At 36.0% G+C, this 144,179-nt stretch overlaps 1 protein-coding gene across 1 annotated transcript; it reads left to right on the forward strand.

Moving 5' to 3' along the window:
* The first annotated feature begins 28,500 nt into the window (after positions 1-28,500).
* On the forward strand, positions 28,501-85,114 carry RFX6 (regulatory factor X6). Its single transcript, XM_008007236.3, has 19 exons — positions 28,501-28,778; positions 29,082-29,238; positions 31,999-32,122; positions 33,834-33,895; positions 46,062-46,139; positions 47,261-47,288; positions 63,641-63,748; positions 68,729-68,806; positions 68,921-69,034; positions 70,759-70,808; positions 71,850-72,009; positions 73,224-73,368; positions 74,980-75,089; positions 76,037-76,154; positions 77,587-77,709; positions 78,366-78,572; positions 79,925-80,437; positions 81,659-81,871; positions 84,343-85,114. The coding sequence occupies exons 1-19, from the start codon at positions 28,556-28,558 to the stop codon at positions 84,516-84,518; spliced, it is 2,787 nt and encodes a 928-aa protein (XP_008005427.3). The 5' UTR covers positions 28,501-28,555; the 3' UTR covers positions 84,519-85,114.
* The last annotated feature ends 59,065 nt before the right edge of the window (positions 85,115-144,179 follow it).

The following is a 144,179-nucleotide window of genomic DNA, read 5'->3' on the forward strand; positions in this document are numbered from 1 at the left end:
TTGCCACCCCCAAGCACTCTTGATCCCACTTATCCTGTATAATTTTGACTTTATTCCATATTCATGTCCTTTTAAACTGTTGCATAATTTATTCATTCATAATGTTATCTAATTGTCTTGGCTAAAATATCAGCTCTCCAAAGGCCAGAATTTTTTGTTTTGTTCAATGAATCCCAAGTGCCTGACAGATACTAAGTGCTCAGTAATATTTGTTGAATATTTGAATAACTGCATTTACCTTGAATTAATAAGGTTGCATTATCACTCCTGAGCAGATATGGGGTCTCGAGAAGTAAGTTTATTTCAGTTTTAGAGAAAAATATGCTCAACCTTAGCTCACCTGAATTCTATAAATGTGAAATTTCTTCTTTGCTGTATTCATTTGGACCAGACATTCTAATCAAGTCATTGAATCCTGAAAACAAACGAATTTTCTAAACAAAATGCAGTCACCATCATTGTTGTTGTTATTGTCCTTGTCATCAACAACATCATCTTTGTGACTGTTTGTAAACCCAAACTGAAAGGCAAGAATAAACTTCACCAATGCAATTTTTGGAGTGAGACAATAGACAAAGCATTATTTCAGCTTATTTTCATTCATTAATTTTGTAACAGTTTTCCTTTTTGAGGCTGATATAGTTTAAATATTTGTCCCCACCCAAATCTCATGCTTAATTGTAATCCTCAATGCTGGAGGCGGGGTCTGGTGGGAGACGTTTGGATCATTGGGGTGGATCTCTCATGTCTTGGTGCCGTCTTTGTGATAGTGAGTTCTTGCAAGATCTGGTCATTTAAAAGTGTGTGGCACCTCCCCCTGCTCCACTCTCTCTCCTTGCTTCTGCTTTTGCCGTGTGACATTCCTGCTCCCCCTTTGTCTTCCACCATGATTATAAGCTTCCTGAGGCCTCTTTAGAAGCTGAGCAGATGCCAGTACCATGCTTCCTGTAAAGCCTGCAGAACCTTGAGCCAATTAAACCTCATTTCTGTATAAATTACCCTGTGTCTGGTATTTCTTTATAGCAGTGCAAGAGCAGCCAGACACAGAGCCCAATTAAGTTTCCTTCTTTTTCTAGTCTGCTGAGTGCTTTTACATGAGTGGGTGCTGAATTATGTCAAATGCCTTTTCTATGTTTATTGAGGTGCTGATTTTTCTTTATTGTATTAATGTGATACATGATATTGATTAATTTTAGAAAGTTGTGGTATTCTTGCTTTCCTGGAATAACCCCCTTTGCATAATGTATTATCCTTTTAATATATTGTTGAATCCATTTTGTTGAGATTTTTTGCATCTATGCTTATAAGTGATATTCTGTAATTTGCTTTTCTTGTAATGTCTTTGTCAGTTTTTGACAGGTGGGTTATGCTGACTTCATAAAATGAGTTGGAAAGTGATATGGTTTGGCTCTGTGTCCCCACCCAAGTCTCATGTCAAATTGTAATCCCCACATGTCATGGGAGAGACCTGATAGGAGGTGATTGGATCTTACAAGAACGAGAGTTCTTACAAGATCTGATGGTTTAAAAGTGTACAGTAGTTCCCCCCTGCTCTCTCTCTCCTATGCCATTGTAAGATGTGCTTTGTTTCCCCTTTGCCTTTTGCCATGATTGTAAGTTTCCTGAGGCTTAGAAATTTCTCCCAGTCATGCTTCCTGTTAAACCTACAGAACTCTGAGTCAATTAAACCTCTTTTCTTCATAAATTACCTAGACTCAGGTAGTTCTTTATAGCAGTGTGATAATGGACTAATACATCAAATTGGTACTGGAAGTGGGTCACTGCTATAAAGGCAACTGAAAATGTGGAAGGAGCTCTGGAACTGGGTAATGGGTAGAGGCTGGAATACTTTGGCGGGCTCAGAAGAATACAGGAAAATGTGGGAAAGTTCAGAACTTTCTAGAGACTTGTTGAATGGCTTTCACCAAAATGCTGATAGTGATATGGACAAAGAAGTCCAGGATTAGGTGGCCTCAGATAGAGATGAGGAACTTATTGGGAACTGGAGTAAAGGTCACTCTTGCTATGCTTTAGCAAAGAGACTGGTGGCATTTTGCCCCTATACTAGATCTGTGGAATTTTGAACTTGAGAGGGATGATTTAGGGTATCTGACTGTGATGGTTAATATTAAGTGTCAACTTGATTGGATTGAAGGATGCAAAGTATTATTTCTGAATGTGTCTGTGAGGGTGTTGTCAGAGGAGATTAACATTTGGGTTAGTGGACTGGGAGAGGAAGACTCACTCTCAGTGTGGGTGGGCACTATCCAATTGGCTGCCAGCTTGGCTAGAAAAAGCAGGTGGAAGAAGGTGGAATAAGCTGGCTTACTGAGCCTTCCAGTTTTCATCTTTCTCTTGTGCTGGATATCTCCTGCCTTTGAACATCAGATTCCAGGTTCTTTGGCCTTTGGAGTCTTGGGCTGACACCAGTGGTTTGCCGGGGGCCCCCAGTCTGTGGCTGAAGGCTGCACTGTTGGCTTCCCTACTTTTGAGGCTTTGGGAGTCAGACTGAGCCACTACTGGCTTCCTTGCTCCTCACCTTGCAGACAGCCTATTGTGGGACTTCACTATGTGATCATGTGTGTCAATTCTCCTTAATAAACTCTAGTTCATATATACATACATCCTATTCATTCTCTCCCTCTGGAGAATCCTGACTAATATACTGGTGGAAGAAAATGCTATAAATGGCAAAGCATTCAAGGGTGACCTGGCTGTTTGCAACAGCATACGGTTATATGGGTTTACAAAATGAAGGCCTGAAATTGGAACTTGTGTTTTAAAGGGAAGCATAAAAGTCTGGAAAATTTGCAGCCTGACCACGTAGTAGAATAGAAAAACCCATTTTCTGGAAAGAAATTAAAGTTGCTGGTTGCAGAAATTTGCATAAGTAAAGAAGAGCCAAAACTTAATCACCAGGACAGTGGGGAATATGTCTTCAGGACACTTCAGAGATCTTCATGGCACCTCCTCACCTCAAAGACCTGGAGGCCTTAGGAGGAAAAACTGGTTTTGTGGGCCAAGTTCATGACCCTACTGTTCTGTGCAGCTTTGGGACATGGTGCTCTGTGTCCCAGCTGCTCCAGCTCCAGCTGTGGCTATGAGGGGCCAAAGAATAGCTCAGGCTGTTGCTTCAGAAAGTGCAAGCTCCAAGCCTTCGTGACTTTCATATGGTGTTGGGCCTGCAAGTGCAGAAAAAGCAAGAGTTTGGGAGCCTCCACCTAGATTTTAGAAGATGTATGGAAATACCTGGATGTCCAGGAAGAAGTCTGCTACAGAGGCAGAGCCCTCATGGAGAACCTTTACTAAGGCAATGAGGAGAAGAAATGTGGGGTTGGAGCCCCCACACAGAGTCCCCAATGGGACACTGCCTTGTGTACCTGTGAGAAAAGGGCCACCATCTTCCAGATCCCAGAATGGTAGATCCACCAACAGCTTGCACCATGTGCCTAGAAAAGCTGCAGGCACTCAATGCCAGCCCATGAAAGCAGCTATGAGGGCTGTACCCTGCAAAGCCACAGGGGTGGAGCTGCCCAAGGCATTGGAAGCCCAACCCTTGCATCAACATGCCCTGGATGTGAGACATGCTGTCAAAGCATATTATTTCAGAGCTTTGAGACTTAGTGATTGCCCTGCTGGATTTTGGACTTGCATGGAGCCTGTAGCCCCTTTGTTTTGGCCAATTTCTCCCATTTGGAACAGGAACAGGAACATTTAGAGAATTTATCCAATGCCTGTACCCTCATTGTATCTTGGAAGTAACTAACTTGTTTTTGATTTTACAGGCTAATAGGTAGAAGGGACTTCCCTTGTCTCATATGAGACTTTGGACTTGGACTTTTAAGTTAATGCTGGAATGAGTTAAGACTTTGGGAGATTGTTGCAAAGGCATAATTTACTTTGGAACGTGAGAAGGACATGAGATTTGAAAGGGGCCAGGGGCTGAATGATATAGTTCATTCAGCTCTGTGTCCCAACCCAATTCTCATGTCAAATTGTAATCCCCATGTGTTAGGAGAGGGACTTAGCGGGAGGTGATTGGATCATGGGGCAGTTTCTCCTATGCTGTTTTTGTGATAGTGGGTGAGATCTCATGAGATATGATGGTTTAAAAGTTTGTGGCAGCTCCCCCCTTGCTTCTCTTTCCTGCTCCACTGTGGTAAGACATGATTGCTGAAATAAAAAGTTAGCATCATTATGACAGGAAAAATTCCACACATAACAATACTAACCTTAAATGTGAATGGGCAAAATGCCCCAGTTAAAAGGCACAGAATGGCAAACTGGATAAAGAACCAAGACTCACTAGTGTGTTGTCTTCAAGAGATCCATCTCATATGCAAAGACACACATAGGGTCGAAATAAATGGGTGGAAGAAAACTTACCAAGCAAATGGAAAACAGCAAAAAACAGGGGTTTCAAGCCTAGTTTCTGACAAAACAGACTTTAAATAAACAAATATCAAAAAAGACAAAGAAGGGCATTACATAATGACAAAGGGTACAATTCAAAAAGAAGAGCTAACTATCCTAAATATATATGCACCCAGTACTGGAGCACCCAGATTCATAAAGCAAGTTTGCAGAGACCTTTAAAAAGACTTAGACTCACATGCAATAATAGCAGGAGACTTTAACACACCATTGATAACATTAGACAGATCATCAAGACAGAAAACTAACAAAGATATTCAGGACCTGAATTCAGCCCTGGATCAAGTGGACCTGATAGATATCTACAAAATTCTCCATCCCAAAACAACAAAACATAGATTCTTCTCATTGTCACATGGCATTTACTCTAAAACTGACCACATAATCACAAGTACAACACTCCTCAGCAAATGTGAAAGAACTGAAATCATAACAGTCTCTCAGACCACAGTGCAATCAAATTAGAACTCAAGATTAAGAAGGTTACTAAAAACCACACAACTACATGCAAATTGAACAACCTGCTCCTGAATGACTTGGGTAAATAATAAAATTAAGGCAGAAATCAAGAAATTATTTGAAACTAATGAGAATAAAGATACAACATACCAGAATCTCCGGGATGCACATGAACTAAAAAAAAATCTAGAAAAAAAAGGCTAAATTCCTAGACACACACACTCTCCCAAGACTGAATCAGGAAGAAATTGAATCCCTGAATAGATGAATAATGAGTTCTGAAATTGAGGCAGTAATAAATAGCCTACTAAGAAAAAAATGCATAGGACCAAATGGATTCACAGTTGAATTCTACCAGAGGTACAAAGAAAAGCTGGTATAATTTCTACTGAAACAATTATAAAAAACCGACGAGGAGGAATTTCTCCCTAACTCGTTCTGAGGCCAGCATCATCCTGATACCAAAACCTAGTAGAGATAAAACAGTAAAATAAAACTTTGGGCCAGTATTGCTGACGGACATTGATGCAAAAATCCTCAATAAAGGATGGGTGTAGTGGCTCACATCTGTAATCCCAGCACTTTTGGAGACCAAAGCATGTGGATTTCTTGAGGTCAGGAGTTCGAGACCAGCTTGGCCAACATGGTGAAACCCCATTTCTACTAAAAATACAAAAATAATTAGCCAGGCATGGTGGGGAGTACCTATTATCCCAGCTACTCAGGAGGCTGAGGCAGAAGAATCACTTGAACCTGGGAGGCAGAGGTTGCAGTGAGCTGAGATCATGCCACTGCACTCCAGCCTGGGTGACAGAGTGAGACTCTATGTCAAAAAAAATCCTCAATAAAATACTAGCAAACCACAACCAGCAGACATCAAAAATCTCATCCACCATGATCAAGTAAGCTTTATCCCCTTAGGATGCAAGGTTGGTTCAACATATCAAAATCAATAAATGTGATTCATCCCATAAACAGAACTAAGACAAAAACTGCATGATTATTTCAATAGATGCAGAAAAGTTCTTCAATAAAAATCAACATCCCTTATGTTAAAAACTCTCAGTAAGCTAGGTATTGAAGGAACATACCTCAAAATAATAAGAACCATATATGAGAAACCCACAGCCAATAAAAGCTGAAAACTTTCCCTTTGAAAACAAGCACAAGACAAGGATTCCCTCTCTCACCACTCCTATTCAACATAGTTTTGGAAGTTCTGGCCAGGGCAATCAGGCAAGAGAACAAAATAAAGGATATTCAGATAGGAAGAGAGGAAGTCAAACTACCTTTGTTTGCAGATGACATGATCTTATATCTAGAAAACCCCATTGTCTTAGCCTAAAGGCCTCTAAAGCCGATAAACACTTCAGCAAAGTCTCAGGATACAAAATCAATGTGCAAAAATCACTAGCATTCCTATATACAAACAACAGGCGAGCCAAGAGCCAAATTATAAATGAGCTCCCATTCACAATTGCTAGAAAGAGAGTAAAATACCTAGGAATGCAGCTAACAAGAGAAGTGAAGGACCTCTTCAAGGAAAACTACAAACCACTAATCAAGGAAATCAGAGTGGACACAAACAAATGGAAAAACATTCCATGCTCATGGATAGAAAGAATCAATATTGTGAAAATCACTATGCTGTCCAAAGTAATTTGTAGAGTCAATGCTATTCCCATTAAACTACCATTGACATTCTTCACAGAATTAGAAGAAACTATTTTGAATTTCATATGGAACCAAAAAAGAGCCTGAATAACCAAGATAAACCTAAGCCAAAAAACAAAAACAAAAACAAAAACAAAACTGGAGCCATCACACTACCCAACTTCAAACTATACTACAAGGCTACAGCCATTAAAACAGCATGGTACTGGTACAAAAACAGACACATAGACCAATAGAACAGAATAGAGAACTCAGAAGAAAGACTGCACACCTACAACCATCTTATTTTCAATACCTGACAAAAACAAACAATGGGGAAAGGACTCCTTATTTAATAAATGGTGCTGCGAGAACTGGCTAGCCACATACAGAAAATTGAAACTGGACCCTTTCCTTTCACACTATGCAAAAATTAACTCAAGATGGATTAAAGACTTAAATGTAAATCCCTAAACTATAAAAACTCTAGAGGAAAATCTAGGTAATACTATTCAGGACACAGTCATGGGCAAAGATTTCATGATGAAAACATCAAAAGCAGTTGCAACAAAAGCCAAAATTGACAAATAGGACCTAATTAAACTAAACAGCTTCTGCACAGCAAAAGAAACTACAATCAGAGTGAACAGACAACCTACAGAATGGGAGAAAGTTTTTACAATCTATCCATCTGACAAAGGTCTAACATCTAGCATCCACAGGTCCTTAAACAAATTTACAAGAAAAACACAAACAACCACATTAAAAAGTGGGCAAAGGACATGAACAGACACTTCTCAGAGGAGGACATATGTGGCCATTGAACATATGAAAAAAAGCTCAACACTGCTCATTAGAGAAATGCAAATCAAAATTATAATAAGATATCATCTCATACCAGCTGAATGGCTGTTATTAAAAAGTCAAAAAAACAACAGATGCTAGTGAGGTTGTGGAGAAAAAGGAATACTTTTGACCGTTGGTGAGAATGTAAATTAGTTCACCTATTGTGGAAGAGAGTGTGGTGATTCCTCAAAGACCTAGAGGTAGAAATACCATTTGACCCAGCAATCCCATTACTGGGTATATCCCCAAAGGAATAGAAATTATTCTAACAAAAAGACACATGCATGTGAATGTTCATTGCAGCACTATTCACAATAGGAAAGACATGGAATCAACCTAAATGCCCATCAATGATAGACTGGATAAAGGAAATGTAGTACATATATACCATAGAATACTATGCAGACATAAGGAAATGAGATCATGTTCTTTGCAGGGATGCAGATGGAGCTGGAAGTCATTACCCTCAGCAAACTCACACAGGAATAGAAAACCAAATACCACGTGTTCTCACTTATAAGTGGGAGCTGAATGATTAGAACGCATGGACACAAGGCAGGAAACAACACACTAGGGCCTGTCAGAGGGTGTGGGGAAGGAGGAGAGCACCAGGAAGAACAACTAATGGATGCTGGGCTTAATCCATAGGTGATGGGATGATCTATGCAGCAAACAACATGGCTCATGTTTACCTATGTAACAAACTTGCGCATTATACACATGTACCCCTGAACTTACCAAAAAAGTTGGAAAAAAAAAAAAAAAGGCCGTGCTTGCTTCCCCTTTACTTTCTGCCATGATTGTAAGTTTCCTGAGGTCTCCCAGTCATGTTTCCTGCTAAGCCTGTAGAACTGTGAGTCAGTTAAGCCTCTTCATAAATTACCCAGTCTCAGGTAGTTCTTTATATCAGTATGAGAACAGACTAATATAGAACATATTCCCATGTTCTTTTTCTGAAAATTTGTGTAAGAATGGTATTATTTATTTCTGAAATATTTAATAGAAGTCACTAATGAAACCATTCAGACCTGATGTTTTCTTCGTAGAAAAGTTTTGATTGTGATTTTAATTTTTAAAAATAAAATAAGTCTATTTTTATTTTTGCTTTTTTATCAAATCAGTGTTAATAAGTTATGTTTTGATGAAATTATTCATTTCATCCAGGTTTTTAAATTTATTGGCCAAAAGTTGTTCTAAATTGTCCTTATTCACCCTTTCTTATATCTAGAATCTATAATGACATCCTCCCTTTATAATTGATACTAATAATTTATGTTTTAGCTTACTCATTAAAATAATTCTTGCCTTGCTAGAAGCTTAAAAATTTTACTCTTTTCAAAGAACCAACATTTTGGCTATTCTTTAATTTTTTATTGAAATGATTTTTTCTCTTCTCTTTATTCTGTTTTTCCTTTCACTTGCTTGGCTTTAATCTGCTATTCTTTTGCTAACTTCTTTTTTTTTTTATTATTATACTTTAAGTTCTGGGGTACAAGTGCAGAACGTGCAGGTTTGTTACATAGGTATACACGTCCCATGGTGATTTGCTGCACCTAACAACCTGTCATCTACATTAGGTATTTCTCCTAATTCTATCCCTCCCTTAGCCCCCAATCCACTGACAGGCCCTGGTGTGTAATGTTCCCCTTCCTGTGTCCATGTGTTCGCATTGTTCAATTCCCATTTATGAGTGAGAACATGTGGTGGTTTTCTGTTCTAGTGTTTGTGAGAATGATGGTTTCCAGCTCCATCCATGTCCCTGCAAAGGACATGAGCACATCCTTTTCTATGGCTGCATAGTATTCCTGGTTTATATGTGTCACATTTTCTTTATCCAGTCTATCATTGATGGGCATTTTGATTGGTTCCAAGTCTTCGCTATTATGACCAGTGCTGCAATAAGCCACATGTGTACATGTGTCTTTATAGTAGAATAATTTATAATCCTTCAGGTGTATATCCAGTAATGGGATTGTTGGGTCAAATGGTATTTCTAGTTCTAGATCCTTGAGGATTCGCCACACTGTCTTCCACAATGGTTGAACTAATTTACCCTCCCACCAACAGTGTAAAAGCGTTCCTATTTCTCCACATCCTCCCCAGCATCTGTTGTTTCCTGACTTTTTAATGATTGCCATTCTAACTGGTGTGAGATGGTATCTCATTGTGATTTTGACTTGCATTTCTTAATGATCAGTGATGCTGAGCTTTTTTTCATATGTTTGCTGGCTGTGTAAATGTCTTCTTTTGAGAAGTGTCTGTTCACATCCATCACCCACTTTTTGATGGGATTGTTTGTTTTTTCTTATAAATTAGTTTAAATTCTTTGTAGATTCTGGATATTGGCCCTTTGTCAGACAGATAGATTGCAAAAATTTCCCCCCTTTCTATAGGTTGCCTGTTCACTCTGATGATAGTTTCTTTTGCTATGCAGAAGCTCTTTACTTTAATTAGATTCCACTTGTCAATTTTGGCTTTTGTTGCCATTCCTTTTGGTGTTTTAGTCATGAAGTCTTTGCCCATGTCTATGTCCTGAATGGTATTGCCTAGGTTTTCTTCTAGGGTTTTTATGGTTTTAGGTCTTACATTTAAGTCTTTAATGCATCTTGAGTTAATTTTTGCTAACTTCTTAAGATGGTAACTTAGATCACTGATTTTAAGCATTTTTTTTTCTTAACTAGTTTAATTACTTAAAGCTACAAATCTGCTTTCAAGTACTGCTTTAACTGAATACCTCAAATTTGGATCCAAATCAAATTTTAATAGCATATGTTTTTATCATCCTTCAGTTCAAAATATTTTTTCTTGCAATTATTTTCCTTTGACCCACATTAGAAGTATATTATTTAATTATCAAATACATGATAATTTTCATGATAACTTGCTGTTTTCAAATTTAAATTTAATTTCATCGAGAGAACATAATCTGTAGGATTTCAGTCTTTTAAAATATACTGAGATTTGTTTCTTAATAACTCAGCATATTTGATAAATGTTACATATGCACTTGAAAGGAGTGTGTTTGTAGTTGTTGGGTGTAGCATTTGTAAATATCAATTAGGTCAAGTTGCCTAATAGTTTTGTTCAGACCACCTATATCTGTAATAACTTTTTTTCTACTTATTCTTCCAACCATAAAGACATGAATGTCAAAATCTCTAACTTTGATGATTGATTTTCTGTTTTTTCCTTTAATTTTCAAAGTTTTTGCTTCATAAATTTTAAAGTTTTCTATTAGATGCATACATATTAAATCTTAAATAATTGACCTTTTTATCAATATGAAGTGTCTATCTTTATCTCTCATAATATTGCATTCTAAAGTCGCCTCTGTTTTAATCTAAAGGTCTTCACCGCCTTATGATTTGTGTTTACATGATAAATGTTTTAGTTTTCTTATTTATCCTGAGTTTTATAGCACTTCTTGAATTTGTGGTTTTATATCTTTTATCACTGTTAGAAAGTACTCAAACCATTATATTTTTAAGTATTACTTTTGATTTATTTTTTCTCTTTCTTCCTCTTGGACAATAATATTTCTAACTATGTTCCCTAGATCTCTGTGATGGTCAATTTTATATGTCAGCTTCACTGGGAGATAGGTCCTTAGATATTTGGTCAAACATTATTTTGGGTGTGTATGAGAGGATGTTTATAGATGAGACTAACATTTGAATTGGTAGACAGAGTTAAGTAGATTGCCCTCCCTAATGTGAGTAGCCTTAATCTATTCAGTTGAGGACTTGAGTAAAACAAAAAGGCTTAGCTTTTGAGAATAAGAGGGAACTCTTCCTGTTCGACTTCCTTGAGCTGGAACATTTTTTGTTTTCCTGTTTCAGATTCAAACTGAAACAGTGGCTCTTTCTGAGTCTCAAGAATGCTAGCATTTGGTCCGTAACTATACCCTTGGCTTTTCTGGTTCTCAGGCCTTTGGTCTTGGACTGGAATTACAATATAATCTTTCCTGGTTTACCAGCTTGCTGACTGCAGATCTTGAGACTTGTCAGCCTCCACAATTGTGTGAGACTTGTCAGCCTCCATAATTGTGTGGGCCCAGTCAATTTCTTTCTATATTTTTATATATCTCATTTGTCCTATCTCTCTGGAGAACACTAAATCAATCTCAGCTTAATTCTTGTATTTTTGCCTTTTTTTTGGTCTCTCACTGATTCAGAGTGGATATTTTTCTGATTTACCTTCCAGTTTACTAATTCTATCTTCAGTTGTGTCTCTTGTGGTTTACCTTCTAGTTTACTAATTCTATCTTCAGCTGTATTAAATTCTTAATTTCACTGATTGCATTAGTTATTTCTAGAATTTTTACTTATTTCTTTTTTATAGAATAAAAGTTACCAATCTTGTAGTTTACTTATTAAGTATATTAAACATGGTAATTCTAAGTGTCTGATAAGTCTCTTCCTGCATATTCTGTGAATTTGTTTCAGTTGCCTTTGTTCTTGTGGTTTTTAAAATTATACTTTCTTATTTCCTGTGGTATCCAGATTTATTTTGGTGGAATGCCAGTTATTGTATAAGAAAATTTTATTTTAGAAATAATTGAGGCTGAGGGTAATGTTTTCTTCCCCCAGAAGGGATTTAACTTTGTCTTTGGTAGTTGGATAGGAATAAATAGCAGCAATTCAAATAATTCAAATTTATGGCCTGAGAATATCTGAAATTGCCCTTCAGTTTCTTCTGGGGCCAGTCGATTTTCAGTTTACCATTTCTTTAGGGTAAACTAAAGAAATGTTGTGGTTCTACTGTACCACAACAAGCCTCTTGGTCAGGAACTTCTTTCTTCAGTAGGACCTGAACTTTAGTTTTTGTTCACTGAGTTTTGTGATACTGTCAGTACATTATCCAGCTTCTTAGACTGTCAGGCATCTCTTCTTCAACCATTAGACATTCCTGGGGAAGAAGCAGCTCTGAAAGTTGAGCTTTCTTCTCTGGGTTGCTTCTTCCCTTGAATCTTATTCAAATTATCTTCACTATATTGTAAGGTCTCCAATGTATTTAAAGAGATTTTTCTAAAGCTTTAAAAATTTTGTTTTGTCTTGTTTTAGCTTTTCTACTTGTTCTCAGTCGAAAGGTTTATTTGAATTACCTAATTCATCATCCCTGGAATAAGTTCTTCCTATTTGATTTTTTAGTTTTTGGTGTAATTCTGTATTTCCTCACTTTAGTCTGTTGTTATTCCTTTCATGAAGAAAATAATTGGAAAATTTGATACTCAAGGAAGAATTATAGGACCCTCCCTCCCATTGCCTTACTCCCTGAATTAAGACATTTTCTTGGTATGTACATTCTTATGCAAAAAAAGAAGAAAGAGAACTGTGGCTGTTCTTTGATTTTCCTTCCCCATTTTTCTTATGTTCGTTTCTTCCTTGACAATACATAGTAAACTGAATAATTAATCCCAAGTAAGATAAACAGCTGATTTACCTAGTAAAGTATTAACAAAATACCTAAACTGTAGTCATAAATTTGTTTAACCATAAGGATATGCAAAAGTGTATCAGAACCTTAATATAGTTGATGGGTTATTCTTCTGAAAGTCTTTCAATCTAAAAGCCTGATATCCTGTAGGCCAGATTTATTTTTCTTGCCCTTTCTAAATAAGGAGAATATGCAACTGTTTGTAAAATTAAACCTCTATTAATTATCTCATTAAGGGCTTAGCAGCACCTTTTCTTAAAGCCTACTTTTCTGAAATTAAATTTCCTTACTTTACTGATTTTTTTTTCCATGAGACGTTATAGCCAAGCACTATGGGGGATGCTACACATATTTTCTGTAATTTATTATTCAAATTAGATATTATTTTCATGATCCCCATTTTGTAGAAGACAAAAATAAGGCTTAGAGAGGTTAAAACATGTGAACAAAGTCACATGCGTACTCAGTGGTAGATTGTGGATTATCATCCAGGTCTACCTGAAAACAAAAACCTTACCCTTAACTTTTATACCATATTGCTTTCACTTCATGGCTTAGAGGAGTGTATACTTCATTTGAGCAGGGCTAAGTAAATTAATTCTGTTGTAATAATAGCAAATACACCTTAGTAGGTACATAGCATTTGGTAAAAACATATAGCTTTACTGACTAATATCATTTATTTTATGATTTTTATTAAGACACTGGACTAATTTTCTTGCTATCAAGAACCTGTCTATCAGAGACTAGTCAGAAAAATGAACCAATGATAGGTAGGTTCAAAGAGGAAATTTAATATAGGGAATGAATTATAAAGATACTGGAAAAGTTAAAAAGCCAAATAGAATGGTAAATTAACTTAGAGATCAGCAACAGCAGGAAGCTGCTATTGTCTCCAGGGGTGGAAGAACCAAGGGGGGAGATAATGTTACAGAGCCTAGAGCCATGTCATTCAGTGGAAACCGGGCCCATGAAGAGAGGGCTGCCTGCCAGGAGCTGAATCCCGGCAGAAAATGTAGAAATGGCAGACACACTCCCTGAGGAAGAAAGGGTGTATACTCTGGCTTCTCTTTTCCACACTTGTGTTAGTTTCCCCTTGGTTAATTCTAGACAAGGTTTATCCTGTATTTACATGCCCTTTTTCCTGTTGGTTTTTACATTTTCCATATGAGTATTTTACTCCTGGCTAGTTTCATTATCTTAATCCAAATATCCCCAGTTCCTGAAATTGTCACAGAGCCTAGTTTAAATGTTTAAATTTTACATGCATTTAATGTGTGTAGTTGAATTAATATGTTATTTTTGCTTATATTAGTGAATCTTGTTCAAAGGTTTGAATGAATGGTTTTCATTGGGAGCAATTTGTACCACTATCAGTGATATTTTTGGTTTTCATTATGATTGGGAGGAGAGAGAGATGCTATCAGTATTTAGTGGGTGGGACCAAGATGCTTAACATCCTATAAAGATATTCCACAAATGTATTTTGCATGACTTTTAAATACCCCACTATACATCAGGTAAGTGAAACAGCTGTGTATAATTCTTTAAGCCTAGAAGCTATTTTACATATAAACACAAAGACATTTTTGGTATGGTTATAATATATAATAACCTTTTTAGGAATGTGATACAGTTTGGATATTTGTCCCTCCCAAACCTCATGTGGAATTGTAATTCCCAGTGCTGGAGGCGGGGGCCTGATGGGAGGTGTTTGGGTCATGAGGGTGGCTCTCTCATAGCTTGGTGCTGTCTTTGCGATAGTAAGTGAGTTCTCATGAGATCTGGCTGTTTAAAGTGTGTAGCCATTCACTCCCTACTCTCTCTTCCTCCTGTTCTCACCATGTGATGAGCCTGCTCCCCCTTTGCCTTCCACCATAATTGGAAGCTTTCTGAGACCTCCCCAGAAGCAGATGCTGCCATGCTTCCTATACAACCTGCAGAACCATGAGTCAATTAAATCTATTTTCTTATGAATTACTCAGTCTTAGGTATGTCTTCATAGCAGTGCAATAACAGATTAATACAGAATGCAACTACTATTTAAATTAGGAAAGATTATATTTTATTTTGAATGTAACTTTACCAAGATTTGTTTACCATCTCAGAAAATTGTATTACCAATGGCAAGTCTCAAAAAACCCCAAAAAACTTCACCAATATTAATATGCTTGTATAATGTATACATGCCTAAGCATGTATCCATTGAAATACATGTTATTTATTATTAATTTTGTTACTTATTACAGTTAGTACATCACATTGATTAAAAACATACGTATGTCATCTATACATTTCATTTTGGTGTAGTAAAGAGAGTATATGAAATTTATTATAAAAAGGGGTGTGTGGATATGAGTTGATAGGGATGAGAACCACTGGTCCAAGCAAGTAGAAGACAGAGACTTGGCCCTTATATTGGGTGGGAAGTCTAACAAGGTTGGCATTATACTGGATAAGGACAGGAAACTTTAAATCAAGCAAAGTTGGGTTTGGTTTTGGGTCTTTATTTCGTAACCATGGAAAACTGGGAAAGTTACTTAAATTTTTGGAGCATCAGTTTCTTCATCAGTAAAAAGGTCATATCCACATCTACCTCATAGAATCAGTGAGAAGAAAATACTGTAACATATAAAATACTTAACATAGTATCTAGCACATAATAAATGTTTCCTATATATTATTAAAACCTAATAGAGTCATTAATTCCTATATTGAATATTGAGCACCAGTTATGAGCAAAGTGTTACATACTATTAATGACATAGAAATTGATAAATGCAAAGCATTTATCCTTTCATTTCTGAAGAACTTATACCTCCATTCTAGCTGTCATAAGATTCAATGTGCCTTTATTCCACCATATGTTTTTTCCAATTATGCTAAATTATACTTTTTTCAGTTTGTCTTGGTTATATCCTCTGGGTCTTGAGTTTGCATTCAAATATATCAGATGCTTAGTTTTTGTTTATTCTATTTGCTTTTCTCTCATTCTCCATATTCTCTTCAGCATTTCTTGTTTTCCTGCTGGAACACAGGACTACACACAGGTAAATATGAGTTTCCAGGTCTCTTTGGATATCATGAAGTCACTGTACAGAAGAGATTGCTTGTTTGGGTGAGACGAAGCAGCCTGCTTCCTCAGCAAGTCTGCATGTGTCCTTTCACTGCAAATGTTAAAGTGTATCCCTGACAGGGAGAGAGAGTTTTACTTCTTCTGGGGTTTTCTACAAAGCTACCCACCCAGGGAGTATGTCATGCCTGTTGCTTACTGAATGAAGCAATGGAGATATCATATCCTTCCATTCCCTGATGGAGTAATCTTGATAAAATGTGGGAAGGTCATGAGTTTGAAAAGGATATTTTACAATCATAACTCTAAAACTCAGAATTTTATTATATATGACATGGATTCATATTTCCACAAGCTTTCATGATCAGTAATGACTCTAGCTTAAACCATTTGGATTCATTCACATCAAGGTGGATGAGGAAATTATTGGAATTCTAACATAAGCCTTTTGTTGCAGTACTGACTTACTTTTTATCTTCATAGGCTTGTAATTATCATTACACTGGAACAGGGTCAAAACAGAAATTATCCTTACCATGATCATGAACCTACTAAAATCCTCATTTTTACCTTAATCACTTCCTGCATCAACCATTACAATTTCCTTATTTTGTTATGATTTTCCTGAGTCCTTTTATATCTACTAGTAAGTGAATGTTGAAGGCAGCTGGCAATCCATAGAGTATTTAATGGAAACTCCTCATAGGAGAATTTTCAATTAGTTTAATTTTCCCTATGTGATCAACCGGTAAGTTATATAACCTTGATAATTTACGTATTATTTCTAGAGGGACCAATTGACATATATCTCTCTCATGTGTTCCTTCAAAATTAACTCATGGTTATAAACAAATAATCAGCCACATATTTTATGTGATTTAAGTAATAAATCAGTAGTGATAATAGATAAGCTTTAAGGATGAAGTGTTTCACCTCATAAAATTGAAGCTTAGTTTACATTTACTGCAAGTTTGTGAATAGACTTATATGTACTTTGGTTTTACATCTGATTTTATGGTTTCCTATTTATCCGTGATTGAAGTTTCTAGAAATGTGAGTAAATAGAAATTACAAATAGATCAACCCAAAATGTGTAATCAAATGTAATTATTTGCTTCCCATGTTAGTGTAAATGTTATTACAGTTTACTTTTAGCTCTGCGTGCCATTTAATTTTTTTAAAGTTGACATACGGTTTTCAAAGTTATATATTTTCTGATTTGTTTTGTAATATTTTGATGCACTCAATTAATACTGAAAGATATATTGCTAAAATCATCATACTTTGAGTTATATATGGAAACCCACATTTTTAGTTCTTCAGAATTTGGGAAAATAATCAAGAAGCCTTTTTATTTGAAATATTAATTACCTGGTGATATGGTTTGGCTGTGTCCTCACCCAAATCTCATCTGTAATTGTAGTTTCCTTAATCCCCACATGTCATGGGAGAGAACAGTGGGAGATAATTGAATCATGGGCAGTTACCCCCATGATGTTCTCATGATAGTGAGTTCTCATGAGATCTTATGGTTTTATAAGGGGCTTTTCCCCCTTTGCTTTACACTTCTCCTTCCTGCTGCCATGTGAAGAAAGATGTGTTTGTTTCACCTTCCAGCATGATTGTAAGTTTCCTGAGGCTTCTCCAGCTATGCTTAACTGTGAATCAATTAAACCTCTTTTCTTTATAAATTATCCAGTTTGGGGTATGTCTTTATTAGCAGCGTGAAAACGGACTACTACACTTGGTATTTTTAGTGGTTTTGATTTTGTAAAATTTAGTGTCAAAGCCATCTTTTGACTTCTCTAATTGCCATCATCTTTATTTTATTTTATTTTTACCTGGAATGCCTGTTTGCTTTTTTTCTTTCTTTCTCTTTCTTTCTTTCCTTTCCCTTTCTCTCTCTCTCTCTCTCTTCCTTTCTTTCTTTGTCAGAGTCTTGCTCTGTCACCCAGGCTGGGGTGCAGTGGCATGATCTCAGCTCACTGCTGCAACCTCTGCCTCCGGGGCTCAAGCAATTCTCCTGCCTCAGTCTCCGAGCAGCTGAGATTACAGGCGCCCAGCACAACACCCGGCTAATTTTTGTATTTTTAATAGAGATAGGTTTTCACCATGTTGCCCAGGCTGGTCTTGCACTCCTGAGCTCAAGTGATCTGCCTGCCTAGGCCTCCGAAAGTGTTGGGATTACAGGTGTGAGCCACCTCCCCCAGCCTGCTTGTTTTTTTAAAAAAATGTAAACATGATTAGCAAACAATTGTCATCTAAGGATAAGTAAAAGTGGATTCTATCTATCACTGTTCTATTTATTTTGCACTTACATTTTTTCTTATTTTATGTGGAGTCATCAAAATTGAAATTTCACTTCACAACATCGTAGATTGTTAACTGAAAAGACAATACAGGTGAATTGCATGTGCTTTCTGATACAAGAATCAAGAAAAAATTCTACATGCAATATCATATTAATTAAATCGTGCTCACTATTTGTGTGTGAAAATGAAAAGAAACTATCTCCTGTTCTTTAAAAGAATCTGGAGAATGACTCAGCAATTTCCTGGTACTAGCCCCTCCACTCTACAAAGTAGAGAAAGTAAAACCCAGGCAATTCTGAAAGCATTTAGTGATAAACACATTCACAGAGTGATGGATGTTGCCTGGTGGAATTTCCCAACAGGTGTCCCCAAGGGGATGGCATTGATCCCCTTAGTCTCTTTCTGGCATAGAAAGTATCTGGTGTACTTACTTGTATTTGTGAACAGACATCTGCTTGTCCCAGTGTGCTGGATATAACATTGTCGTTTTCTACATGTTGTGATCTGCAACACCAGGGAAGTACTGCTGAGACAACAGAGGGATTGTGATTACTGTCTCCTTCTTCAATCTGCTCCTCCTTAGCCAACCCCCCAACTCTCTTCTTTACACTGCCCTTCTGAAGGAACCAATGCTAAATTATAATCTTGCTGAAGTCCAACTTTATCATGCCTCTTAAGATTTTAGACCATGGCTTAGGCTGGGATACATTCTCTTCCCTCACATATTCTAAAGGACAATTTTCCTTGTACAAATGTGAGAAATTTATAAAATATGATACTCTATTGCTAATATTCATTTCACATATTTGATGAACTGCTTCTGAGGTGGGAACATGCATATTTCACAATGATTTCAGGTAATTCTGATGCGAGTGGCTCAGCTTCAAAAAGCACTGCTCTAATCTTTGGGTTGGGTATAGCCAATCATCTCTTCTCTTGACCTAATGTTTACTTACTTATTGTGTTATTCTATTGTTATTTATCCTCTGCAGGCACCCAAAAGTAATGTTATGGAAAGAACAGCATTTACTCAGTTCTTCCATTTGATAAATAGTCCAGCAAAGATGATATATTGGGCTCAAAAGCTTTCAAACAGAGTGAGGAATGAGAAATAAATGCATTGTACACACCGTCTTGGAACCACAGCCTTGAGTTAATAGACATAGTTATCCATTCCACTCAGTGGCACAGTACAAAACTAGTAATTTAAACAAAACTAATTTGTTTAGCTTGAGGAAATTACATGAGTTCTGAAAAGAGTTATTGATTTCAATATTGTATTTTTAAAGCAGTGTATTTCATTAAAATTGCTAATGATTAGTAGATACTATTGTGGTATACCAGGAAAGTGATTAAAATCAGCACATGAACATCTAATTTTATAACATGCAAAAAAAATTGGAAGGCTAAGAAAAAATAAAAGCTATAATCCTAAATATTAATGGAGGAGGGATTCTAAGTAAAGGAGCCATTTAGAGTGTATTTCACAACTGAGCAATGACGGAGAAGTACATTGAGAAGAAAAACAGGTTTGAAGTCAGCTATTGATTACAAAAAATTCAGGACAAATTTGTGAAAAATCATGTGTGCTGCCCTAAATTTTAGATAATTTAATTGCTTTTGTGTTGTTCACGACAGTAGATAAAACATGCCTAAAAATTCACTCTATAAGACATTTAATTTTAATTATTTGCCCTGTTATAGGAATATTAGGACTGAAAAGCAGTCTGATTTGGCCCATTCATCTCAAATGAGCACTGATAAGACAATGAGCAGTTAATTTCCTTCATCTTATAGGCTACACATTACGTTTTGAAATTAAATGCTTGATAAAATGTCATATCTTGTCACATAATTTTTTTTTCTGAAGTAATAGATACTTCAGCTCCAAAACTACTAGGAAAATGTGTGGCAAATAGAATATATTAACTGAAATTTTAAAAGTAGAGTTTGCTTAGCCCTCAAACACGCTTAATTTATTAAAAGGGTTTAGGGTTCACACTTGGAATATCTTATTCTGTTTACATATGTAGAGTGTGTCTTTTTGTAGACACTTCATTTCAAAGAAGCAGCTGCATGATTCTCTGGATTTGGGGGTAGAAGGAGAGATCTGCTTGCAAAATTATATTCTACCTATGACCAGAAACTTTAGGAAGCTGTTTTAGAGTATAATATGGCACCCAAGTTATTTCTTCCCAAAATAGGACATGTGTATATGTCTGTATGCATGCATCCACTTGTGTGGGTTCTGTAAAAAGTAAACTTGAAAATAAAGTACATATAATTTACATATACACAGACTTACAAAGTAAAAATTATTTTTCATTTGGTATATTTGTGTGTATTAGTGCATTTCATCTTTATATGATCCCTTTGAAGTAAGTTTTATTATTCAAAATCTCTCTCACCTTTGAGTTCCTCTGTTCCCCTTTAAAAAAATAAAAAGCACACAAAACGCCCTCAAAAGCAAAAGATAAAAAATCGCTTCACACTTACTCTTCAAACAGCTTCTCTACTAGCTGCTACTTCATCATCTCTAAAGTTCAATTAACTTTTTGCGACATGCGAAGCAAAAGCCAATCTGTTACTGTATCAGTTAGTTTTTGCTTCAAATTTTAGTGGCTTTAAACAATATTTATTAGGACACTATTCTATGGGTCACCAATTTAAGCCAGGTTTGGCCAAGCTGAGCTTCACCAAGGTTCACTCCTGAGGGTGTAGTCAACTGGCAGGTCAGTTAGAAATTGGTTATTTAAAAATGGCTTTGTTTACATCACATACATGTCTGGCAGTGGGGTCTTTCTGGCTAGCAGTATTTAATAGCTAGCCAGACCAACTGGATATCAGCTGAAGTAATGGGCTTAACATGTCTACAGCAAGCTAGCCTGGTCTAAGCCTCCTGGTATTGGTCTCAGGGTATCCAGAATCAGCAACAGAGGTGAAACTTCAATGCATGAGTTCTTTCCAAGCCTCTGTTTGTATGGTTGCTAATAGCTAAGTTCAGAGGCAAGATAGGAGGGTATTACCCAAAAGCACGGATAGAAGATGCATAAATCATTAGGGGCCAATATTATAACAATCTACCACAATCACCCTGTGTATATCCTCAAAATGTTCTTGAATCACTCCTTTCTTTTCTATCTTCACTGTCATAGCCTAATCCAAGTCTTCATTTTATCATTTGGTCTTCCTAACTTTCCTCCTCCACAATCCACTTACTTTTTATGATATTTTTCTTCCTAAACTCCTCAATGATTTGTTATTGTCAGTTATGATAAAGTTGTACACATTTCTTAGCTTGATCAAGCCCTCTCAAGATCTAACCTTAATTCATGGTCTTTCATGTCTCATGATGATCCTCTTCTCCAACTGGACCCAAATACTAACTCCTCCAACCAGCTGTACTTTTTCTTGCCACTGTGCCTCTGTACATTCTATTCCCTTTGTGTGGAATGTATTTTCCCCACAGTTCCACCTGTGAATGCAAACAAATCCTTCAAGGCTGATTAAATGTGACATTTTCTGTGAAGTCTTCTGCCTGCCCTTCATGTACTCTTGTTTCTGTGTTCCTAGAGGACTTTGTACACACCATCATGTCATACTTAACATGTTGCATTCTAAAATATCAACCTCCTCCATTAGACTGAGTATGGAAAATGAAATAAAATGTCTTATTTATATTTGAATCACCAGGTCATGATATATTATTTTTGGTTGATGAATGTAAGGATGAAGGATGCCACCAATTTCCATTCACTTTTGTAACAAATATTTAATAAGTATCCACTATGTGCCAGCTGCTATTTAACACATACATTTAATATTAAATTTGACTTGCAACTTATATTTTTGCCATTTACTATGTGTGCTTATTACAACAGTATGTAAGGAGCAGTTCTTGAATACACATACAGCAATAAATTATTTACTTTTGTACACTGACTAATATAATCTATTTTCTTTCTTCACTATTGCAAACAAACAAGTAGTCTTACATTAATCTAAAAAAGAGCATTAGACTATCTTTTATTGGAAATGGAAAGAAATGAAAGTTATATAATAACAAAAGTTATTGAAGACACTGGAATTTAAGGCTTAACAAAATAACTTTCAATAAAAATAGTAATTTTACATTCATTTAAAGGAGTGAATATTGAAATATTTTAGATGTATTTTCTCTACATTTTAACAGTAACATTATAATAAACATATATTTTCCAAGCTATAACATATTTTATGATTAGAATAACTTTTTCTTTCCATGAAAGACCTTCCCATTTGTCACCACGAAATACTGATTCTTCGTTTCTGTCACTCTTTCCATTTCCAACTACATGCTACCTTCCTGACCCTGATCCCTGACCAACAGGAATTCATTTCCTGGATTTCCCCCAAATTAATTTATTTTTTACATTGGTATGCAGTTATGGAAAAACGAATGGTTCTGCCAACACAGAAACTCGACCCATCAACTTGGTCTCCTAAATCATAACCAACTGAATATATTTTATTTATCTTTCTCTCTTTTTAAATTGACTCCCTCAATCCTCTCAGCCTTTTATTGATCCTTCCTTTTCTTCACCTCTCTTCTTCATTTTCCATTTCCCCCATTACTTCTCTATTATTCTACATGCAATAAGGAAAAACATATGGCACAACCAAGATTGCAGGAGGAAGAAATTAGACTTGAGGAAGGAATGTAGACCTAATCTGTTGATGTTTATAGGATAACAGCAAAACTGATAGTTCATATTTTAAGAACAAGCCAGGGAAATTTGTCCAAATTTTATAAATTTCTTCCACAGCTAAGCCTTGGACTAAGTAGTAATTCTTACCTGGTAAGAATATAGTAGATTCTTAATTTTTAAAAATAATCTGGCTGGGTGCAGTGATTCACGACTGTAATCCCAGTACTTTGGGAGGCCGAGGGGGGTGGATCACTTGAGGTCAGGAGGTCAAAACCAGCCTGGCCAAAAGGATGAAACCCCGTCTCTATTAAAAATACTAAATTAGCTGGGTGCAGTGGTGTGTGCCTGTAGTCCCAGCTACTTGGGAGGCTGAAGCAGGAGAATCGCTTGAACCCAGGAAGCAGAGGTTTCAGTGAGCCGAGATGTCACCACTACACTCCAGCTTGGGCAGCAGAGCAAGACTCCGTTGCAAAAAAAAAGTCTGACCTTTCTTATTTAAAAAAAATTACTTTATTGAAACAAAATTCACACAGAAGTCATCATTATAACCATCTTGAAGAGTACAATTCAGTGGCTTTTAGTATAGTCATAATATTGTTCAATCATCATCACTATCCAGAACATTTTTGTCATCCAAAAAAGAAACCTCATACACATTAGGGAGTCACACCTCATTTCCACTACTTCTAACCCCTGGCAAACCCATTAATCTATTCTGTCTCTATGGATTTGCTTATTCTGGACATTACATGTAAATGGATCATACAGTATGTAGCCTTTTATATCTGGCTTATTTCACTTGACATGATGTTTTTAAGGTTCATACATATTGAAGCATGTATCATTGCTTCACTGTTTTGTTTTGTTTTATTTTTTTTGAGACAAGGTCTTGCTCTGTTGCCCAGGCTAGAGTGCAATGGCTGCGATCTCAGCTCAGCCACCTGAGTAGCTGGGATTACAGGCATGCACCACCATGCCCGGCTAATTTTTGTATGTTTCAGTAGAGATGGGGTTTTGACATGTTGCCCAGGCTGGTCTCAAACTCCTGAGCTCAAGCAATCTACCAGCCTCTGATTCACTGTTTTTTAATGACTGCATAATATTCCCTTATATGGATACACCACATTGTGTTTATGTATATAACAGGTGATGAACATTTGGGTTGTGTTAACTTTTTAACTTTTATGCATAATGTTGCTATAAACAGTTTTACACAAGCTTTGTGTATGAGCTTATGTTTCAATTCTCTTGAGTATCTACCTAGGAACAGAGTTACTGGATCACATGTTTAACTTTTTGAGGAACTGCGAAACTATTTTCCACAGTGGTGGTATCATTTTACATTCCTACCAGCAATGTATGAAGGTCCCAATTTCTCCACAACCTCACTATCATTTTAAAAAATTATAGTGGGTGTGAAGTGATATCTTATTGTGGTTCTGATTTGCATTTTCCTAATGAAAATGATATTGAGCATTTTGTGTGCTTATTAGCCATTTATATATCTTATCTGGAGAAATGTCTATTTAAATCTTTTACATGTCTTTAAATTGGGCTATTGTCTTTTGATTGTTGAGTTGTAAGAGTTATTCATATATTCTGATAGACGATTTTCAAATATTTTTTCACTGTGTGTTGTCTTTTCATTTTCTTGATAGTGTTTTTGATGTTCGCATTTTGGTGGAGTTCAGTTTATCTATGTTTTTTATTGCTTATACTTTTTGTATCACATTCAATAAACCTCTGCCTTATCCCAGGTGAGGAAGACTTACACCAAGGTTTTATTCCAAGAGTTGTATAGTTTTAGCTCTTGTACTTAGGTCTTTGAACCATTTTTATTTTTGCATATAGTGTGAAGTAGGGTTCCAAACTTATTATTTTAGATGTGGTTATCTAACTGAAAAGGCTATATATCCTTTTCCATTTAATGGTGTTAGTACTTCTGCCAAAAAACAGTATTTGTTGCTTCATGTATTTTGGGGCTCTGTTGTTAGGTTCATAACCTCATTTTACTTTTATTTGAAAGAAACAAAATGAAAGTCATTAACAGAAAGCAAAGTACTTGCTGTATTTATAAAATAATTTTGGTGAACAGAAAAACAAATTAGGAGAGACATGAACTTTCACAGAAGAAAATTTCATAGTATATGATTACTCCAGATAATACTATGCCCAGAAATAACCTAGGCAAGGAGAAGGATGTTCCTCAAAATTCTTCTGCAATGAAAGACCAAAAATTTTTTTCATTGCTTATGTGAGCTAAAAAAGATCTAAAGTTTCAGAATAAAAAGATTAGATATGTTTTATTGAAGGCTTACTCTGTTTCAGGCATTGTACTAGTTTCTTATTTATAATGTTTCATTTGATGCTTATATCAACTCTATAATGTGATGTCTTATGTCAGCAGGACCTGAGTCAAGCATTTTTCTACAAAAGCAATTTAAAGAAAGTGTTGCCAGGAGAAACAGGAAAGGGAGTAGGGGTAGCAGGACAGAGGAGGGGAAGAAGCCAAACATGGATGGGATTTTAGGAATGGTCTAGTGGGAGATGGTTTCAGCCCAATCCCATAGAGGAGCTCTGGGTTGTAAGTTGCACCTCAGATTTATCCAACATGAGGTCAAGGTTCCTAACCATCAGTCATTGGCTAAGTGCTCCCCAGGGGCACCTAGGCTGTCTCTGCCTATGGGCAATGGTGGTCTGGTAGCTAAGGGCAGTCCCTCCAAAGAAAAGTCCCAGGAGCTCTCAGGTGTTGGTCTTGGTGCTGGTATTGGAAACCAAAGGAGGCAAAAACAGGGTGAGGAGTGCCCAGAAAATGTGGAAGAAATCCAAGGGGATCTGAGCAGAACACCCACAAAATCTACTATAGATATGTACTATTTTTTCCAATTTTGAGAGAAGGAAATAGGCACAGAAAGGTCAAATGTCCAGAAGCACAAAAAGAATGAGTACAAATGTACCTGCCTCCAAATTCCTTTTCCTTTCCCCTTTACTCTTGTGCCTCCAGTCATGAAGACACTGCAATTTGGGAACTTCAAAGAATCTTCTCTTTCAGACATCATGTGTTTTTTTTCCCCTTAAAACAGAATAAACTTTTTCAGGTATTTTTTACTTACATTCTGTCAAACTGTAAGCAGAATTTTGTTCATTATTGTATTCACGGGCATTTTTTCCCCTGGGAGACAGTTGATAGCTTACAAAAATTTTTTAAAGAGTATATAAAACATAAAAATCTTACAAATCACTATTTTAAAAGATCATTCTCCATTTTTATCTATTTTCTTGCCTAGGACTTTATGAGGCGTTTACCACTAATGTTTTTCTAAAACAGTAGTCTCATGAGCTCAGATTTGTTATAATAATTACAAACAGCAAATTAGGATATTGACAGCTTTTCCCCATCCTCTGCTTTCACCACATACCATACATTTGAGAAGGATGGCATTGATTCTTCTTTAAACATTTGGTATAGCCGGGCGCGGTGGCTCAAGCCTGTAATCCCAGCACTTTGGGAGGCCGAGATGGGCAGATCACGAGGTCAGGAGATCAAGACCATCCTGGCTAACACGGTGAAATCCGTCTCTACTAAAAAAAAAATACAAAAAAAAAAAAAAAACTAGCCGGGCGAGGTGGCGGGCACCTGTAGTCCCAGCTACTCGGGAGCCTGGGCGACAGAGCGAGACTCAGCCTCAAAAAACAAAAACAAAACAAAACAAAACGTTTGGTATAAATCACTCATGAAGCTATCTCATCCTGGGCTTTTTTTATGTTGGAAGTTTTTTGATTACTGATTAAATTTATTTACTTGCTATAGGCCTATTTAGACTTCCTATTTTTGAATAGAAGCACAAATAACTTTCACATCATTTTGTTAGGCAAACAGATTTACTTAAAATTAAGGCAAAAAGTGGTTTTTGTTTCCATTGATCTGTTCAATTGGATAATTGCCAGATTTTCACGTAGTGTCTGTGTGACTTGCACACACACACACACAAACACGTTATCATGTGGTCAGTATTTAAAAAAAAAAAATTCCAGTAATTTTCCTGAACATTTTTCTTCTTATCATTTCATATAAGTAGACACAGTTAATCACTAGGACTCCCTTTACAGAATGAATCTGAGGGTATCTCTGTAAAGAGGCAATATTCTAAACGTTAGTACTGTACAGCGAAGCCCTCTGGCCTGAGCAGGCTCTGAGGCTTTCAGAGGACTGGGTAGAGAAAACTGGCAAAGTTGTCCTGAGGCAGTAGAGGGGTATATCCTCTTTAGGAGTTTTAGGAGGGTGGAGGGTGAGTAGCCCCATCCTGGATCTAGCTGCTGGCGGTACCAGGTAAGGTGAAAACCTTTGACAAAGAGTTGCTGCCTTTCCCAACAAGTGGTACTAAAAATGGGGGAGATTCAAATCCACTCATAAGCTTAGCTGCTTTTGCTGTATTACTTAGACTGCATCGCTCCTTCCCATAACTCACCCTTCAGTCACCCACCACCTTGGATCCCATTTTGTTTGTTCTATGTTAAATTTCAATGTAATGTAGTTCAATATTGTCAAAGTCGAAGGTTGATTTCTCTCTCTAGTGCTGCAAGAGAGGATGACAGGCTGTAGGTTGTGATGAAGCAATGTGAGTCAAAGCAGAATCCTTGCTTTTCTCGGAGAGCACTGGGCATATAAAGACTCCGGGCGTATTTGTCAAAAGAACAGAGGGTGGAAGGAAAGGAAGATGATCTGGCAGTCAGGTAACACCAACCTCAAGTCTGCACTGACCGCTCCCACCTAAAGAGAGCACAGACTATAGTTTGCCCCCATGAGATTGCCATTTTGGGTTGGAAGATTGTCGCAATTTCATTTTTCACTTAAACAAACTTGTTGCCCTACTGCTAGATATGAGATGAGTAATCGTCAGGGACGCGTTTAAATTACAAAATAAAGGTAAACGGGAGAGAAAGAATCTTTCCTCGGGGTTGAGGCCAGATCCTACAGGGCTGGGAGACCCAGGAGTGCGGGCCACTGTGCGTCCTCCAGCAGAGGGTGCGTGATGAGATGGGATCTGTCCTCAAATGCTGAGAAGAGCCCTCACCAATCCCTCGGAAGGTTCCCGGAATTAAAAGCCCGGCCCCTGCTGTGCAAAGACTGAGCGGTACTCCGGAATACTTTTTCCCGGTTTCGGGGGTGCAGAGTCCAGGCCGCGCGGCCGGGTGCCCCAATAGTGTACCTTGAAAGTAGGGATGGGGCCAGTTACTGCTGCACTTTCCCTGCAGAAGAGAGTGAGCCTTCCCAGGATCCTTCTGGGAGCTCTGAGTGTGAAAACGGTCCTCCGACCAGCCCAGCTTGAGAGAACGGGAGGGAGGGGGAAGCTGTGGGCGTCCAGGGCGTGACGGGCGCAGGTGAGAAAGTGAGTTCCGAGGGAGCATCTGCCCGGACCGCAGACAGGTGGAGAAACGCAGTCCCACTGCGGCCCACCGCGGCCCCAGGGCGGTCTAGGCTGTACCTGTGCGCGGCGTCCCTCCTCTGCTGAGCCAGGGCACTCCGGAGCTTGCGGTCTCCTTCCCCGCCCCTGCGGCCCTTGGTCCCAGCCCCGCCCCGCCCCGCCCCGGGCTGGGGCACAGCTGGGGAACCGGCCGAGCGGCGCGCGCGGAGGTGTCCGGCGGCCAGGAGGATGGCCAAGGTCCCGGAGCTAGAAGACACCTTCCTGCAGGCGCAGCCTGCGCCCCAACTGTCCCCGGGGATCCAGGAAGACTGCTGTGTGCAGCTCCTGGGCAAGGGCTTGCTAATCTATCCGGAAGAAAGAGTGTACCTGGAGGTCGAAGCGCAACCCGGGGGCGAGCAGGGCGGCGGGGAGAAAGGAGAAGACCCGGAGCTGCCGGGGGCGGTGAAATCAGGTGAGTGCTCTGCCGCATCCGGAGCTGGGAAGGGGACGAGAACGTATTCTAAGAAGCGCACCCAATAATAATAACGCATCCCAAACATAAGGCAGAGGTAGAATATTCTGTCCAAATCTTTGTATTTCCTCAGTAAAATGTCAAGTAGAGACTGTCAACTCTAAGGGATTTTGCATAACTCCCCTTTCCTCCCCTCCGCCACCACCCCAGTAGGCTACTGCTTTGAAGTTAAGGTACACTTAGAGGCTACTTAGTTGATTTTATATTCTGTTTTTCTTTATCATCCCTTCAACTGGCAATCAGAAATGCACTTAAACAATGGTAACTTTTCCTCTGAAGAAGAGGATGCCGACAACCACGACAGCAAAACCAAAGCAGCGGATCAATACCTGTCTCAGAAGAAAACCATCACGCAGATTGTGAAGGATAAAAAGAAGCAGACACAGCTCACGCTGCAGTGGTGAGACTCGCCCGCAGGGTACACTGAAGCACCTGTTGACGTTTAAACAGCTAGCGTCTTCAGGATCTTTGTTTTTCACAATTTACTTCTTCCTCAAACTTTTTGGGAAAGTTTAAAAAACCAATTAGAATTTAACCAAGATTTTTTTTTTTCACTGAATTTTTAGTATAGAGACATATACAAGTACTGATGAAGGATTTGCATTACAAATAAAAACCACATTACGTTGTTCCCTATTGACTAAAACCATATTTTCTTCACATGTAAGCATTAATGAACGTTTTTTATGATTTATTGGCTTAACATGCAATCAGTTCAGTCCTTACATGTTTGTTATTTGATAGTTTTTGAGTTTATAAAATATGATTCTTAAAAACAAAACGAGGAAGGATCTTGACACTGCCTTTATTCATAAGAGGGCAAATTAAAAATAGTATATGCTCTATAAGATGAAATGTGTTTGAAGTAGAAGACATAAAAAAATCGCTTAAGCTATCACTACTAATTTAAATAGATGTTCAACTATTTTTATAGCATCTATCATATATGATTTATAATAATAAAATATTACAAATTGGTTTTGTGGAAAATATTTTAAAACCAAGAATTTATCAGTAGGATTTCCACATAGAGTGAACATTTTGTAATATCTATCTAAAAGAAAGAGGGCTCTAAAGTAAAAACATTATATTAAACTTCCCTACATAGTAGGAAGAAATAGGAGCATACATTTCCTCACAAATTCCAAGTAAAAAACAAACTAATAAAAAGGATTACATATTTACTGATTAGTTATATAACTTAATTTTATGTAGAGTATGACCTAAGGAGCCTTAGAAAAATACGATATAAAGAACTAGTAAATTTTATTTTTATTATTTATTTAAAGATTAAATTACAATTTACATATAGTAGTTTTTTTGTGATTATATGCTTGAACCCTTTCAAATATGTGAAATATAAGCCAAGTATTCATCTAAAGTTGGAGTTTAACTATTGAAGTTGATGTCGTGTTTACTAGTTATGAATATACTAGAGCAGTTAAGTAATTGAGTTAAATATCAGGGATATTTAGGATACAACTATTTGCAGCAGGATAACTGGGGCAAAAGTATTTTGGTTTCAGATATATTATTGAGCTGTTTTGAATGATAACTCTCATATTTTCCATTTAAATTGAGTGTGTGGAAATATACATGTTTCTTTTATGAATAAATGTATACATAAATATGTATAAGTTAAGATCAAAGAAAAAGTTGTACCCCAAATGAACATCATACTTATGTCTAGGATGATTCAATATTTTGAAGACAAGGACAATGTCTACTACAATAATCTCAAAATAGCAAGATGAAATGTAAACATTGTGTACATGTAATTAAAATATAATTTTTAAATAAGTAAACGTTTCTCATAAAAGTTTTCAAAGTTTTGAAATTATCACACATCATTTTTGTTTGAATTTTTCACATTCTGTTCTAAAAATGAATATTATACATTTTTAAAAAGTGAGTTACTCATATTTTGAGAATTTTTTTAAGGTTATAGATTATTTCAGGGCTGTTAAAAACTAGAACTGAAAATCAAAGTGAAAAAGCTGGCTGATTAATTCCAGTTTTCTCTATCAACTGATATGTCATCTGATTTTATGTACATATATTGATTTCATATTTTGAAATACTAGAACTTAGTTTTTTTTTTTTTTTGTTCTTCATTAAAAAAAAATGGGTGACTGATACTTAACCTGTTCAGGGAATACTTTCTTTTGCCTTTCTCTTGTATACATTAGGATATTTTAAATCAAGTCTTTGAAGGGTTTCATCCAATTTTAATCTTCAGACTCTATATTGCGTCATTTCTGCATTATAATAAATATTATCTTACTATACATAAAATTAGTATAAGTAAATTTTAGTCAAAATCACCTACTGAACTGTTAGGAAAACTGGGAATGGAATCTAAAAGTTTAATTTGTACATTGCTGTTTAGCAAGTTGTAACACAAATATGTATTTATTACATTTATATAAGTTATGCTTAGTTGCAAATTAAATGGAATTACTCCAAATTTTCAAAAGTTATATAGTTATTTTTATAATATAAAGTTGAAGGTGTATATGTTATGTCTGGAGATATCTATAGAGAATTACATTATCTTTTAAGTGTATAGGATGTTTAAGATAATTATAGTACTGATCACAGTAGTAAAAAGCATAGAAATAGAAATATATCAATGTCATTTGAGACTTAAGTAAAATGGTTGATTCTCCTGTGTTTTTCAAGTAAATGCATCATTGTCCTTCCCTAATTATTCAGGGCTCAGAACTAGTTTTGAATGAAAGTGAGAGAATGTAAGCATTTACCAGCCTGAAGCTTGGCAGCCCTTTAGTACTAAGAATGTTTTTTAAAATACCCATCATCTTCAATTTCACCATTCATATTTATATGTCACAGAGCAAATCATGATGATCCATGAGGTTTATATAGAAGACCTAATATTTGTGATGTAGACCAGGCATGGTTTTATGTTGGCCATGATATTTTAACTGTACTAGCAGATTTTTCACTGGGGTTTTTGTACTTCTAACATTAATCCTTATAATTTGATTTAAAAAAAATCCAGAATAAAAGGAAGTCTACTTATGTTTACTCATTACCTCATTTGTATAGAGTCCATATTCAGAATGGGTAATAAGTCAATGAGAAATTTGAAGGAAAAAGAAATAAAATATTTGACCTAATTTTTGTTCCTTTTTCTTAGGCTTGAAGAGAATTACATTGTATGTGAAGGAGTTTGCTTACCACGGTGCATTCTTTATGCACACTACTTAGATTTCTGTAGGAAAGAGAAATTAGAGCCAGCCTGTGCGGCCACCTTTGGAAAGGTAAACGACACATATTGGCTATAGTGACTTACAACTAAAGTCATGTCAGGCAGATAGCATGAAAACAAATTCATCTGTGCAAGTTCTCTTAGAGAATATTGAGACATTTGTTTTGCAGGCAGAAACTGTCTTAAGGACTCTGTTTGGGATTGCTATATGTTTATAACTTGATTTTGAATATTAGAACCCTACCTATTAGAAGATCTAATGTGAATTTAAGTCAAGCTTCGTTTAAGCAGTAGCATTTCCCTTCAAAGAGGGATGCATTAAAGTGTATAGTGGCCTGTGTTAAGCAGCAAAATTAAATGGAAGTGACAAGTCTCTTGCTAATGCAATTAGTGGTTAGTGGTTATCCTTTTTTAGCTAGTCCAAATATATGAGTTTTTAAATAGGTTTTAAAATGTATTAAAAGTTCTCCTAATTCTCCATTTCTATATTTACATCCCGAGCCCCAAGATTTTATGATGGGATGGGTTAGAATTCTCTCATTTAAAAATATTTCTTTCTACCCAACCAGTATGGTTAGGATGGGAATCTGTATAACTGACATTATTATGCATATATATATATATATATGTGTATATATATATATGGAGAGAGAGAGACATCATTTTGAGAATTAATATCAATCTCTTAAGAAAGCCTTGTTCTTTAAGATTCGTGTCATACTGTGTTTGAGAACCTAGGATATCCCAGAAAAACTTTAGGAAGCTTGGGTCTCAAATATTGTCTTTTACAAATTGAAATCCAGATTCTAACCTGTAGAGGGACTCATTGTCCAGAAAATAATGAATACTATGGTTCAGCTTCTCATTTAAAAAAATAATAGTTTATTTTAACCTATCTATTACAGAGCAAGTGTGATATTATACATTGTAATGAGGTAATCTAGGTTCTAGCCTAGACTGGACTAATTTATTGTGAGACCTTCTGAAAAGCGCTTAATCTCTTTAAAATTCTGTTTACCCATTCTATTAAACAAGGAATTTGGATAAGACAACTTCTAATATCTGTATTAACATTACCATTTTGTGAGTCCACCTTATGGGAATAATTCTTAACTGTTTGGCAGTCATGAAGCACCTTGAAAACCTGGTAAAACTATAGACCCAGCCTCCAATAAATTAACACATACATAGTTTGCCATGGAGTTCTCTAAAGTTCATGTATGGATCTTCAAATATTGAGGTTAAAATGGTTTTCTGTAGAAGACTTTTAAACAATTTTTAATCAGATCCTAATTTTAGCAAATTTAGAGAAAGGAACATACAAAACAAAAATTTTATAACATTACAAGGGAGATACAGTAAGGCAGAGAAAGTTTTATATGTCCTTTTGGGTTGGGGATAGATTTTAAATTCTGGGTACATCTCTGTATGGAATTATATGAAGTGACCCAAATCTTCTCACTCCATACATAAATAAAGTAATAATTGCTTTGGTAGTACCATCAAGCAAAAGCAGATATTAGTATCATCTGCCTTGGAAATTGAGACAAGGTCAGTAGAGCACTTCAATAAAAAAAGTACCTCCCTGCCTCTGCTGATGTATTGCTTATCAATGTGTGTAAGTTATTACTTTTTCCAGACTAAGTATTCACTCACAGTTCATTCAGAGGTCAACATTTACTTTCCCCAAGTAATTGGCTATGAGTGGCTTGCATTAGAACCGTATACTTTCTAAAACCTAAAGTAATCGTTTTTCTTTTTAGACAATTCGCCAGAAGTTTCCCCTTCTAACAACAAGGCGGCTTGGAACAAGAGGCCATTCAAAGTAAGATACTAATGAACATATGTCAGATTTGGCTCTTGTGCATGAAGATTGACATAAATGTAAAATAAGTATTGTCTTTGTCAGTACAAGGAGAACCAGGTATTCTCCTGATGAAACAGACTTTTATCAACTGTGAGAACTAAAAAAAAAAAAAAAAGTAGATTTTAGAATAATGTTTAAAAGGCAAATTTTTACATATGAAAATCATAATATATTATTATTTCGGCTGAAATAATTTAAATGAGTCATTTTCATAATTTTTTAAATTTCATTTCTAATTTTATTTTATTTTATTTTTTCCAAATATGAAATAAAATTTTATTATTATTTTTATTTATTTATTTATTTATTTATTTATTATTATACTTTAAGTTCTAGGGTACATGTGCATAACGTGCAGGTTTGTTACATATGTATACTTGTGCCATGTTGGTGTGCTGCACCCATCAACTCGTCAGCACCCATCAACTCGTCATTTACATCAGGTATAACTCCCAGTGCAATCCCTCCCCCTCCCCCCCCATGATAGGCCCTGGTGTGTGATGTTCCCCTTCCTGAGTCCAAGTGATCTCATTGTTCAGTTCCCAACTATGAGTGAGAACATGCGGTGTTTGGTTTTCTGTTCTTGCGATAGTTTGCTGAGAATGATGGTTTCCAGCTGCATCCATGTCCCTACAAAGGAGAAGTACCATATGACCCAGCCATCCCATCACTGGGTATATACCCAAAGGATTATAAATCATGCTGCTATAAAGACACATTTTCATAATCTTGAAGTCATTACTGAAGGCACCAGTGTCATGAAGGAGGAATGTATGAGACTAACTATAGTGAACCAAGCAGATTCCACAGGCTCCCAAACAGCAAGGCCCAAACCAGGGGTTAAAGAGCTTCGATTAGGAGGGAAGTGCCTTAGCATGCTTTAGGTTCTTCCTCTAGTTTTCTTTCCCAGAAAATAATTTCTTGATATCTCCTTTTCTCTTCAAGACAAATGACATGCACAAATGACCTGTTTGGTCATCTCTTAATGTAAATATAAACATAAAATAAGCTGTCACACATTATCTTTAAATTTTCCTCTGTGTTGTGGCAGTCTCTGGAGAACCCCCAGGTACAGTTTCTTATTCAACAGCTATTTTCTCTGTGTGCTGTGTTTTCAGTTTCTCCTTTCCTTCTGCCTATAAGCATGTCCAGATCTCCTTTATGCTGAGGAAGAAAAAAGTTCCAACCTTCGTGATTGCTCTAGTATTTCCCACTTTGAATTGTTGCTTCCCTTGCCACTGGTCACATCCCTCTGACCTAGTCCGTTTCTCTACCTGGGCAAAAATCCAATGGCTGGTTTTTACTGTTACCCATCTTCCTTGGCTCCTGCCTAGCATTTGAACCAACTGATAATGCCCTCTTAAAATAAATAAATACAGAAAACTACTTCTATAGCTTCTCTGTCATAATATTATCCAGGCCCTCTTCTGTCTTCTACTGCTCTTTTTCTAGCTTGTCCACTGCCTCCTTCTGCCCTGACATCACATCCAACACTGACAAATGAAAGTATAATGTGGCCACATATTCAATTCAAAAAATTCTGGAAGCCATATTTAAAAAGTAAAAAGGAAAAAGCAAAGTTAATTTTAATGTTTTATGTAATCCAATTTATTCAAAACATTATTATCTCACTATGAAATCAATATAAAAATCATTAATCGGATATTTTACATTCTTCCTTCTGTACTACGTTTTTGAAATCTAGTGTGTATTTTACACTTACATCACATCTCACTTTAGACTAGCCACATTTCCTGTGCTTACACCCACATATGGCCAGTGGCTTTATTGCTTTATTGGATAGCTCAGCTTTAGACACTTGCCAAAAAATAGGTCCTACTTTTTGAATTCTTTTGAATATGCCTCTCCTCATTGCTACTTTCATAGCCTGGCCTTGGCTCTGTCTTTCTTGTCCATTCATACAATTTTTCCAAACTGACCTTTTAAAGTTTAGATTCAATCATATCTCTTCTATGTTCAAAACCTCTGCTGGCTGATAATTTCTATTATTCATGACAAACTTTCCTCAACTTGACATTCAAGGTCCATCAGGATTTAGTCCAAGTTCATTTGACTATGTCACCTATTTCTCACTTTCTAGCATGTAGCCTATATGCTCACCAAACCATCATTCCAGTAACCTTTGATTCACTCCAACTGTCAGTCTTTTGTTTAAGTTTATGCTGTCTTCCCCTGGAGAATGCCTTTTCCCCTATATGTGTGTTGAAATTTTACCCATTTGAAAGAATGTCTCTTGAACTTCTTCCTTTAGATCTTTTCTTAGTCCATTGATTTATTGTAGGCTCCTTCTCTGCACCCTATGGCAGTTTGTTGGTACCTATCTTAATGTGAAATTAACTTATCTCCTCCTCTAAACAGATAATACATATTTTGAGGACAGAAACTTTGTCTCATTCACTTTTATATTCTTTCTGTTGGCCAATACATGACCGATTACCAATTAACACTTATTTAATTGATTGCAATTAATGTTAACATTATTGTGGCCTGGAAAGAGGAAATAAAATGCCAGATTCAAAAAGGCAAAATTGGGTCCCTTCCTTCTAACCAAGTCAACTTTATTTCAAAGTTTGATCAGTTTAACTGACTGGTGTCTACTGAGTTTGATTCCTACTGAATTGTGTAGGTTGGGGAAAGATCAGATAGTGTTTAAAGTAAATAGATAGGTGGAAAGAGGCAAAGCAATGAAGAGAAACCCTCTTGACAGGATCTACAAGAGGGTGGGCTGGCAGGCTGCAGGGAAAGTCAATTAATCCTAGAAGGAGCCTTTAGGATTAGGGATGAATCATTAACCCTGTCCTTTGTGTTACAGTGGGGCTCTAGTACTTAGGTTGATGTAACAACATGGGGTGACTTTGGGCAATTTATTTGAATCCAAGAGCCATAGATGTGCCCAACAGCAAGGCATTAACAATTTGAATTTTTTTTCTGCTGGGCTGATATGCCATTTGATTTTTGTGACATGACTTTTTTGATATCTTTATATCATAGAGAAAAATTAATTTTCCATATTTAAACTACATATGGTAAAAAATATAGCAAAATGTAGTTTGTGTATCTTGTAAATAGTAATTTTTTTGATATAATTAGCTAGGTATGTTTCTGCCTTTATTTCCAAGAAATATGCTTAGCTTTTATCTTGGAAGATAGAATATCAAAAGGCAGTATAGCCTAATGGTTAGGGACATAGGCTTTAAAGTTGAACAACTTTAAACATGAAGCTGATGCTTACATGTATAGCTGTGTGACACCAGCTTTCCAGCTGGTGATTTATTGTACGATTATTCAGCTTTTCACCAGTAAAGTGGATATGCAGTATCTTATAGGATTGTTGTGAGAGTTAAATGAGATAAAGTATAGGAATGAACATAGCAGTGAATATACTTTGAACCCCACTATCCTTAATAATAAAAAATTAATGACTCAATATAAAAAAATCTGCAATACAATTAAAAGTTATTATTTATTGAGTACTACACACACACACAGATACATGCACTCATCTCTAATCCTTGCAGTAATGATAGAAGGTAGGAATTCCTGTATTACAAATAAGGAAATTGCATTTCAAAAGTTACTGGCTTGCCCAAGGCCACACAGATAATACACAGTAACAGTATTGGCATTTGAATCAAAGTTTACCTGATTCTAAAGTTTATGTTTTATCTACCAGTAAAAGTTGGGAAACCTACTACTTTTTTTCCAATATCAATCGTATCAACAAATAATTGTTTAATTGAATGTTTGAATTCTGACATATAAGTTTTATTAAGTTTTTTTTAACAGATCTAACAGTTCTTAAACTTTATTAATACATTAGATTCTTCTTCAGAGAACAAACACTTAACCACGCCACAATCGTAAGGCATTTAATTTAGAGGTGTTTGTGTTTTATCTAACAGCAAATTTGTAGCACAAACACAATTTTATTTTCTGCCTTTTAATGTTAGTTCTAAACATTTCTCTGTTACATATTATCTTTGGAAACATTTCTAATGGCTGTTTATTATTTCATAAACTTACATTTTATAAAAAATATTTTTATGTCTATGGAAATACAAACAATTGAATGAAAGACAGAAATATAAAGTAAGTATACCTCAGAAAATCAGGGAATCATAATTTCTCCAAATTTTACTAGTAATTTTGCAAAATGTATTTTATTGTTATTGTAGTGTTTAATACAGTACTTTTAGCATAGTATTACTAAACATTTATTGAATTATTTAAAAAATATAAATAAATGTGATATTTATTTTAACTTCCTTGGATTGCATACTAACATATACAAACATTGTGAAACTGTTCTGATGATGATTACTTAAAAAATGAGTTTTCAATTTGTGCCAAATTATTATAGGATAGCTAGAGTATGTCCAGTCATCTCACTGGGGACTATCAGACAGAATTTATTTTAGATAATGATTGACTCAAAAGGTTCTCCTGTACTCTGGGCATGAGATAGCACCTCCTTTTAAAAAATTGTTCTTAGATGTCTTTGAGGTTCATGAAGCAATGTCACTCTCCAAATTTTACTGGTCCCTATATAAAACCCAAAGTTTGGAAAACATTAATCTATGTGACAAAGAGACGATTAGTAGGGCCTAAAAATCATGAATGAAGGTGGTGTCTATTTTCAAGTTCTATTTTCCTAAGTTTTGAAATAACTGACCATTAATTACAGTAATGTCTTCACAACTCTCACATTTGTGCATGTGCTACTTCTTTCCCTCACTAAAAGTGAAAGATGAAAAAGTTTGACTGTATAAAATGAGCCCAAAATTTATTCAATTGAATGGAAGAGATAAAATATTTAAAACAGGTATATTAAAACAAAAAAATAGGCCAGATATGGTGGCTCACTCCTGTAATCCCAGCACTTTGGGAGCCGAGGCAGGAGGATCATGAAGTCAAGAGATTGAGATCAGCCTGGCCAACATGGTGAAACCCTGTCTCTACTAAAAATATAAAAATTAGCTGGGTGTGGTGGTGCGCACCTGTAGTCCCAGCTACTCAGGAAGCTGAGGCAGGAGAATCGCTTGAACCTGAGAGGCGGAGGTTGCAGTGAGCTGAGATCGCACCACTGCACTCCAGCCTGGAGACAGAAACTCCATCTCAAAACAAAACAAAACAAAACAAAAATAAATAAAAAAACCTAAACATACAGGATCACTATGTAGGCCCAGATTTCATCCACTGTCAAAATTAGGAACAATTAAAAATGGAATAATTTGTTTTCAGTGGCAAGTTCAATGTTCCACATGGGAGGCCACTGCTCTGATGGTTATGGAAAAAAAATCTCTGAAGATGAACATGAGGGCTCAGGAAGCCTCACTCTAGGGTACCTAACAAGAGTGCTTTTGGGACAAAGCCAGTCAATTTGCAGGCAGATTAGCAGCTCAGCTCTCTCTCCAGTTCCTTCACACTTACCATCCCCTGCCAGCCAAGAAAACCAGCAACCCCAACAGTGGACACTCTACATTCCCAATACCAAGATAAAAACTGACTTTACTTTCATGTTTCTTCTTTTCTTCCCTTTAATTTTGCTACCAATCCCAAAAATACATACCTGGTTTTATTATCTGTAATATTTTTTAATTCAGGTTTTAAATAAATAAAAATGAAACAAAGTTCTGTAAGTATAATAAGGAAGAATAATTCATGCATCTTTTATGGTTATGAATGCATTGAGAATAATCAGTGTATTCCTACTGACATTAATGTACAAAGTGTGATACTAAAGAGTTTTTGAGATGCAAAGAATTGTAAAATAGGGTGCCTGCTGGCAAAGAACTTTCACTATTCATCTTAATTGTTTAATAAGCATTTTACTGAGGGTCCCGTTACTAACTAGGCCCTCAGATACAATGATAAGGAAAAACCTTGTATCCTACCCTTGCTCAGAATGGCTTGGCTAAGTAAGGGAGAACATAATGGAGCCCACAAATAGATTTTATGCACATGGTAGACTGTTTGATTTTAAGTTACATTTTAATTTTTTGTAGACTTTGATCAGCCAAATCTTGGTTTTCAGACATGATAGACAAAAGCTATTATCTTATTTATTAGTAGTGATTTAGTGGGTTAATAAAACTGATATGGCAGCTGTTCTTATCATAGCAAGTTATTGCAAGTCCCTGAACAGCTTAATCCCATCATTTCCTTATCAGTTATCATTTGTGTAGTGTAAACTAACATCAGGGCTACTAGCTCAGTGGGAACATATGTTTCAGGAATTCTATATAAAGACTGAAATGGAAAAGAAGAAATATAGATGCAGGTACAAATTGCTCAGCAAATGAAGAAAAGTATTAGGCACGAGGTAAATATTTTAGTAGTAAAAAAGAACAGCAATAATTTCATTTGTCATATTAAAAGTCTGCTATATTTTAATAACATGTTCATATTAAAATGTGGCTACAAGGATTAATTATTCTTCTTTATTCATAAATTTTAAATCAGATCTGTCATTTGACATAAGATTGAGAAAAGTTGCTAATAAATGAACACACTTTTCTTAGATAATCATAGAAGCTGCCTTTGTGACACATTTTCTTGGAAAAATTAGCCATTCATCCCCAGGATTTTTTGAGCATTTATCATATATTTTCTTTAATAGAAATGGATAATACTCATATAGGGAGAAGGAACTGTGAAATGTTTGGGAATCTTTATTCAGAGTAACCTACAGGATAAGCATTAGGTAGTGTTACATAAATTTAAACAACTATTTCTTCCACAGTGAGACAAACCTCACTTTTTATTTAACATACACCAGCATATCTTCTTGTTATATTACAGTATGCATGGTAAATACTCCCTAGCAAGATTTATTTTAGGGTCATCTATTAACCACAAAATAATGCTATAAAATATTGCAAGTGAGATGAAAAATTTATGTACACTTTGCATGAACTGTCTCACCCCAGTTTTATGAGGTTTATCTTTAGTGACTAGGAAGACAGAAAGCTGCTCATTTATTATCTCTTCTCTGTTCTCAGAGACACTAAATCACTCGGATGACAACATGTTCCTAGTTAGACTAAAAGGAAGATTAAAGGGAAAAGGTTATTTTGTTGGCTCCAGAAGAAACAGGGTATGAAATGTGCTAAAACATTACAGTGGTCATTGCAAAATACTGAGGTTTGTATTACTAGCAACAGTCTTTCCACCAAAGTACACCAATTTCATGCCCTTTATATATATTGTTTAGGTATGCAACTTTTGTTCAATCTCAGTGTTTTACTGATGACCTGGAAATGCAGTGTCAGAAGGTGGTTATTGAAAACACTCAGCTTTAAGAAAATTTGTTTTATTGGTTTCTAAATTCCTAGAGGAACAGATTGATTTAACCAGTAAATGTGTGAGTATTTTTCTTCATAGTAATTTTTAATGAAGAATACAGTGAAGGGAAAGATAAAATTCTTATCCTCTAAATCTTAGAGTTTAGTATGGGAGGTAAGCCATGTATCATTAGAGATATGCCAATGTTACAAGGACAAAGTTGTATAAGGTAAATGACCAAGAGAGGAGTTCAGGGAGTTCAGGAGTTTTCCCTGAGATATCAAGCAAAGCTTCATGTGTTAAAAATATGTCTTAAAGTATGATTAAGAAACAAGGACCTGATGGAAGAAGGGCTGTCCCAATGGAGAGTTAAAAAAACCAAAGGCAACACCATGGCTATGGCAAGCTATTTATGAAAAGCCAGTCATCCTGATAGTAATGGTCAGGTTTATATAGTACTTGTGATAAGGTTAAAGGAGTTAGTAGACTTCCTTACATCATGTTAGATAAGAGATTCTTTAATTTCTACCAAATTTTAAATTGTGGTGATATGTTTAAGTATATGATATTATATGAATTCTCTTAATGGGCAAAATTTTATGGTTTTGTGACACATTGTTATTTTTAATTTTTCAAGTTATTCATTCATTTATCTAACAAATGTTTATTAATTTCCTATTACAGGGAGCTTACATTCTGGGAGTTTATATATGGAATATCAAATATGAAACATCCAGATCAGTGGCGTGGGTCTTAATAATTCATGTTAGTTATCTATGCTTACATTACTCCTGGCAAACAAGAATAAAGAGTGTGTGTGCGTGAAGGCAGACATATTTGAACTACATTTCACTAGAACTTTCTAACTGTAAATAAAATTGCAATACAAAAGAGAGATATCTTTTGCATCTTGAGTGTGGAGGCAATATGGTTTGTGGAATCATGGGTTTAAATTTTGCTTTCAAACCTGTAACATTTTTAAACAAATCACATAATTTTTGAACGTCTGTTTTGGATTGGGGATATTGCTCTACTTGCAGGCTGCTGTGAAAATTTGAGATCATGTATACATACAATTCTTTGCATGTAATAGATGTTCAAAAATGGTAACTATTTCTATCATGACTCATTATCACTTGCTTAAATGGTAGCAAATATTAATTTGGTATTACAATTCTCTCTTTGCATTATTTGTTCCCTCACAAGACTGCCAACTCCTCCAGCGACTCTCCTCTACTGACTCTCCTCCACCTCTCTTTGAATCCTCAGCACATAGCACACAGTAAGCACTGAATACATGTAGGAAAAAAAAGAGTGTACTCTTTCACTGGTTCTCTATCTCTTGTCATGTATATAAGATTGTATTGATAGAATATACTCAGCTACATCAACATATCTAAAATCTAAGGCATTGCTAATAGGAAAAGGACATGCCGTTTCTCTCTTGTAGAGCTGAATGTAGCTGACCAAGTCATTTTCTTCAGGTGTCAGTTTGTGTGTGGGTTTATGGTGTTATTTACATTTGACTTATACATAAAATACATACATTAATTAAAAAGCACCTTTTTAAGGTATATATAAAATAGTTACTTTTGGAATATAAATATTTTGGATATAGGTAGAGGCAGTAAATATTTCTATTTGTAAAGATATTCTGTCCTAATGACTGGGGACAGAAATAAGGGGGCCAAATAATATAGTCATTTATAACAATAAGAAACAAGTTGCATAATAAAACATTCTATCCTTAAAAGTCGTAAGAAAAAAGTTACACATCTGTATTAGTTAGAATTTATTTGGTCTTAAAATGTAACAATTTTTAAAAAAATGTGAATATCAGGTGGTTTTAAAAACTGCAAGTAAAATGTGCCTCAGTGCTGGTCAGTGTAGTCACTTTTCCATGACAGCAGGCATCAGGAGGCCATAGACTTGGGAAGAATTTGGAAACATGAATATTCCTGATCAGATTTTCAATGTCTGTTTTGTTCATCATTGTCCTAACAACTAGCACAGTGGTCAGGGCACAATATCTACTCTAACATTTATTGAACTCATGGTCATCCCTTTGACTTGTCTTGTGATTTTTGTATACCACCTGTGAAGACAGTGTAGTTTGTTCTCAATCTGCATGGCAAACCATTTTACCACACTGAAAAGAGGATCAGAGTTGAGAAGCAAGAAAATTGAAGTTATAATAAAAGAAGCTTATACATTTTTAAGCCAATGTTTAACATGTATTGCTTTAGCAAGTGGCTAAAATGTAGTTATTTAAGCTATAAAGCGTATGAACAAACAGTAAGCTTTGCAAAAAGAACATGAAATTACAACATCTTTCCATTCTAATGGATCTCTGTTTTCAAACATTACTTGATTTATTTCTTCTAATATATAAACATTTCTTTTGGTATCTTAGTTCTAAAATCTAACAAATGAAGTATTAGTAATTATTTCAGATTCTGGCTTATTAACTAATTCTACTAATATATGTGACTATCATCTAAATCTGCTGGTTTTTTTTCCACAGTTTCAAATATTTCCCTTATCTATATCTATTAATATGGCTCCTTCGGTAAAGTATTTATGACTTAAGTAAGCTTCTTTCTTTTCATTTTTAATTACAGACATAACTCAGTTCAATATTTTGAAGTTTCCATTAAGTTTTCTATTTCCTTCATTTCTCCCTTTGTTCCATTATACCTTAGAAGTTCTTTTTTTCCATCTACCATAGGATTTCTTTTTCTGTACTGTAAAAACGAGCAGTTGTGAGGCTCCTTTCTTCAGGTTAGCAGACTATAATTATACGTCTACCAAAATTGAGGACTTGAAAACATCTTCCCAGTCTTCCAGAATCATAAAATATCCTCATTTACCTTGACCACCATATATTATTGTTTCCCAAATATAACAACTCTTTCTGAAAACATTTGTTATAATATTTGCTGCTACTGTTGTTGTTTTGATGTTTAAAAATCCTTTTTCCTTCATCTCCAATGACCTTGAATCAATAGAGGCAAGTTTGCTGCCGCAGTCCTGCCCTTAGAACCTGAGAAGAGAGAAGCCATCTCTGGGCCTCCCACTTTGGAGGGCTCATTCTGGCTGTCCTCCAGCTGCTGTCCTCCAGCTGCTGTCCTCACATGAAGCAGGAGTCCAAAGCCTGAGTGAATGTGTCCATCCAAAAAACACATCACACTTCTGGGTTCCTGGGGCCCTGGAATTCCCTGTCCAAACTGCCCCAGGCCCACTTCTTGGGCCTGTATTGGGCATGTCCCAAGTCCATCCTCAGAAGGCCACACTGCTCCACTAGTGTTCATAACCCTAGACTGAAGTGTAGCCAGGGGGTAGCTGTTAGTGGGTGATGCAGATGCAGCTGAATCTTGGATGTGCAGTCCAGTTTCCTCACAGTGAACAAAGGAGCCAGAGCTGAAAAATGGGGTGAAGGTGTGGGTCTTCGCCCACCACCATGTTCCCATATGGAACTCCAGGAGTCTAAGAATGCTAAATTCATATTTACCTACCAGATCATTATGGAGGTAAATTGTCAATGTAAGAGGACAGGAATATTTTTGTTAGGAGTTTGTTAGCTCGATTTATAGTTTTCAAATAGCTATTCATATGGTATGTAGGCTTCCATTTGTACTCCTGTCCTGGATCCTGAAAATGTTTAGGAGTGGAACTTCTTGGCCAGTAGTTCTTTACTGCTGAGGCCAGAGATGGGGACCTTGATGGATGAACTGAGGATTCATCCATTCAACCAGATGGATGAACTGTGGATTCAGATGGTGGATCTTCAGTTTAAAGGATCCACTTTAAACTCAGATGGTGATGCTCAGAAACAATGTTTTAGAATATAATTAGGCTGAAGTCCACTGGAAAGCCCCTCATTCTCTTTTTTTCATTCCTTTCCTGATCTTAGATGAATGCAAATTGAAGGAGTTGGTAAACAGTAGGTAGTTATGGGGGACAGATGGCAGAGAGTGGGGACTGACCACAGAAAGCAGATGCTACAGGATTCTGGCTATCCTCACTAAATGTCCACTATTCCACTAGCATGTGTATAATATTTGTAGTGTTTATATATGGATGAGTAATATGTCAAGAGTTTGTGGCTTAGGAGAATGACCTATAATTTGAGAATCAGTGAGTTGCTATACTTGTATTGTGACTCATGATCCATTGGCATACTTATAACAAATTATCTATGGTACTGTTACTTTCCACATGTCATTTTCATTGATTTACAACATAGCCTTCTCCCCATTGTTGCACGAAAGTTTGAAGTGAAAATAGTGAATTGGACTTTTGAGTCCTCATGAGGAAAATAATGTGTTAAGGGTCACATGCTTCATACATATTCCCATGCATGAGATTGATCTTCCCCACACATAATGTCATACTCTTTTTTTCCATTCAATAGATATGGTAAAGAAAACTGTAGCATTTTCTTGTCCAGTTGACTAAATTCATGCGAATCACTCAATTTGTAAATACATACAGTACATATACTTAGAGCCAATGCCTACATTTATACATTCTTGGGATTTGGAACCTAATGTTTTGGGGGATGTAAAAGGATTGTCAGTAGGTAATTCTCCTATCCTTTTCAAACCTAGAGTCAGAAATAACAACAATAAGTAGGAGTAGTGGCTATCAAAGAGGGATATAGCACATTAAGATGCTACCTACCTGAAAAATGTCAGAAAAGAAAGGTCATCAGGGTTTGCAGTTCTTATACATGGTTACTTCAGTTACACCTTAGTCTCTTTTTCCTCTTCAAAAATCTCCTTCATTAACACAGAGCTGGTTCCTGTGTTTGCTCTAGGTATCATTACTATGGGATTGGCATCAAAGAGAGCAGTGCATATTACCACTCCGTTTACTCTGGAAAAGGCTTGACAAGGTAGAGTTACACCATCTTCAAGACAAATTCTCTGTATTTCTTTAAATATGCAGGATACCTATTGAATGAAATGACTTCTTAATTTTCCTTATCAAAATGTTTCCATTTAAGCATCGGACTTTAATGTCCACTTTGTAAGGATGATTATATAATCTAGATTCCTGGACAAATTATATAACTTGTCATAATTAGTGAGAAATTAATTGTGTACTAGGTGTTCCAGAGAGATGAAGAGGAGAAATCAAGTAAGAAGAATTGCTTTTAAATTAGTATTTACTAATAAAGCAAAGTCTATTTTCAGATTGGATTCAATAAAATAAAGGCAATAAATGTAAATATAATTTTTTTTCTGAGACAACCTGTTTTAAAGATCTATGGGCTTGACTAGCACCTTACTAAGATAGAAAGTTTATTGTAATAATCTCTAATCATATACTTTGACCATGATCTTACCTTACGAAGGTGAAACTACTGACCTGTTTGGGTTTCTATGAAAGGTAAAACATGAATGAAAATAAACAGCACATTGCTCTAAGCCACTGTTAACTATCACGGGGATATTAGTAAGTGAGGTTACATCTAACGAAGCCAGTGATAACACATCATTCATTTTTTAAACTGAAACTCAGAATAACTAGATCTGTATCCGAGATTGCCTTGTGGTATAATTTACCAATAACTGCTCTTAGCTCTTAAAAGAAGAAATTATTTTTGAAAGTAAAGTATCTTTTGGATAAAAAACGTTTAGTCACTGAGTCATACTAAGATAAATTTAGATATTACAAGGAACATAAGGCTGCTTACTAGCCACCACCCCACTATAAAATGTAAATATAGCCTGGAACACACACACATGTTTAATAGCAAGTGTCCTTTACTTGTCTCAAATCTCACCTGACTTTTAAAAATATTATTCATTTTACTTTTTTTCTAAAGAACTTATTTTGTTTTAGTAAGTTGAGAAAGATGCTTGAGTTCTTTTAAAAAAGCAAATTTCTCCAGCTTATTTCCCTAATCATGGTATGAAATTACTGCTGCTTTAGGTTGTCTACATATCACTGAATGCTATAGCTGTAATTTTGTTTGAACTGAACTAATGGAAAATGTTCTAATTTTTTAAGGTTTTCTGGAAGCAAGCTAAAGAATGAGGTAAGAATTCTTTTCATCTCAATTTTACATCTGCTATAATATGTCTCACAAGCTGAGCAATACATATTAATTATTCCCTTTGGCAAATGTAGAAATAAATGTTATTTATTAGGAATCCCTTGACAAAGGACTTCAGATACAGCTCAGTTAGATTTGTGACAACAAATGAATTTTTGCCTGGATCTACCAAACAACTTTCAGTTAACCTAGGAGAGATACATTTTTAATTATCTTTACCTAATATCAGATACTTACAAGACTGTAAAAAAAAAAAGACTATCATTTATCCAGAAAGTTTTCACTTAAATATAAACAAAAAGCTTAAGCTGAGGATATGGAAAGAATTGGTCTTTGGACTGTACCCATTTAGACAAAACATTTATTAGTTATCAAGGAGCCCAAATGCTATGCCACACTATGGTTTGTTTTACTACCTTGTGTACACACATACACACACACACGCACACACACGTACACACGTGTATACAATCTTTCTCCCTAGGCTTCCTCTCCACCCCCTCCTTCAAGAACAGACTTTATCTAAATGAGTTAGACTACCATCAGGGACTGCATGGCTAATTAGACACATGATAAGGCCTTCATTATCCTCAAGTTAACTAATCATTAAGAAGAGATGCTGCCAAGCTAAGGGCACATGACCATGTGTTGTGTAGTAAATCTGGACCTGAGGTAAAGTGTAACTCCATTAGTTTGGTGAAATGATGCAAGCATATTTTAAGAAATAATATGAGGCCCCCAACCCATTAAATGGCCAATTTCTTTCCACCAGTGCTTTTAATACAGTTAATGGCTAATTACATAATAAAAATCCTCCAGATTGCTCTTTTTATCAATGAAATAATAGCTCTTTATTAGATAAACAATTGTGAAACTGCAAAAATATTGACTTAGAGATACACTTTGGTTGAGTAAAGTTTATGTCAATAGGGAATTTAAATAATTTCTCTCAGGTGTTCTTTCTACTAGTTTGATGAGGTTGGTGGTATTAGCAAGCCCTCATCTGATAAATGGCAAGCCTTGTTTCATGGAACAAAAGAAAAATATTTCTCAGGTCTACTTTTTCCTTCTTAGAAGAGGATGCTACAAATGCTGTTTTAGATTTTATTACTAAAATTAAAATAAAATATTCTGATTAAACTCTATAGCCTAACCATTTTCTGTGGATACCTGAAGGCAATAATAGTGTACCATTACTTTGATGATTATAGAAATTAACACAACTAAGAGCTTTCTAAAGGCTCAGAACTACTCTAAATATGTTTAAAATGATAATAAAATATTTTCATAACACAATTGAAATTTTTTAAAAATTATTTTCTTTGGGAGGCCGAGGTGGGTGGATCACTTGAGCCCAGAAGTTCAAGACCAGCCCGGCCAACATAGTAAAATGCTGTCTCTACTAAAAATACAAAAAATTAGTTGGGCATGGTGGTACACGCCTGTAATCCCAGCTACTCAGGAGGCTGAGGCAGCAGAATCGCTTGAGCCCAAGAGGTGGGGAGGTTGCAGTGATCCATGATTGTGCCACTGTACTCTAGCCTAGGCAACAATGTGAGACCCTGTCTCAAAAAAAAAAATTGTATTTAGGGTGACCAACTATCATTGGTGTGCTCAGACACAAGATTTTCAGTGCAAATCTTCATATACATCAGTTCATTTGAACATTCATAACTGTGAGGTATGGTGTCAGCATATTTACAGCTAAGAAAAATGAGGCTGAGAGATGTATTTGTTTTTCTAAGAGGTCAGAGAAAGATCCTATTTTTTTTTAAACCCATGGTGAAGATATTAACAGATATATGATATTACAGGTACTAGGGGACAAAATGGTGAATGAAGAGATTTGGTCCTGCCCTTCCAGAGCTTTACAGTATAGCGGGAAAGTATATCTTGAACAAGTAATTATAAGAAATTCTAAAGGGTGTCATGGGAGTAACTAGGTTTAGGGAGTTAAGGACATTCTTCACAGGGAGTGATATTAAGGAAATAACTGAGAATATAGTGGTAGTTTGGAGGAGGAGTGGAGTAGGGGAAGAGGGAAGAAGAGTGGTTAAGACAGATGGAATAGCATAGGCCAGGGTTTCTCAGCCTCCATACTATGGAAATTGTGGTTCAGATAATAATGTTTATGGAATATATCAAGTATATTGTAGGATGCTTAGTAGTATCACAGCATCTCTGGCCTCTACCCATTACATTCCAGTAGCAGGCCCCCACCCCCTTGTCGTGACAACCAAAAATGTCTGACATTGCTAAATGTCAACCACTGGCATATGTGAAGGCAAGCAGAGGTGCATCACATTGTAGAAAAAATAAAAAAAATTATGCATACTATAGTATAGAATGAGGTAGAGAGTAAAATAATAGGTAGAGGCTGGATTGTGTGTAGTCTCATTAGGTTAAGAATTCTGTAATGGGAAGCCACTAAAGGAGAGTTACACCATCAGACTTGTGTTTTACAAAACTCATTCTGACCATGACATGGAGAATACATTAGAAGAGTGTAAGGCAGGAATCCAGTAGATCCATTGGAGGCTATCTGGATAGTCTGTGTAAGAGAAGATCTGGACTAGAATAGTAACCCTAGGGATGGAGAGAAGTAACTGATTTTAGTTGGGAAATATTGAAGGAGAAGCAGGTAGAAAGAGTAAAAAGATAATGGGTTTAATTTGGGACTTGTCATATTTGATGTGTTTGTGAAACATTTAACATAAATTTTAAGTGGGCAGTTGGATATATGTGATTGGAAAAGAGGACTTCAAGATTTAGTTTGATGGTGATTGAAGCCATGGTAATGGATAAAAACACTTAGGGAAAAAAATGAATGAGAAGACAAGAGGTTACCAAAAAACAGTTGTGAAAAATGAGAGGAAGAGCATCAGCGAGATAATAGAGGAGAGTCTAGAGCGGTAAGAAAAGAAGGAGGAGAATACAGTGTCGCAGGAGTCAGGAGAAAAAAATGTTCCCTACGGAAAGGAATGCTCAGATGGTGCTGAAAAGTCATCAAGATAAGGAGTGGAAAGGATCCATGGAATTAGTTAAATGGAGATAACTAATGATTTCAGGGAGAGCCTTTTCAGTGGTGAGCTGGGGTTTGGTTTGTGAAATGAGTGGGAAGTAGCATTGAATGTAGAACATTTAGTCAAGTTCAGGGTGATAACTGGAAAAGGACTTGGGATTTGGGATTTTTCTGGTTTTGTTTTTGAGACAGGGTCTCTCTGTCACCCAGGCTGGTGTGCAGTGGCACAATCTTGACTCACTGCAGCCTTAACCTCCTGGGCTCAAGTGATCCTCCCACCTCAGCTTCCCAAGTAGCTGGGACTACAGGCACACACCACCACACCCAGCTAATTTTTTGGAATTTAGTTTTGAAGGATGATTAGACTAATGTCTAATGCTAATAAAACAGATACAGTAAAGAGTGAAGACTGAAAATATTAAAGGAAGGAAAGTTGAGAGCACAAGGTCACTGAGGAGGTCAGATGAGAGGAATTGGCACTAGAGAGGAGGAGCAGTGCTTCCATGAAAACTAGAAAGAGAAAGGGTAAGTTTGGATGCAAGCAGATTTGTAGATTTTTTTGGCAGAAAGTTGTGGTAGCTTCTGTTTCGTAGTTTTGCATTTCTCTCAGGAATGGTAGTGTAGGTCATGTGCTGTGGCAAAAGTCAGGGAAAGAAAGTAGGAGTTTGAGGAACTTAAAAGAAAGTCCTAGCTATTCTCAAGCAGGTTTCCTAGAGAGAATGTAGCCCTAATGCCCTAAGACACCCACTGAATATAAGGAATAAACTCTTTTATGCATGAGTGTTTAGAATGGTATTGATTAAGCACTATCCTTGAGAGAATTGACAAAATGGTTGTTCAAATCATTTTCTGTAGGACTTAATTTTCTCACAGATTTATTGAGATAGGTAGCAACAGTCTTTGTGGAAGACAAGAAAGGTAGAAGATTGTAAAATTCTGGTATGAGCCAGAAGAAATGCAAAATATTCAGGAGCAGTTATAATAAGAGAGGCACACCGCCTTTTTGGAAAAAAAAGTACAGGTGTAAAAGAAAACTACAAATGAAATGACATACCATGTGCCTGGATAGGAATGCTAGATTATAAATACTCCAATTATTCCTAAATTAATTTAGACATTTTATATTCTAATGAAAATTTGGGTGATTAATTTTTGGAGATGAATATGGTTACAAGCTTAATCTAGAAGAATATACAGGAAGTAATAGTTAAGAGAAATGTAAACAAGAAGAGTGAAAAGGGGATTTGTCTGCCACGTATCAAAATATTATGACATTATGATACTGAGTCAACTGTAGATGGAACAAATCTGCAGCAGAGATATGGTACCTGACAAAAGACCCTAGTATTTATAAGGTTTTGGCATATGACCAAGGAGAAATTACAACAAATGAAGAAAGAAAATATTTTTCCAGCCGGGAGCGGTGGCTCAAGCCTGTAATCCCAGCACTTTGGGAGGCCGAGACGGGCGGATCACGAGGTCAGGAGATCGAGACCATCCTGGCTAATACGGTGAAACCCTGTCTCTACTAAAAAATACAAAAAACTAGCCGGGCAACGAGGCAGGCGCCTGTAGTCCCAGCTACTCGGGAGGCTGAGGCAGGAGAATGGAGTAAACCCGGGAGGCGGAACTTGCAGTGAGCTGAGATCCGGCCACTGCGCTCCAGCCTGGGCAGCAGAGTGAGACTCCATCTCAAAAAAAAAAAAAAAGATTTTTCCATGTCCTTTTCGGAGAAAGGTGGAGTACTATATAAATAAAATTATTCAGGGGATAATGTTAGAAAAATTGACTATTTTGCAAAAAAAATTTCTATACTTCACAACTTAACAACTTATGTGAATTTCATATAAACAATTAAATATAAAAATAATACTTAGGAGGAAATATATATATCTATCCCACATCTGGAAGGAGTTATTCACTATCTAAGTATAAAAGCAGTTTAAGAAATTTCATAGGAAAAAGAAAAACACACAGTTGGAAACTTCTTCATATCAAAAGCATCATATACAAAATTTGAAGTCAAAGGAAAAACTGGGGGAAATACCTTCAGCAAATATGACAATGAAATTATATCTGTAGTACATAAAAATCCTATAAAAATATGAAGAGCACAATAAGTAGTAGAATATGTGAATAGCTGATTCACAGGAGAAAGAAAAAGCTGATAAATGCATGAAGAAAGGATTACCAAATAAACAAAAATTAAGATAACATTTTACAGTATGAAACTATCAAATATTTTAAAATTATTGTGAAGTTGGTGAAGGCAGAATGAGGTAACTCTTTCATATCTTGCTGAAGGCAGAATGAATTTTTGGAAAATGTTTGGAAGATCTTCACCAAGAGTCTTTAAAGTATTTATATCCTTTTCCTACTAATTCTACTTTTGTATGTATTTTGTATGATTTTTTTTTTTTTTTTTTTTTTGAGATGGGGTCTCGCTCTGTCACCCAGGTTGGAGTGCAGTGGCTTGATCTCGGCTCATTGCAACCTGTGTCTCCAGTGTTCAAGTGATTCTCCTACCTCAGCTTCCCGAGTAGCTGGGATTACAGGCATGTGCTGCCATGCCTGATTAATTTTTGTATTTTTAGTAGAGACGGGGTTTTGCCATGTTGGCCAGGTTGGACTCAAACTCCTGACCTCAGGTGATCTGCCCACCTCGGCCTTCCAAAGTGTTGGGATTACAGGCATGAGCCACCACGCCCCCCAAAAATAGGAAATGCAGACAGAAAATTATGCACAAAATTTTTATTGATTACAGTGAAAAACTATATGTAACCTAAATGACTAATATCAAAGAAATGGTTACATAATTTATTGTACTTTTGTGTGGCTAAATATTATTTATTAAAAGGCTCTTTTAATGATATAGAGAAATGTTAATTATGAAAAATGGACACAAAAGCAAATATATGTAAAATATGTAAAATATAACTGGATATTTATAAATTATATACAGTTGGTCCTTGGCTTAAAATGGTTTGACTTGCAATTTTTCGACTTTGTGATGGTGTGAAAGGGGTATGCTTTCAGTAGAAACTGTACTTCAAGTACCCATACAACCATTCCGCTTCTCACTTTCAATATAGTATTTAATAAATTAAAAGAATTATTTAACACTTCATTGTAAAATAAGCTTTGTGTTAGATGATTTTGCCCTACTGTAACCTAATGTAAATGTTCCAAGCACATTTAAGGTAGGCTAGGCTAAGTTATAATGTTCAGTAAGTTGGGTATATTAAATGCATTTTTGACTTACAATATTTTCCAATTGTAATGGTTTTATTGGGTTGTAACCCCATTGTAAATTGAGAAGCACTGAATGACAGATAATTAATATCTATTACTATGTTGTAAAATATGGTAGCTGCTAGCCACCTGTGACTATTAATTAAGTAAAGTAAAAAATTTAGTTTATCAGTCACATTAGCTACATTTCAAGTGCCTAAGAGTTATATGTGGCTAGTGGTTACTGTATTGGACAGGAAAGATACAGAACATTTCCATCATAACAGAAAGCTGTACTGGACAGCACTGTTCTAGAATATGTATAGAATTCAAGTCAATATGAAAAGACAACCCAACAGAAAAATAGCAAAATATATGAAGAAGCAATTAATTCAGGGTAAACAAAGAATGACTAACAGTGCTAGTTGGCATTCTGGTTGACCAGTGTCCATAACATATGTTGAATACTACCCCTTGCCAATAAAAAAATGCTCAATCTAAATATTAATTAGGGAAATGAAAATTAAAACCCTAATGTGTGATTGTCTCACAAATATTACATTAACAACAATTAAAATGTCTAAAGACACACTGTTGACAGAAATATGGACCAAAGGAACTCTCATATAGAGTAGAAGGGACAATACCTAGTGAAGTTGAAGATTTACACACTTTATGACTGCATTCCTAAAGAAACCTTCACATTGTGCACAAGGAGGTGTGTATGAGGATGTTCACTGCGACATGGTTTATGATTGCAGAATACTCGAAAATAATCTAAATGTTCATTATGATATAATGGGAAATAAGTTTTTACACATTTATACAATGGAGTGCTATACTGCTTTGGGTATGAGCAAATGAATGATGGTTATAACAATCAAATTAGGGTCGTCTTAAAAACCTAAAGTTGAGTGAAAAAAACATATTGAAAGTACAAGGATACATACTGTATGGTACCAGTTTTAAAGAATAGTATAATATTAAGAACATTTACATACTACGTAAATTTTTTAATGTTTGAGTAGAAATGATCTAAACCAAGCCCAGAACATTATTTCTTGTGGGGGAAGAAGGGAACGAGATTAGGCAAGGCTGCTTTAGTATTGGAAATGTCTCATGTCTTAATCAGGATGGTAAGTGGGTATTTATTATTTTTTTCTCTGTATCTTTTAAAAAGTTTTAAATAGTTCAAAATATAAAAGCAAACAAAAACAACAACAGCAAAAAACAACAAAAACAAAATAAAAAACAGGAAAAAGATGTTAAGAGCAGTTACTACTCAGTATTAATAATTGTTATTGTTTTAAATTTTTTATTCATAAATGGAGTGGTTTAAATTTCACAAATGTCTTAGAGATTGTCTCAGAATCTCTTAATTCACAGGAATGAAACAAATGAACAAAACTTAATTATAATATTTTCTTCCCTTCAAAGAAAGCTTTTCTTTTCCTGTGGGTCTTCTAGTGTGGGCCAAATTTTTGCTTCAAGCAGCTACTGAAGTTGACATTATTTCTTAGGGAATGGGTCCATTGATTTCATACACTTCTACCAGGAAGTTTCCTTGATAGCCTGAGTTTTCTTCTCTTTAACATCAACCATTCACAGCCAGTTGAACAACCTTGTACCAAGATAAATATCAAATCCTCTCTCCTTGGTATATGCTTTTCAAATATTTGTAGACTGTTATCATACTCTCCTTTGTCATCACTTAGCCAAGCTGTGCAGCTTAAGTCCTTTAATCTTTCCTCATAAATCAGACCCTCTTGCATTCTAGTCATATTTGTTTCTTTTCTGTAGGGTCCTTCTTGTTTTCTTTTAGAAATATAATTCTTAATAGTTCACCCAAGAGTACCAAAATTATCAGTTGAGAAAGAAAAAACAAAACAAACCCAGACCTCTGTAGCTGGCCTACGATCTGGCACCTCTTTTAGTACGATTGTAATAGCAAGCATATTAGTGAAATTAAAATGAGCGTATTTTACTATTTTAAAGATAATCACTCCTCCCTTTCTTTTTGTGTTACACTTACTGGATATTATTTGATTTATGCAATTTACATCATCTTTGTATCCAGTTGTTAACATATCCAAAACAAAATTAATTTTAAGGTTTTTTGGGGCCCTTTTGCCCCTTGTTGATGTTGCACATATTGCTAGCTTTGATTACACAAAACTATTATTTACCAATACGAGAGTTTTTAAAAGTATTAGAATTAAAGTTACATATTTATTTCTTAATATGTGTTTCTTTAGCATGCTAACATTTTTTATTGGGAAATGTATTATTCACAACACCCATACTCACCCAAATACACAAACACATGCATAGAATTTTAAAAATAATCATAATTTGAAAACTCAAGCCCTTTCTCATAACTGAAAAGAGAGAAGTCCTCTGTGCACCCACTTCAATCACTTTTTCATTCCTACTTATCAGAAGTTACCACTCTCCAGAATATGGTGTTACTGTTTGTTTTTCTATAAAGTTTGCCACTTACAAATAGATCTCTCAACAACATATTGTTTATTATTTGCCCAGTTATATCCTATGTAAAAAGAGGTTCCTTGTTTTCCCTGTGACTTTCTGCTTTCATTCAATGCTAGGTTTTGTGATTCTTTAATGCCAGTATGTGAAGTTCTAATTTATTTGTACTCCTGTATAATATTCCATTGTAGGAAACTATCCCAATGCATTTATTCATTCCATTGTGGATGGGGCTTTTTTTTTTTTGCCTGAAAAACAATGGTGACACAAACAGTTCTCCAGGTACACATCTATAGGAGTGGAATTCCAGGTCCTAAGATATACTCATCTTAGGACTTTAGGACTTAGGATTAGACTTAGGACTTAGACTTAGGACTTTACTAGTAAAGCTGAAATTATTCTCCAGAGTGGTTGTATCAACTCCTGTCTCTCCAGCTGTGTGTGATCATTACTTTTGTACCTATTCTTACGCTTAGTATTAAATGACATTTTAGTTTTTGCCAGTCTTGTAGGTGTAAAATCGTGTCTGTGTTTTTTATTTGGAAATTGTTTTTAACAACTGATGAGCTAGAATGTATTTTTGGATTTTTATTGGCCAATTCTCTTTTGTGAAATGTTTGCTTAAATCATATCATTTTTTATTTTGAATTTTTAATCCTTAAGAGTTCTTTATATGTTCTGGATACTAATATCCTGTAAGTTATGTGTTGTAAATAACTTCTTCCTGTCAGTGACATGACTCAATACTCTATTGTATTTGATGAAGATTTTTTTTTATTTTATGGTTAGTGCTTTTTATATCTTGTTTTTTAAAAAGTTATGTGTATTCCAAGATTATAATAATATTCTCTATAAACTTGAAAGCATAAAGTTGCTCTGAACATTTAAGTTATTTCATTTGTAATTGGTTTTTGTTCATATTTCTTATTGTGGTAAACTACATGTAAAATATACTATCTCAGCCATTTTTGAGTTTACAGTTTTGTGGTATTAAGTACATTGGTATCATTGTGTAACCATCACCACCAACCACCTTCAGAACTCTTTCATCTTGCAAGACTGAAACTCTCTACTCATTGAACATAACTCCCATCTTCCCTCTACCATGTGCCTGGCCACTGCCATTCTACTTTCTGTCTCTATGATTTCTACTACTCTAGAATCCTCTTTAAGTAGAATCATACAGTATTTGTCTTCTGGTGACTGACTTATTTCACTTACCATAATGTACTCAAGGTTCATCCATGTTGTAGCATATGTCAGAACATCATTCCCTTTTAAGGCTGAATGATATTCCATTGTATGTATATACAGTACCACATTTTGCTAATCCATTCATCTGTCGAGGGACATGTGGTTTGCTTCCACATTTAAGCTATAGTGACTAATGCTGCTATGAACGTGGTTGTACAAATATCTCTTTGAGATCCTGCTATAATTTTTTTGGCTATATACCCAGAAGTAGAATTACTGGGTCATATAGTAATTCTATTTTTAATTTTGATTAAATTTTTTGATTAAATTTAATTATTAAAATTAAAATGTAATTTAATTAAAATTTTTAATTTAATTTTGCTATGTAAAACCAAACTGTTTTACATAGCAGCTGTACTAGGTTACATTCTCACCAACAATACACAAGGATTCCAATTTTTTCACATCCTTGACAACATTTGTTATTTTTGCTGTGTGTATTTATGTGTGTTTTTGTGTTTATAGTAGCCATCCCAGTGGGTGTGATGTGGTATCTCATTTAGGGTTTGATCTGCATTTCCCTAATAATAGTAACATTGAGCATATTTTACTGCATTTGCTAGTCATTCATATATCTTCTCTGGAGAAGTGTATATCAAGTCCTTTGCCCAGTATGAATCCTTTTGTTTACTTTTATGTTGTTAAGTTTTAGGAGTTCTCAATATATTCTATATATTAATCCCTTATGAAACATGATTTGCAAATATTTTCTCTCATTCCATACATTGCCTTTCTATTCTGATCATAGTATCATGTACAGTTACATGCATAACTTTTATGAACAAAAGTGTTTCCTTTTTTTGGGGGGGGGGACAGAGTCTCACTCTGTCACCAGGCTGGAGTGCAGTGGTACAGTCTCGGCTCACTGCAACCTCTGCCTCCCAGGTTCAAGCGATTCTCCTGCCTCAGCCTCTCAAGTAGCTGGGACTACAGGTGCGTGCCACCATGCCCAGCTAATTTTTGTATTTTTAGTAGAGATGGGGTTTCATCATGTTGGCCAGGATGGTCTCGATCTCTTGACCTCATGATGTGTCCACCTCAGCCTCCCAAAGTGCTGGCATTATAGGCGTGAGCCTTTTTTATGAAGTACAATTTGTCTATTTTTTGTTGTTGCCTGTGTTTTAGTGTCATATACAAATTTTTTTTCCAGATCACATGTCATGAATCTTTTACTCTATGTTTCCTTCTAAAATTTTTATAGTTTTAGCTCCTACATTTAGATATTTGATTCATTTTTGGTTAATTTTTGTATATGGTGTTAGGTAAAGGTCTGACTTTATTCCTTTGAATGTGAACATCCAGTTTTCCCAGCACCCTTTGTTAATAGGACTGTTCTTTCCCCATTGAATGGTTTGGCACCCCTATCAAAAATTATTTTACCATATCTATGAGAGTTTGTTACTGGCCTCTCTATTCTATTCCATTGGTCTCTGTGTCTGTCTTCATGACAGTATCATATTGTTTTGATTACTGTAACTTTATAGTACGTTTTGAAATCAGGAAGTCTTCTCTGACTTTGCTCTTCGTTTTCAAGATTGTTTGGCTACCCAGGGTCCCTTGAGATTCCACAGATATTTTTAGGATGGATTTTTCTTTTTCTGAAAAAACTGTCACTAGAATTGCATTGAATCTATATCTCACTCTAGGCAGTATTGCTATCTTTTTTTTTTTTTTTTTTTTGAGACGGAGTCTCGCTCTGTCGCCCAGGCTGGAGTGCAGTGGCCAGATCTCAGCTCACTGCAAGCTCCGCCTCCCAGGTTTACACCATTCTCCTGCCTCAGCCTCCCGAGTAGCTGGGACTACACGCACCCGCCACCTCGCCTGGCTAGTTTTTTGTATTTTTTTTAGTAGAGACGGGGTTTCACCATGTTGGCCAGGATGGTCTCGATCTCCTGACCTCGTGATCCGCCCGTCTTGGCCTCCCAAAGTGCTGTGATTACAGGCTTGAGCCACTGTACCCGGCCTAGTATTGCTATCTTAAATATTAATTCTTCTAATCCATGAGAATAGAATGTTTGTTTATTTATTTATGTCTTCTTTAATTTATTTCAGCTCTTTTATGTAGTTTTTATTGTACAAGTCTTTCACTTCCTTGGTTAAATTAGTTTTAAAGTATTTTATTCTTTATGATGCTATTGTAGATGAAATTGTTTTCTTAATTTTCTTTTCAGGCTGTTCACTATTAGTGAATAGAAATGTAACTAGTTTTTGCATGCTGACTTTGAATCCTGCTACTTTGTTGAATCCATTTATTAGTTGTGTGTGTGTCATTTTTAGGGTTTTCTACATATAAAATTATATCATCTGTGAACAGAGATTTTTTACTTCTTCCTTTTCAATTTGGATGCCTTGTTTTTTTAATTTTAATTTTCTGTTTGCCTAACTACTCTAGCTAAGACTTCTAGTACCATGTTGAGTAGAAGTGATGAAAGCAGACTTGCTTTGTTCCTGATCTTAGAGGAAAAGCTTTTGGTTTTTCACCATTAAGTATGATGTTTTCTATAGACTTTTCATAAATAACTTTTATTATATTGAGGTGGTTTTTCTATATGGCTGGTTTGTTGAGTATTATTATCATGAAAGGATATGGAATTTTTTCAAATACTTTTTCTGTACCTAATGAGATTATCATTTTTTTATTCCATTAATGTGATATAATACATTTATTGATTTTTATATATTGAACCATCCTTGCATTCCAGAAATAAATCTCACTTATTTATGGTGTATAATCCTATTAATATGCTGTGGAATTTGGATTACTAATATTTTGTGGAGAGTTTTTGCATCAAAGTTCATATGGGATATTGGTCTGCAGTTTTCTTGCCTTGCAATATCTTTGTCAGACTTTGGTATCAGGGCAATATTGGCCTCACAGAGTAAGTTACAAAGTACTCCTTCCTCTTCAATTCCTGGGAAAACTTTGAGATGTATTGGTATTAGTTCCTCTTTAAATGTTTGGTGCAATTCACTGCTGAAGCCAACTCTGGAGCTTTTCTTTGAGTATGTTGGTTAATTACCACAAATTTGTAAAATTTCCAGTTTTTTTGCTATTATTTATTTCCAAGTTCATCCCATGTTGGTTGAAGAAGATACATTGTATGACATCTGTCTTTTCAAATTCACTGAGACTTAGTTTGTGGCCTAACATATGGTGTATCCTGGAAGGTGTCCATGTGTCCTTGAAAAGAATGTGTATTCTGTTGTTGTTGGGTAGATTATTCTGTATACATTTGTTCAATCTAGTTGGTTTATTGTGCCTCCACGTCCTCTATATTCTTACTTAACTTCTGTCTGGTTGTTCTGTCCATTATTGAGAATGAGGTGTTAAAGTCTCCAACTATTATTGTAAAAGTGTTCATTTCTCCCTTTAATTTTGTCAATTTTTCTTCATATATTTTGATTATCTGTTATTGTCTGTTATCTGTACATACCTATTATTAGGTACATAAAGGGTTATGATTGTTAGACCTTTTTTGCTTTGTCGAAATTTTGTTAGTATATAATATCCTTGTCTCTTGCACACCTTTTAAAATTTAGAGTCTATTTTGTCTAACTCCATTCTGCCAATATCTGTCCTCTAATTGGAGAGATTGATTCATTTACATTTAAAGTAATTACCATTAATCAACTCCTCATTATCTTCCATTACCCACTACACTTCCTAGCATCTTGTAACCACTATGCTATTTTCTAACTTCATGTGATCAAATTTTTTATCTCCCATATATGAGTGAGAACATGTGATATTTGTCTCTCTGTGCCTGGCTTATTTCACTTGCCACAGTATTTTCTAGTTTCATCCATGTTGTTGCAATTGACTTTTAAATTGATCTTGGATTCAGCAACTTTGCTAAAAAAATTTTATTTTTAACCATAATTTTTGTGTAATTTGTTTTAGTTTTTCAGTGAAATCAGTTACATCAGTAGCAAATAATGCTAATATTGTCTCTTCCTTTTTGGTACTTAATCTGTCATTACTTTTTTGAGTTCATTATTATTCTAGCTATAAACTCTGGTATAGTGTTGAGTAAAAAAGGTGAGAGCAGGCAACTTTATCTTGTTTGTGATTTTCCAGGGAATTTTTATAGTATTTTTCCACTAAGTAAGACATTTGCTGTGGGCTTCTGATAGATATTCTTTGTATAATAATTAAGTTTTCCTCTGTTTCTAGCACACACACACACACGGGGGGGGGGGGGGCAGGTGGGGAGAGAGAAAGAAAGAAAGAAAGAGAGAGAGAGAGGTTAATGAATGGTAGTGGATTTTAAACAAACTCTTTTTCCTGCATCAGTTGAGATGATTGTATAATATACAGCATTCTCCTGTTTGTTGTTAATATGATGAATTTAAACCTAACTTGAGTATGATCGTACTTATACACTACTTAATTTTGTTTGTTAATATTTTGTTTAATATTGTCTTAAGTGTAGTAATAAGTGAGATTGAAATATGATTTTTCTTTTTCTGTTCTAGTCTAGTTTTGACATATATGTTTTCAAGTGAATTGGGAAGTTATCCTTTATTTCTGTTGTCAGAAAAAATCTGTTAAGCTTGAAATTGTCTGTTTCCTGAATGCTTGATAAAAGGTCACCTGTTAAAATCTTTTGAGTCTATTTTTTTCTTTGTAAAAATATTTTTGATTACTAATTATATTTCTTTAATGGAAATAAGAGTATTCCTTTATTCCTACTTTAATTTAGTATCATACTGTGTATTGTCATTTTTGGGGTTTATATTTCTCTGTTTCTCTTTTCCTATATCACCAAATCACATACTGAGATGAAAAAACTCGACTTTCCACACAAGAGAAAAAATATATGAAAAGTGCAAACTTTTCTAAAATTAAGATTTAGGTAAATTTTTGTTATGCTTATCCAACAAATGTTAGTTTTCTATTTTGTCATATAACTTCCTTCCTTTAAGGATTATTTATTTTCTTGTTTTCTATATTATTTTTCCTATTTTTATTGACAGTAACATTCCTTGACAGTGCAATGATAATTGGTGCTCATAAGTGGAAAACCAAAGCATTGAAAGTTTTTGAAGCATTTCTTAAATTAAGATAGATTAGTAAATAGAGTGGATTGGGATTAACTGTGCTATTATATCAGTTTATGATAATTATTAAATAAGTTATTAATTAAAAAATTAATAACTATACTTGAAAAGAGATAAATGAAGCTAAAAATTTAAACCTAATATTTAAAAATGAATTTCTACTTTATTTTAAATATAAAGCTTATTTAAATCTTATATCAAATAAGTCAACAAGAAATCAGGGCTTCTAAAATATCTGGTGTTAAAGGACTCAAAAATGCTCCCAGTTCCTTTGACTCTACCAATATAAGTTCTAGAAAGACATGATGGGAACCCAATCTGTCTATGACAGTAATTAAGTTTTTGTCTACTAAACATCTTCAATATGACAGAGATAAAGACATACAGTCTAGAAATAAATGTGAGAAAATTATGAGAAAGAACCAAATTTTGTCCTTGCCAGGGACACTTTATGTCCTTTATTATATTCATAATTTCATTATTTCCCCAAACTTTTGATTACAATCTGGTTTGTTAAAATTTTGTTTGGGGAGGAGGAACAATCAGTTATGGTCTGGGAGACTGATTTGCTGAGGCTCCCGTTCTGTCATGAATATACATTTGTTCTTTCTGTGTGGGTTTCTTGTAAGTATACCAGCACAGTAGCATTGTAAGTTATTTGTCACTTTTCTAATTTTCTGAAAATGGCTTGAGTATGCTTTCCCCAAGAGATGTGAAAGAACAATACATGCCTGAATTTAGGGTAGAAGAAACTTTTTGTGGGACAGTCCAGTGCACTAGCTTGAGAATTGAAAGTTAGACTCCAATAAAAATTTTAGTAGTACTTACCTCTGAGACTGAATAAATTAATTTATGTTCAATTATCTCATTTACTTAATTTGTAAAAAGGGAGGTTGGATTTGACAATTCCTGATCCTCTTATAGTTAAAATAATTTCAATAGTTCCAAAGGCAGATCTTCCTAAACTTATGCCATTAGCAAATGTGTACTTAAATTTCTAAAAGCTGTGAAAACTGACAAATATTCAAAACTAAAATTTGAGGTGATAGGAAAAATATTCTAACTATGAAACTATTTATTGAAGGTTTGAAAACCATTTGGCTGACATGTCTCATTTATTCAGTTACACAATCGAAACAGTTTACTCAAATCTCATAAGTTCTCATGGTTTGCAAGATAAAGAAGAATTTAATTTTATGGATTTGTATTTTACTAGAATAGTACTTTGGAAGCATATAGTTGATAATGATGTATTTGTTTTCATTTTTCTAAATTATAGGGTGGCTTCACTCGTAAATATTCGCTTAGCTCAAAAACTGGAACACTTCTTCCAGAATTCCCCAGCGCTCAACACCTTGTATACCAAGGATGCATTTCTAAGGACAAGGTATCAATTACAGATACTTCTCTATTGATTTCCTGATATGTTGGCTCCATTTGTCAATTTGCTGGGAATTTCATGGCACTGCAGGAAGCAATCAGAAATCTTCATAATCAAACATAATTGACTGATTTATAGGAGAGGCAAACTTTTGTTAACATTGATTAACACTTCCAATTAATTATTTACCATCTCCATGACAGTGTGTAATCAGAAGGTGGTAAAATAAACCTTAAAGACTAAACATTATTTTTTATTTAAAGCTCTATTGAGGAAGAAAATACTAGAATGTGTCTGTCACATACACTGTCTTCAATTAAAAGTTTTATGTTTTCAATTATCTCCATTTTATTTCAGTAAATGGTAATCAAGCTTTTCTCTAGGACAGAATCAGTCCCTAGCACTGAGGGACATGCTAGATGAATGCAAGGACTATGCTAGATGAGCAGGAACTTTCCTTACTTCTAAAATTCTGTGTTCTCTTACATTTGCATTATTTTTAAAGTTAAGAAAGGATCATTTTCATTGGGATTCAGTTTGTAAATAATTCTTAATATGACTTTTCAATGTTTATGTAATAGAGTGTAAACTAAATCTTCTATTTCTGTACTTCTAAAGTCATTTGTCGGGGATCTGTTGGCTGTTTAGTAGCAGAGACCATTATTAAATTAAAGCATAATTATTTCTACATTTTTGTTTCAACCAAAGTACACATTTCATTAACATTTGAAGAAGACATCTCTTATAGTATATTGAGTCAGTTCATATTTCTGAGATACAAAGATAGAGGAATGTGATTAATGTCCAGATGCTTTACTTTAGTGATGGGCTTTTTGTAGAAATGAAGTAAAGATAGCACGTTGATTTAAAAAAATGTTTATTGGCATATAAGTAGAGATGCATCGTAACTTATAGGGTTCATTTTTATGACAGCCATACTCTGTTAGTTAAGGATAGGCAAAATATTCTTTAAAAAGAATGAAAACATGTCCTTTGCAGCAACATGGATGCAGCTGGAGGCCATTAACATAAGCAAATTAATGCAGGAGAAGAAAACTAAATACTACATGTTCTCACTTATAAGTGAGAGCTAAGCACTGGGTATTCCTAGTCATAAAATGGCGACAGTAGACACTGGGGACTACTGCTGGGGAAGGGGTAAGAGGGAAATGGGTTGAAAAACTAACTGTTGGATACTAGGCTCAATATCTGGGTAATTGGATCATTCGTATTCCAAACCTCAGCATCTCTTGGTATACTTATGTAACAAACATGCGTGTGTACCCTGTAAGTCTAAAATAAAAGTCAGAAAAAAAATAAAGTAAAATATACCCTTAAAAAAAGAATAGGCAAAGTATTGAAGATAATTCTCAAATGCCAAATCCAAGGAAGTCTCTCAAACTATGTTCACTTCTGACTGTTCTCTCCCATTACATTGCTCAAGTTTATCACATACTTTTTACCTTATAGATGTAATGTGTGATATGATGACTTCATATTTGAAAATCCCCCAGTGAATGTTAACATGTGGCAGTTTGTGAGGATTCGTGTAGAAATCAGGGGGATCTCAGTCTTCTGAGGGAGAGTTTTATTGAGTTACTTTTGTGGAGAGGATTGCTTCCAGGCAGACTTATCCTGAAGATGTTTATGGTGTAAATATACCTGGGGAGAGAGAGAGGGGGACCAAAAAGGCAAGCAACAAAGAAGAAAGAGAGGTGAGAAACAGGCTCCAATAGTTTACTGGGAATTTCATGTTTTTCTGCTGGCCTCCAAGGAAGTTCATACCTGCCAATTTGAAAGACTAGTCTGTAGATCATTTCTCAGGTATCAAGGTGCTTTTATAACCCTTGGTTTCTAAGTTCATTCCCAGTGGACTCCATCATAAAAGCCAGGGACTGACACTCTTTTTTGAGGACAATTTAGCTCTGTCACCTTCTTTGCCATTAGCCAGGCTCCTCAGGTAACTTATCAGTTCCTAGAAAGTGTGGTGGGGCTAAAATCAAGCACTTAAGGCACCTGCTTCTTTTTCTTTTTCCGTTTGAGACAATGTCTTGCTCTGTTGCCCAGGCTGGAGTGCAGTGGCGCGATCTCGGCTCATGGCAACCTTTGCCTCCCAGGTTCAGCGATTCTCCTGCCTCAGCTTCTGTAGGTGGGATTACAAGTGCCTGCCACCATGCCTGGCTAACTTTTGTGTTTTTAGTAGACACGGGATTTCCCTATGTTGGCCAGGCTCGTCTCGAACTCCTGACCTCAAGTAATCCACCTGCCTCAGCCTCCCAAAGTATTGAGATTACAGGCGTGAGCCACCGCGCCAAGCCAGCACCTGCTTCTTTAAGGCTGAAAGAATGGAGACTGCCCAGTGAAAAGCTGACCCCAGTGAGGGTACTGACTGAAGCCGGAGGCCTGCTGCTCATAGTGTCCCTCGAGGCAGTTGTCTCCCCCACCATGTGTTCACTGTCTTTAGTGGAGCTAAGCCTTGCCTCTGCTCCTGCTCACTTTAATACAATGTCTATTCTCAGAAAATTGACTAAGATTATGTTTACAAAGAATGCAAAGTACACTGGAATTAAAATTTATTGCCCTAAGACTATGTAAGTATTAAATAAACAAATTAAGTATTATACTAACAGTAAGTTTTAAAAATTTTGATGATTTGTATATAAAGCAATAAATGTTATAACAAATAGAAATACTTGTGAAGATAAAGGCTTACTTGTACTTTAATAGGTTTCAGGGTTCAAATGATTAATTTTAAAAGAATTTATTGATACAGAATAGATGTACGTATTTTGGGGGCACATGTGATAATTTAATATGCTCATATAATTTGTACGGATAAATCAGTGTAATTTGGGTTATTGATCACCTTAAATATTTATCTTCTCTTTGTGCTAGAAACATTTGTTCTCTTCTAGCTACTTTGAATATACAATAGATTATTGTAAGCTATAATCACCCTACAGATCTGTCAAACACCAGATCTTATTTCTTCTATCAAACTGTGTATTTGTACCCATTAATCAACTTCTCATTATTTTCCTCTCCCCATCCTCTTTCCGGCCTCTGGTAACCACCAGTCTACTCTCTACCTTCATGAGATCCACTTGTTTAGGTCCCACATATGAGTGAGAGCATGTGACATTTGTCTTTCTCTGCTTGGCTTATTTTACTTAACATAATGCCCTCCAGTTCTATCCATGTTGCTGCAAATGACAGGGTTTTATTTTTTATGGATGAATTATATTCCCTTGTGTATATACCACATTTTCTTTATCCATTCATCCATTGATGAGCACTTAGGTTGATTCTATATGTTGGCTATTGTGAATAGTGCTGCCATAAACATGGGAGAGCGGATATCTCTCTTTGATATATTCATTTCCTTTTTTTTGGATATATACAGAAAGGGTTAATTTTTGACAACAGTTATGATTTCCCTTCCATCTTTCATGTTTTACTCATCCTCATTTTAAACATATGACTTGGAATAATCTGAAAATATAATAGCATTGCCTGAAATATAGAGCAAGTCTCACTTGCATTGATGGTGACATATCCTGCTAGAGGTATTCTATAATCAGCACAGTTCCTTCAAATGGATCAATAATGTTCATGTCATGGTTATACTGCTCTGAGCTAAACCACAGAGATATGTGTATTGGCTTGTGGGAATAAAGGGAAATGCAAAGGGTTAGGATAGGACACCTCCATCACCACCACTACTCCAGATGCTATTGGAATCAAAATAGCTGACATCCATCAGTTTCTTAATATGTACTATGGATTATTCCAAACACTTTATATTTGTTAATTCATTTAGTCTTCCTAGCAACCCTATTTTATAGCTACAGTTATTATCATGTCAATTTTAGATATGAGGAAATTAAAGCACATAAATATCAAGTAGTGTGCCTAATGTTACGTAACTAGTAATAACTAGTAAGTGGCAAATTAGAGCTGAGATTGAAATCCAGGTAATCTGAAGGCAAAGCTCACACATTCAACCTCTAAACATTGCTTTTTTTCACATAGAGTTCATAACTGGCAACAGGTAGGGAAATTTCTAACATGTAAAATAAAAGTTTTAGTTTGAATGTTATTAAGTTGCCAGAATATTATCTAGTTTTAGCCTATTGCAAATTTTTGAATATATTTAAAACTTTTTAAACTATGCTATGCAAATATCCATGGTAACTTGAAAATAGAGACTTTTCATAATAGACATTCAATGTTTGAAACTTTTTTTTGAAAATGCGTCATTTGGTATTATTACTAATTCCAGATAATGTTTAGTAAGGTCTTACTGGGTGCCAGGCACTGTTCCATATGTATCACATCTTATTTTATTTGATTTTCTTAATACCATGTAAGTAATATGTTATTATTACCTACTTAAAAAGCTTGGGGGCTCAGAGACAAAACCACTTTTGCAGTCATACCTGGTAAGTAGTGCAGTGAAGGTGGGCACCCAAGTTGAGCTGACTCCAGAGCCAACATTTGAAACCGTTATGCCATACTGCTGCAAGCATCCACTTCATAAAACTGTGTGAAGATTTGATGTATTTTGCTACTTTATGTTTATTTACCCAAATCTTTGTTACTAGTTTTACTACTTTATATTTATTTACTACTTTATGTTTATTTACCCAAAAAATAATTTAAAAAAATTTAAATTTAAATTAAAAATTAAATTTTAAAATTTAATATTTTAGTGGGCATAAAACTAGGATGTTACTTTGGTCCATAGTACTCTGAAAAATTACCTTTTTCATACTATACTGTAGTTGTCCATTTGTTTGCTTTTCTCCCTTCACAAGGCACTAAGATCCTTGAAATAAGAATTTTGCCTTTATTTTCGAGTCCTCAACATTGAGCATACTGCTTGGTACATAATAGAATCTTTTAAAAAATGTGTGTTGAACAAATTAACAAGTAAAGGCAGTGTTAAAAGGATGCTTTGGTTAAGCTTTTTCTTCCTTGAAATAGGTTGATACGCTCATAATGATGTACAAAACTCACTGCCAGTGTATCCTGGACAATGCAATTAATGGAAACTTTGAAGAGGTAAGAATGACAAACAATGCTTTATTGACCCTATTATATATACTTTCATGTTCTGTTCTTAATGAGTTCATGTTAAAGAAAAAAATCTTAACATACTTTTTACTCTGCAACTAGATCCAGCATTTTTTATTACACTTTTGGCAAGGAATGCCTGACCATCTTCTTCCCTTACTTGAAAATCCTGTTATCATTGACATTTTCTGTGTTTGTGACTCAATTCTTTATAAGGTAAGCACTTTGATATGTCTTAAACATGAGCCATTTATTTCTTTACATAGCATTCTATCTAAATTCTTGCAATATATTTTCAGTAAATGTATTATTTATGGCTGGAGATACATTATCATTTTTTTTCTGATGAGAAAGCAAGCAATTTAATAGTGCACGTTTAATAGTGTATGTGTTTTAATTGAAGTTTACATTAAGTAAAACAAACTCAATTTGTTTTTCCAGCTAATAATGAATCTATATGTGGTACACTTATTAATATGTGAAAAGTTAGTTAAATTTTATTAACTCTCTAAGGTGTTTTCAGATTAAAATAACACAATGGATTTTTTTTCACAATGCCAGTGTTTTGGCAGAAAGCAGAATTAGGCACCCTCATGAGATTAATAACTTGAAAATCTCAAAAACCTCTAACTTTAATGCACTGATGTCTAATTCTCTTCTCAAACCAAATCAGAGTTCCTAAGTGTCTACAGAAGGATCTCAAAGACATCCTAAATAAGGACAAACTGATTGTCCTTCTAGCCAAACATTTAATGGGAGATGGAAAGAGGCTAATTCCTGACAGTCTCTTCCCTGGTGGCTACAGGCTCTAAGCTGACGGAGAAAACTATATTGCAATGTGGGTACTTTAAAGTGAGTTTGCCTACATTTGCCTGCTAACTTATCATAAGGAAAAACAAAAGCTTTCCTTTTAAAAAATAATCTGAGTTGGCAAGAAAACCCAAGCTGGACGCTGTTAACATTTAGGAAATAAAATCCTTCTAAGTTAGTTGCCACTATCAGATTCTCAGCTTTGCAGAAAAGTAAAACAAAAGCTATTTATAGATAAGCTATTTATAGATAAGTCCAGAAGCCCCTATGCAGACCAAGAACTAATGAGACAGCTTGAATAAGACAGCTCATCTTTTTGTCCTCTATCCAGTACTTACTCATCATAGGAGAAAGGAGGAATAAAGTACAATATATTTTCTGCCTTTAGTTCAAGTTAAAGTTGAAAAAATTTCGAAGAAGAGTAAGGATTGTCTTTTTTTTTTTTTTTCTGGATTGAATATGAATGCCATTCTTTAGAGAAAAACAGTTTAATTTGCATTCATTGTTTGTAATACTTAACACTTGAAAAGGCTCCCAAAAGGGGAGAGGAGGCAGCTCCATGAGTGAGTGTAAGAAAAGACCTGGGGCTCGTCCACACACATTTCCATCAGAGCAAAGCTTTTTGGACTGTCATTCAGTTTGTCCAGGAAATACTTTTAAAACATATTTTTCCCTTTAAGTGATCTATTTTTTTTAGTCTGGTATAAAAATCCTGACTTTAAATATCTTTAAATGAACCCAGTTTCTCCCCCTCATGATGGACCCAGGCAGGCACAGTGAGCTCTGTAAGTAGAACGATGTAAGATGAGTTTCTAAAAAATCTTCCTCCCACCTCTAGAAAGTGGTCAGCTTTTCATCATAAAACAGTGTATGATTACCATGGACCAATCCATTGGTAATTAACATACTGAGCATATACATATACAGTGCTATCTCTTGTTTTTATTGTCATACATGCTCACAAACAACTCATACATACATTCATGTTAGAGACAAAATTATAACTTTCAGAAAGGAGTTAACATGTTATTCTCTAGGAAGCTAGGAATAAAAAGTAGTTGGCCAATAATATGTCTTTCTATAGAAATACTACGTGAAGATTTGTATTAACCTCTTTTGCTATGATTAAGGTTCTTACAGATGTACTAATTCCTGCAACAATGCAAGAAATGCCTGAAAGGTATGTTCAGTTAATAAAACATGAGCATTCCTAGTATAGGATTTAACTTTATGCATTATATTAGAAGAAAACATTAGGTAGTAATTTATTCATTTATCAAGAAGACTATTTTCTACTTGTGTCCCTTTGTATTTGCTGGAAGCGATGTGTCTTATAGTTGGGCCTCAATAAACAAAATGGGTGAAACAATCCTTCAATCCCTTTAATTTGAGAGTGGCTAAAGTGAAAAATAGATTTAAGCACTGTTGACCTTCGAGAAATTTTTCAATGGAAACTAGCTGGAGTATGATAAAAAAGATAATTAATGGAAAATAACCACAAGAATAAAAACTATAGGATAAATTATTATATTTTATTATTAACTTTTGTCTTAATTACAAAAGCAGAAAGTGGCATGATGAAATCACTGCCTTCTTTTAACAAAGGAATAAAATCTCAAATAGTTTATTGAAACAATACCAGAAGATTTTTCAAAAAAACTTTTCAATATAAGAACAATAGAATTCTGAAAAAAAACCCAACTTTTTCTCTGCAAACAAAATCTAATGAAATGATAAAATTTATTTTAGTACTTTGGGGGTACAAATTCATGTAGGACTGGACATAGTTGGTGCTCCAAAAATAGATGTTGCTTGATAAAACAAATTTTACTTTTTATTTACCTTTTCCTCTAGATTATTTCATCTATATGATAGTTGGTATTAGCCTGACCAATAATGTCTTTTAATTATCAATTGTAGTCTTTAAATATCTATTCTGTACTCTGATTTGGGTACTTGAAGTGGAGTTTGAAGAGCTTGAGTGTTTTGACCAAGATGATAACAAAACATCTCATGTACCCCATAAATATATACACCTACTATGCATCCACAAACATTTAAAAAACATATCATAGAAAAGATGATAAATGGCAGACCTAGGCTGTCTGACTTCAAAAGTACTGCTCATGAAATCATAGAATAATAATATACCTCAATTAAAATATAACTGTTTAATGCATTTTTTAACAATGAAGCATTTAACACATAGCCTTCTTTGTAGCTTATTAGCAGACATAAGAAATTTTGCTAAAAATTGGGAACAGTGGGTTGTTTCATCCTTGGAAAACTTGCCAGAAGCCCTAACTGATAAGAAAATACCTATTGTGCGAAGATTTGTATCTTCTCTGAAACGACAAACATCTTTCTTACATCTTGCTCAGGTATGTTGATTGCTAAGCTGAGAGCATTTGAATTACCATATAAAAAATGAATCTTCTGGCCGGGCGAGGTGGCTCAAGCCTGTAATCCCAGCACTTTGGGAGGCCGAGACGGGCGGATCACGAGGTCAGGAGATCGAGACCATCGTGACTAACACGGTGAAACCCAGTCTCTACTAAAAAACACAGAAAAAACTAGCTGGGAGAGGTGGCGGGCGCCTGTAGTCCCAGCTACTCGGGAGGCTGAGGCAGGAGAATGGTGTAAACCCGGGAGGCGGAGCTTGCAGTGAGCTGAGATCCAGCCACTGCACTCCAGCCTGGGCGACAGAGCGAGACTGCGTCTCAAAAAAAAAATAATAATAATAAAATAATGAATCTTCTGATAAGGACAGATTGAGGAACTTTCACAGATTGAAGGGAGCTAAGTAGACAACAACTAAATGCAACATGAGACCCAAAAATGAATGCTATGATAGAAAAAGCACGTTAGTGGGAAAGCTGGTGAAATTCGAATTACGTCTGTAGTTAATAGTATTGTACCATTGTTAATTTCCTGGTTTGGGTAATATACAATAGTTACAGAAGATGATAAGAAGCTGGATGGAGAGTATATGGAAATACTCTGCACTACCTTTGCAACCTCTCTGTGATTTGAAATTTAAAAAACTTGAATGCAATTTAGCATGTATTTGCCATGTGAATCTAATTGCTACAAATAAGGTTGTGAGAAATTAGCCTATGTGATACTTAATATTGTGAAACCACAAACTTAACACATTTTAAACTGCCGACTAATCATAGCTCTTTTAAGTAGGGAGAACAAAAGTCATTCATAAATTAAGAATTACACATTGTATATTGTTAAAATCGACTTCTCTTTCCCCAAAATGATTATTTGCTTTATGAAGATTTCTTGCCTTCTAAATTTTAAAAGACAAGCTTGAGATAATTTCAGATAGGAAATGTAACATTTAAAAATTCTTATTTTATGATCATGGACAAAGAAAATCCATTTATATTTTCTAAGTTAAAAATAATTTTCAAACTTTTAACAGAGATGATCATGAGTCTCAGCTACTGTTTTTATCTTTAAAACAAGAAAAAAGTTATTTATGATACTTTTATCTCAAGGAACTATTTTTCTGATAGCTAAAAATTTCTTCTAGATACATTAGAAATGATAATAGTGTAGTGTCTTCTTTACTTTCTCTATGCAGATTGCCAGACCAGCTCTCTTTGACCAGCATGTCGTTAATTCTATGGTATCTGATATTGAAAGGGTTGATTTGAACAGCATTGGCTCTCAAGCCCTTCTTACCATTTCAGGCAGCACAGACACTGAATCTGGTATCTACACTGAACGTAAGTCCATTCTCTTTGTTTAGAACAAGGTTTCCCAAGCTCAGGAAATTGACATCTTGAGCTGGGTAACTCTGTTGGAGGAGCCTGTCCAGTGTGTTGTAGGATGTTTAGCAGTATCCCTGACCTCCACCCATTAGATGACAGTAGCAGCCTCCCCCAAGCTGAGACAACCAAACATGTTTCCCCGCATCGTCAAAGGTGTTCTGGGCTGAAACATCACATCTGATTAAAAAAAAAAAAAACAACCTGGTTTATAAAAATATTTTTAATTAAAAAAATTATCTTCTAATAAAAAATAGTTATAGTTACTCACTGTGAAAATACAGAAAATATTGAGTAAAATAAAAGTCATCTATAATCTTATTACCCAGAAATAAATGAAATGGAAATAATCTGAAAATAATCAAAATGGTTTTGAGTTTTGTAAGTTTTTTTTCAGTTTTACATTACATGTGTACAAATTTGCATGTGTTTTATAGTCTTGTCATCCTGTGTTGTATGATACATATCAAAATGGTATCTCAGCACAATACTGCTTTTCAAAGCAGACTCTCTACTCAGGTTTAGACCATCTGACAGAGACTACCAAGCCAATATGTGTGGCTAGACAACTAGTCTTGAATTCCAAGGGATAACAGCCACTATTTTTTCCTCCCACTGTCTTTGAAAAGACAAAGCCTGCAGCCTCCCATACACTGGTGCACAAACTATGGACTGCTCTCTGGGGCCAATGTCAACTACAATTTTTATTTCCTAATGTAAAATAGTATTACCTTTTGAGATTCAGTAAACGTTAAACCCTTTAATAGAAGGATAGTCTTAAACTATCCTTTTAAGTATTACATGATAAAACGTTATTCGGGTAAATGACTCAATTCTGCAGTGAAGAACTTAACTTTTACTAAAGATAAAGGATATTTTGGAAAGCAGGAAATCACCAAGCTTAGGTTCATTCATTAGCTTTTAACTAATCTGTTCCATTTAATGAAAACATTAGACTCAAAATGAATATTTAACTACATAACCAACTTAATCTTCCCTAGTATATGCATACACATATATATAATATTGAAACCTATATTTCAATATATACCAAGATATATAGACTTATTAAAATTTTGGGCACACTTCTAGAGGCTGAGGTGGGAAGATTGTTTGATCCCAAGAGTTCAAGACCAGCCTGGGCAACATAGCAAGACCTTTCTCTACAATTTTTTTTTTTTAAATTTAGCCAGGCTTGTTGGTGCATGCTTGGAGTCCAAGCTGCTTGGGAGGCTGAGGCAGGAGGATCACTTGAGCCCAGGAGTCTGAGGCTGCAGTAAGCCATGATCATGTCATTGCACTCCAGCCTGGGCAACAAAGCAAGATCCTCTCTCTCTCTCTCTCTGTCTCTCTCTCTCTCTCTCTCTCACACACACACACACACACCATTGAAGAGTACAGTACTAAGGATTTTTTTGTTACTGTTTTCAATATATGATATTCTTTTCACCATTTATCTGTCTTTCCCTTTCATGCTATCAAAGAATTGATGATTCCTAGTTTTAGGTTTTCTCTTGGATTCCAAGTCGAGTGCAATATTCTGTTTTCTTTTCTTTTTTTCCTGGGTAGATGACTCTATCACTGTGTTCCAAGAACTGAAGGATCTCCTTAAGAAGAATGCCACCGTGGAGGCTTTTATTGAATGGTTGGATACTGTGGTAGAGCAGAGAGTTATTAAGGTACTTTTTAATGACAGATTCAGAAAATAAGTTTCTTGTTAAGAGTAAATGCTAAACTGGCTATAACTTTTTGACTGGGGGGAGAGGGGTGGAAGGCGGTGTGTGTGAAGGCTTTGAAAAGCTTTTGATGCTCTACGAATAAGGCAGGCCAAATATTGAGATTAGGAGTATGTCAAGATTTGAGGGCACTGGGCATGGATTCCATTATATTTCTCCTTTCTCGCCCAAAGACTACAAGATGCTCTGCCTTCCCTATCAGTCAATAACATTACAGCTGATAACATCAGTAGAGAAAGATAAACTTAGAAACTGGAATGATCTGGCCCGTTTCTAAAAAGCAAGATTTCATAAATGCTGATGGAAAACATGGTTCTAAGCATTTGCATTTCTGAATTCCAAAAGCTCAGTATTTTGTGTTTTCTCTGTGGTTTCTTAATTTTCTTCAGTTAACCTAGTCATCCATCATGAAACAAGCAATAAGAACAAATATATCCATCACTAGTTGGTGTTAGCTATTCCATATCAAGGAAAGTAGTTATAGTTTGGAGACTTTTTTCCTTCTGGAAGGAAAATAGCTTACCATTCAGTACCAAAGAAGCCAATCATTCACAAAAATATATAGCCCTTCCTTCACACCTCACTTTCTGTTCTTTTTAAAGCTCTGTCAAATAAAAATTAAAAATAAAAATATTTTGAAAATTATTTCATTTTGCTGTCTAATTCTGTTAGGAAACAGAGCCATATTGAATACAGACTTATTACCCTTAGAACATCAGCAAAGACAGGCTAACATTAAATTCCCAGGACAGATAGTTTTATTTGATGAAATAAATGCCATGCCATCTGTCCATTTGTTAGACAGTATATTTACTTCTTGATCTAACATAGGATTAATGTAGTACTGAGAGGACAGATTTTATAGTTTCATTTTGTTCCTTTACTTTTAGACCAGCAAACAAAATGGAAGGTCATTAAAGAAGAGAGCTCAAGACTTTCTGTTAAAGTGGAGTTTTTTTGGTGCTCGAGTAATGCATAATCTCACCTTGAACAATGCATCCAGTTTTGGTAACATATGTGCATTATAAAACTGTTCTTACATGAATTATATCATTTGTTCCCCAGTCACATCTCCTGTCAATTTTTAAACATGTTACATTGTCACTTCTTAAACTGTATCTAAATATGGAGCTATGAGAAAATGGTAGTTATGAACCTGGGTTTTGGAGTCAGACCATAAGCAGGATTAAATCCTAACAATGATCCTCCCTGGCTGTGGGCCAATCTGCTCACTGAAGAAGGGGAAGAATATTCTCTTCAAAGGGTTATGTAGGTACTTTGGTGAGATGATGTATATAAAAACAAATTGCCTAGCACTCAGGAAATGCATAGCAGCTATTATCATTACATTCCATCAGTGCTTGGATAAATTTTCTGTGTTAAACGATAATTAAGACATTATTTTACGAAATTATTATTCATTGCAATATGGCAAATTTCTGCGTCTTTTCTGAGCACCCATAGAGCTGCACTCCAGGAATCAATAAACAGCTTAGAAGACACACTCTCATGTCTCTGACCCATCTTTCCTGTTCCATACGACTTGGGAGACACAGAGGGTTAAGTTAGCTTTTTATAAAATTGAACACCTTCTTTTTCCTTAAAATTCCTGAGACTCCTGTTTTATAGTTATAATGTTAAACTCATGGGTAGGAACTCTGCATTTGGTAGCTGCATTTCAGGAAATCTTCACATTATGAAAGAGATTACAATTAACTAAATTGTTTGTATTTAATGTTCTGTAGAATTAAATAAAATCAGTGAATTTGTATTGAAGAATAAACAAAATGCATTGTCTATTATTTGAAATACACTTCCCATATTTAAAGTTTTATAAAATATACAGCATTGAAGTCTGGCCTTACTATGAAAAATACTTTTGTTGGAAAATCTATTGAATAGTTAAAAGACGTTTTAGTTTTCCAGAACAGATTTCACTTGAAAATTACTCTTTTAGTTTTTGCCAAATCTAAGAATATTTTGTTTCAGGCTAGAAAGATAACTCTTTACTTGCCTTTTTCAGACCATGTTCGCCATTGTCTAATTATTTAGTACAAAGTAAACAGAAATAGAGCAGAGTAGAGTCATTCTCCCCAAGTTAAAGCTTATCACACTCCAGTGTGTGCCCTCTTAAAGCATAAAGCATGTCTCACTTTCATCCGTATTTTCCTTTGATGTAATTAGTGGCCAAAGAGCTGGCAGGACAGTACACACAGAGAGCAGGGCAGGCAATACACAGAAAGATCAGAGATCCAAGTTAAGCATGTTGGTCTTAGCAGGTCATTTAAAGTCCAACAAGTATTTGTTTATTTCAGTTGCTCCTTGTAAAGTGTTGCGAGATGGTCACAAAGATAACTGACTTCTCTTTCCCTTTCCTTCTCTTTCTCTCCCCTTTTCACATTTCACACTGTCCTCTCTTCATTCTCCACCTATAAACAAGGTTCTTTTCATTTGATTCGAATGCTTCTTGATGAATACATTCTCCTGGCCATGGAGACCCAGTTTAATAATGACAAAGAGCAAGAGTTACAGAATTTATTGGACAAGTATATGAAGAATTCAGGTAACTTAAAATAACCATTTTGTTTTGCATATTTCTTTGTTTAAATCTGAAGTTCAAGAATTTGTAAGTGCAAATATTAAGTGGGTTTATCATAATCTCAGAGTTTTTCTCCAAACTAATTCTCACCATATAGTCACACTATTGGAGCACTATTTTTCTTTCATTCATTGATATGTACAGTAGTCAAAAGTACTTTACTGGAAACTCTGAAGTATACAAAATTGGTGATCTTAATTTCTGGGAATTAAGGTGAAGTTGGAGAAGTGACTATAATACAAAAAATAACTGTAATTCAAGACACATATGGTATACTACATAGGTAAGTGGTGTAAAAATAGGTTCTATAGGAGTTTAGAGAAGGAAGGAAACACATCTATTTGGGATGGGGCAACTTGCATTTTGAAGACTTCACTCCAAAGTGGATTATTTAGTGCTCCTCATCTACATCCACATCCACAAATATGCAGCTAAAAAAACCCTAGCATCACTGCCAAGAGCAAAGGTCTGACAGCCTCACTTCCCATGAGAAACATTGCTTAGTAGTTTCCAGATTCAATACTCAACAATGAAACATTTTCATTTTCTTTTACTTGGGTGTATCTACTAGGAATATGAGAAAAAAATCTCAAATTTCCCATTTTAAAAACTCTTTACAGATGCGAGTAAAGCTGCTTTCACTGCTTCTCCGAGTTCATGCTTTCTGGCCAACCGTAATAAAGGGAGCATGGTTTCCAGCGACTCTGTGAAGAATGAAAGCCATGTGGAGACAACCTATCTCCCTCTGCCATCCAGTCAATCTGGAGGCCTAGGCCCTGCTCTGCACCCGTTCCCTGCTGGGAATACAGACAACATGCCGCTCACAGGTACGCTAAAGAGAACTGCTTAGGTTCCAGCGCATCTCAGAGAAGCCTGTTCCTTCGTTTTTCTTAAAACTCATAACCTCTACTCCAGGAATTCCAACAAGAAAAAAGGATGATCTTAACTGAGTTTTAATAAAGATTTATAATATTTTTGTGATTTTCAGCAATGGTAATAATACTGTTATTAACACAGGTATCATGTTTTGACACACTCCATAAATTATATTAGAAGTATGAATAACTAGTTAATTTAGTGGAAGAAATAATTAGATGAGGTATACATAAAATTCTTAAGATGCTTTGAAGATAAAAAAAATGGGTTGCTTATTTTTGGATTTTGAGGAGACTTTATTTCTCCTCCCCTAAAAAGTAGATTCGGGCCGGGTGCAGTGACTCATGCCTGTAATCCCAGCATTTTGGGAGAACGAGGTGAGCGGATCACCTGAGGTCAGGAGTTCAAGACCAGCCTGCCTAACATGGCGAAACCCCATCTCTACTAAACATACAAAAAATTAGCCGGGCGTGGTGGCAGGCGCATGTAATCTCTCTTGAACCCGGGAGTAGGAGCTTGCAGTGAGCTGAGATCAGGCCACTGCACTCCAGCCTGGGCGACAAGAGTGAAACTCCATATCAAAGAAAAAAAAACTGGATTCTGCCATTTTAGGTTAATTGTTACAATAATTCTCCCTTTTGATCTAAGGTTCTTTTTGTGTCAAAATGAATATTTGGTGGCTTGACCTAGCTACTCAGCAGTATTTTAAATCTGCTTATTGCCTTGCGTCTTTTTTGAAATCTTTTTTATACATTACTTCTTTTGATATACAGAATTTTAAACCTAGAAAAGCCTTATAATTCAGGGGTCCAATTCTACCAGTGGAACATCGGAGGCCCAGAGAGTTGGTCGCATTCATAAATCACATTACTTATCAGAAGTGTTTGCATGACATTTTGAATTGACTGCTTTGAAGCCATGGCCATTTTGACATTAGAGACTTTTTCTTTTTACCCTAAAAGTCAAACAGTTTAACAATCAGCTAATTTTTTAATTATGGGGAAATATGAGCAGCAGACACCCATGCCCTCCCCATGCTGCCTGTGGAGAGACCATGAAGCCCATCCCAGACTTTCCTCTATAGTCACCAAATCCGTCTCCGCTGTTGTGACACATACATGTGTTGCGATTATATTTTTTAAATTCTGGATTTTTGGTGCTTTTCAGTTTAGTTATTTTTGGAGAGCAGGAATGAAGCAAGTTGGAAAACAATACATTAATAAATCCTTTGAACATTTTTTAAAGATGTGAGCTCATCTACTTTAATATGACACTAAAGGAATGTTCTGGTAATTTTTTGCAGGTCAAATGGAGCTTTCACAGAATGCTGGTCATATGATGACACCACCCATTTCTCCAGCCATGGCAAGCCGAGGAAGTGTCATTAACCAAGGACCAATGGCAGGGAGACCCCCAAGTGTGGGCCCAGTACTGTCAGCTCCATCACACTGCTCCACATACCCAGAGCCCATTTATCCTACTCTCCCTCAAGCCAACCATGACTTTTACAGCACCAGCTCTAACTACCAGACTGTGTTTAGGGCACAGCCCCACCCCACATCAGGACTCTATCCTCATCACACCGAGCATGGTCGATGCATGGCTTGGACTGAACAGCAGCTTTCAAGAGACTTCTTCAGTGGTAGCTGTGCGGGGTCTCCATATAACTCCCGGCCACCATCCAGCTATGGCCCATCCCTGCAAGCCCAGGATTCACACAATATGCAGTTTTTAAACACAGGAAGCTTCAATTTCTTGAGCAACACAGGAGCTGCCAGCTGCCAAGGAGCAACACTGCCTCCTAATTCACCAAATGGTATTGAGATGTAAAAGAATTTTCTTGGTTTTTGAGATGGCAATGAGGCAGAATCAGACATTGCGTTCCACCTCTGCTGACCAGCATGTCCTTTCACTTAAGGCTTCCAAAGATCATGGAACTTAGACATTTGGAGCTGATTTCTGTCACATACACATATATTTCCTAATTTTTGTGGCTTTCCTAAAGTTGCCCTTCTTCCTTTTTTTTTTTTTTTGAGACAGGGTCTTGCGCTGTAGCCCAGGCTGGAGTGCATTGGCAGGATCATGATTCACTGCAGCCTCAAACCCCTGAGCTCAAGCAATCCTCCTATCTCAGCTTCCCAAGTAGCTGGGATTACAGGCATGCATCACCATCCCTGTCTAAGTTTTAAATTTTTTCTGAAGATGAAGTCTTGCTATGTTTGCCCAGGCTGGTCTCAAACTACCAACTTTAAGCAGTCCTCTCTCCTTGGCTTCCCAAAATGCTGAGGTGCCTCCCAAAGGTGTGAGCCACCACCCCTGGCCTGAAGTTGTCCTCCTAAATACCACACATGTTTAAAAAAAAAAAAAAAAAAAAGATAGGTAATATCATACATTTGAGATCTACCTTAATAGCCCCAAAGAAGAATGTTCTGTCTTTTGAAAACATTTTTAGTGGATAATATTTCTTCCAGATAACTAAAAGCAGATTTTAAAGATTGGGACCAAAACGGGCCAATAAAAATTGGAAGTTAAGGGAACTAGAGAGACCTGTGACCTTGAGTCACCAAAATAGGCTTTGTGTGTAGACTTCTTTGGTGTCTTTCTCCTAAGTGTAGGCCAGTCTTTGTCTCCCCTAAATATGCATCTATACATGAAAGTAGTATTTTTGTGACAGGTGATAGTGCTTTTTTCTTTCTTCCTAGGTAGCTCTTGTTAATTTAGATAAGGGAAATCTGACAGAGGTGTAATCTGGTCTTAAAGTTAATACAATTATTATGTATTATGTATTATGCTATAATTATTATATTAAATTATGTATGATGCTACAATTCTTACATATTAAAAACAAAAAAACAGCACAGTAAACCTTATCTATATATAAGCGCAAATCCAGTTCTGTAGCATATATAGATAGATACACATGTAATACTTGCAGTTTGATATCTTTAGCACATCACCTAATTACTTTGTCACCTTTTTGCTTTCTGAAGTTCTTTGTAGTAAGTTAACAGCAAATTCTCAACATTTTCTGTTACAGGATACTATGGAAGCAACATAAACTACCCAGAGTCTCATAGGCTCGGATCAATGGTGAATCAGCATGTTTCTGTCATCAGCAGTGTTCGCTCACTGCCCCCCTACAGTGACATCCACGATCCACTTAACATTTTAGATGACAGTGGTAGAAAACAGACCAGCTCGTTTTACACAGACACATCATCTCCAGCTGCATGTCGAACTCCAGTCCTAGGTAAATTATTTTAGTAGTTCTTGGAAACATTTTAAGAAGTCGTTGACCTCAGGTATGCAGCATTACTTGAGGGAGATATGCTGAGGTGAATTGAGCAAGCATGTTCCCACAGTTGATTTATTATTATTACTTTGGATCTAAAGTTACATTTTTTGTATCTGACTACACAGTAACAGGTTTTCATTTCTTATTGTGTATATCTCTATTATGCAACCTACTGCTAGATCTGTTATGTTTTACAAAAAAATAGCTGGCATCTATTAAGGAAGCAAAAAATTAATATGACCTGTCAAGTGCAGTCTAAAACTGTAAGTTTTAAAAGGGCAGTAATAATATCTTTTTCTCACTCTTGATTAGTGTTGGACCCAGTTGTAGTGGCAAGAGGTATCTTTAGGTCTCATGATCTCCATAAGTATCCAAAAATCACTCCAAAATTTAAAAGAACTGGTGTCCTGTGATGGGTGCTACTAGCATTCTCTCATTCTTATTTAAAATGTGATTCAACACCTCGAGAAAATGTTGCTATTTTTATTGCTCTCTGACATATCATGTAAGTAAAAATAAGAAAAACAGTGTGCTTGCCATGGAGCCTCCTGGAATCTTCTTCCAACCGGGTTACCTTTCTTAATCCTCGTCTATGAAGAAATTCTGCAACTGGTACTAGTTGCATCACCAGCACCTAACAAAATGTCTGCCGCATAGTAGAAACTCAATAAGTGAGTGAGTGAAAAAAGGAATAAAAACTATATATATATATATGTATAGTCTATACATAATTAGTATAATTAGTATGTTATTAGTAATAACATAGATTTAGTCACTATAGATTTAGCTTCTAAAATTACTAATAAGATTTCACAGGGCAAATATATATTCACTAAGTATCAAGGCAGAGTGTTAATATTTATATGAGATGGTTAAAATCTTCCAGTGAAATTGATTTCAGACTAGCATAAGTAAAGGGCATTGACACACAACTAGAGCATAAGGGAAAATGGAATCAATTTCATCTCTCCTCACTCAGTGTACCTTTCCAATAATTCAATAGGAAGTACTCCTTCTCTTCCTGTCACTGTCACACATGCTCCCTGAGCAGAATCTAGCAGCTCATCTCCTGCTATCTGCAAATGGTCATTGCTTCTAGGTTACTCTAATGAAGCAGAAAATTCCACTTCAGGAAGTTTTCTCACCATGAGACTAAAATGTACTGTGTTGCTATTGTTACTATTAGTTCTGTTTACTTGAAGAGATAGTGGAAGCTTTGATGAAACATAGGTTTAAGAGTAGGGTGGAGTCTAAGCTTTAGTTGATCAGAGCTGGCTTACAAGTAGATGGCAAAGTGTGATGCAGGGTAAAATGAGGGGATAGAATAAGTGGATAGGTAGTGCAAGCAGAATTGAGTTCAACTGTTTCTTAATTGTAAAGCCTGGTTCTTAGACAGAGAGCATGCCATGTCAGCAATAAGAAAGCAGCAACCATATATGAGGGAAATACAGAGTTAGTGAGCCGGTTAGTGAATTGTATTGAGAACCTACTAGGAGCCAGACTCCATTCTAGATGTGAGGATATGGTGGTGATCAGGCCATAGTTCTTGCCTGTAAGAAGTTTACATTATAGTAGAGGGACAGTAAGGCAATAAATATGTGAGCAAATGCATTAAAAAGTTAATGCCAAGTACTCTGAACTTGATTAAATAGGGTAAAATGACAGATAGTAAAGGAGGAGCTGCTTTCTGTAGGACAGCTGAGAAAGGAATCCTGAGGCAGAAACATTTGAATTGAAAGTTGAGTGATGAGAAGGAGGCAAAGATGTGAAGATCTGAGGGAGGAGTTCCAGGCAGAAGAAGCAGTGAATACAGAACCGCTGAAATCACAATAAATTTGAAAACAATCAACAAGCAGAGAGCAGGCCAGTGTGTCTTAAGCATGTTGAATGAAGGAGAGAGTAGAGCAAAATAAAACAAAAAGCAGGGGCGCATCTACATAGGGTAAGATGCTTGGATCATGTTCTACGGGTATGGGAAGCCACTATGGCATTTGAAATGAAAGTTTGATCTGCTCTTCAGCAATATCATTCTGGCTGCTCTCAGGAGGGTGAGTGGGTGAGACAAAGGTGGAGATCATGGGACCAGTCAGGAGGCTGCTGTGTTGGTACAGGAGAGAAAAGATGGTGGTTTGAACTACAACCACAAAAGTGCAGATGGAAAGAGAAGGTAGATTGGGGGATGTAGTCTGGTGATAGCACTTAAGTTGAAATTGAGTTTTCTTTGTGAAATATGTAGAGGAAATAATTTCTGGGAGACTAGCAAGTGGGAAAAAAATGTAAGATCTGGTAAACCATACAGACTCAAATTTAGAATAGGTATGTGTGCTAAGTGCAAAAATAAATACAGGGAATTAAAATGAGTGGCATTAGCAGAGAAAAGAAAATGTCAATCAATTTTCAATTGCTGATTATATTTTCCCTTACAGCTTCCAGTTTGCAAACCCCAATTCCTTCTTCCTCATCCCAATGTATGTATGGAACTTCCAACCAGTATCCAGCTCAAGAAACCCTGGACTCCCATGGAACAAGCAGTAGAGAAATGGTGTCCTGTTTACCACCTATCAACACTGTGTTCATGGGAACAGCAGCTGGAGGCACTTAAACCACCAATGTGGGAGGGGGTGCTAAAACTTAAAAAACAATCTCTACTGTGCAAATATCATTATTCACTCAGACTTCCATAAGAGTAAAGAAAAATGAATATGCAGTGGCTGACATTGTTTTTAAGTCACTGGTACTATGGACAACTCCATAGTGAATGGAGTTACTTGTAGAGTTTACCCTGCACACTAAGAGTTTAAAATGTGAGCTCATTATTAATCATAGTTTCAAAAATTATCAAATAAAACCAGTGAAGATTTGAAGATGCAAACATTTCAGCTATGAAGATTTACATTTCACTTTCTAATTTATTAAACATCTGTGTGCCCTTTTATCTTTGGTTTCTTTTAAAAGTATATTTAATGCCTTTACAATACCTTTAATTTATTGGGATCTCAGAATCATTGTTTACTATCCCTTATTTGACAAAAAGTCAAATGTGTATGTTCTACCTCCAATGGAAATGTTTACAAGGTCAAGACTTAATTCAATTCAGCCAATACCAAAGTTGCTTGACTTTCAATTCCTGTGCATTAGTGTGATGATTTCTGTCACATAGCAGCATTCCGATTCTATGTAACTGAATGGAGATGATAAGTGCTTTCCCCTCTTTATTTAAAAAAGATTAAAAGGAATAAAAGAAACAATGTATGGAAATATTTTTAAAGGTGTGGTGCTCTTGGGGCTGGTACTGTTTCTGAAGAATACTGGGGATTTACTCTTTAATCTCAGCTCCTTTGGATATGAGATTAAGAAGTAAAGTTGTTTGGTTAAACACTATAATTTTAAAACATTTGCATATCATATCCTTGCCTATAAATATAAAGAAATTGTGAATTATAGACTATTTGAAACTTTGCAGATTTAGAAGCAGTCTTTTACCAAGTACTTTCTTATACATTGAAAGTAAATGAGTGTTCAGGGATTAGCTTGATGCAAAGCCTAATTCAGAAGTGAAGGAATCATTACATATAAATTAATACAATTTGATAACACTATCTTTCTAGCTCTGTTTCTTTTTCTTTTCCATATGCTTCACTGAAAGGTCTATTGTAGCGTTCATGGCATGTGGTAGGAGACTTCCATTAACTTTACAGGCTTCTCCTATAGTCTTATAACAAGCCTCATATTATTTGTTTTAAGGATTAGGTTATACTGTAAACCCCAGGTACATCATAAAAGGATCTATAAGCCCCAGATACTCATTATACATCATGATGGAATTTGGTAAAACAAACTGTAGAATTTTTTTCAGCAAGCAATAAACAATTATCTCTGGACCTGTCAGAGTATGTCTACCATTTACTTAGTTATATGTTCAACGGTATGCAGTTTATAATCTAATTAAGTGAACAGAAAAAGATTACAACAGTAACAAATCATGAAGAATAGCAAATTAAATGTTCTATTCTTTGTTCTAGAAATATTGTAGAAATACAGAGGAGAAAAGTGATAAAGACTTGGAATTAAGTAGTAAACAAAACAGCTTTAAAAAGCTTCTGGCCATAAGTCTTGAAAATTAACCAAAATTTTAACGTATACTAATTAAATATATGTTCAGCATCTATGTGTCAGACACTTCATTATATAACAACATGGAAGATACAAAGATGGGAAAGACACTGTCATACCTTATACATTTTTGTGTAACAATGAAGGGATAATGTGATAGAAAATAGAAGCTCCCAGAGGATTTTTGAGTAGAAAGGCAACGTGGGGAAAGTGATGTTTAGGGAATGTCTAACACTAGTTGGAGAGAGGGACTGAATCGGATAGGGGAGAAATTAGCCTGAAAAGGGGGCTATTTGGAGTTTGTTTCTCTGATCTAGATGTCCAGTGGATAAACACAGAGAATACTTGGAAGCAGAGGGAATGAGATCAGGGAGACAGAAAGAAGCATTTCAAAAGAATGTATTTAAGGATTTTCTCTAACCCTGTTTGCAAAGGATTTCCCTACCCTATTTGTAAAGCATTGCAGTGTAAATAATTTGCCATATATTGATACCCTCTTTGTAAATGAGAGAAAATGACCCGGAGCAGGGAGACGCTTACAAGACAAGTGAACAGCATCTCTGGGTCTCATTTGCACCTGGCTGATAACAAGGTGCTCAATCTTGACGCCAAGAGACAGATGACTAACTTGCTGTTTTTGTCAGGCAGTGGGACTTGAGTTTATCTCTGTTAAATGCATAACAGTGTTTCTCCATGCAGGCACTATTGGCTTTCAGGCAGGACAGTTCTTTTATCTCACTCTTCTGCATATTGGACAAGATTTATATCCCGGGCTCTCAAACACTAAATCTCAATAGAACTCCCTTTCCCAGTCATTGTGACAACCAAAAACACCTCTCAGTTTTTCAAATGCCTCTGGAGAGGCAGTGCTAGTTCTGCATGAATTAAAGGTGACAGCGTCTTTAATTTTACCTAGAAGGAGCATGAGACAACATAGTACCTCTCTGCCCTTCAGTTACACTCATCATTTAAAAATGGTTTCCTTCATGGATCTAAGCCTGGGTGCTCAAGGCATTTTCTAATATTCTTGTTAATTTTAATAGGTTAAAGGATCTTGCCTAGCATTTTAGTGTTTCTGTTTCCAAAAGTAAGTATATTATTCCTCAAGTAGTTTTTAGAAGTTGTGAAGTATCAATTATAAAGTGGCCTGTTTCTGCTAATGCTTATGTGAAATGCAAAATTAAGGTTAGAAATCAGAATTCAAAAAATTCTCGGTTTATAATCCAATTCTTTTATTTTCTTTTTCAATTTTTTAACTTTTTGTAGAGATGGGGGTCTCTCTATGTTACCCAGATGGGTCCTGATCTCCTGGGCTCAAGTGATCCTCCTGCCTCACAAAGTGCTGGAATTACAGGCATAAGCCACCATACCAGGCCTATAACTCAACCCTTGAATAGTATTTTTCAAACCTTATGTTATGGTGTGGTGGCTACTGTAGATAAAAGACCTAACAACAAACGAATGCTCCAATTAACTCAGTAGATTTTTGTTTTCTTTTTTTCTTTTTTTAGACGGGGTCTCACTGTCACCCAGCTCTAGTGCAGTGTGCAATCACAGCTCACTGCAACCTAGACTTCCTAGGCTCGAGTGATCCTCCCAAAACTCCTGAGCTCAAGTGACCCCCCTGCCTCAGCCTCCTGAAGTTCTGGGGTTACAGGAATGAGCCACTTCAATCCTGGCTTTAGTAAATTCTTAATAGAATTTAGAGACCAAGAACCTGTTTTACAACAACTTAAAACCCAGCTATATCATTCACATAGAATCACATATCACAATGGACCTGGTTTATTTTCCTCTCTGCGGGTAGTGTTGCACTAATAAAAATTAGAGCTCTCCTCAGTTATATGCTCCCAAGTATGCTTTCAGGTCAGAATGTTTAAACAAAAATTTACGCTAAATTCCCATTATAGTTGTGGATGTAAAAGCCTTTCTCTTTGTTCCCCTTTCAAAGAAGAATCCAGGAGACCCTCAAGGTCTAACATGCCCACAGCCTATTTTGGAAATGGAGAGGGGATTATTATCACAATACCTACACAGGGAAGGCACACTAGCATTTAGTGCCAAGACCATCCATGTCAATGTCCTACAATGTGTGGGTCAGATTTGCACAATGAGGAATTGTCCTACTTCAAAAGCCAATAACACTTCTAAAAGGAAATGAAGGCCAACCAGTACACTATGAGGTGGTTTCCACAAAACTTTGCCCAATAATGACACTTCATATTATCTAACTAATCCAATCAGATAATCTCAGATGCTGGTGAGGTTGCAGAGAAATAGCAACACTTTTATACTGTTGGGAAATTAGTTTGTCCATTGTGGAAGACAGTGTGGTGATTCCTCAGAGACTTAGAACCAGAAACACCATTTGACCCAGCAATCCTGTTACTGGGTATATACCCAAAGGAATATAAATCATTCTATTATAAAGATACATGCATATGTTCCTTGCAGCACTATTCACAATAGCAAAGACATGGAATCAAACCAAATGCCCATCAGTGATAGATTGGATAAAGAAAATGTGCATATACACCATGGAATACTATGCAACCATAAAAAGGAATGAGATCATGTCCTTTGCAGGGACATGGATGAACCTGGAAACCATTATACTTGGCAAACTAAAGCAGGAAGAGAAAACCAAACACTGCATGTTATTATGTATAAGTGGGTGTTGAACAATGAGAACACATGGACATAGGGAGGGGAACATCACTTTCTGGGGCCTGTTGGGTGGGGGGCAAGGAGGGGAGCATTAAGGAGAGCATTAGGGAAAAGAGCTAATGCATATGGGGCTTAATACTTAGGTGATGGGTTGATAGGTGCAGCAAACCACCATGGCACACGTTTACCTGTGTAACAAAACTGCACGTGCTGCACATGTACCCAGGAACTTAAAAAAATAATAATTATTATAAAAAAAATCTCCTCAGGAACTGTGACTGCAAAACTCACACACACACAGTCTAGAGAAAAAAACAGGCTGAAGAGTAAGGCTGGGAGAGGGAGACAGAGAGAAGCAGAGGTAGAGAGAAGCTGAGTTGTGAGTAGGGCCCTGGGCAGCAATGGTTGGCCCCCTCTAATGGGACACTGAAATGACAGCTTCCCAGACCTGCAGTAGAAACCAGAGCTGCAGCTGTGCCATCTTGACCAGTGATAAACAATGCCCAGTTCTCTTCTGCCCACTTACTTGCGTTTGCCCTTGGAAACTTAAATGGACTTGGTCTTCGTATAGTCACTCAAAGTACAGCTTCTTTAACTGTACTACTAGGTATACTACAGTATGTTTCCTCTTCTGCAGAAAATCTTGATAAATAATACATTAATGGTTCACTGATTTTATTTTTCAATAAATAAATCTCTTCTCGTACAAATGCAGTCCATTAAAATATGACAAAAATACTGCCAATTCTTGAAAGTCAGCCTAGGTAATGCATTTTCCTTCCTTACCTCTCCAAAAAGGATACAAGAGGAGGAGGAGGAGGAGGAGGAGGAGGAGGAGAGAGAGAGGAGGCAAGAGAAGGAGGGGAGGGGAATGAAAAGGAGGGGAATGGAGAGAAGCGGGAGGGGAGGAAAACCTTTGAGATACATCTTGTGAAACCCAAACCCAAAGTTCCAACTATTTTATAAAGCAGGAGGCAAATGAGAGTGATATATCTGAACTCTCCAGAAAGGGATATTACAGGGACTTCAGTTTCTTTATAACAGGGAGTGGAATTAATTGCCGTACAAATGTTACAATAGCAGCTATGAGCTCTCGTAAGGCCTGGAGTAGTAAACTGTTCACGCTGTATTTTGAGGATGGATTTACAATCCAGGGTGAGATATAGAAATTTATACAAAACCTTCCAGAAAAGTAAACAGTAGTGATTATGGCATACAGGACATTTTGTTCTTTGGGAAAGATAAGAAATGATGAATTTATATAAAAGGTTATTATACCATCTCATTCAATTATTGAATTTTAAATTAAATCCTTGAGTTGAGTTTGTAAATGGCAGAGAACACAACCTGTCTGTTCCAAAAGCACACTGATTAAATGAAAAGAAAATAAATTGTAGTTATTCCTTGATTATAGGCATTAGCAATGACTGGAAAAGACTGGTAGTTGTAAGCAGACTCTGAGGAACGATCTATTCACTAATTTTGAGACATTTAACCACAAAATAAGGTCTCTCTGTTCTTACTGATAAAAGGTTTTAATTAGTTCTCTAATATCCAAACCCTATAAATAGAGTTTGCTTTTTACTGATCTTGGCTATATAATACCATCATATAAATGTTTTCTATTATAAAAACAATTTATTTTCCAGAACAAGCAAAATCGGTTTTTATTTAGGTTTTTAAAGAATCTAACCCAGTTGGAGAGATCTCTGATTTTTCCCAAGTATGTTTCCCAAGATATTTCCCAAAATATCTTTAAAAAAATCTATATTTTCAAAAATATTCATATGAAGTTTATGAGGATAAAATTGACCCCTTGTTAGTTTGACCCTTTTACTTGCCATAAGATGAGGTTGTGGTAGAAGACTCTCGTCCATCCAATGGCATGGGAAGCTTTGGACATATACATGTAAAATAACTGTAGATTCTTGTTCCTATTAAAAAATTATCTGAGTCTTTACAAATATTTCATTTGATATCAATATTTAAAGTCTATCAGTTGCTTGAGTATTATTTTCTTTCTTTTTAAACAACTGAATTAGGCTGGACACAGCAGCTCACGCCTGTAATACTATCATATTGTGAGGCTGAGGCAGGAGGATTGCTTGAGGCCAGGAGTTTGAGACCAGCCTGGGCAATATAGTGAGACCTTGTCTCTACAAAAAAAATAAAAAAATGTCAGCCACATGCGTACCTGTAGTTGAGCTACTCAGGAGGATGAATCAGGATGATCACTTGAGCCCAGGAGGTCAAGGCTGCAGTGAGCCAACATTATGCCACTGCACTCCAGCCTGGGTGACAGAGCAAGACCCCTTCTCAAAATTAAATAAATAGCCAGGTGCAGTGGTTCACACCTGTAATCCCAGCACTTTGGGAGGCTGAAGCAGGTGAACCACTTGAGGTTAGGAGTTCAACACCAGCCTGGCAAACATGGTGAAACATGGTCCCTACTAAAAATATAAAAATTACCCTGCCCCAGTGGCACCTGTAATCCTAGCTACTCGGGAGGCTGAGGTGGGAGGATCACTTGAGCCCAGGAGGCAGAGGTTGCAGTGAGCCGGGATTGTGCCACTTCACTCCAGCCTGGGCTTCAGAGTGAGGCTGTCTCAAGAAATAATAAATAAATAACAGAATTAGAAAAGGCAATGCATGAATATTGTAATGAGATAACATTGCAGTGATCTCAGGCTTGGTTAAGTTTTGTTGAGAAATTAATGTGTTGAACGTTCCAAGAAATAGTCTCTTTCATCCCACATTTTAATGAATATGTCTGCTCATACTGGTGATAACAAGAATAGACAAGATTTCTTCCCTCATGAAGCTAATAGTTATGAGGAAGGGCAGACAATAAACTCAACATTTACACAATTGATTACAATTAAGAAATAATTAATTGAAAATGTGAAAAGTGAAGGCTGCTCAGAGAAATGATAACAAGAGTTAGGCTCATGGAGGTGTGTGCAGGGCAAGGTATAGGGCGGGGATAGCTGGTCAGGGAAGCTTCTTGGAAGAAGCAATGTCCAATCTGAGACCTGAAGCATGAGTAGGAAGTGGGTGGTGATGGGGAGAAAGTTTTTGGTGGAAAGAGAGTGGTGGTGAGCAGCAAAACCACTTGTTCAGGACAAGAATCCAACATATGAGGAACTAAAGACTGGTCATCAAAGTTGAAAAGATGTGGCAGATCACAGAGAGCTAGGAAGAGCGGCCAGAACAAGTTGGGAGAGGAACTACAGAGGCTTTCAAACTTTAACGGTGATCTTAGCGATTTATTGTTAAGTGTGAGAAACTTGTGTGATTGTGAAGATCTATAAAGAATTAAAAGAGGCTGGTAAGAATGCCTAACTGAGATTTTTATAAACTCTGAAATGCTGAAACATTTTCATTATGAGAACAGCCTTGCTCTCTTGGATTTCACAGTTAACAATTATTTAATAGGCTGTAAGTTCCTTATATGTGTCCAAAGACAACACATAATCAAAAAAATTGATCTCATGAATTTTTTTTGTGGAGGTTTAAAATTGGATCTCTTTTTAAAATGATTTCAGCCAATATAAAGTTTTAGTAGAATTTTCTATTCTTTCCCCTGACAAACTTAATCCCAGATATCCTTTCTTGAAAAACACACTTAGATAACAAGAAAAGGAAAAAGCATGTGAATTCTTTTAAATGGAGTTTTCCTGTATTTCTGGCATGATTGATTTTAACCCTAAAATTGAGGAGAACTAAAGGTGAAGAGGTCAAAACCAAGATTTTTCAGTGTGATGTGGTGACTTGACCTCCTGTCTCAAAATAGATGTCATAGAGCCTCCAAGTAAGATTCAGGTGAGAAACACATTTGCAAAAGTGAAAAATTAACTACCCAATATGATACCTGCTCTAAAGTAAAGAGAAACCATTGTTTTTATTAGTTAAAAACAAGGGTGGAGTTCTTACCAATCAATAGTCAGAATGAGGGTCAGAGATTTACAGCCTGCAAGCATCTTTAAACACACCGAAGCAAATATGAGCTTTGTGGACAGTTTGTTAATCAAGCTTTGTCATTTGGCTTTGTGTACTTTAGCTTATTAATGCTTTACACATGGCCTCTATGAAAAAATAAAACTTTTCATGTTTTTTGCTATAATATTTTTACATTAAAAACGGCAACATTTCTTGCCTGTGAATTTCAGGGGTAATATATTTGTACTATCTGTTACCCCCCTCCCTGCCACACACACACTGTTTTCCACTTGTTTCTTATTGTCTGGACCCCTCCCTATACAATGTACTGTGCCCATTTTGACTTTCTACTCCCCAAAGGAAGATTCACCTAGAATATGTGCCTGAAAGTGATACCTGATGTCAACATTTTTACAGGAAGTGGGGTTTTCAGTTGGCTAGGGAATTACAGACACTTGGACATCAAGCCAGCAGAATGAAGCCCACCGGGGGAACACTGAACCTCGGAGGAAAGATAACCCCTTAGCATATCAGTGGTTCTCTTACATTCTGATGTTCCCCAGGGAGTAAAAGGGAACAGTAGCCAAGAACTATCTAATTAATCCTAGAAACTAGAAAGAATTGCTTGTCTTTGGCACATGCTCCAGTGCTAGATGGCTTGACCTAGTGAAAGTCTAGTATAGCTTTTCTTGGGTTCCTTGATTTGAGAGTCAGATGGGGGTGCAGCAGGCACTAAGATGTGTCAGGATGATGTAGGCAAGTCTCAAGCTTTCCCAGGAAAGACATCTCTCCAAAATTCCCATACTCATCTCTGTGTCACAGCTTTGAAGTGGATATTGAAGTTTCTATTAAAATATAAAGACAGAATTAGCTAAAATATGATTTTAAAGTAGAGACCAAATATGTATCAGTTTAAAACTCTTACCACAGAGTCAGACGGATCTATCTGACACATTATTTGTGGGACGACTTAGAAAACTCAGAGAACCATTTTTCTCATCTGTAAAATGGGTTTAATAATAGTATTTATCAAAGAAGGTTTTTGTGAGAATTAATTAAGCCATATAGTGTGATGGTTTTTGACACATTGTACAGGCTCAATAAATAGCAATGGTTGCTAATTATCATTATTACTATCCAAATCCCATGAAATCAGTAGCAGTGGTAAAAGCAATGCGGACTGTTCTTTTATGTCTTTATGTGTAACATGAACTGCTCTATTGCTAGAGTTGTCTAGTAAGATAACGTAGGCCAGTGCCAATTAAATAAGAATTCATTATGCAAAAGTAAAGGGAAAAAAGCAAAATGTAGTAAATCATTAACTACTCCAGTGTGGTTTCATACAGGTGATACTCATGGGGTAACAATATGGTGTGAATTGTTAGATATGAAAACAAGATTACGTGCAATATTTTAAAACAATTTATTTTTATACATATATTTTTACTGGTTTCATACAATCATCCAAATTCTCTCTCTATTAATCAGTAATTCTAGAAGGAGAATTGTCAATGTTTATTTCAGTCTAATTGTGTTTGTTTTCACAGACCTGCAATAAAGTCATAAAAATATGAAATTTGTCTGTGAAAATTTCTATTATAAAGAAATATGTTTCATGTATTAATTTTTCTTCCTTAAAAGTCATTTAAATTCATAGTTCTATAAGCATATGTGATTAAATTTATAATAAAAATATTAATGAATTGGACATTTCTAATACCTTCATAACTGCTTAGGGACGAGATGCTATCTTACCTCTTCTTTATTATTAAAAGGAAAATGTTTACCCTAGTCAAAAGGCCAGTCTGCCAAGCCACTAAGCTGTACATCCAACTGTCAATTGAAAATCTCCCCCAAAATGTCCCCCAGGCCCATGAAGCTCAGTGTATACAGACGGAGTCATTTGCTTCATTCTTGTTGCATTCTGACCATGTATTTCTCTCCTTGTTAAGTGCTACAAAAGCCATAAACCTGGAAATTATCTTAAATGCTCCCTCACTGCCCCTTCTTCTGGTCAGTCTTTTCCTTCTAATTATCTTCCTGAGCCCTCTCACTCTCTTTATCTTCATGTACAACCCAGTGCAAACTCTTCTTGTTAGGACTGTGATGTTAGCCCAATTCAATCAGTTTCTCCATCGTATCTGGAGAGATCTTTCTTAAATACAAACTACACCTCTGCTCAAGATTGCTCACCTGCTCCTCTTTGACCTCGAAACAAGGCCCACTCTCGTCTGTATGAGTCTAAGGGTTTTCACTTTTCCTGCCTGGAGCTAGTATTAATCATTATAATGTATATGCTTTTGAGGACTTCATCTGCAACTGGAAGGCTTACAGAATTTTTAGATGGCAAAAATAATCACTGTAGGTACTGGGATTTCCTTTATGTTTTGTGGTCAGAGTGGAAAGTGTAGGAATATAATGATAAAGGATCAAAAGAGACGAAATTGCTTATAAAAATCAATACCTTTAATGGCTTTAAATATTTCAGGACATTAGCATTTGACACAAACAACGTTGAAAGAAACCTTATTTAATGGGCATTTTTGGTTCAATTCTCAGTCTCTTAAATGTGTGACAAAGTGATATTGAAAAGCTGAGGAAATACCCTGATAGACCCCCATGACATAAAGGCATATCGAGATCTAATTGAGGCAAAGGCTGAGATAAGAAAATTAATACACGGGAATTTAATAAACTCTCTCTTCTGCCCCTCTTGTGCTTGGCTGATTTTTTAATCTTCTGGTATCGGTGTCTTGTTCTCAAAGAAGTCTCTCCTGAAACTCTAAAGTCCAGGTTAGTGTTCCTCCCATAAGCTCCCATTAGGTCCTTCCCCAACATGGCGCTTATGATATTTTTCTGTATCCTGAACTAGACCATACGCTCTGGGATGGCTGAGGCAATTTTCATGTTCATTGATATAATCCCACAATAAATACACGATTAATTAAAATTGCAAATAAACACCTTTAAACTCAGAATAAGAGTAGTCGCCTTTGGGTTCATCACTCAAGATGCTGTGCACCAAATAACATCTTGAGGCCAGAGACAATCTGGACAACAATCATTGTCATCTAACAGGACAAGAATTGCGCAAAGTATAGAAACTTACGGAGGCTGGACTTGCCATGGCATAATTACCACTCTAACACTTTTCTTGGGGAAGAAAGTTGTGTTACATATGCACATAAATTTTTGTTTACCTACGTTTTGTCTTTAGATTTGATTTTATTTTGAATCAAGGGCAAAGTTGAAACACAAGGGGGTTCTAAGAACTAATGTCTAGTTATTTATTTCATAGACTAGGCTCTCAGAAAATACTGATTAATGCACTAATTGTTTGTTTGATTGATTGGGGAGGTCTGGAAGATGCCTTTGTAAGTCACCAAACCCAGGAGTACATCCTAAATAAGTGATTGTACTTTTGCTCAAGGAGACAGATGATAGGATGGTCATTGTAGCATTATTTCTCATAGCAAAAAATTAGAACATCTTAAATAACCATCAATGGATGGATTTTCAAAATGGGTAAGTATTCATACAATGGAATACTATACTTGAGGCAAAATTAATGAAATCTCTACATATTAGGAATAAATTTTGAAAAGTTCATGTTGAGCGGAAGTGAAGTTCAAAAGATTAAAGTCCAGTATTTATATAAATTTAAAAATAAAACCATAAAATAAAACTATTGTTTATAAATATACGTATGTGGTGAAACCAAGTCAGTATATGATTACCTTTGGGAAAGGAGGCAGGGGGATGAGATTTGTATGTGAAAGACTTGGTTTCATTTTTAAAAAGATACAAAGATACAAACATATAATAAAATGTTACATATTTGTTCAAGTACAGTGTTGGATATATCTATATCTATTATATTTTTCTGTGTACTTTTGGTAACAAAATATTTCATAATTATTTATTAAGATAAAATAAAAATAAGCTGTAAGAAAAGAGATCCTATTCAGTTTCAAAAATTCAAACGTAATTTACCCATTGATATTAGTTGAACAGGACAGCAGTAAGTGGAGTAAAATATATGCTATTGAGAGTTAAGGGGTTATTTAAGTCTCATTAGCAAATGTTTATATCTCCAGGGAGGTTGATTAAGCAGTAATAAATGTTTCATTAGAGAAGATGGAGAAAACTGTTTTTCCTTTGACAAAATAAATATTTTTTCTAACTATATTACAAAAGCAAAAGATGCTCAGAAATGCATAAACTGACCTCTCATAAGTAAAGACTATAAAACATAATTTTACATACATACACATATAAGCTTATGTGCACATATGATTTAACAACATGATTCTATGCATATTGGTTTACATTTATGTATTATATGTGAACTTTTTTTATATATTAACTAGCTTCCTTTGACAGAAAATTTTGGTAGCTGTGTAGAGTTTCTAAATATGAATATTTATAACTTACTCAACCAATTCCCTACTGTTGGATATTTAAGTGATTTCTAGACTTAAAAATATATAAATGTAGTGATTTCCTGGTTCATTGGAGATAATATGGTCTAGAAGATCCTTCAATCCCTGCATTTTATTTATTGAGCCCCAACATATAAATACACAGAGTTGATTTTTTTTTTTAACATAAGGAGTTATCCAGGTGATGAGCTACATTTTTCATGTATTTTCAGCATGTCTTATGTCCAGGAGACAAAACCACTATAACATCCCAGCCACCTATTGGCATGTCTGGAAGTTGGCATCCCTAGGGTAAGACTACATTCCCACAGTGATTTTTATCTGCCTACTTTGGAGGTAGGGAAAAGGGTTGCCACACTAAAACTGTTCTAAGTGAAATTCTTAGGGGATGATTAAATTGTTTAAATATTCTTAAATGGGAATTCTTTCCAAAATAATAATATTGATCAATGGATGTATTCTTTTAGTCTTCACAGCAACTCTATTAATATATTTCTATTCATGATGAATGTCAGGAGAACCTGCTTTGTAATAGTTTTAGGGTAGATATAGCAAAATAACCTTGTTGGCCTAAATTCCAAAAAAAAAGACCTTTTGAAAGATGACATTCATTTGCACTCAAATTAACTATGGGCATATCTTTGGAGACAGGAGGGGATGCATGAGAATATGGCAACAGTCTAGGTAAGAGAAGATGAATGCAATGCACAATGGAGAACATGAGCAAGTAAAATTTAAGTGAGGGAAAATACCATTAAGCAATCATGCTTAGTGAAATTCAGACACTAGGAGGTCATGATTTGATCCACTATCAAGGGCAATGTCATACAATTCATTCTTTCAAGTTCAGTTAATATTGATGAGGTATAAACACATGGCTTCCTCCCTTGAAATTATTTCTCCATGTAAACACACCTCTCAATAGCCTAGCAACTCATCTGCCTTCTGCTTTCAAAGCTAGATTTATCATACATTCCCTTAGATAAAAGGAATGGTTCAGACACATCTTCAATATCCCTTCCCAAGGTATAAAATCCAAATTTCTGCTCACGGTCAGCGCAAATAAGCTCCAACAAGCAAATACTTTTTAAAGTTATATTAAGGAGAAAACCTACAGAAAAACCTACTTGAACTGGTTTTTCTGAGGCAGGTTCTTGTGTTTGTGTTTCTGCTGAAGTACAAATAACTAATGGGAGGAAACCCTATGTGACACATAAAATCTGTGTGTATTGCCTGGAATCCCTTGGGCTATAATAATTTTTATAATCAGCAAAGATGATACTGCAATACTGCAGGTAAAAGATGGTTAAGGCTTCAACTCTTGTGATGAATTTGATAGGTTTAAAACACTTACTAATTGAATGCTGGGGAGGGAAATGGCAGTAAGAGAGATGGGAGCGAAAAGGACTGATCTGGAGAAAAGGTATGTGGTGAGGCCGATAATTGAGTAAGAAGTATAGGAAGTGTAGCCCTTATGTCGGAGACATTCTGGTGAGGAGTAACAAGAGACATAATGATTTCACACAGTTTTGTGGTTTCTTTGAGGTCATGCCTGGACTGGCTTATTTCCAGTCTGAAACTCAGGGGAACTCTAAAGGTTGAAAGTATGCACTTGATGGTCATTAAGATAAGGTGTTAGTTAAAACTATAAGTGGTAAAGTTCTTTGCCTAGGGAGAGTACATAGACTGGCCAGAGCAGTGAACAAAAAGAAGATCCCTGAGAAACTTTCCTCTTTAAAGAGGAGAAACAGAGAAGGCATCCTTATAGAGACTGAGGGTTGGAACTGGGAGAGGAAAAAGAGGACAGTTGTAACTTAAAGTCAAGGATGTGGAGAGTTTCAAAAATATGTGCTGGTCAATAGTGGTAAACAAAGCATAGATACTCCATTAAAGGTTTGAAAAATAACTGTTGGGCTTGGCAATATAATGATTGACGGGCTTTGTGAGGGCAGTTTGAGCAAAAGCCAGTTTGTATGAGTTTGGATTACTTAACCCAAATGTATGCAAATTTAAATGTAAATAGGAAGTGAGAAAAGGTAGACAAATGAGTATAGAACACTCGTTAAAAACTTTTTCTGAACTTCTTGCACTTGAGAACATGGGGCTACAGGGTTAAGAGAGGGATGCTTTATTTTGTTTTTTGACTGGAAGAAATGTAAGCATGCTTATGAACTACGGAGAAACAACTGGCAGAGGAAGGCATTGAAGGTATAAGAGAGACACGTAGTGGATGGAGTGACAGATGGGAAGCAGTATCCTTGGTTGCATCAGCAGGACTTGCTAATATTTTTCTTCTCACTGCCTTCCCATGGCACTCTCTATCTACATGCTATTCAACATCTATTCCATCAGATTCCTTGGCAGCATCTGCCACATTACTTATCCATTTATGAGCCTTATTCTTCCAAGCCCTCCCTGAAAATCCTCGAAGAAGAAAAATGGGATGGCCTTGGTGATTGGTGAGTGAAAGCCAGAAGTATTTCCCTATTTGGTTGTGTGCTTCTTAATTGCTATATCAGCAATCAAATGACCTAAACAGTTATGTATCCCTCTTATGAGGGTTGTCCAAAAGCAAGCCCTATCGAAGTGACACAATCACAAAAATCTTTATAAGGTGGAGATTTCTACAAAACTCAAGTTATGCACACATCTCATAAAATTTTCTGACTGCCTGCATTGAATTAGGGTAGGTTTAATGCCACTGTACTATACACACATATACAGAGAACACACAAAGATATATTACTCTTCAGGTGAAGCAGAAAGTTCTGATATAGCAATAAGGCACATACACATTTAGGCTAGTCTAAAAGTAGATCTTACATTTTTAACTTTTTAATTACCGAGTGAAATGTATAGTAGATACACTTCCTCCATTGCTAACTCACAGCCCACCTCTCAGATTCACTCCTATACCCCCAGGAGTGACCTGGAGGATGGAGTGAGGTTTAGAAATGCATGAAGGTGTCCTGATATTACATGATTGTTTTTATAAGCTGAAAGTTTAATGCTTTGTTATTTTAATTTCATTAATGTATGTGAAACTTAAAATGGTCACAATGTGAAAATTGCATGAAAGCAGCCTTGTCAGAAGGACACTAGACTTCCTCAGATTACTCTGTTCTAGCTTTTCCTCATTCTTCAAATAATCACACTTTCTATCAACGACCATCTCCTTTTTTTGCTTTTCCCATCTTTCCCTCCTGAAGTTTATGGCTAATATGACAATTCTTTATCCTCTGCCCCCACCCCATGGCCAACTATCACTACCTTTCAACAGTGGTTCTAGAAGCCTTTTCTGAAATGATCCATCAAAATGTCAACCAACAAGTATTGTTAAGCACTAGGGACTATTATTCTGAGGGGTGGGAACATATTTTCTAGAGCCAACAGTCACTGGCAGGTTTGCTTCATTTAATTTTCTGGGACTTTTCTGTACAGAGAACACTACTAACATTTAAAATCTGAGTCCTGAGCCTCAGAAACAGTGCAAAGAATGAGACGTGGGCAAGAAAGGTGCTTGTAGCATCAAAATGACCTGGAAGTTCATTGTTGTTTATAGTTTTTCACATCAGAAACTTGGATCTGATGTATTAACATCATTTGAATGACTTGTATTTGAAAAATAGGATTCATAAAGACTCTAAGACACTGTAAAAATTTTCTTCAAGTGCAAAAGAAAGATAGTAGTAGAGCAAACACCTACGGAACCCTGAATTGAATTTCCTCTCTTGTCATTTTTCTTCACAAATAAAGAACCTTTGTCCTGGAAACTATGATTAGCGTATATCTACTGCAAAGTATATATGCATGTTTTGGAGTTTCTTGGCACAAAATTGAGATTTGTGTCCTTTCTTAAAATTTAAAGAAGAAAAAAGAGAAATAAAACAACAAAAATACAGTAGTAGGACAAGGGAAAAAAAAGCAAACAAACAGCAAAAAGACAAGCTATGGCTCTTTAGATGAAAAGAAATCAGCTACACATGCATATTCAAAGCAACTTTAAATGTTCAGTTCCTATTGTAGCTAGTCCCTTTATTTCTGTAGATTTTTTTTTTCTTGATGGTGGCACAGATGGACTCACAATTGGAGAGAATGTAAAAAGATTCTATTTAGCAGGTGAACTAGGAAAACTGACCTACCTTCCTCTAGCTTGGTTGATCATTACCTTTGATCAAATAAAAGACCACATGTTCCAGCTGCCCTTATGCCCTGCTTACTGCAGTGAGAGAAAGAAGGGAAAGAAAGACAGAAAAATAGAAAGAAGACTTAGACAAGATAGATATTATGTAAATTTGCATATCATCTGAATAAGTGCATGTTTCATGTGTCCACATTCTTCATTAAAGAAACACTTAGATGAGTTGAAAACAGCTCACAATAAATTTGTTTACTCTTACTGTAGAGTAAATGATAATCTCTTGCAACAAATTCAAACTTCTAACATTAAAAATGTCATGCAGTATGTTCATAGAAAAAAAAATTTGGATGCAAAGATAGGCATGAGAAAGAAAAGAGTGAGGGGTGAAAAGAATGGATGTAGAAAGAGAGCCAGAGAACAATTATTCTTCATGGCTTCATATTGAAAGTTTGAGGATTCAGATATGCAGAGATCCATATAACCACCTCTGCTGTCTGGTCATGTGTAGTAATGATAGAATTTGTGGATTTCTTGACGTACTTTGAGACTTTGGAAAATGCTATGCTTTAAGGAGCATTAGATACTCAACAATATCTTCTTGTTTTCCGTTTGAGCTTACTACAATTGGTAGATATTTGGATTTACACAAGATATTACTAAAAGCAAACATTCAAAAAATGAGTTTTTTGTTTTCCCAAAATGAATTTTAGAACTTAGTTCTCTTCTGAAACACATAGAAAGATATCTAAGTGTGATAGAATATGAGACAGATAACAAATTAGAATACATATCACATTTTTCTTAAAAATACTGTATGTAGTTTTTTTTTCTGGTTATAAGTATAAGTAAGAATATGTTGAGGGAGTGATTTGGTATCAAACTATTGATAATGATTTTCCAGGGTGGGAAAATTACAGGGAACTTTCTGTGTAATGATTTCCTGTAATCATTAAATTTTGTTGATTACCATTGTAATTAGAAAAAAAACTAAAACATTTTGTCTTACAAGTTGTATTAGGAGTTGGTAATTAAAGCATAATAACAGTGGCTATCCTAACAAATGTTGGATAATTTGCTAGTGACTAGAGGCTAATCAGCGTTTTCTGGAGAATTCTGCTACTGAGTAGGCCCTCAGTAGCAGACCTACTGAACTTGATGGCCCATTTGAACTTGATGAATCACATTTGAGAACAGATTTAACCCGAATACTTGCCTTGTTTTTAAGAAACTTCTTTGAATTACCCCAATTTATTGGTTTTAAATCAAGCAGGAAATGATAGGCCTATATTGAATGGTGACAGATATGCACTCAGTAAATTCAAGAGTTATGGTTGTAATTGGCCAAAGCAAGATGAAAGTCAAAATATAGCAGACTATTCGTACTTTTCCAAACCAGAATTAAAACCATAGCTGTTTAATTTGGACAAGAAAAGGGTTTCAGAGACTGTATCTAATGGAGGTAAATAAATAAACTTGGAATGTGGGAAGCTCTCAAGTCTGAATGACAAGAAGAGTGTTTGGAATGATGAAAGGTCATGAGAAGCCTGAAGACAGCCCTAGAATGATTTCACTCTGAGTATGAGATTGTCTGGGTCTCAAAGATAAGTATATCTTCTTTCAGTTTTTAAAGGAAAGTAAAGCTGAGTAAGAGATTTCATTTTATTCATTAACTTTAAGAGACAAAGACCAAGATTTTCAAGTCTAAGCCTGAAAAAAAATGTGACTGGACAGCAATGTCATTTTATTTGATGTTTCCAGGGCTGCCGAGACAGAAGGACTTGACCAGTGTGCAGTGTCCCGACAGAAACATGAGGATAAAACTCAAAGTCTATTCTTCTGACATCAATAAAGTCATTTGCTGAATTCTGATAGTATAATTTCAAATTGTAAAGAGAAGAACTTTGTACCTTATGGTAACCTGAAACCATATGTATCTAGTAGTAAAGATTACTTTAAGCTAAATTTGTTAAAATGGCATTTAATGGCCATAGGTATTCACCAAAGTGAAATCAGAATCTCTTTCTTAAGTCACAGGGATAACAAAGATCAAGATGCGTTTTTAAGATTTGTATCGCATCCTTGAAGGTTAACAGTGTGATTATATTATTGCTGCTCACCTTCAAAAGCTGAAAATGCTCTGGGGCAAAGTGGAGCATATTTGGCTGCTGCAATGCATCATTAGTCTCTGCAGCTACACCTAAAAAATGAATCAATAAGACTTTCACATCATATACAATTGTTACTTAGCTGTTGCTAATAAATTTTGTCTTTCTCAGGGAGATTTTGTAACTTGGATAAATAGATGCCTTTCATTCATTCATTCCACAGTTGCCTCATTTCTGTGACTTCCTGAAAGAAGCATATCCCATATATACACTGAGATAGCTTTCAGTGTGTACATGGCTAGACGATAGCATTTCTTTAGCATGTATTGTCTGTAATCTCCTGTCTCCAGGAAGAGCATCTGCAACTGGCTTTGTCAAACAGTCAGACTGACATCAAAGCTGGGGCCTTTGTGAGTCGGCAGACTGGCAAGACGAGCACAGCCAGAGGAGAACAATCGGTGGCTGAGGCACAGATGATGGGTTCCCGTGCTTTCTCTCACATCTGATTTACTTCATCTTATCAGTGCTGATAAGAGCAAGACAACTATCTGAACTGGACAAAGGCTAATAATAGAATATTATTAATGCATTCATATAACATCTAAAAGAATACTTAGAACTTTCTGAGCAGTATCAGGTTGATCTTTTAACTATGAATTGTGTTGGCCACGGTTTTTCCTCCAGAAGGATTTTAAGACTTTTCCACCTCCCATGTCACTGATTATGGAATGTGAAGTAGGAGTTTTAAAATTATTACTTTAGTGGAGTCGGGGTCTTACTACATTGCTCAAGCTGGTCTTGAACTCCTGGACTCAAACAACCTTCTTGCCTTAGCCTTCCCAGTAGCTAGGATTACAGGTGAGAGCCACAGCATCCAGCAAAATTCTTTGTTGTGTAGAATGCATAAGCAGTGAATAGGAATACCTGCATTGCCAAAATAATTTTCATTTCTTTGGAATTATTTTTCTCATGTTAGCTTTAGTTCCTTTTCAAATCTACATATTTTACATTTTTCATTGATTTTCTACAAATTTTCTACCAATTAGGATAGTTATATATCCTAATTTGCTCCTAATTTGTGAGTTTATATGATGCTTTTTAAACAGAATTTTTATAAACACTTATAAACTCATTGTATTAAAAATAAAATTATATATATATATAGTTTTCCTAAATATAAACAGGACAAAATTTTATGAAGTTTTTGTTTGTCTTTTCATATCCATTTAATCAGAACCACCGCATACGTATTCTGTCACATCCATGGTTTCAAGGTAACATACATCACTGATGCAACTCAATTGAATGCATACTTTTTTAGTAATTTGTACGTGTCCAGCAGTGTGCTTTTTTTTTTTTTTTTTTGAGATGGAGTCTCCCTCTGTCGCCCTGACTGGAGTACTGTGGTAGGATTTCGGCTCACTGCAACCTCTGCTTCCCGGGTTCAAGTGATTCTACAGCCTCAGCCTCCCCAGTAGCTGGGACTATAAGCGCATGCCACCATGCCTGGCTAATTTTTGTATTTTTAGTAGGGACGAGGTTTCACCATGTTGCCCAGGCTGGTCTCGAACTCCTGACCGTGTGCCCACCTTGGCCTCCCAAAGTGCTGGGATTACAGGCATGAGCCACCATGCCTGGCCCCTTTTAACTATTTCTGTACCTTCATAACATCAATTAGCAACTCTCCTCTCTTGAATTCCAATATACAATAAGCAGTCATCACATATTAATTATAGCACTCTTTTAATAAATAATACATCTACATGTGTCTGCTATGTGCCAGGCACTGTGCTAAGTGTGATATACACATGACTTGAGTAAACCTTCCCATCGGCCTTATGAGGTAAGGTGCCATTGCTATCTCCTTTTTACAGATGATGAAACTGTGTATGGAATACAGGCAGGTTTCCCCAGGCTCCCTAGCTAGTAGGTGGTGGAAGCTAAAAGTTAAAGCTAGGCACCTTGAATAAAGGTTACATTCTGAGCTATGACAATTCTGCCTTAGATAGACACTGTGGTCTCTCTACTTCTCACTCCCATCACATCCCTATTCAAGTTTTATGGTCAGTTATTGTTGGCTTGGCATGAGCTATTTCAGATGAATCTCTGAATTTCACCTTTTGCTCAAAGTCTTCAAATTATTTTTTAAAAAGGGAAGGAAGGAAGGAAGAAGGAAAAGAGAGAGAAAGAAAGAAAGAGAAAGGAAGAAAGGAAAAGTATTAACTAATAATGAATTTTGTGATAGTTGGCAATTATTTCCCAGTTTTTTTTCCTCTCCCTGAATAGACATAATATATAATATGACAGATGTCAGCCAAAGAGAACTAGGAAGTTGATTTGAGTCCACTATTAAACCACATATTCTGTTATTTTTTATTGATGAACTATATTGGATTTAAAGGTAAAATGCCTCAAGAACTTGTTTTCAGATAGAGCAACTGATTGTGATAGAAGTAAAAATTTTATTATACTTCTTAACTGTACAAGGTTCTTTAATACATTATCTCATAAAGACCACACACAACCCTGTTATGGAAGTAATTTTATTTTTACTACCTTATAGATGACGGGACCTCAGCTTATGAAGATTAAGTGACTCCCCCAAGTCCATGAACAAAAAAGTGTCAGGGCCATGACTTGCGCCCTGGTATGACTCCAAAGTTTATATTATTGAACTCTTTTTGCTGCATCTCCCAAATTGCAAAAGGTGTAATTTATGGTAGTTCAGACATTCTCATGTCCACAGCGTGGGGATGGGTGATGGGACTGATTCTGTGCCCTTTAAGAAGGTTTAACAGGTACAAAGTTGGCCGCTCTTCTGTCTCTTCTTTCTGAGAATGAAAGGCAGGGCCTACAGTCTTTACATCAACGCAAGTCAATATATTTCATAAGCCACTTATTTAAAAAATATTTTACCTTTCCCCAAACGTTCTACTTGTGCTCCATGAGCCGTCTCTATGATACGCACTATAGTACTCTTAGATTCCTGACAGTATCATGACAAGTTAGCAAGAAAAGTCTCCAATACTCTCGTTCATATTAAAACTTGTCTTCTTAAAAAATAAATTCTAAAAATTGTGGGTACATACTAGGTATATATATTTACAGAGAACGTAAGATATTTTGATACAGGCATGCAATGCATAATAATCACATTATGGAATGGAGTATCCACCCCCTCAAGCATTTATCCTTCATGTTATAAACCATCCAATTATACTCTTTTAGTTATTTTATAATGTACAGTTAAACTATCTTGACTATAATCTCTCTGTTGTACTATCAAATACTGGGTCTTATTAATTCTTTCAAACTATTGTTTTTGTACCCATTAACCATCTCCACCTCCCCTTCACCCCTCCCCACTACCCTTCCCAGCCTCTGGTAACCCTCTTTCTACTCTCTATCTCCATGAGTTCAGTTGTGTAGTAAAAACCCATTTTTACCCAGTGCTGACTAAAGAGACCTCTGCTAGGCAGTGTCTGGGAAATAATGTTGTTTTTAAAAAGAGATGGGTGAAGAGAGGACCTATCCTCCCCTTCCTTCCTGTTTGGTATGTTTGATGTCAGGACACACCACCTGGGACTGCTGCGGCTATTTTGGGACCATGAAGAAGAGGCCAAGAGAATTCTAGAGAAGGCAATCCAGTTATCTAGCTGCACTGAGCTTCTGAATCGGCCTGGGGATGCACATTTCCAAACTTCCTGTTATCTAAGCAATAAAATATCCGTTTTGACCAACACACACACACAAAAACCAAAACTTGCCTTTAACATCACATTCATTCTCTAATCAATTAATAATAACTCTGCCTGTACGAGAGGAAACAAAACACCTTTGAAAAACAGCAGCAGGTAAGAGGGTACTTTCACTTCCATTTATTTTGAATTCTATGACAGTCTTTCTTTTCCATCTCTCAGATAACTTTTTTCCTTTTTTTTTTTACTGATATGTTAAGCAAATCAAAGCCCTAAAATCAGAACTCTGACGTTTAAGAAAAAAAAAGCCACTGTAGTTTTTTTTCTGTACTTTGAAGGGAAAAATAGTTTACCTTCTCACTACAACAGATGGTTTTAAATGCAGTGATTACAAAATTCTGAAGGTAAAATGGTTTAATTACAAAGTCAATACTGCCTCTAACCTGGGCTGAGTCTTTAGCGTAAAAACAACAGACGGAGCAGTGCAAACGCTGGGACAATGTTTAACCAGAACTTTGCATAGCTACTGCAGTAGGGCTTTCCATGGGGCTTTAGTAAACCACAGAACTCATGATTCTGGGTTTCTATTCATTGAATTATCTCAAGGTGAAGAATCATATACATGTGTATATATTTCACTGTGCAATATACACATGCACATACACAAGTCTGATGGGGTCTATTCCTGGACCCTGAATCCCAATAGTATGAGATAGGGTTCAATTTCAGCAAAAATGAGTGATAAGAAAAAATTAAGGATACACAAAAAAGGAGTTTGTCACAGGGATAAATTTTCAGTTCATTTAAAAAGGACATTATTCTGAAATCATATGTTAGTAAATCTGATTTCTAAATGTTAAATTGTCAGTTTTCGCTTAAAACCCAAAGGAAAATTAATGACATAGTAGAAAATGATTCAACTGCTAGATGTTTGTAAAGATGTTTTAAAAACACACAAGAGGAAAACAAAAGCTAAGTTTGCTTTTTTAATAAAAAATTATCTTTCTCCAAATAAATGGGTGGTTACAAAAATTATTCAAGGATTAAACCCTAATTCTTATTAAACTTGTAATACTGAAAAATCACTTTGAGTGCCTCTTGAAAACTTCCCTACATGCTTAACTGCAATATACTTTTATATGAAATGACCCGGTTAGTGGTTTTTTTTTCATTTTATACATTTAATAGAATGAGAACCATTCATGAAAACTGATGTAAGAGAAAAGTGCAAACATTCTCCCTAAGGTGGCATATTCTTGCCTCACATCCACTAAACATTTAATACAGGCAATTACAAGATAGTTTGGGTCATTGGACTAAGCAGATGTGGGAGGTACTAAATAGTTAAGTAAAATAAACATTTCTGATGGTCTTATCTCTGAGTCTTCTGATCTTAATAAATGTCACCAGAATAATCTAAAACAACTCTTTAGCAACTCTGCAGGGAATTAAAATCAGAAACATTTTGCAATTTCTAATCTGTTTAGGTTGCTCTGAAAGGAAAAATGCCTCATTCCAGCAGGAAGTGTATGGAATTATATTCAACAAAACTTGAAAAGGTTGGTGTTGAGGTTAAAATGTGGAGAAAAGTAAAAAGAAATAAATAGTATGTTCTGAAACTAAAATAAAAATGGCTTAAAAGTGCAATTTTTAAAACATTACATTAAGACAAAGTAAGTAAACTGAATCATAATGACCACACCTTAATATCTCTTTTGGAGAAGTGTTAAAATTTGATTGCCCAAATTCTTAGTGACAGGACATAGCTAACTGCTTGTCTAATTTCATTCTCTGCTACATGTTTTCTAAAAAGTCCTGAAGCAAAGGATGAACTATCTTAGTTTTTAAAACTCACTTAGAATTAAGAAATTCTTTGTAATTCCTCAGTGAGAAATTCTTGAAAACCATTCATTTGAAATTCATTTACTCAGTCTTTCATTTCCCACTCTCAAGCCCCACTTAATAGGCAACCATTCTAATGTATTTAATGTACAGCTTTTTAAATTTTGCACTGAATTAGAAATAAAGACATACCTAGAATTAAGGCATAGAATTCACTGAGTGTATACCTAGGATAAGTAGGTATTCGTGAAAATTCACTGAGTGTATACTTAGGATAAGTAGGCATACTGTGCAACTAGTTCCAAAATCAAGAGACAGACATTGCCAACACCCCACAAGCTTTTGTGTGTCCCTTTCAAGTCACTGTCAGCTCAGAGAAACCACTATCCTGACTTTTGGCAGAGGAGATTGACTTTACTTATTTGGTACATTATATCAACAGGACCATACCATTTGCACGCTTGTGTGTCTGACTTCCTTAGCTCAACATTGTCTTTTTAAGATACATCCATGTTTTTGTGTTCAGCTGAAGATTGTTCATTCTTACTGCTGTATAATATCTCATTTTGTGAATATACCACTATTTATTTCCCTTATTTTTGATAAACACACGACCATATTTCTGTCAGGCGTGTGCCTGGGAATGGCGAACTTAAGTTATAACGTATATCATATGTTCACCCTTAGTTAATACGGCCAAAACTGGAAGACAAACTGAATGTTTTGCTGAGCCCTTTGTTTCTATGTTCTTATACAACATGAATTCTCATTTGGTATCCACACAACTTTACATTTATTAATGGTTCTATGTTACTCATCTCATTCTGCTTTTCATGTTTTTTTCATTCAGGATTATAGATTTAAGATCCATGCGTGTGGCTATGTGAACATCAAGTCTGTGACTTCTAACTGCACATCATTATATAATGAATAGTGCCATTTTTTAAATAATGTGTAACGACAGAGGAATGGTTTCATTCAACAACAAATTACTAAAGGCCCATTTAACGAAAGTTTTAAAAGGCTTTATGAAAATAATATTTTGGAAAAAGAAGAACATAAAACTGTTTACAAAGTATAATCTAAATTTTATTTTAAATGTATATATCTCGAAGGGAATATACCAAATATAAGTAATACGTATTATAGCATAAGATTTGTGGTGCTTTTTTCTTCTTTATGTTTTTGATATTTTTCAAGGATATTATGATCAAGAAAAGCTCAACAACAAAAAAAGTAACCTATGAAATACAAAACAGAGTACTGTCTTTACATGAGCTAATATATGTTATAAAACATTCTTTTAAATATTGTTATTATGTGTTTTCCTACTGTTTCACATCACTTTTTTCATAGTCATTATTTGCACTTTGTGTTAAGTCATTAGTTTTGTCTCTCAAATACAACCTTGTTTTAATGTGTTCACCTTTCTTCTCACTTTAGTCTCTTCGATTTTGCCTCCTTATTCATTAGAGAGGCCTGCTAGAAGTCAGCACATCCCTCTCTTCTCAATGGAGCAGCTCTCTCCCCTCAAAGCTAACAGTTGATATTTTTCATATTGTTGAGTGTTACGGAAAACTCACGTCCTGTAATTGTGTGTTAAGATGCCTTTCCTCATCTCAAGTTCATTTCTTAATTACCTGAATTATTATATCTAACCCACTTGATCATACTATAAGTGGTAATTGTTAACATTACTAAATAGAAATAGGGTCTCACATTAAATAGAGCTTTTCTATGATTATAATCTTTGTTAGGGCAAAAATGTTTGTTCCTCAATTTTGCTTCTACTGTAACCTGTTCTTTGTCCTTGGCTACAAACAGAAATGGAAGTGGGCATTCCCTCAAGCAAGAACCAAACCCAACCCTTCGAACGAGAGCACAATTTTTTACAGTTTAGAAAGGAAAGTAGAAAGGAGAGATCATCTCATTCTAATGATGAAGGCTGAGTGACCTTTCCAACCTTGCGTAACTGGATAAAGCCTCGTCAGAAATAAACTGGAGGTAGTAGCTTGACTTCTTTTCCAATGCTTTTCAACCACCATATACTCTTCCATCTCAATCTAACCTTAGAGATGAAACTATTCTTTCTTTGGTTGTTGTTGACATCTAACTTAAAATGTGTTATTATAGAAGATCCACATGCTATTCTTATGTTTATTTCTCAATTAACCAAATTATAATATGTAACCCACAATGAGAATACCTTCAATCATAGAACAGTTTAAGATTTGTCAAATGGGAATGCATAAGCGGGGCTGCATCATGACTTTCACGGGCCCCAGGCACTTTTCTCTGTATGGGTTCCTTCCTCCATATAAAAATATTAAAGTTTTACAATTTAATAAGTGGAGAAAAGCAGTAAAGAAAATGAAATGGGGAGGGTGATAAGAACTATGACAAGAATAATCTGGTCATGTAGCTGGCTGGGTAGGAAGCTCCTCTCCTGGCTGGTCCACATTTATTCACTACCTCCCTTGTTTCATCCCCTTGGAGTTGTTCTAGAGAGCCCTTAGAAGACCACTACCACCACGCTCCCAAACTATCCTGCCCGCTTACCCTTCTCTCTCTCAGAACATTTTCTGTCATGCAGCTTGTCCCCTCAGTCCCCTATTCTCTGTTATGTAGCAACCCAGAGGGTGGATCATCATATAAATAAATGTCCCAATGTGTTAACTGGAGAACGTGCTGCTCCAAGTGGGAGTCACCTCTTCCTTCTTTTTCCCATTATAGGGAAAAACATGCCCTGATGTTTACTGGTGGCCTGATGTTTACAAGGTGGTCATCTGACTTGATGAACTGACCTGCAGAATTAGAAACTCTGGACAGAAAGCAGGGTCTCTTACTGGCAGGCCAGCACCCTTTTCACAGCCAGCCTTCTCTGCATCCAAGCCTAAAACAGCACTGCATAGCATCTCTGTATTCTTGTTCTATGGAAAAATAATTTCAAAGCAGTATGCAATCCAAGGGTAAATAAAGAAGAAAATCCATACATTTTTAAGCCTTTTCTTGGTTAACGACTTTTACTAATGATGGCAACAAAATTATTGAAGCCTGCAATAAGCCATCCAGTGGTCAAATAGGTCACCTATGACCAGTATTAAGATTTAAATATCCTTTAAAATTAAACACTTTGGGGTTATTAATGTTTCCTTTCCTCTCAAAATTTTTGTGTTGAGAGGAGGTATGGGAGGAAATGTATTAGCAACAGTAGGATGTGGAGAATAACTCTAAGTACATTAAACATCTGTTGATGGAGCCATTAGCACAGGTTGTAGATACTGCCACCTGGCCCTTATTCCATTTTGCTCGAACTTTAGTACCTGAAAATATACTGTAGTAATTTCGTTCCACTTCTTTTAAATCTTTTACTACTGCATTAAGTGGAACATAAGCACTAATTAGTTCTCACTGAGACAAAAAGACCTGCTTATGGCAAAAATCAAATGCCAATGAGAAAGTGGCAAGGATTAAAACATCACTTAGCATCTCAAGCTGGTAGTGTTCCTGCCTGTATGAGAGGAAGTCCTTAAAACAGCAAATGGAGGTGAAGGCAGCTAGAGTTTATATAATCATGTTATTCAGTGAGAGAATTTCAGCTCCTTCCTCTATCATTTCTAGGGGTTATTTTCAAGTGTAAGATTAGATTTTTCATGGTCAGGGCATTAAATAAAATAGGATCTTTAAGAAATAAGTCTCCATATTCCCCAAATGCTAAGCCTAAACTGTTTTTTTTTTTTCTTAGAAAAGTCATGTGAACAAGTGCTTGTCCTGAATTTTCATCAGATTTACAAAGTTCAAGTAAAGGCATTAAGCTTCCTCCTGAAAGGATGATTGACTTTCTTGATTTATAGCCCATTCATTCATAGTCTTCTATAAAACATGGTCCTCAAGCTACAGAAGCACTGTGTCTGACTCAATCACAAAATGTGCTGTGTGCTGGCACACGGGCTCCTTCTATGTTAACATTTTCTTCACATACAAAGAAACCCTACTGAAGAGATTTCATCATGTTTTGCAGAGATGCTGTAAGAGAACTTAGCAATCAGAGTTTCATCTTTCAGCTCCTCTATGAAGTGTCCCCCTTTCCAGCTTGGCCATTTGAGATTTGAGGCTTCAATCTATTAATGTAAATGTCATGAATGGATGGGTTCCATAGTTCCACACACCACAGATCTGCAGTGTTCCTTGAAATTGTTCTTAGCTCTAACTAATGTCATCTGTCTTTGTGTAGATACACTATATTATCCATTAGATGCCGTGGAACTCTGTGGCTGGACATCAGTACCAATATCATGGCTAAAACGATGTATCTTGGACCTAAGTTTGATGTAGTTGCACTGGGTTACCAATTATAATTATATCAAAGGCATCTGCTTTCCACTCTTACCACAAATTGATGGAGTGAGTTCTGGTAACATTTAAGTTTCATGTATTCCCTGACAATTCAATCTAGTTACTGTATACTTCCACACAATTTGTATTGAATAACTTGTATTGAATAATTTGTGCTTTAGTTTCCTTCTCTTCAAAATGATGAAAATGATTCCTGGGCTATGCATTTAATGGATTACAGGTATAAAATGAAAACACACATGTATCTTGAAGCACGGATGTAAAGAATAGCTATTGATAGCATACCATTGTTTCCGACTTTTTCTCCTCCTTCCCATCCCCAGTGTCACTCTTCTAGTTTGGAAACTTTGTATGCTTTACCTATTACTTCAGTGTAGTCATTCTGGAAAAAAAAAACAACTGTTTTTCTTCTGGCTGAAATACTACTGATTCCTCAAGACTCAACTGACCTACTTTTTTCTCCCTAGAGATTTCCCAGTTCTCTCAGGCCTTTTCTCACTGAATTAATTGCTTACTTACCATGTCTTATGTAACATTGTTGGTTTTTTTGTTTGTTTGTTTGTTTGTTTTGAGACAGGGTCCACTCTGTCACCCAGGCTGGAATGTGCAGTGGAAATCATAGCTCACTGTGGCCTCGAGTTCCTGGGCTCACACAAACCTCCCACCTCAACCTCCCAAGTAGCTGGGACTGCAGATGCACCACCACGCCTGGGTAATTTTTTTAAATAACATTTGGTAGAGATGGAGTATCACTATGTTGCCTGGGCTGGTCTTGAACTTTTAGCCTCAAGAAATCCTCTTACCTCGGCCTCCCAAATTGCTGGGATTACAGGTGTGAGTCACCGCATATGGCCCATTGTTAGTTTTTGTTCAGTCTATTTCTTCAATTAAGTTGTAAGTTCTTTGAGGGAAGAAATCCTGGTTCTGCCACATTTTCATCCCCTAAAGTACCCAGCACAGTGTCTTAAGACTTCTTGAATTGAATGGAATTGAATTGAATAAGGCTAATGAAGAAACCTGGCAATGAACTTTCTATTAATACCAAATTAAAATTATTGATCTATTGCCAAATTCAGTGACCAGTTTTTTTAATCTTCATATTTAGAACATCTTGCAGCATTTGACACAGCAGATCACTTTCCTTTTTGAAGCACTTTTCCTGTAGGTTTTTGAGACCTGACACTCTCCTTTTTTCCCTCCCATTTTACTGACTACTCTTTAATCTTATATTCTGACTCCACTTCCTCTGCTTACCTGCAAATGCTAAAATATCCCAGGCCTCTGTCTTTAACCCCCAACCCATTGATATAGTTTGGATGTTTGTGCCCTCCAAATCTGATGTTACAATGTAATCCAACACTTCCATATCAATGTTGAAGGTGGGGCCCAGTGGGGAGGTGATTGGGTCACGGGGGCAGATCCTTCATAAGTGGCTTGGTACCTTTCCCTTTGTGATGAGTGGGTTCTTGCTTGGTTAGTTCATAGGAGCGCTGGTTGTTTAAAAGAAGCTGGCATCTCTCTTGCTCCCTCTCTCACCGTGTGACTCCCTACTCCCCCTTCACCATTTTCCACCAGTAAAACGTTCCTGAGGCCTCACAAGAAGCCAAGCAGATGTTGGTGCCATGCTTGTGCAGGCTGCAGAACCATAAGCCAAACAAACCTCTCTTCTTAATACATTCCCCAGCCTCAAGTTTTCCTTTATAGTTAGACAAAATAAATTAACACACCCAACAACTAACTCTTCCTACATAATATCATCTTGTCTGCAGGCATTAAATACCACTGATATGCCACCAATCCCATGTTTATATCTCCAGCCCCAAGTGCTCCACTGAATTCTAGGCTCATATATCCATTTTCCTTATAGATTTCCACCAATATCTCCATTTACCTTTCAGGGTGACCAGTTTTCATCTCGAATTTATCATGTCTAATGTAAAATTCTAGATTTCCTTCTATTCCTTCCCAAATCTGGATACTCTCCCAATTTTCTCAGTAAATTGGTAAAGTCAAATACCTAGAAGTCATTTTCCATTTCTCCCAATCTCTTGTATTCTAAACTCTGCCTGAAAAATGCATCTCACATCTGACGTCTTCTCTTCATCTCCACTACTATGATGCTAGTCAAAGCTGCCATCGCTTATGGCTTAGACTGGAATCTTCGAGATTCCAGCCTTTCTCCCACAGCCTTTTCTCCACACTGCTATCAGACTAAACTATTGAAGAGTATAAATCCAATAATGTCAATTAAACTCTTCCAAAGGCTTCCCATTGGATTAGAATATAATCTAAATTTTCTTCCCGTATCCTGCAAGGCTCTGGGTTCTGCCTGAGTCTCCCAGTTTGTCTCCTGCATACTCTTTCTCATACATTCCACCCCTGCAGGGCACTCTCAAGGGCTTCTCCCTTTGCTGCCTAAATACTCTTCTCTCCTCATCATTTAGGTCTCAGCTCAATGTCCCTCATCAAGAGGGCCTTCCCTTACTGCTCCAGCTATGGTAGCCTTGCCTCTTACCCTATGATCCTCTATCCCATTATTTTATTTTTTTATTTGAAATTATAGCTATCAGAAAGTATTCATTTATTTTTACATTTAGTGTCTGCCTCCTCCAACCCCTCTTTAAATCAGATACTTTTCACATTCATTGTATGTGACTGTCATTTAGGACAATCCCTGGACAATAGTAGGCACTCACAAATATCTATTGAATGAATTGATTTTCTACTTTATTCATTTAACAATCATTGAGAATGATTTACATATAGGCTCTGTATATGTGCTTATTATATAACCTGATAAAATATGGTTTCTACTTTCAGGGCATTCACGACGTAGTAGAGGAGACAGCAAAATAAACAGAAGTAGACACAGTGGGCTGTCCTTGTTGAGGGGCATGCAGGAGCTATGGCAGCATGTAGCTGGGACATGAAACATAGACCTGGGTTGGTTATAGGAAATTTGGGAAAAGGGTTTCTGAACGATAGTGTCTATTAATGCAAAAACAAACTGCTACAAATTAAGCACCTTAAAACAACATCCATTTGTTATCTCACAGGTCTGCTGGTCAGAACTCTTTCCGGGCTCAGCTGATTCTCAGCTTAGAGTCTCATGGGTCAAAATCAAGATATCAGCAGCACAGTGTTCCTTTCTGGGCTCTAGGTTTGAATTGCATTTAAGCTCATTCAGAGTGTTGGTGGAATTCAGTTTCTTGCCGTTGTAGGACTGAGGTCCTCATTCCTTGCTGGCTGTCATCCAGAGGCTGATCTTTATTGCTAGAGATTACTCACATTTTTTTTTCCCCCAGCTTTCCATGTAGCTTTCCAGGAATGCGGGATAAAGTCTCTCTCATGCTTCAAGTTTCTGCAACTTCCCCTTCTGCCTCATCTCTCTTCTGCCTCTGGTCAGAGAAACTTCTCTGCTTTTAAGAGTCCATGCAGTTTACATTGGGCCCACCTGGAAAATCTGGGATTATTTTCCCATCGTATGGTCTACAATGTAAATTGTATCTGTAAAGTCCCTTTTATCAAGTAACATATAAGATACTCACGGTTCCAGGGATTAGAATATGGACATCTTGAGAGAATGTTATTCTACCTACCATAGAAAAGATGCCTAACCTAAGTCTTTCAGATTAATTAGGAGTTATCTAGGCAAGAAATGTGAAAAAGAATACTCCAGGAAATGGGAAAAAAGAGAGAATCATAAAATCCTTGCCAGTCATTCCACATGGATGTCTGTGTATGTGGAAAGGGTGTGGGGCCAGGTCTAAGGGTCATAAGATGAACAGAAGCCAGATGTTGAAGGGCCTTGTGCACCACAAAGAGGAGTCTGGAATTCATTATGAAGTCAACTGAGAGTCATCCCATAGGCTGGGAGCTCATGATAGGATTGTGGAGAATAGCAACCCAGGTAGGGCAGGGTTTGCTGCAAGAGCAGAGGAACTTGTACCTAGGACTGTCGGAATACTTCTGTGATCCAACAAGTGAAAAACTCGAAGCAGCAGATGGTGCAAAAACCTGCGTAAGATGCTCCAGATAGGCTGGGAAGACTCAGGTGCCATGATTTCCTACTTCCTACCAGGACCACGAAAGGATCCCCAACCCCAAATTATCTCACTTGCTGATGTCTGAAGATCTTAATTTAGTTTTAATATTCAAAATTGTACCAGATGGAGATGAGTGTTCACTAAACGCATCCTTCTTTTCTAAAAAATATGCTCTCCCTCCCATCATGGTTCAGCTTATTAAATTGGTAATTCATTCAACAAAAAATACATTGAAGGCCGGGCGCGGTGGCTCACGCCTGTAATCCCAGCACTTTGGGAGGCCGAGGTGGGCGGATCACAAGATCAGGAGATTGAGACCATCCTGGCTAACACGGTGAAACCCCGTCCCTACTAAAAATACAAAAAATTAGCCGGGCATGGTGGCGGGCGCCTGTAGTCCCAGCTATTCGGGAGGCTGAGGCAGGAGAATGGCATGGGCCCGGGAGGCGGAGCTTGCAGTGAGCCGAGATCGCGCCACTGCACTCCAGCCTGGGCGACTGAGCAAGACTCCGTCTCAAAAAAAAAAAAAATTGAAGGACTAGTTTAAGTAGTCTGGAGCATCCATTCACACATATGAATTAGTATTACCACATTTATATCTTCAAGGTCTTCATTTTTCTACCCTCTCTAAGGACAAATAAAGCTTTGTCGGTTTTGATCTTGTTCTTAACACTGGCTTTTATGAATCACCCACTGACTAATATCTTTCAGTGTTTTATATTGCTGGTTTTTTCAAACTTGTAATTTCAGACGTGGTTTCAAGTTTCAGCAAGTTTTTTATTACATATATATGTATATATAAATACATTTGTACATAAAATATTTATATATGCAGATACATAAAAAATAGGTAATTATACATATATGTAAGTATACATATATGTATGTACTATAATGACATATATTTTTTATAAATATCTTTGAAAGATAATAGAAAATTATTCTAAAACCTGTCCACTTTCTAATCAAGATTGTCTGATTCAGCTTTTTCTTTCTTTCTTTCTTTCTTTTTTTTTTTTTTTAGACAGAGTCTCGCTCTGTCTCCCACGTTGGAGTTCAGTGGCGTGATCTCGGTTCACTGCAAGCTCGGCCTCCCGGGTTCATGCCATTCTCCTGCCTCACGCTCCCGAGTAGCTGGGACTACAGGCGCCCGTCACCATGGCGGGCTAATTTTTTGTATTTTTTAGTAGAGACGGGGTTTCACCGTGTTAGCCAGGATGGTCTTGATCTCCTGACCTCGTGATCCGCCCGCCTTGGCCTCCCAAAGTGCTGGGATTACAGGCGTGAGTCACCGCACCTGGTCGTCTGATTCAATTTTCTTAAATGTTGATTACATTCAGTGTGAGAACATGTCCCACTCAAGAACCCACAACCCAGCAGTCACCATCACTGCATGTTTCTAATAGACACTTGGTTTTAGCAAAACAAAACCATCTGTCACGTTAAATTAAATGTTAGTATGAATGGTATTGGTTTTTTAGTTTTGTTTAGACATAATTTGAAATTTCATTTTTGTTTAATAAGGTTTGTATCTAGTTTTGTGGCCCTATGTATGTAAGTAACATATTTTAAGATCAAGTCCATACTGGGGGGAAGTTCTTGACAATATTTTTTATTCCTAATTTAAGTTTCAGAAACACAACTTTATTGTTTTAATTATTTGCTTGCTACCCTTCACAAGACAGGTGATTATATTCCAGTGATATGATTGAGGGGAAGATGGGGGAAAAGTGGGGTTACTTAGAGAACTATAGTATCAAAACATCTCTGAATTTGAAAGAAAGAGAGATTATGTAGTTTCACAGGTACTCTATTCTGAAAAATTCTATACTACAAGCATGAGTATTGCTTTTTATTGCATTATACATTAATTGCATTCTATATAGAAATTAAGGTGCATTCTAATAATTTTTCTTTACAATGAAAAATCAATACCTAATTTTCTGTTGAAGTTCTTACATAAAGTAGAACTTTAAGAGTAAAAAAAGAAACCTGTTAAATCCAACTCCATCACACATACATCTATATTTACAGATTTAAAATGACAACAACAAAGCCTGGAGAACTTGAATGGCTTGTCATACAACTTGTTGGTAGCTTAATCAGAATTGATTTTTTCTATATCTTAGACCCAGACTGAGACAGGCCTGCTTATGACCTGTGCCTACGGCACTTTACACTTCTCCTTCATCAACTCAGAGTCACTAAAATGACCAGTATTTGCCTTTCCCCACTGGATTCAGAGCCCTGTCAAGACAGGAACCCCTTATGCCTGATTCATGATGTAGCCCAGTGTTGAGCACATATTTGGTGAGACAGAGAGTGGGTACAGGGAAGGGCAAAGAAATGAAATGAATACAAGGAAGGAAGGAAGGGAGGGAGGAGGGAAAAGAGAAGGAGGGAAGGAAGGGAAGAAACAAGGGAGAGATAGGTCAGGTCTCTAAACCTTCAATTTACTCTGTCTACTATAGCATGCTCCATGCAAAACCTTAAATCTACTGTGTTTTTCTGGATTTTCACTTGAGATTATAATGCTGTCACACCAAAAGGGCCATAAGAATTGAAGCTAGTTTACTATGATACCATAACTGAAGAAAACTTTATGAAGGTAAGACTATGCATATTTCACTAAAATTATATTTCTAAGCCAAGCACAATGCCTAGCATGTAGTATGTGCTCAAAACATACTTATTGGATAAGTGTATACAGGCGTTTTGAGAAGATGAGGGAAAAGTGTCACAGCCCACTCATACAAATCTGTGACGTCTTCAGCCAAGCAATTCATTTGTTTAGAAAATGAATCACAAGAAAATCAAACACATCCTCAGCAAATGGATTACAGGAAAACAGTCTTTAATCCAATATCGCAAGATTAAAAGTTACATTTATAAAGGATAGGACAAATACAGGGAAATAGTACGTGAATAAAATAAAATTAAATGCCTTAGTAAAATGCTACAGAAAGAAACCCTGTTTCCTCTAAAATAAAGATTGGACAGTTGGTAAACTCAAAAGGTACAATGATCTCTCCCAACCGAGACCTTAGGGCAGAGAAAGTGCCCTGAGAATGAATGACCACTCTTAACCACCTGTATTGCAGAAGATCATATGCAGGTGTTGCAAACTAAGCAAGGACAATGAAAAAAAATCAGTGGGAAGAGCAAAGAATGGGTGAGTCTGGGGAAGCAGTCATGGAATGTTGTGGTAGGTTAGTGGTAGGATGAAAGATCTCAGTTATGATAGCATGGAGTGGAAAGAGAGAGTCCAGTCTTTGCAGTTGAATAGATTTGGATGGAACACTTCCCAGGCTATGTGATTTTGGATAACTTATCTTCTTTGAGCTTTAGATTTTTTTATGCATAAAATGAGGACTATATTTGCATTAGAGTTATTATGTAAATAGTTGCTGACATGCAATAAGCACTCATCAACAGATTTTATTATTATTATTTTACTCTTACTATTTCACTATTATTTTTATTATTATTTTACTATAATGATTATGATTATAATTGCCCCAGCATCAGGGATCTTTGAACATAAAGCGGAAAAATGGTAGCACTATTTCACTTTGATCTTTCTAGCAAGCTCCTAGGTGATGCTGATGGGGCTAATTCATGGACCACACGTTGAAAAGCCAGGTTGAACCCTTTTGGGATCTCTGGCCCTCCTCCATAACCACAGTTCAACAAGATCTCCAAGTGAGTTCTATGTAAACCAAAGTGTAAGAAGCACTAATGTAAAGTACAGATTTTCTGATGCAAGGATTCTTTCTACAAGACAGACTGTGAGGACAAATTTACTTTGTGCTAAACAATAACAATTATGTTAATGGGGGTACATCGTCTTGAGTTTTCTTCTCCTTGTGTCCTGCAGGAAGAAGGATCAGTTGAGGATGCAGCTGATGCTACAGAGGAGCTGACCCTCACTCACTCTCGCTGAGGCAGCTAAGCTGGAGCTTGACTCCCTTGCTTTTCATAGAATGAGGACTTGAAAACAGCTGGGCTGTTGCGTTCTTAGAGTGTTACTAGCTAGGCCAAAGTGGATCAGCTATTACTAGGGTCCATTTAAGCCTTTCTTCTTGTGGCTTGGTTCATTTTCAAAGGCAGCAAGTAGAAAAGGTGCCTAGTGCCTCTCCCTGCAGTTAATTGCCCCTCAGTTCTGAGCAAAAGGCATCCCTTGTGCTTTGGTGCCTGAATGTATGGTAAGGTGCAACTGGTTTACTTGTCTGGGGCCTCTCTGGGAGAGATTTGTGGCCCCAAACTTATCACTGGGGCATGTAAAGGGACACGGGTTGGAAACAGCAGAGACTATTTTCCTGTCTGAATCTCTGTCCTTAATCGAAAGTAGAATGGCTTCTACTTCACTATTGGTCAGGCTTCGAGGAAACAGAAATGGAGAAGGGGGAAAAGGTATGGGATAATTGAATAAGGGGAGAAAATTAAAAGGAATTTTCTAACTCTGAAGAGAAATTCAGACCACAAAAAGGAGAATCTTGGATTCATGTCCCCTGGCTCCATATTACCGGCATAATCTTTGTATTACAGTGGGGTAAGAATGAAACAGATCTGCTATGGATACTCAGTTATCAATGAGGAGCCAGAGTCTGTACAATAGAGGTGAAGTAAGAAACAGGTTCATAAGAGAACATTGTATCTACAATCTATCTGCTTCAAATAGCCTCATCCTCTTTTGAGAAGCCACATCTACGCTCACTACTCCCCCTGCTGGACCTACAAGAGTAGATTCCCAGATTCATAAACTCCAAATCATTCATTTAATCTGCTCTCTATGAATTAAGCACTTGCACTGACGTACACAATGACATTTTGATGGAATGGGGAGAACAAGGTCAACTCTTATATTTCTGACAGTTTATATTGCTAGATAAAAAGGAAAAATCCAGCATAACTTATTTTCCATAGGAAAAAAAAATAAAAGCAAAAGGCCTCAGATGTAGACACATTCTTGATAGCATTGATATGTAAGTATTCCTAGAAATAATGACTAAGTATTCTCCATGTACTACAGCATCAAGACTTGCACAACTTCTCCTCTCCTATCTCTTTCTGTAAATCTCACAGCAAGTACAGTAAGTGCTTCATTCTTTCTCATTGTAAATGGAAATGCTCTTGGCATGCTGGCTTCAATGGCAAGTATTGCATTATTTTACAGACTTCCAGAGAAAAACAGTAAGAATGATTGAACAGCTCACCATGGGCAAGTAAAATCTATTAAAAGTATTTTCCTCTTCTTATTCTTTATTTCTAAAATAGTTTGTCATAAACATCCTTCCTTAATTCCTCTTTCCATCTTACCGAGGAACCTTTTATCATGGGATCATTTAACAAATTTTATTGTGGATAATTTCAAACCTATACAAAAGTGAAAAAGATAGTACCACCCTCCACACACTCATCCACCCAGATTCAACAATTATTGACACAGGTCCAATCCTCAGTGACTAACTTCCCCCTGTAGCATTATTTTCAAGTATATATCACACATATTATTTTATTTATAAATGTTCTAGTATGTATTCTAAAACATAATAGAATATTATTCATTATTATACATAGATTAATATATATTTATATATACTGTTATATATTAATATATATCAATTAATATATAATGTATATTATTATATATAAATTATATATCATTCATTATATAGAATGAACATAACTATAATATTATTACTATACCTAAAATTAACATTTTTTAATATAGAATATCCAGTAAGTGTTCAAATTCTAAATGCCCTATAAATCATTAACTTTTCATAATTTGTTTGAATCAATTTCAAAGTAAGGTTCACAAATTGTGCCTCATCGATATGTATTTTAAGACATTTTAATCTACACATTTCTTCTCCAACTCTCTTTTCTGTTGCAATTCATTTTTGATGAAGCCAGATTGTTTGTCCCATAGAATTTCCTTCTGGATTTTACTGATTGCACCTCTGTGTATTTTAGTGAGGTTTTTTTTGTCCTCTGTATATTGGCATTTGAGCTTAGAGGCTTGTCAGATAGGTTCAGTTTTTTAAGCAAAATTACTTTATAGGTAGTGATGTGTTCATCTATCAAGAAGTATCAAGAGTCTGATGATTCCTCCTCTGTCCTGTTAGCAGCTGTTGATGCTCAATGCTAAACAATTCATTCACTCATTGTGGCTTGGAAGGTAATGACAGTAATGATATGCTAATTCAATAATTTCTTGTTTACTTAATAACTGGACTATTTCTATAGAAAAATACTGATATTTGGTTACCCAGTGATAGAGTTTGTGTAGGAAAGACAGGTTGAGTTACTAATTTTTACCTTTTATTTACTAGTTATCAAAATAATGAGGTTGTTCCCTAAAACCCTCCAAAAGTGACTAATTTATTTTGTTTCTAATCACGTGTCTTTAAATGACCTTTAAGGTCAGTCTTGGAGTAGTTAGGTTTTGACACAATTCACAGGTTTCTACCGATTAATTATAAATTTGCTTTTCCATTATTCTTTTTCTGTTTTTTTCCCTTTTTTACAGTGATACATATTTTCAACCTTTCATTTGGATAGATAGGTCTCTTTTTTCCTTCAGTGTGAAGTTACTTGTTCCTTCTCCTAAAGCCTTGAATATTTATTTCTATTTTCTCTCTCTCACCCAGTCTCAAACATAAACCCACTCATTCATGCATTCATTCATTTATTTGTTCATCCATTAAACAATTCCTATTGAGTGCTAACTATGTGCCAGGCATTGTCCTAAAACAGACAAAAATTCCTTTATTCTTAAAATTATATTGCAATGGGGAGGACAGGAAACATACACAAGATAAAAAAGACCTCCTACTCTTGTTTTTAATGCCATCCTCCCATTTTTGTTCCCCTTTCTTCCCAACAGTGTTGTCTTCAGTTTTAAAGCCTTCTGAATTATAATAATGAATGAAGCTATTTTTTTTTGTATGGAAGTTGGCAAGAAGTTGAGATGCAGGGGAACTGGAAAGAAGAGTTTTTTTTTTTTTTTCTTCTGCAGTTGTGAATGTATATGTGTTTCTGTATGTCAGTATGTTTATATCTAGTTGTGCCTATGTAATAACTTGGCCAGTGGCCAATCAGGGAGTTTGAGGGTTAGAAGTCAGGTCCCTGAAAACGGTATTGCAGAAGAGAAAGAGACCAGTGATCACTGGTGTGCTAAATACTTTGGGGACTGGGATACAATTTTTTTGGTATTGTTAATACTTTGTTTCTCTGCCTAAACTAGCATTTCTTAAAATGATGCATGTTTGAATTTCCAAGAAAGCATATAAGAACTACTAATGCCCAGGACATAGATGAATATGTCAGAATTTCTGGGGGATGAGAATGGAGACTATTCTAAAAGGTCTCCAGGTGATTCTAACGTGCAACCAGGAATAAGAATGTGAGGTTAAACTTTTTGCTAAGTAATGACCAAAAAAAAAGCAAGTTCTTCAATACTATCATTAGAGGGCAGCACTGCCCCAAAAATTCAAAAATTTGACCCGTCCTCGATGTCTCATTGCACTAGTTTGATAGACTTTTTTCTGCATTTTATATTAAATATCCTACTTTCATAAAACTGCGCTTGGGTTCCAGAATTGTCTAAGCTTTAACTGTATTTTATAATTCTATAAATTTTAAACTAATAACAAATTTAAACTTTTAAGGTAGATTCTGATTATAACAGCAATTTCAACAAATCAAGGTCATTTCAAACTACATTAAAATTTATTTCAGTATTTATTTATTTTAATTGATACATATTTTTTCACAGTATGATGTTTTGATACATGTATATATTGTGTAATGGTCAAATCAGGATTTTCAGTATACTCATATATTTATCATTTTAGTGTGGTTAGAATATTTGAATTCATCTCTTATAGCTATTTTGAAATACAAAATATTTAACTACATTATTTTAAGCCAACATTATTTGAAACTACAGATGAACAACCAAAAAAAGTTGCCATAAAAAATAACATTTCATTTTTGATGAAAATTGGGAGAAATATTTCAAGATTTGGCAAATTGTATTAATTTTTAAAAAAATAACATGAGTTGTCAGCATGATTGATTTCCAATCCTTGCGGCTCAAAGTGTACAAAGTTGGACAAGATCAGGAAATAATGGAAAGAAATATATTTCATAAACTTGTGTCAGTGTCCACGAATAATTTGAAAATGCTTGCTGTACTGATTAGATTCGGCAGATGGGAGAATTCTTGAGTCAATAACCCAGCCTGATTTTATACAAACATTCTCATTTCCTGAAAACTATAATGAAAGGACATTATATATTTTTAAAGGCTTTACCTCCAGTCTGCATTATATATGAGTGGGGTCCTATCATAAGATGGCAGAGAATGTAGTTGGTCTAATAAAGATTAGGTTGAAAAAATGATTATTCCCTAAATCTTTTCGGGGTGGAGGGAGTATAGGTGTCAACTTGGTGGAGTGCTGTTTGAAAAGTAGCATTAGGTTTACTTAAACATGGATTTTATGGCACCATACGGATCAGATCTTTCTTCCCTCTACTTTCACTTGTTGTCAGTACATACGTTTAAAAAGTAAGATCTCGTCTAAGAACTGAAAAGTCCCACGACAGAAGTCTGTTTATCAAGGGCCTCATTTTACAATGAAAGTTACCTGTCTCATTGTTCTGAGTACTGTATAAATCTAGTTATTTAAGGAATTAATGCAGCAAACCCAGAAATACTAACACTTTTTTATATTCATATGTGTATAGTCATTTGGATGTAGAAACCAATTTTATACACACACTTAAGCATACAAACATATCCTCACCCACGGACTCTGGGCTTTAATGACATTATGTTTCTATTAAAATTTAAGTTCCATCTACACACTATGCCAAAAAGTCTCATTAATGCAAAAATCATCATTCCACAACATAGCCTCAAAATTCACAAACATTGCAGCTTTTTACTCCAGAGGTCCTTATATACACAGGCAAGACTTCTCTTCATTGCAGATATTCCACTGCATCCTTGTAAGACTTGAACTAGACAGATATAAGATTATAAACTAGTTATACCCACATTTATGTAGAAGAAATTTGTTTAAAGCACAGTGAGAAAGGCAGCAAAGATCAAAGACACCTCCCCCTTATAAATCATATTTCTCTTCTTAGGCAAAATAGATTTGTACCCGATCTTTCTAGCGAAAATACTTTCCATCTCTGAAGATGCCGAACTGCCTCTCTGTGTTGTGCTCATTCCTCAGCTTGTATGAATGAAAACAAGATAAAACATGGTGTTAACAGACAGCAAAGAGCCTTGCACGTAATGGTGCAAGGACAATGAACATTCCTAATCCCATGCTTGGAACACTCTGCTGCCCCCACATCTGCTGGTCTCCTTTCCTATAGTCACGGGAGCTATTTGGCCATTTTGCTTGAGCGCACAGAAGTCAACTGATTCCCCAGTCCCTTTGCCACAGGCCTGCAAGCGTAGGATGGAAAACAATTTCAACATTCGCTGCTTGGACTGCCGCCCTTAGAAGCACATTTGTTGTTCATACATGGTCTTTTGGCTGCCTTCTTTCCCAGCCATCTGTTAAAGGAGACACCGTGCCTGCTCCGATGGGATGGTGCCACTATTTGTACAAGACTCACAAAGTGTATGTGTCTTAACTACCTGGGCTTCACAAATTTCAAAGCACATTTACTGATTGGCATTGAATTTTAAAAGCAATACATAATGTTTATTAGTTTAAAAAATCATTATTAAAGACTATTTCTTAAAGCAGTTTTAGGTTTGCAGTAAATTGTGAGGATGGTTCCCAAATATGCCAAATATCCCTTTCCCTACACGTGCATTTTAAAACTCTGTAGAGCTGAGAAGTAAGTAAGGGCTACATTCTGTGTCCAGATAACTTGTGAAATTCCCAAAAGAACTATCCGGATCTCCTTTTAGTGGGGGCAGACAATGATATTGAATGCTGCTTTTTCCATGATTGAAAGCAGGATATAAATACAGCTGCATGCATCACTGCTTTCTCCTTTCATGTGACCAGCTCTGAGAAAACAGTGACTATACACCTGTTATCCTCTTATCCTCAGGGCTACACATGTCTCATCAATTCACAGAGATCGTTTATACACTCGGAATAATTGATTATGGTTCAGTCCCTGAGAGCCAAATTTTCATTGGCAAGGCCATATTAGCACTGAGGTTTCATGTATGTGGTAATAGAGTTGCTCTATGATATTCCTAAGGACTGGGATTGCCTTTCCAAAGATGGTTGGGTTGAGCTTTTTGTAGCTTTCAGCTTGTACATTTTTGAAGTTTGCCATTTCCCTTTTCAAGTTTCCGATGTGCTTTTCCCCAGATTCCTAAGCATTCCCGGGCAGAGTCTGAGCCTGTCTGTCCCCAGGTCTCCGTCAGGTTTCATCTTTCCACTGGATAGGTCATCATGTTTTGCAGCCAGCTCGTGTATCCTTCTGCACTTGGCTGATGACCAGTTCACATATCGACATCTGGATCGGAAAGCAAAGCTAATTTGGGAAGCAAGACTAACAAAGCCAGCCAGATACCACCTGAATGAATTCTAGCACTGACTCAAACAACAGAATTGTTATTGTGTGTGATTACCACCAAATTTTATCATTTCTAAGTCTTGTTCCTCCAACATTCCAGTTAAAGTAATGATTTCTTAACTGAGACTAACACATTAAGAGAATAATCTAAAACCATGTATTTTTTGTAAAGGATTATCAAATTTATAGTATTGTGTTCATGCTCAGGACTAGATGATTATTATTTATCTTACATAGAAAGTAGAATTTATCTTCTTTTTTACAAAGAGATGTAGTAAGTGATGAAGATACACTAGCTCACTTCATTCAGGGGAGTTTTGTTCAGGTGATGGGTAGCTGTAAGTGAAGTGGTTGCATATTGTGTGAAGAGCACTCCTCATGCAGAGTACCAGGCTAGGCAGGGAAGATCTAGAAGAAGAGTAATTGGGTGGAAAGGGCAAATAGCAGAGGGAAGTTCTCATGAGCTGAACAGGGTAATGGGATAGCAAGCAGTGAAATGAGCTCACTGACCAGTTCAGGAGAGTGTAATGGGCGCCTCGTAACTGAGGATGAGGAATCTGATCTCAGAGCCCCGTGCAACAGGAAGCTATGACTGGTTCTGCGTACTGGGCTAGGGTGTGGTAATCCAGACTGTTATGATCTGTTTGTGTTCCCCCAGAACTAATATGTTAAAGCCCAATTCCTAATGTAATGGTATTAAGAAGTGGGGCCTAATCAGGTAATTAGGTCACAAAGAGACAGCCCTCATGAATGAATTAATTCCCATGTAAAAGAGCCCCCAGAGAGGTCACTGTAACTTTTCACCATAACTTCACATGCCCCTTCTGCCATGTGAAGTTACAGTGAAAAGACTGCCATTTATGAATCAGGAAATGGGTCCTCACCAGACACTGAATCTGCCAGTGCCTTTATCTTGGACTTACCAGTATCCAGAACTGTGAGGAGTAAGTGATTGTTGTTTCTAAGCCACCCAGTTTACAGCATTTTGTTACAGCAGTTTGAATGGATTAAGACAGGAATTAAGGCTTAGACTGAATGTAGCCTAAAAAATTAACAACATAGTGGGACAGAGCCTAGGGAGACTTATGGCTGATTGCAAACCTGAGATGTTCTAGCCTACTAATGGGTAGTTAACTGCCTCTGACAGTGAACTCTGAGAGAGAAGGACCATGCATATCTTTCTTGTACATCATTACATTTCCAGGGTTGAACACAGAACCTAGTACAGTCATGCACTGCATAGTGACGTTTTGGTGAACTATGGACCACATAAACAAAGGACTATAGACTATATAACATTATAATAAAGCTGAAAACCTGCTATCACTTAGTGATGTTGTAGCCATTGTAATATCATAGTACAGTGCATCACTCACACGTTTATGGTGATGCTGGTGTAAATAAACTTCCTGTGCTGACTTTTTAATAGTTATTTTACAGTGTACCCCTATTTATTAAAAAATAGTTAATTGTAAAGCAGCCTCAGGTAGGTCCTTCAGGAGGTATTCCAGAAGGCATCGTTGTCTTAAGAGAGGACAGCTCTAGGCATGTTATTGTCCTTGAAGATCTTCCAGGGGGACAGGATGTGGAGGTGGAAGACAATGATATTGATTATCCTGACCCCATGTAGGCCTAGACTAATGTATGTGTATGTGCCTTAGTTTTAACAAAAAAAGTTTAAAAAGGGCAAGCGACTTTGTCTGACAGCTTTGAAGAGAGCGGTGGATCTCCCAACACGGAAGTTGAGATCTGAGAACAGACAGACTGCCTGCTCAGGTGGGTCCCTGACCCCCGAGTAGCCTAACTGGGAGACATCCTCCACTAGGGGCAGACCGACACCCTACACCTCACACGGTGGAGTACACCCCTGAGAGGAAGCTTCCAAAGCAAGAATCAGACAGGTACACTCGCTGTTCAGCAGTACTCTATCTTCTGCAGCCTCTGCTGCTGACACCCAGGCAAACAGGGTGTGGAGTGGACCTCAAGCAATCTCCAACAGACCTACAGCTGAGGGTCCTGACTGTTAGAAGGAAAACTAACAAAGAGGAAGGACACCCACACCAAAACCCCATCAGTACGTCACCATCATCAAAGACCAGAGGCAGATAAAACCACAAAGATGGGGAAAAAGCAGGGCAGAAAAGCTGGAAATTCAAAAAATAAGAGTGCATCGCCCCCTCCAAAGGAACGCAGCTCATCGCCAGCAACAGATCAAAGCTGGATGGAGAATGACTTTGACGAGATGAGAGAAGAAGGCTTCAGTCCATCAAACTTCTCAGAGCTAAAGGGGGAATTACGTACCCAGCACAAAGAAACTAAAAATCTTGAAAAAAGAGTGGAAGAATTGATAACCAGAATAATTAATGCGGAGAAGGCCATAAACGAACGGGCAGAGATGAAAACCATGACACGAGAAATACATGACAAATGCACAAGCTTCAGTAACCGACCCGATCAACTGGAAGAAAGAGTATCAGCGATTGAGGATCAAATGAATGAAATGAAGTGAGAAGATAAATCTAAAGAAAAAAGAAGAAAAAGAAATGAACAAAGCCTGCAAGAAGTATGAGATTATGTAAAAAGACCAAATCTATGTCTGATTGGGGTGCCTGAAAGTGAGGGGGAAAATGGAACCAAGTTGGAAAACACTCTTCAGGATATCATCCAGGAGAACTTCCCCAACCTAGTAGGGCAGGCCAAAATTCAAATCCAGGAAATACAGAGAACGCCACAAAGATACTCCTCAAGAAGAGCAACTCCAAGACACATAATTGCCAGATTCACCAAAGTTGAAATCAAGGAAAAAATCTTAAGGGCAGCCAGAGAGAAAGGTCGGGTTACCCACAAAGGGAAGCCCATCAGACTAACAGCAGATCTCTTGGCAGAAACTCTACAAGCCAGAAGAGAGTGGGGGCCAATATTCAACATTCTTAAAGAAAAGAATTTTAAACCCAGAATTTCATATCCAGCCAAACTAAGTTTCATAAGTGAAGGAGAAATAAAATCCTTTACAGATAAGCAAATGCTTAGAGATTTTGTCACCACCAGGCCTGCCTTACAAGAGACCCTGAAGGAAGCACTAAACATGGAAAGGAACAACCGGTACCAGCCATTGCAAAAACATCTCAAAATGTAAAGACCATCGATGCTAGGAAGAAACTGTATCAACTAACGAGCAAAATAACCAGTTAATATCATAATGGTAGGATCAAGTTCACACATAACAATATTAACCTTAAATGTAAATGGACTAAATGCTCCAATTAAAAGACACAGACTGGCAAACTGGATAAAGAGTCAAGACCCATCAGTCTGCATATTCAGGAGACCCATCTCACATGCAGAGACATACATAGGCTCAGAATAAAGGGATGGAGGAAGATCTACCAAGCAAATGGAGAACAAAAAAAAGCAGGGGTTGCAATACTAGTCTCTGATAAAACAGACTTTAAACCACCAAAGATCAAAAGAGACAAAGAAGGCCATTACATAATGGTAAAGGGATCAATTCAACAGGAAGAGCTAACTATCCTAAATATACATGCACCCAATACAGGAGCACCCAGATTCATAAAGCAAGTCCTTAGAGACTTACAAAGAGACTTAGACTCCCATACAATAATAATGGGAGACTTCAACACCCCACTGTCAACATTAGACAGATCTACGAGACAGAAAGTTAACAAGGATATCCAGGAATTGAACTCATCTCTGCAGCAAGCAGACCTAATAGACATCTACAGAACTCTCCACCCCAAATCAACAGAATATACATTCTTCTCAGCACCACATCGCACTTATTCCAAAATTGACCACATAATTGGAAGTAAAGCACTCCTCAGCAAATGTACAAGAACAGAAATTATAAAAAACTGTCTCTCAGACCACAGTGCAATCAAACTAGAACTCAGGACTAAGAAACTCAATCAAAACCGCTCAACTACATGGAAACTGAGTAACCTGCTCCTGAATGACTACTGGGTACACAACGAAATGAAGGCAGAAATAAAGACATTATTTGAAACCAATGAGAACAAAGATACAACATACCAGAATCTCTGGGACACATTTAAAGCAGTGTGTAGAGGGAAATTTATAGCACTAAATGCCCACAAGAGAAAGCTGGAAAGATCTAAAATTGACACTCTCACATCACAATTAAAAGAACTAGAGAAGCAAGAGCAAACACAGTCAAGCACTAGCAGAAGGCAAGAAATAACTAAGATCAGAGCAGAACTGAAGGAGATAGAGACACAAAAAACTCTCTAAAAAATCAATGAATCCAGGAGTTGGTTTTTTGAAAAGATCAACAAAATTGATAGACCGCTAGCAAGACTAATAAAGAAGAAAAGAGAGAAGAATCAAATAGACGCAATAAAAAATGATAAATGGTTGCCTGTTCACTCTGATGGTAGTTTCTTTTGCTGTGCAGAAGCTCTTTAGTTTAATTAGATCCCATTTGTCAATTTTGGCTTTTGCTGCCATTGCTTTTGGTGTTTTAGACATGAAGTCTTTGGTCATGCCTATGTCCTGAATGGTACTACCTAGGTTTTCTTCTAGGGTTTTTATGGTATTAGGTCTAACATTTAAGTCTCTAATCCATCTTGAATTAATTTTCGTATAAGGAGTAAGGAAGGGATCCAGTTTCAGCTTTCTACTCATGGCTAGCCAATTTTTCCAGCACCATTTATTAAATAGGGAATCCTTTCCCCAGTTCTTGTTTCTCTCAGGTTTGTCAAAGATCAGATGGCTGTAGATGTGTGGTATTATTTCTGAGGACTCTGTTCTGTTCCATTGGTCTATATCTCTGTTTTGGTACCAGTACCATGCTGTTTTGGTTACTGTAGCCTTGTAGTATAGTTTGAAGTCAGGTGGCGTGATGCCTCCAGCTTTGTTCTTTTGACTTAGGATTGTCTTGGCAATGCGGGCTCTTTTTTGGCTCCATATGAACTTTAAAGCAGTTTTTTCCAATTCTGTGAAGAAACTCATTGGTAGCTTGATGGGGATGGCATTGAATCTATAAATTACCTTGGGCAGTATGGCCATTTTCACGATATTGATCCTTCCTATCCATGAGCATGGTATGTTCTTCCATTTGTTTGTGTCCTCTTTGATTTCACTGAGCAGTGGTTTGTAGTTCTCCTTGAAGAGGTCCTTTACATCCCTTGTAAGTTGGATTACTAGGTATTTTATTCTCTTTGAAGCAATTGTGAATGGAAGTTCATTCATGACTTGGCTCTCTGTCTGTTACTGGTGTATAAGAATGCTTGTGATTTTTGCACATTAATTTTGTATCCTGAGACTTTGCTGAAATTGCTTATCAGCTTAAGGAGATTTGGGGCTGAGACAATGGGGTTTTCTAAATATACAATCAGGCAACCTACAGAATGGGAGAAAATTTTTGCAATCTACTCATCTGACAAAGGGCTAATATCCAGAACCTACAAAGAACTCAAACAAATTTACAAGAAAAAAACAAACAACCCCATCAAAAAGTGGGCAAAGGATATGAACAGACATTTCTCAAAAGAGGACATTCATACAGCCAACAGACACATGAAAAAATGCTCATCATCACTGGCCATCAGAGAAATGCAAATCAAAACCACAATGAGATACCATCTCACACCAGTTAGAATGGCAATCATTAAAAAGTCAGGAAACAACAGGTGCTGGAGAGGATGTGGAGAAATAGGAACACTTTTACACTGTTGGTGGGATTGTTAACTAGTTCAACCATTATGGAAAACAGTATGGCGATTCCTCAAGGATCTAGAACTAGAAGTACCATATGACCCAGCCATCCCATTACTGGGTATATACCCAAAGGATTATAAATCATGCTGCTATAAAGACACATGCACATGTATGTTTATTGCAGCACTATTCACAACAGCAAAGACTTGGAATCAACCCAAGTGTCCATCAGTGACAGACTGGATTAAGAAAATGTGGCACATATATACCATGGAATACTATGCAGCCATAAAAGAGGATGAGTTTGTGTCCTTTGTAGGGACATGGATGCAGCTGGAAACCATCATTCTCAGCAAACTATTGCAAGAACAGAAAACCAAATACCGCACGTTCTCACTCATAGGTGGGAAGTGAACAATGAGACCACTTGAACTCAGGAAGGGGAACATCACACACCGGGGCCTATCACGGGGAGGGGGGAGGGGGGGAGGGGGAGGGATTGCTTTGGGAGTTATACCTGATGTAAATGACAAGTTGATGGGTGCTGATGAGTTGATGGGTGCAGCACACCAACATGGCACAAGTATACATATGTAACAAACCTGCACGTTATGCACATGTACCCTAGAACTTAAAGTATAATAAAAAAAATAATAATAAAAAAAAGAAAAAAATAACCATACTGCTAGGTGAAATAAACCAGTCACAGAAAGACAAACATGGTATGATTCCACTTATATGAAGTACCTACAATAGTTTCATAGAGACAGAAAATAGAATAGAGGTTACCCAGGGTTGAGAAGGGGAAAATGAGGAGACATAAAATTAAAAAAAAAAAAGTTTAAAAAGCTAAAAATTAATAAAAACTTTATAGAATAAAGATATAAAGAAAGGAAATCTCTTGCACAGCTGTACAATGTGTGTTTTAGCTAAATGTTATTACAAAAAAGTCAAAAAAGTAAATTGAAAAGTTTATAAAGTAAAAGTCACAGTAAGCTAAGGTACATTAATTACTATTTTTTAAATCTAGTGTAACCTAAGCATACAATGTTAATGAAGTCTACAATGGTGTACAATAATGTCTTTCACATTCACTCACCTCTCCCTCACTGACTTACTCAAAACAACTTCCGGTCCTGCAAGCTTCATTCATGGTAAGTGGCCTATACAGGTGTTCCTTTTTTATCTTTTAAGGTACGAAAATTTTACCATACCTTTTCTATGTTTAGTTACGTTTGGGTACACAAATACTTCCCATTGTGTTACAATTGTGTACAGTATTTAATATGGTAACATGCTGTACAGATTTGTAGCCTAGGAGCAGCATGCTATATAGCCTAGGTGTGTAGTAGGCTATAGTATCTAGGTTTGCATTAGTACATTCTATGATGTTTGCAAAATGATGAAATTGCCTAATGATGCATTTCTCAGGACATACCCCCATTGCCAATCAGCTCGTGACTGTATATAGTAGGCGCTCCATCAATATGGTTGAACACGTGAGGGAGTAAGAGAAAAGAGTTTTGTGTGATGGTCTCAAGAAAAGAACACTAAGAATTACAATGGAATGGCTTTTTTGTGTGAATGGCAGTTATTATTACAAAATTCCTTGGGTTAGGACCAGAGGTAAATTTGCCACAGCTTCAAAAACTTAAACTTCAGGGACCCTTACTTGCACAGTCACTCTTCAGGATCGTGGTAGTGACTTATTAATGAGCACATGTGTCTTCTGTTCTTGTAAAATTAATACAAAAGAAAGACATTTTAACAACAATGGATAAGACTACTGTTTTTTTCTACTCTTAATTTGTCTGGCTCATGCTTACCTTCATGTTGTAGTATTGAAGTAGCTGGGATTCTTTTTGGAATCTGGCTATAAGGAAGTTACATTGAGGCTATATTTAGTTTTGATTTAGTGATTTTCAGTAATTTTTAAAGTGTAGCTAAGTTACAGGGATCCTCATGCCCACAGTGACAATTCACCTGGTGTGGTGACACAAAAGGCCAGGAGCACAGGAACTCTTAAACAAAACCACCTACTTCCAGAGACAATGTTAAGTGTCTTACTGTGCTAGTACCCAAAGAATGTATGGTAGAGGTGAAACAAGTTTTGAATCGTTTAGAGCTAAAAGCTAGTTCCATGAATTTTTTTTTCTCTTATATCATGTGTAGATTTAGAAGCCTGGTTTCTGATTCTCACTAACACCTAATCAAAGTGAATTTATTCCCCCAGAGAATGTGCTCAGTAATACAGTATAGAACATTGCAAATTCCAATTGACTACATTTTTGTTTTCCTTTAAGAGACAAGAACTGGGCAAAGTGGCCCATGTCTTAATCCCAGCACTTTGGGAGACTGAGACAGGAAGATCGCTTGAGGCCAGGGGCTTGAGACCACCCTAGGTAACACAGGGAGACCCTGTCTCTAAACAAAGAGAGAGACAGGGTCTTGCTTTCTTGCCCAGGCTGGTGTGTAGTGACGTGATCATGGCTCACGCCATCCTCAGCCTCCAAAATCATGCAATTCTCCTCACTCAGCCTCCTGAATAGCTGAGAATACAGTGAGTCCCACCATGCCCAACAAATTTTTAAAAATTTCTGTAGAGACCAGGAGTTTGAGACTAGCCTATGCTGCCTAGACTGGTCTTGAACTCCCGGCCTCAAGCAATCCTCCTACCTCAGCCTTCCAAAGTGCCAGGATTACAGGCATGAGCCACCACAGCCAACCCATATTTTTTTCCTTTTTGACAAAAGTTTTATAAAATATAATTTATCAGAATGTTTATATCACTAGGTCATAACCTTTTGCCAGGTTACAAATAGGAATATGACTGTGCATTAAGTCACATATTTTATGCATCCCAACTATTGATTATAAAAAACAGATTTCTATAATTCATGGTAGAGGAGAGAATCAATTACCTTTCTATTCTGTCTATAAAATATTTTTGGAATTACTGTAATATAATTAGATGATAAAAATATGCAGACAAAAAAGTAGGAAAGAAGGTATATTAGAGTTATATCAGGCAACATACTAAAAATTATATGTTGTTTTTCTTGGCTTTTATAGTATTTGTGATATTTGTCAGCTTTTAGAATTTGTAACGGTTAGAATTGCTTTTTTCATGTTGAATATTTGTTTAATTTTATATTCATAATTTTACATTCTTCCTCTCTTAAGAGTCCCTTTCCCTAAATTATACAAACTTCGGGATCCACAAAATCTAATTAAAACAGAGGTGGTGAAACTCACAGGGAGAGTTTCAAAGAAAGATAAAGAGGGGCTAGAAATAGTCGGTTCAAGACATTGGATTAGCATATTTAGGAGTAGAATGTAGCAGAGAGATTAAAGACAGACCGTGTAAAATTGTGTCTCATTTGCATACAGGGGAGCCATGACATTGAGTGATTTAAAAAAACTGAATTGAATAGATTATAGTGACGTTAGTAGAAAGAAATACTGATAGATACAGACACAAGTCTGAACCCGAAAGACTTCTATTTCCAGTGGACATTAGTGAGATATAATCCTAAAGGTGAGATTATCAAAGTAGAATGTAAAAGTAAATTCCTGGAAGCTCGGATAGGAAAAAATAATACTGAAAAGAGCTACAGAATATATAAATGAGTTATGCATATATTATCTGCTGATAAGCCACTTTAAAGTGAAAGTAATTTTCTCTTTAACATTTGTTAATATCAGTACTGTTAATCTCTATGATATAATAATAATAAAAATAATATCTATTCAGAGGAGTTTTTAGCACTCAGATATACATTAAAAATGCTTAGCAAAGTGTCTGGCCTAGAGTAAATGCAAACATTATACATTTGAACTATGTATTATTAAAGTAAAAATGAAACCAGTTGAAGTCTGCAAGACAAAGAAAAAAACTTCATGACAGAGCAGGCTTAGTGGATGTTTACAACCTCACTGGTTATAAATCACCATGCAAAGTAAATATGTGAACATGTATTTAATATTTTATCACTCTATGAAAAAGTTAATCATCAAGGAAAGTTTTAAGAGACTGGAAGGAATACAAATTTAATAAAAGAACTGGCTTAATAGTATTACCTGTTTGAAACAGTAAAACTTTATTTCCACTAATAAGATGCCACTTAGTGGCATATGCTAAAGCTCAAGGAAATTTCACAAAGCCTAGACTGATCTTCCTGATCTTTTTCACTCCTAGACAGTATCTTAAATATATCAAGGACAAACCTTGATACACAGACTATAGAATGGCCATAGAAAAACCTCATATACACAGACAACTTTCAAGTTTCCCAACATATGTCTTTTCAATATGCTAAAGTTGTAGTTAACAGTCTGCAGAGAGGTAGTTTCCAGTTTTTCTTCATCCTGATTTTTCATATCAGAAAATCTGAAATGTAAGAGAGCTCTAAGATAATCTCTAATACCTTAAGAACTAGATAACCAGGCAGCATTACCAAGTTTTTACAGCTTAATTATAACTGTTTCTCGTAAACTTTATTTCCAGCCCCTAATTCAACTGAAGGAATCTCCACATTTATGTTTTATCATGTAGCTTTAAATTTCCTCCTGAAATAATATTTTATTTAGAGTTACAATACATCAAGAGACACCTACAGATTTAAAGAAAATGCAAATTGAAATAACAATGAGATGCCCCTGCACACCTATTAAAATGGCTAATACTAAAAAGAATGACCTAGGAAGTCTTGGAGAGAATGTGAAACAATTGGAAACCCCATACATTGCTGGTGGGAATATAAAACGATATAATCAGTTTGGAAAAGATTTTCAATTTTTTAAAATGTTGAACAATCACCTACTATATGCCCCAGCCTATCCACTTCTAAGTATTCATCCAAGAGAAATGAAAACTTATGCCCATATAAAGGCTTGTATGACACAAATATCTATGGCAGTTTTATTTGTTAAAAATTGCTAATTTATTTGCCAAACATTAGAAACTACCCAAATGTTTTTGTATTTTTAGTAGAGACAGGGTTTCACCGTATTAACCGAGCTGGTCTTGAACTCCTGAACTCGTGATCTGCCTGTGTGTGGTGGCATGTGCCTGTAGTCCCAGCTACTTAGGAGGCTGAGGCAGGAGAATCACTTGAACCCGGGAGGCGGAGGTTGCAGTGAGCCGAGATCTCACCACTGCACTCCAGTCTGGGCGACAAAGTGAGACTCCGTCTCAAAAACAAACAAACAAACAAACATTTCCCACCCCCGTCCGCCAAAAAAAAAAATACCCAAATGTCCATCAACAGGTAAATGGATACTTCACCAAACAAAAAGTGAACTCTTCATACACACAACAATATGAATAAATCTTGAAATAATTATACTGAGTGAAAGAAGTCATATGATAAAGAATACTTATCATAATTATTTTATATAAAATTTTTTTAAATATGGACTAATCTACTGTAATAGAAACCAAATCAATTGTTGCACGGGGATGAGGGGATAGGGAGGAGCATGAGAAAGAAATTACAAAGGTGTGAAGCACATGTTGGGGACAATACACATGTTCATTATCTTGATTTTGATGGTAGCTTCATGAGTATATACATATATCAAAGCCTATAAAATTGTATACTTTAAATATATGCATCTTATTGAGTGTCAATTATAATTCACCAAAGCTGTTAAAATAATTAAATAAAATTAAATATTCATTATTAAATATCAACTAGAAGTGAATGAGACTTTCTATTTAAAATCACTCCAGAAAATTACCGGCTGAAAGAGACTTTCCTAAATAACATTTCTAAATTACAAAATGGAGCTGAAAAGCCTTATTAAAATGTTTTATGTTTTAAACAGTAACTGAAAATCGTGAGACAAGTAATATTATACAACAAAATTATAACATAGCCTTTGGAAACAGAAATAATAGAAAGAAAAACAATGTAACAATGTGTCATGTTTTTGAGTACAGAAATTAAAATGTTTTGGACTTTCAAAGAAAGAAAGGACAGATTTTCCAAACTTGTGTAAAATTAACTTGGTAATGATAATGTGATAGCAAAGCATTTTATGAGACTGAAAGGAAGTGAAATATAATTTTCTTAGGGCTTCATTTGCTCGTCTTTGCCTTGTTTCTTAAAATAAAAGCTGAAGTCATTTATGTAAGACCTTTCTTTTTTACTAATACAGGTTTTTAGTACTTTATAATTTCTTCTAAATACTATCTTAAATGTATCCCACAAATTTTGATGTGCTGTGTTTTTATTTTCATTAAATTCAAAATACTTTTTAATTTCTCTCATTGTTTCTTTTTTGAAAAACTTCTGGGTGTATCTAGAAGCATGTTATTTAGTCTCCAAATATTTGAAGATTTTTCCAGATATAATTGATATAATTCTATTGTTGATTTTTAAAATTTATTTTCACCGTAATTAGGAAACATTATTTGGGTGACTTGACTCCTTTTAAATTTATTGAGACTGGTTTTATGGCCCAATAAAATATGATCTCTCCTGATAAATTTCATGTATACATTTTTAAAAGCTGTGTGCCAGCTATTTTTGTGTGGATTATTCGATAAATGTTCATTAGGTCAAGTAGATTGGAAGTGTCATACAGGTTTTATATTCTTTACAGTGATATCAATTATATTAATTATTGAGAGATAATTGCTTAAATCTTCAACAATTGTGGGTTTATCTGTCTCTCCTTGCAGTTATGTCAGTAATTGCTTCATGTGTTTTAAATCTCTCTTCAAAGGTATGTCAGCAATTAGATTTGTTATGTTCTCTTATTGAATCTTTATGAAATGACTTCCCTTATCTCTGGTAACATTCTTTTGCTCAGAAATCGACTTCATCTCATATTAATGTAGCCATTCCCATGTTTCTGTTTGTTTGTTTGTTTTTTAGAATGGTATATCTTCTTCCATCCTTTTACTTTCACGTATTTGTGTCTTAATTTTTAAAGTATACTTCTTATAAATGTATATAGTTGAAATTGCTTTTTTATCCAGTGTTCACAAAAGCAAAGCATGGAATCAATGTAAGTGCCCATCAGTGGTAGACTGGATAAAGAAAATGTGGTACATATTCATGATGGAATACTATTGAGCCATAAAAAAGAATGATATCATATTCTTTGCAACAACATAGATGGAACTGGAGGCCATTATCCTAAGCTTACTAACACAGGAGCAGAAAACCAAATCTGCATGTTCTCACTATAAGTGAGAGCTTAACATTGTACACATGGACACAAAGAGGAGAACCACAGATACTAGGGTCTATTTGAGGGTGGAGAATGGGAGAAAGGGGAAGATAAAAAAACTACCTTTCACATACTCTGCTTGCTTATTCACCAAAACTCACAACACACAATTTACCTATGCAACAAACCTTGCACATATACCCCTGAAACTGAAAGTTATAAAAAATATGTGACAATCACATCTAAAAAGTGAAAAATAAATAAATAAAATTGCCAGCACATAAAAAAATCTTTGCCATTTAACTGGAGTGTTTGGATCATTTACATTTAATGCAATTATTGTTATAGTAGGGTTTACTCTACAATCTTGCTAGCTGTTTTCTGTTTATGCCATTTTTGTTTTTCCTTCCTTTTATGCCTGTTTTGTATAAATTCGTCATTTTTGTGATTCCATTTTATCTCCCCTTTTTATATTATTAGTTATGAGTCTTTGTTATGCTATTTTAGTAGTAATTTTGGGGGTGTATAGTATACATATTTAACTTATCACAGTCTTTCTTCAATATTATACCTGTTCGCATATGGCATAAGAACCTTACAACAGTGTACTGTTGTTTCTTTCCACGCAACCTTTGTGGTACTTTTGTCATACATTTTATTTCTTTGTATATACTAAACTCCATATATAGTTATTTATTTTTATTGTAAACATTCATCACTTTTTAAAGAAAATTAAGAAAAATGTCTCTATTTTTACCCATGTAGTTACCTTTTTCTTGTGCTCTTCATTCATTTACATAGATGTAAGAGTCCCTTTATTATGAATTTTCTTCTTCTTAAAATATTTTAATATTTTTTGTAAAGCATATCTGCTGATGATTTCTGTCTCAGCTTTTGTAGGTTGATATGGTTTGGCTATGTACCCACCCAAATCTCATCTTGAATTCCCACATGTTGTGGGAGAGATCCCATGGGATTTAATGAATCATGGGGCCAGGTCTTTCCCATGCTGTTCTGGTGATAGTGAATAAGTCTCATAAGATCTGATGGTTTTAGAAAAGGGATTTCCTGCATAAACTCTCTTCTCTTGTGTACCATTATGTGAGATGTGCCTTTCACCTCCTGCCGTGATCATGAGGCCTCCCAAGCCACATGGAACTGTGAGTCCATTAAACCCCTTTCTTTTGTAAATTGCCCAGTCTTGGGTATGTCTTTATCAGTAGCATGAAAACAGACTAATACATAGGTCATATAGTCTTATTTTACCTTCAATTCTGAAAAATATTTTCACTGGGTAAGGAATGCTAGGCTGACAATTTTTGTTTGTTTGTTTCATTTCTGTAGAAAACTGCTCCAGAAGAGTACTTCTAGAATGGGATAGTAAAGACCCCTGAAACCCACTCCTTCATAAAATCAATGATATCACTAGCATAAAAAATATCAGAATAAGAATTTCAGAACACTGGAAATTAACCAAAAACTTGCATTAATTTGATGAGTGCTTATTCAAGGAATAAGACTGAATATCTGTGAAAACCACAAGCTTTGTGGCAATTTAATTTGCCACATCCTCATCCTCCTCTAATAAGTTCTGTGGAAGCCTTGAAAATCACCAGCAATGTAATCATGGTAACCATGAGAACCAGTAATTTATTACCTGCTCTAGGGGACGGAATGAGTTTGGAGTTCCAAAAAGCTGCCCTATCGCCACAGGACTGTCATTATCTGATAGTTCCCTAAATACTTCCACTCACAGAACATGTTTTTATTTTATCTTACTTTAAGATCCTTCAATGTGAACATATTTTTCCATGGGCTATTTGTCAAAAGCAACTAGTAGCAACTGTTGAATATTGCGGCTATCTCAAGCGGTGACAATAGGGCAAAAAATTTAGCCAAAGAACTGTAGCAGCTTTACTAATACAAGACAAAATCGACTTTAGGAATTGTTACTAAAGAAAAAGGAAGACATTTTGTAATGATAAAGGGTCAATTCATCAAGGAAACATAACAGTTATGACAAATATGTACCTAACACTAGAGCTTGGAAATACAGGAAGCAAAAAAGCAGACAGAATTGAAAAGACAAACAATTCAATGACAATTGTTAGGTACTTCATTAGTTTCAATAGTCAATAGCACAACTAGACAGAAGATCAACAAAGTGTTAAAAGATTTGATTACAAGTATAAACCAACTAGACCTAATATACATCTATATAACGCTCCACCCAACAATAGTAGAATATTTATATTTCTCAGGCATATATGAAATGTTCTCTAAGATAGAACATATGTTAGGCCATAAAATAGCCTCAGTAAATTTAAAAGGACTGAAATCATTCAAAGTATATTCTATGACCACAATGAAATGAAATTAGAAGTCTTACTTTAAAACTGGGTCAGACTTAAATGTAATGACTAACGCTGTACAAGTCTTAGAGGAAAACATAGTTGTAATTGACCATTATCATGTATACAGCAATGTTTGCATAGAAATGACTGAAAGCCATAAGTGACAAAGGAAAAAATACATACATTAAACTTAAAATTAAAAGTCCATACACAAACTATAAAATGGAAGAAAATGTTTGCAAATAATATATCTGAGAAAGGACCTGTATCCAGAAAATGCATAGAAGTTTCAAAACTCAATAACAGAAGACAATCCAATGTTAAAATGTGCAAAGTATTTGAATAGACATGTCTCAAAAGAAGATATACAAGAGGCCAATATGCATAGGAAAAAATGCTGGAAATCATCTGACATTAGGGAAATGCAACTCAAAACCACAACAAAGTATTTTTTTATATACATTAGGATGGCTATAATCAGTAGGACAAACAATAACAAATATTGGTGAAGATGTGGAGAAATTGGAACCCTCATACTTTGCTGGTGGGAATGCAAAATTATGTAGCTTCTGTGAGAAACAGTCTGGAAATTTCTCAAAAGGTTAAACAGAGATACTATCATGGCCAAGAAATTATACTGTTAGTTCTTTACCCAAGAGAAAATAAAATATATACTATACCACACAAAAAGTTGTACACAGATAAAATTATTCATATAAGCCAAAAAGTGGAAACAAGTCAAATGTCTGTCAACTGATGAATGAATAAACAAAATGTAGTATATCAATATAACGAAATATTATTTAGCCATAAGAAGGAATAAAGTACTAATACAGGCTACAAAATACATGAACCATGGAAACATTACGAGTGAACCAAGTCAGACATAAAAGATAACATATTGCATGATGTCATTCATATGACGTTTTAAAAACAGGTGAATCCATAGAGACAGGAAGATTAGTAGTTGCCAAGGCCAGGGTTGGGAAATGGAGACTGACTGCTAGTAGGAACAGGGTTTCTTTGGGGATACAGTGTTCTGGAATTATATAGTGGTTATAGTTGCACAGATTGTGAATATACTAAAAATTATTGAACTGTACAATTTTAAA

The sequence above is a fragment of the Chlorocebus sabaeus genome, chromosome 13, assembly GCF_047675955.1.
Source record: "Chlorocebus sabaeus isolate Y175 chromosome 13, mChlSab1.0.hap1, whole genome shotgun sequence".
NCBI lineage: Eukaryota > Metazoa > Chordata > Mammalia > Primates > Cercopithecidae > Chlorocebus > Chlorocebus sabaeus.

What these genes read in the sequence shown, in the direction of transcription:
- RFX6 (XM_008007236.3), top strand. Translation starts at nt 28,556, where the DNA reads ATGGCCAAGGTCCCGGAGCTAGAAGACACCTTCCTGCAGGCGCAGCCT. An exon ending in TAGAGCAGAGAGTTATTAAG is followed by an intron (nt 75,090 to 76,036) that starts GTACTTTTTAAT and finishes CTTTACTTTTAG; the next exon opens with ACCAGCAAACAAAATGGAAG. An exon ending in ATGTCGAACTCCAGTCCTAG is followed by an intron (nt 81,872 to 84,342) that starts GTAAATTATTTT and finishes TTTCCCTTACAG; the next exon opens with CTTCCAGTTTGCAAACCCCA.